The sequence below is a fragment of the Sipha flava genome, unplaced genomic scaffold (assembly GCF_003268045.1).
Source record: "Sipha flava isolate LNK unplaced genomic scaffold, YSA_version1 37_pilon_pilon, whole genome shotgun sequence".
Classification (NCBI taxonomy): Eukaryota; Metazoa; Arthropoda; class Insecta; order Hemiptera; family Aphididae; genus Sipha; species Sipha flava.
The window spans coordinates 1,176-145,354 of record NW_020273087.1 but is presented as its reverse complement, the minus strand read 5'-3'; the positions used below and the strand labels follow the sequence as shown (position 1 = coordinate 145,354).

At 32.2% G+C, this 144,179-nt stretch overlaps 1 protein-coding gene across 2 annotated transcripts; it reads left to right on the top strand.

Annotated features, from left to right (window-relative positions):
• The first annotated feature begins 39,826 nt into the window (after positions 1-39,826).
• Positions 39,827-139,413, top strand: LOC112688104 (netrin receptor UNC5C-like). 2 transcript variants are annotated; one of them, XM_025561130.1, is made up of 17 exons: positions 39,827-40,280; positions 62,116-62,322; positions 71,548-71,976; positions 100,658-100,936; positions 117,482-117,649; positions 124,868-124,900; positions 128,936-129,100; positions 129,485-129,535; positions 135,354-135,500; positions 136,311-136,664; positions 136,758-136,967; positions 137,051-137,217; positions 137,285-137,527; positions 137,605-137,754; positions 138,147-138,430; positions 138,625-138,685; positions 139,045-139,136. In XM_025561130.1, exons 2-16 carry the CDS (start codon positions 62,244-62,246, stop codon positions 138,638-138,640), a joined length of 2,775 nt encoding a protein of 924 aa, XP_025416915.1. In that variant the 5' UTR covers positions 39,827-40,280; positions 62,116-62,243; the 3' UTR covers positions 138,641-138,685; positions 139,045-139,136. The 2 variants fall into 2 exon arrangements, with proteins under 2 accessions (XP_025416915.1, XP_025416914.1); XM_025561129.1 differs by having other exon boundaries at positions 39,828-40,280; positions 138,584-138,685; positions 139,045-139,413.
• The last annotated feature ends 4,766 nt before the right edge of the window (positions 139,414-144,179 follow it).

The following is a 144,179-nucleotide window of genomic DNA, read 5'->3' as shown; positions in this document are numbered from 1 at the left end:
CAACGCGCCCGCGAACAACGTACCGCGGCAACGGTCTGCCAGTCGGACGTGTCGGAAACAGTATTGACGTCCGACCGACGCGGACGCCGTCGACGCGATCGAATCGGGCGCGACGCATCGCGTGATACGTGCGAACAAACGCATGTGACTCGTCGTCGAAAACTGTTCTCTCGGAAACGGATGTGTCCGATAGCCTCGTTGTCCGTCACGTTTCCAAATGTTCATTTTTCTTCCGAATCCGGAGGGCCGCGAGCGTACCCGTTTGCATCCCTCTCGCTGCGTCCACGACCGTATCACGTGTACGTGCTCGCCGTGCGCGTCCTTATTCAATCGCGCCCCGGCCCGGTTCACGCCGGACCGATGATCGGTGTGTCGAAATCGTTTTCGCGAACGTCGTTGCGTAACACGCGCTGCAAACCCGATTACAATGCCGTATAATATTCGTATGTCCGCGCGACAAATGAAATCGTGCGAAACGCGTGCCGGCACGACGATGCACGGAACCCGATCAACGTTACAAAACCCCAGACACCTCCACGCGCCCGGTGCCGTAGCGACCAAACATTGCGCCCGGGGCGAAACTTCGAAATTCGCCCTTACGTGTTTTCCATTTAAACATATTACGCTTATTAGATATAATTTTCAACGATTGCTTCGATTAATATGAAATATATAAACATAGACGAAATATACGACATCGACCGTTGTAGTTTTTAACATTAAATGCAAGATTTTCATTTTCGCGCTCTCCCGGGAATCGCGTCCGGGGCACTTCTCGCCACCCCCTTGCTACGGCCCTGCTCGCGCCGACTGTAATCCTACGATCCTCGGCGATGGGTTCGCGCGCACCGGTCGGCAGCCTCTTGGTCGACACCGGACCGCGAGACCGTAGTGTTCGCACCGGTGGGTGGTTGGGGGACGTGCTGTAATAATCGGCATTGGAGTTATTGGAGCTTACGAATAAATTACGTCATCGTATTTGTCATATACACTACTCCGCACTTGGGCCAACTTTGCGGTTTTTATTTCAATAAATAAAAAAATCGTTTTAGCGTACACATTTTATCGTCACCGCGGTCCACTGTCACTATACCGTAACTCGTTGAACGCGATTCGGAAACGCGTCTGACGCGCGCCGTACGTTCACGGCCCCAGGGGTAGGATACGGGTGGTTTTTTTTTCCCGTCAACAAGATTACGTGAGTACGTGCACACAGCTAATAGTTATTTACATAACCGTCGCGAAGTGCGCTCGCGCGTTATCTCACACACCGGACCGGACCAGTTCGGCGCGCAAACATTTCCACTGATACGTACGAGTACACATAACGCATACGCGTTCGCGTAAAACAGAATATTGATAATTACAATAACGGTGTACTACGTACACCTTTTCGTACAGGTCTGTACCGGCGACCAGCGGCGATCGGTAACCGGAGCCACTTAATTAGGGTCAAGTGAGTTTTCACGCGAAACGATGCTGTACAAACGGATTGCATAACTGCAGTAAGTAACCGCGGTCAGAGCCGTCGGTTTTATTATCATCGTTGTTTTTGGTATAATAAAATCCGTTAACATTTCTTTGCCGTATCAGTCATCTGCGCGAATGCACGGTCGCGAATAACGTTATTTATCGGCGACCGATGGCGGTTCAATCGGTTTAAATTCGACAAGAGAACAAGATTGCACGCGAACGGCTCGTCGACCAGCGGAAAAAAATTAATAACGCGAGTGATGATTACTCTTGATTATCCACTTCGTTAAAATTATCCAACATTCTTTCAATTCTAATGAAATCACCATATCTTATATTTTTTTTTTTTTTTTAATGACGAGTGTCCTCGAAATTGTTCGCCTGTGGTCGGAGAATTCGGCAAGATCTTACTTTTCACAGAGAAGTACGAAATAAGCAACGTGTTAGCCTACGTATAATTCTGTGTTGAAATGCCTCAGTCAATTTTCGAATGGAAATTATGAAGAACTTCGTAACTCTGCTCATAACTGTTTTTCGAATAGGATGACCATTACTTTTTTTGATCAAAAACATTACCACATTCCACTCCTGTCCCCGAAAAAGTGAACCCGTTCAGTGTGGGAATGGCCGGCATCATCACAATTTTGTTTTTACTTTTTTTCTATGATGTGTGAACAACACTGAATTCCGGTATAAAAAAAGAAGTTTATTTAGGTCGATCCACAGATTTGAACTTACAAAGTTAAAACCTTCATCAATATTTTGCCTTGAACAATTTAATCATTTGCAAGTCAAAACCTGTCTGTTACGCTTAAGGTGAACTGGAAAAAGGCTAACTTCAGATAACTTATGCCTAAGTTGTTCTACAACTTCATAATGGATGCCAGTCTATTCTGAATATATTATAAATCCATTTTTAAAATTTGCAAGTCATTCAAAATCTTTGAAATAGATTTTTAAACTTATGATCGGATGAAAGGTAAATAACTATATTTTAAGTAATTTATTATTCTTATTTGTAACCGTTATTTATTTAGATATTATTTGTACACTAAAAGACTAATAAAAAAAAAGTTATTTATTTTAAGATGCCATCAAATCTTAACGCTTTTTACTAAACGTATACACTTTATATGTTCCTGCAGTAGGAACAGGTGTATTCCACCTGTGTAAATAAATACCTAATTAGCTTTGAGTTACATCAGAACTTCTAAATAATACATTTTATAATATCTCACGTCACGGTATAATTATAATATAGCTTTTGTTATTAAAAAATAAAATTCGGAAAATACACTACATATACTTAAGAGAAACCCTTGTCCATAAAAAACCCTATATGCATAATATGATATACTGCGTGCTATTCCATTGTTGTTTAATTTTATTTAGCTATTTTCCAACCGAAAATGTAATAAATTACCGTCATTGTGTATTCAACCAGAAATATACACTCATATAACACGAAGTTTAAATATTATGCTCATTTCTTTTCTAAATTCATCAAAATGAATTATTTTTAAACTAAAACGAAAATGAGAAATAATATAGTGATAATAAAACTGAGTAAAAAGTTAAAGCCAAAACAGTTTTCAAATTCAATAAAAAAAAAAAAAAAAATATCATTATGTTATTGACTGAAGCACTATAAAATTTGCGGTTTACCAACTATACGTACGATCACGTTTTATGTTTATAGGCGAATGAGACTATCATAACTTATAATTATTTTTTACACATCGTTGATGATTTTTTTTTTCTTTTTTTTTGAGTAAGTGAACTTGTACTTATACTAATACGATTTGCTAAGTATAAAACTAATCATTTTCCAGGCACTGGAAATTATTAAAAGTTAATAGTACGTCATTTTTAATTTTATATTTCAACACAGTAAATAATAATCAAACATCAATAATTATATAATAATATACATATAAATCAAAAGATATAGTTTTAACGGAGTGTAGTATTACATCTTGCAGCTATATTATATAAAATAACGAATGAACTCATTAAAAAATAAAAATAAACCAATATTATTTTTGAGTGAACGTTGTGATACACTATTCTATCTATAAATACGAGTATGTATACTAATTTTGGGAAAATAATCATTCAATACCTCCCGCAAATTCTAAGCTACTCAAATCGCACCGATTGCATTTTTATTTTCGTATTAAAAAAAAACTGTTAGTATAGTGCGTGCTTTCGTAAATACGGTTTGTTATAAATTAAACATATAATTAAAATATACATAATAGTATACTGATGAACAAGTATTTTTCGCTCACACATATCATGATATGTACATAATATTATACCAGGTTTTAATGAATACCTCTTCTTAGCGACGGATTCATAAATACGAAGAAGCCGGTTCCAATCTTAAAACATTTCTGGTTCGTGAAACTTTTAGAGTGAATTTAGAAAAATATTCCAAGATGAGGATAAGAGACGATATTATTAACTTCCATGCCACGAGAATTTTCGTCAAAAGTATTTTAACCTTTAATTCCATTATACCATCCCGTTCGAATTAGTGTCTTTGCAAATTTACCTGTACTCTCCTTAGAAATTGGGACGGACAAATTTAAACGCCCACACAAGTATAAATGTCAATAATTAATAATAATACGGTCATGAGTTCGTAAAACATGATATGTACTATTATGACATTATTGAATCATCGCGGAAGTCGACATTTACAATAGATCACGCGTGTGGTACCTTCCAGGTTAGAGCGTTTAATACATAAATCGCATGCCTCGTATAATGTAGGTTAATACGTTGTACCGGACCGATACTTTCAAACGTTTATTTTAACTACCGTAATATACTGACGTGGACAGTACAGCTGTTATTATAATGATTAGAACACAATGAAAACGTACCGCAAAAAATCGTTATAATAGGTACAAGTCGCATACGCCGACAACCCTTTAAGGTGGATGCATTTACCTATAAAATATATAAAATATAAGCGAGAGAGAGAGAGAGAGAGAGATATTGATCAAAAGAATTGCATCATAATCTTATCGAATTAGCACGATCTCAACGCACACACAGCGTTTGACCGTCACGGAGATAACATCGGTTCAGTGGCAGCCAGCGGTTCGCGCGTGGACGCACTTCGTGATTTACCAGACATGCGCGTGCATCTGTACAATGTAAACTGTAGAGGGTACACGACAAACCTTTGCCGCACACAATTATAATAATGATAGTATGATCCTACAGGACACGGTCGTCTGATACGTTCGTGAACAAATCAATGAACCGGTGAAATCATATTAGCTTGTTACATTACACGCGGCCGGCGGCCATAGGCGTGCGCACGGGGGGTGTCGGGTGAGTCGGAGCGACCCCCGGAACGTTTTAATGGGGCCTCACGATGCGAGGGACCCGTATTTTACCCGATGTCGTTCAAATCAAATGCTGTTAATTCTAAAACATTTGGTGAAAAATAAATGATGTTTCGCAGTAGACACAATAATACTGCATTTTCTGAACGTTCGTGCAAAAAACTTATTACATCAATGTTACGATAGATACAGTTAGAGTACAGATGATGAAAGATCGAAGCTATCCAGGAGAAAACTAATAACAAGATTCGACGAAAACGTATTCATCGGGACTAATGTAATATAATAATTATATTATATGTCGTCCTCGGCGCGTGTACACAGCTGCGCGTACATGCCCGCAGAAAATAATGTACGCGTACGGACGAGCGCACGGACAATGTAATTGCAACACGTGATACGTAACTGTAGTCGTCGCTAGACAAGAGACGAACGGCTACCGCGGGATCGAGAAAAAATCATTTTATCGTCTGCGTGATCTACGCTTCTACCGTCCGTCGCGCGAGAGCGTACAACGACTGAGGTCACCGAATCATTTGGAGCCTGTTTTCAACACGCATCCGGAACAAAACGAAAAAATGTATAAAAACGTAAATGGTATACGCGATCATCGGGGTCCGTAAAATAAAAAAATAAAAATACGATACACGTAACAAAAATTTTACGAATGCAACGATCCGCATTGCCGGCCGGTGTTGATCGATAAGTTTTGAAATGGTTTATCGGTCGAAGAAAACTGCAAGCGTCTGGTACAGACTTGCTGCAAGACTGCAGTCTATCCAGTCTATCGTCGACGGTCGACCCGAAGTCTGAGGGTTGTACAACAGACGGCGCGCGAAAACAAACCCCGGTCGTATCCGGTGTACGCGTCAACAACGTTATAAACCAGGCGCGTACGCAAAAAAATATTTTGGGATGGGTTTTTAGCTCGTACATTTTCATAATGGTATAATCTATTCATCAGTTTTACTGAATAAAAACATATTTGATCATTTTCCTGGATTTCGAGAGAGGTTTGAACTCGTAAAACCATCCCTTGTGTACGGGCCCGTTACAAACGTTCGCGCTTCGAGTAACACCAGACGTGTTGCGTTTGCCGTACGCGCACGAACCGTTCAAATCGATATCGAACGTAAACGAACTGCTGCGGATCGTATCGTAGTCGTTACCGGTACAGCAATTGTATCGCTGCGGCCGCGACAAGGGTAGTCGACCGATTCCAGTGGAATCGAGGGGGTGGGAAGATGTTTACGACTTTTTACGGATCTCATTACGGGACGCCGTACACGGGTAGAGGCCGACGAACGGACGGGTGTGCGCCGCGTACCGGGCAACAACAACAACAAACAAAAAAAAAGCGACGAAACGCAATAGAATTACGTCGTTCGTATCGGTCAAATCGACGAGCGGGGGCGACCGCACTGAGGGGGGGGGGGGTGGTCTCGTGTGAAACGAACGCATCGATTTTTCGCGTATACGACACGCACACCATTTGTGTTATGCACGACGCTCCTCGTGGCTAGAGGTTGGCGCGTGCCGCATACTTCCATAAAACGTCTTGCAATCGTTTGGTTTTCGATTGAACGTGAATATTTTAATATGTGTATTGGGCATATTTCAACGGGTCGTAAAAACAGTTTTCGAGAATTGCCATTCGAAACGCCATTGGTACCCGATACGTGAACCGATAAGACGTAAATGGAGCTAACGGAATGCACCGCAGGATCGTAATCCGCAGGAACGTGATCCGCAGCATTAGATGGTTAAAGCGCACGAACGCTACAGTTTCACTGTGTCTAATTTCTCAAGCGGTGTGTACGGACGGAAAACTAGGAGCGTCTTGTCCGGGATAAAAGCGCAATCCTAAACAAGGCGCTCCCACTCGTACAAGATGTCCGTCCGTAAACGTCACTCGTACCGAAACGCGTTAAGCAAATTATTCGTCGCCGAACGATCGGCGAAACTCCGGGGGGCACGTACGATCGAACGGTGCAGCGGTCATCCCGCGATGTGTTTCAACCAAAAAATCTCCATTATTTTTTTTACCCGTCGACGTGCCGTTCGCGGTACGAAAACGATTTCATCGACATTCAATGAGATGCCACGGGCCAGTGCGATGATCTGAATTATTTCTCTTCCGCGGGCTGGAAAGCGCCACGGACGTTAGCTGCTTGCTACTGCGTCGCTCGAGCGAACAACATTGTGACACGCCGTTGGAGTGCAACGCGTATACATATTTATAGCGACATTACCCGTCGGCCAACGGATACGATATCCGTTCGGAAAACCCACTGAACCGCGCGAGGTAGCCATCTGCGCTGAGTTTTGCCGGTCTGCCGTACGAATGCGTGTGCCGGAAAACGTGACGGCGGTACAGTTGTTCGCGCTCGGTGGCAGGGCAGGGCCACGGGTGGAGTGGTCGATCCCGCGGGAGGGTCCGAGTCGGACGGCGTGTAATCCGATCAGACCGCCGGTGACGTCACCCGCACACGCGTTGTCGTACAATTCGTACGCGGACCGAGCGCGCTCCGGACATGTCAACGGTGGGGCGGGCAAGTGGGGGGGGAATACAGCGCGCCCCGTTCCCCAGGGGACGCGCGGTCCCGGGCGCCGGTGGAAATCGAAATTTTTGACAAGCCGCCGCGGAATTTCCCGCAAATTGGGCCGCGACCGGAACGCAAAACGGAATACGCGTCGACGTTGCCGTGAGAGGCGGACGCGACGGGTTCGCTCCCCTCCGAAAGAGCTTGGGAATCGAACGCGCGCAGTAGCATTGTTCCGACGAAACGGATCGAATGCGATTCAACAGCCGCGGCTTTGAAGATTTCGATGATCAAACCCCTTCGATCGGCCTAAAAGGTTAAAAGACTCAATTAAACGATGCAATTCAACGAGGTCGAGCGACTTTGCGTTCAATGCGTTTATTTTTTTTGTCGTTTTGTTTAAGAGTGTGTACCACTCGTTGTGAAAATGGTTTGTTTCTCGAATCCAATAATTGTACGATTACGTTGTTCCCCGTGTTCGTAAACGGTTTTCGTTTTCGTTTCCGATTTGCGATCCGACTAAGCCCTCCAACAACGGTTCGGTTGAATTTGATTAATCCAATGGGATGTTCAGGAATCTTACGGAAAATCACGCGCCGATCCTATTAGTTACGTCGTTCGTTTCGTCAACAGGTGACAGCTGAAGATTACAATGTCAGCGATTCGGTTTACTCGCGTGCGTTCGGAACGGGTTCACGGTACTTCAAATACCGCAATGTACGGTACCCGTTAAACCAGGGAGCGCCAGAAGGTATTTAGCACCACTGAGTTCAAAATAAGCATCCCTAATTTTTTTCTAAGTAAATCTATAATAATCACGGTGAAATGCCGTCAATTTTATTTTCAGCAACCTCGATACTTGGGCTCCGGTCGCGCCCGCCAAGGTACCGCAATACGATCGTACGGGTACATTTAGATATACACCACAACCGCACGGAAGGGTAGGCGAACCGCTGCATCGTAAAATTACACCGGTGCAAAAATAATTTACTCCGTTTGCAAAACGTGCGCGCATAAACGTCACCGACCACGAGTTCAACGTTGTCGGCAACGGCCTCGGAAGGGTGCGGTTTCTGGAACGAAAAATTCCTCCGACGGTCGCGCACGCGCGTAATGGTCGCGTTCTCGTTGTGACAACCGCGAGCAACACTAATTTTTTTCTTTTTTATTATTTCCAGACACGTAAATTAAATTCTTTTACTGTACACAACGGCGATGTAATAAAATGTGCCCTCGCACCCTTTTCGCAGCTCACCCTGTGTTCAATAGGTTTTATTTATCCGATTTGTGCCGTTCAAATCGAATTATTAACCACCGTTTTTACACGAGATTCAAAAATAATTCAAAAATATTGCCCGTACATATATGTATACCGTTCGAAATCATGATTGACAAGTCTTGTCACCAATAAATTTCACCCGTTTCAACAACGTTCGCGTCATTATCGCCGCGGTGTGCACTTTTTCGAATAATATTAATCGCACTTGTGGTTTCCGTTGCGGACGGTCGACGGAAAACGGATGGCCCCTGAAGGAAACGAGAAAACGTAACGTGTATGATAAAGAGAAAAGGAAAAGGAATTCTAAAAAAGAAAAAAAAAATAACTCTTGACTGACGCGTACGCTATGCCGACGGTAGCAGCTAAACGCGTTTTACCCGGTAACCTTTACAGCGCTAAATATCTCGACGCCCCTCGCGCCAACCCTCTCGTGGCGAAAACGTCTTTGCTAGCCCCGCTCGTTTCACGAACTTTAATATCGCGCGCCTGTCGTACATCTATATTAGTCCATAATTTATGTGCCAGCTACCGTTAAAATTACATCACGTCTAGTTTAGCCCGAGTGGCAGAGCTTGCTCTTCGGATTAACGTCGACACCGAGCAAACACACGTACCTACATACTTATCGTACAATATTATAATCCGGCTGGTCATTTTTACCCATCGCACATTTATCCCTCATCTTTCCTTGTCGTTTATGTACGTGTATATTATACAACGCATGACTTGCCCTCGTTATAATCCCCGTACACTCTTCGACGCGTACAAGTTACACTGGAAAACGGTAGCTGGATCAAAGAGAACGAACGAATGAGAGTGCAAGGGAAGGCGTGCTAGTAGTATTTAACGGGTATCGTATCGTGTTGACCCGAAGGGCCAACACGCGATATATGTATAACGAACGGACAAATATTGGGCTTAGTCCCCGACAACGATACGTCGTGTTTTGTGTGCGGAACTGGAAATTTCCAAGATTTCTGTTCCTTATCGCCTTACCCTACAACTCGTACCGTACACACGGGCGTGTGCAGTAGGGGTGGCAGAGTTTCTTTATTGTTTGCCAAGAACCACCACCACCCCGTTTACGGTTGTTTCCGTCCCGGATCTTCTTAAAGCATCGTTAGAATATTTATAATAATAATAATAATAATAATAATAATAATATATTCATATTATACGTGTGTGTGTGTGTGTGTATACGAACCACGTGAATTCGACGCTACGAATCAGCAGAAAGTGCCAAGTCGGTTTTGCATTAATTTAAATTTCAATTTCGGCAACGCGTAGTAGATTAATTATTGATAAGCTCTTGGCCGGAGCAGCTAAAGTCTCACCTTACATTTGTGGACTGTGCGCTCCATCCCACGAAATTTGCATGATTCTAATGTTTTGGTATATTATACATTTAGGGGCTATACGGTTTGCGTTTTTTAAATAATATATTCGACATGTTTGATGTATAAAAACAAACATCAAATATTTAAAAAAAAAAAAAAACAATTCGTTTATACATGAATATAAAATGTTTATAGTCTCTACATGTAAGTGTATAAATAGTAATAAAATATAACTATTATATAAAACCATCAAGTATAAACGTAACATAAATTATGTTACTAAGTAAATACATTATACTAAATCTTATATTTTTTTTGTAATTAAATGTTTTCGTTCAGTGTACGAACAAAAACTGACATAAAAATACAATCTTCCAAAGAAGAATGTTGTCATTGAACAAAACGTATATGTTTGGAAATAATACCTACCCTTCGTTTAAAAGTGACTACAATTCTTGCGCTGTCCACCCCAAACAATATTGCTCTGGTGATGTCATTTTGCAAAAAGTTTTAACGCCGAGTACTGACGTTTGACAAGCTTTTTACTAAATATGAAATTCTCAGAGTACAGCTGAAACAAAAAAGAAGGGTGTATTTATAAAACAATTCTTCGAGTGGAATGACGGATATTTTGACACGGAACAACTAACAACCATCATCCATCTGTAGTAAAATAATATAAATCGTACAAGTTTAAATTAATTACTATTAATGTTATTTTATAATGTGAGAAATGTATTTCACTGTCCAAAAATGTTCTTACACCTTATTTAAAATACGAAAATTTTACTGTAAAAAGAATTCTCACCGACTTTTCAGTAACAATCAGATCATGTACTAATAATTTGAACTTTTATTTATAACTGCGAATATGATACAAAATTTTATTTTAATTATTTTATATATATATATATATATTATATTTTAACTTAAAGTTGCGTCTAATAATAGTAGTATTATTTTCACTGTATTAACAGATAATTTATCATCAATTTATTTAAATAATGTAATTTGTTACAAATCGTGACGATTAATTTTTAAAATTGCTCTAATTAATCAAATTAAAATTATGCGAACAAAAACGTTAGCCATTCATTTCATGGCAGCACTAATTATGCTAGTACGAACTTTTTTATATTAGCTTTACTTTACCTGCCAAATTTATTGTTGTTGAAAAGTCTTAAAGTTAAATTTATCTATTTTTAATTTTTAACTTATTTCAAGTATCGATTAGAAAGATGTTATCAATTAGATTTAGTACCTAATTAGCAAGTGTATACTTAGTTTTGCTGTTTACTTTTAATAAGAATATACGATCCATATATATGCGGATTATGTATAGTAAGAATTTACGATATAAATAACAATTATTTGTTAAGCTTATTTTACATAAAAAATAAGACCATTAATGAAACTTCAGTTTCAAAGAGTATCTAAAAAAAAAAAATGAATTAATGAAATATGTATTGAAACATTTAAACGATCTACGTATACTCATAAATTAAAATATTTATTATAATTGACTCAATCCACGTTGATGGAAACTATCCTGAAAAATATAACAGCCACAGCTATAATTGTACCTGTCAAGTTACACTTATAAATTATAAATGTAAAATGAATTCTAACGTCATTAAATATTTTATAATGTGTTAATAGGTTTGAAAATACAATACAATTCAGCTGTTGAGTTTTTAATTTCATGTGACAAATTGAAAGAAAAAACTTTTTAATACTCACACAAGGACAAAATATGTTGTAACAACTAATGTGGAAATGGAATAAATTATAACATACGTTTTTACATTAGAAATTATACTCTATTTTAAACTACACTAAGAAGTTAATATTTGTGTTTTTCGTATTACTAATATTTTTAATAGGAACGGGTTGAGAAATTCAATAATATTTATTAAAATACGAAAAATTATTTAACTAATATAAAAGCAAATTAATACCAATTTCAATAATGTTAATTTGCATTAAGAATTTATTATTCATCACATATTTAAAGATCTCTGTAAAACTGAAAAATTGCAAAATTTAATTAGAATATTTATTAGTAATGAACAATTAGAATATTTAATTAGATGGAAACAACATTTTTAATATTTTACAATATTTAAACAGAAGAAATATATAATTCATTCAATATATAATGATTGTTTATAATATATTGATTATATAATGATCAATAATTCATTAAAACCCCAAGCTTTCATATTTTGTGTATTTTATATACTTGAGAATTATATTTCAGTCTTAATTTATTTATTGGAGGACACTGAGCACATAATGGTATAGCTTAAAATGTCGAAATAATGAGGGTATAATCATTTTCGCTCAAATAATAATAAAAAAAAACACTGTCGTCATAAGGAATTTAGAAAAAAATAATAATGAATCTGTATTTTAATAGTAAAAGTATTACGTAGGTATACTCGTTTTTTTTTTTAGTAGGATACATGATTACAACTAATTAAAATTATTTTTCATGAATATATATATATGGACATGTCCTAAATAAATTGTTAGTACTAATTACGCTGGGTTCAATGATGAGAACGAATACAACTAAACAAAACGAGAGAATGTGATTGCTCAAATGTTTTAATTGGACGGTAATGATTGAAGTTTTTTTTCTATATTCAAGCACCTAAAATAATTGTGTATAAATAATTGTTTATTTCATTTGATGTGCAATAATAATTGTATTACATGTGAGCATTATAAACTAGTTACAACAAGTATCGCATTTATATATTATACATAATTTTATTATCTATATATTATTTTGTAATGTTTATATTTTTTTTTTCATAACGTTTATGGTTCCTTTGAAATAATCAAAATATTGAAGCTGAATCTTATCATTTAATTGTAAATCCATTTATGGAATCAAGCTACGAGTAAAATTATTATATATTTTTAATTATATAATGTAAAATATTAATAAAAACATCATCAAACTATATCAAATGAATAATGTTTCTTCAACATCGATATTAAAACTAACCGTTTTAAGAAAAATCATCCATTTCCATTGACTAATTTACAGTTTAAATATTAAAACGTTGTGTACTTTTTACGAATCAAAGGTAATGAAGTTTTATTCGATATCAATCTGTAATTAATCTCAATATATTAAAATGATTTCGACTTTAACTGGCTATTTTGAAGAAAAACCTAAATCGAACGATTATTTACTACAGTTAAAATGAATAAAATAATTATATACAAATATTTTAACTTGACATAATATTAAATATGGTTCAATATTTTAAATATTATTTATCGTTACGTTACTGCACGAGAGATATTCGTATTTCGGCAGATATATTTGATCGTTTGGTCGTGGTGCAAATATCAAAGGACTCTACATCTTCGTCTCGTGCCAGACAGAAACTGTAGTATAGGAACTCGATCTCCAACCCCGTAGTTTTTAGGACTTCGTAAGTACACATCGGGTCCGTGCATGGATATCAATGGTAAGATACAATCTGTGTACGGTTCACACTAAAATGGATGAAAAATGCAAACGTTTATAACGTTAACGGCTCCCGAGGATAATACTTTCTTTTATATAATTCGAATAAAAATAAACAACAATTGGGTTTTTTTTTTACTCGCTTACGTCCCCCGTAAGAATTAGTTATCTCGGCCTTGACCGGAAAGTCGACGACCAAAGGTACAAGCACTTTTGTTGTATCACAATACGAGTATCTCGTCCGTCGACTTACAGTCGTCATGTTCAATAATACGTCGCATGTGTTTATTACGTTTTCATTGTATTTCACCTCTGCCCTCTCCAATATAGGCGTACAGTTTAGTACAATTTACAATTCAAAATCATAGTGATGCACGATTGACACGTGTTGTACCGAACGGGTTCGAATCGAACACGAACTACATCACGAACATAATGTATTATGCGTTTTAAACGTTAACGTTTTGTTCTGTTTTTTTTTTTTTTTTTTGTTATTACGCAAACGATTATTAACTTTAAACGTATAATTCAGTGGTACAATTCGTGGTTGCAACCGACCATTTACTCACACGTGCGCGCTTTAGATATATCTAGTGTTATGTACACACATATATTATTGTAATGCGTTTTCGACGAGACCCACGAGGAAAAAAGTAGTTACGTTTGGCCGAAAACTTCAAGTTTTTTATACTTTTTATGTTTCGCTACGTGCTAACGCAACACCAGATGCCCTTACATAAATCAAATATTATTCGAATCGATTTCAGTGCTAGAGCGTTTGGAAACCGTTTATTCTCGTTACGACGACGGGCGTCGGTTCGGGATATCCGAAGAGAACAGCCGTCCAATGCGTGAAATCGGTCCGAGCAGCCGACGCGATTTATACGACGATGACCAAAGATATCGTGGTCGCGGGTACCTGGTAACGCAATCGGTCTGCACGGGGATATCGTTATGGAAAAAAAACCGAGTTATCTAGCTGGACGCGTTATAATGATAAGGTATATCGTTTCGTTAAACGCGCGCGCGTTCTATTTGTGACGAAATCCCGACCGAGCACCGGTCCCGTGCGCTGCAATTACACGGGTGCAATTTTTTCTAATGCCAGGGGCAGGGCCAGGGCAGGAACAAGAAGCCGAACATTTCCCCCCTGCTCAACACCAATACTCGTCGCAGCGATGTCCCCGATCCAGCGGGGCCGGGAGAGTTGTAACAACACCGGACGGGGTAAAGCGACACTCGCACGATCATTAATATCGCCGCTGTTACGGGTCGTACGTTCACTATTTGCATAATACGATGTTTTTAACAGGTAGCGTTACATTAGGTGTTTCATTGTAATAATACGCGCGCTCTATGGATACGATCAATAACATATTTTCCGGGTTCGCTGTGTCGATTTTCAAATATTTCCTAAGCGTTGGACAATCACCGCGCGCCCGCCGAGGTTTTCGATCGTACGATAAATGTAAACGAAAACCAATGATCGTGCGTGGCAATAACCAGCTGAGCCCCGTCGCGGTACCGAAAAACCCGAAAAAACCGTGGCAATCCGAGGAACAAAGAAAATCGATCGACTACAATTATACTGTTCAGTCTGAACGTAGTGTCATGTCACAACGAACACACTGCAAACAATCGCACTCGGTTGTTGTGCGCGAAATGTTTTTAATCGTTTCGACGGGCTTACACGCATCATACTGATGCGGTATTTGGATACGCGTGGATTCGCGAGTTTCGGGTTGGACGTGGGGTGTGTCGATAACGCGCCAAGAATCGAAAGTTTGGTGCGGTACCGGCGAGAGTACACGCCGCCACGGGGTAGGGTATGAAATCCAATTAACGCGGTGTCTATATGTGCCGCGCTCGTACATGCAAATTACAATGCGACGGGAAATTAAACGAGTCCGCTGCACCACACCCCCGCTGGACCGGAGAGGACAGCGATCATATGTGCGGCGGCAGGTATATTGCGGATTTTGCCGGGCGAGACTCGATTAACGCGCTGCGGCACGCGAATCGACGAGGGGTGGCAAAAGTCCGTTATCGACGGGGAGACGATTCCGCGCGATCAATGGCGACCGTGTAAACACTGTGCAATACAAGTATACGTACGTATGTGTGTAGCGCGTGGTTTATGTGCCGTACACATAACGCAACGGCGGTAACAATATACGGACGACCGCAGCAGTCTTCCCGAACATCAGCGAAACGCGTGTGCAGAGGGTAGACGCAAAACAAACACGCGGAAACGCGCGGGCGGGCAGAGCACAATACTACTACTATCCGCATTACAACACTACACACGTATGGGAGACACGCGGGGACGACTCTTCGACCGTCATTGTGTCAGACGAGCGATCAGTCGACCAACTTGCCACGCCAACAGGCTACGTAATACTCAAACGCTCACGTATACGCGCGTTGTATATACTAGTGTAACCTGGTTGCGATTCGAATGATGAGCCACGTTTATCTGGGCAGAAAAACCAACGTTATCGAGTGTGATACAGAACAGTGTACCGAAATCGATCGGAACTCTGAGGATTCGAAAAATACGCGAAAAACCGACCATGTAATTTTAGTCGAACGTAAGAAGAAAGCGAATAGCTACTTGAATAATATCTCTTTCAAACGAAAAAAAAAACGTTTAGAACAATATTCACGCCGTATCGCGGTACATCGACATCGGTTTGCGGACTGCGACATGATCTGAAACGTTTTTCACTTTAAGTAAACATCTCGAAAACTTTTGTGTCTAACGTTTTTCTTTTCTTTTAGACTTTCGAGTCAGTGCGGTACACCGTAAAAGGTCTACGCACATATTACGTTGTACGTATACGCAAACAATATATTTACGAGTACTACGTATTACACGCGCAAGTGCGCGTACACACCGTAAAACCGCGTTATTGGCCGTGCCTGCGCTTCGACCGTTGTCGCGTGTTCGAAAGTTTGTCTTGTGACTTGGGCCGGACGTTTAACGACATCATTTCGACGGTGCGAATCCGTCTTTGCAACGACGTTCGCGCGCGTTTTTACGCGCCGTAAATCCGTTCCAGTCGTACCGTCACGACTGCGGGCCGCGCACGTCTTGTGCGCGCACCACACCGCGGTGATGGTCGCGCGCGGCGGAGAAAAATAAAAAATTAAAAATGTCTTTCCACAAACGATTCGATAACCTTAAAAACAGCGTTTAAAATGTTGCGCAAACCGAACGAGGCCATTAAACGACGATCGGCTAAAACACCTGGTTACGTTCTCTCCGCGGTATTATTTTGTTGTTGAGCAACGATTATTGTGCTTCTGCAGAACATCCATTATCGTGCGCCTAGGCCTTATTATAATAATATGTTCCCGATAGTTTCAACGTTTCGAAACACCGCGAAAACGGCACCGATCATGTTCAATACCATCGTTTTGCGACGAACCGTCGTCCGTATGGTCTGCGTCGTTCCAACGATCAATGGCTATTATTGTGTTTCTTATTTTCTCTACCCTTAACTCTACTCTAATCATTTTTAACGGTCTCCAATTAATATACTCTGTTCGAGGTACACAGTAATATTTCAATATTAACACTCGGTGATCCGTCGCACGGTTTTCAACGGGCTCGCCACTGTATCAATAGCACTTGTCCGCGTGTCCTTTTTAATATCTACAGCTCACGCGCGAACCCCTTGGCACGTGCGTATACCGAGTGTATATAATTGTGACGCGTGTCACTGACTGTAGTCTTAACGGGAACACTTAACTAAACCTAAAAGCCAATTTTATCTGTAGGATAATACACTACATACTTCATACTTACGGTATCAAAGGGGTATAACTCTCGTTTTATTTAAACGAAACACGCTCCTTGGGTTTACACAATACAATGGCCTGCTAATAATACTAATTTGAAATCATGCACAATATTTTAAAATTATGATAAAAATATGTTCAGACTGATTCGAATAATAGTATCTGCATACTCTTTTATATCCAAACGCTGTCGTTCGATGGTATTTCAATGGCGATTACATATAACAATACTATATCAAATCTTATTGTGCTAAAATATATAAATAGTTAAGTAATACAATACTTTTTATGATTTTTTTTTTTTTTCAAACCAACACTGAATATTTTGTTACTCAACATCTCGAATATTTTACACTGATAAGTAAAAAGCATTTAAAAATAGAACATTCAAATAATTTGCTGATATTAAATAACTAACTGTGTATTATTTCTTAGTTTACGTATTAGATTCTTAAAAAAAATGCTAAATAAATCATTTTAAATATAATCGAGAACTTTTTTTATTTCAACTCAAGTTTTATTATTCAAGAATTCTTTTAAAGCGTTTATGATGTATTTTAAGAGATTCGTTTAAAACTTTAATATTTATTTCCGGTAACTCAAATTAAATATTCATGTTTTTATAATATTTGCATTTAAACGTATTTAAATATCACCAAGAATCGTGATAATTACTTTGATAAACGGACACATAATTTCAAAAAAAGTGAATTTAAAATATTAATATTATTTGAACACGGTCAGTATAAATACACTATAATACGTATAATCACGAATAAGCATAATGAATGTGGATAGTATTAAAAAAATAAGACCATAACTTTTTAACACAATTAAAAATATATATATATATATAATGGATTTATTATGGTCGTACGTTTATAATAATATACTAGTAAATGTGACATTGCGTTGCGTTTAATACCAACATCATAGACCACATAAAAAATACACTTGTACAAAAAAAATAATAATAATAACTGTCGTCTCTAATTATTCATGTTGAGAACCCTTTTGGTAAACGCATGTTAACGGTTAGTTTCAATTACAATATTACCCGTCCCTCGTCGTATATCAACCCTTTTTTTTTAAACACGTATTCAGTTAAGTGGTTCCAAGGTTCGTCCGATTTTTTATATCCTCCTCGTCGTCGTTCGCAATCATCCCTTCCCTCGCATTCATCGCCTTCCGCACACCCTTCGATCCAAAACGGGCGATACTACATATAAGATTTTCACATTCGAACAACAGTGAACGATAATGCCCGCGAAAACAAATACGATCGGTGCCTTGGCAGCTAGGCATTTCTACTTGCAGATGTGTCTGCGGTAATTACTGTTAACGATAATCCGGCGCACCGTGCAAACAACCAGCAATGGGTTCCCGTGATCGAGTATTTCGCATTTTGGGTAAATAATGTTTTCACGGGAAAGTTTCTAATTTAACATTGTATAATCGATGGTTGGACTTCGAGTTTGTCCGAGTGTAAACCTTATTTCGGCTTGACTTATGGTCATATAAAGAGTTTAAAAGTTTTTCATCGATTTATTTATTTATTTTTCCATTCTTTTCACAAGTTAATGGGTTTCTCCGCTCAACCGTTAAAAGGCATTTTAAAATATTATCATTATTTTTAATTTTAACTTGAAAATAATTGATTACACTGTTGAAATTCATCTTTTAACCAAAAAAATAATTATTTGAGTGGTTATCAATAATATTACCCAAACGCGTGTCTCAAGAGCTTTGAATTAAATACTAAAAACAATTAATAAATTCCAGGTAAATAATTGTTCTAACGTTATTTATTTGACATTGTTTTTTTTTTTTTTTATATTGTTTTGTTTGAAATATTCCATTTGGTATTTCTAGAACAGAATTTCTTATTTTAATACAATTTATTAGAGTTTTGTCGTTGTGTTATTAATACATTAAACTGACGTATGTTAAAATATTCGTATTAAATGTTACAGCCCTTTAAAAAAATAAAAAATACATTTTAATAAAAGGAAAATATTAAAGCTCCGTAAGTAAACTCGTATAGCATTAAGATATTTAAGACAGCATGCAGACTCTTAACAACTTTAAGATTACTTTTGGATACTTTCCAAAAACGTTTTACCCCACCCTGTTCATAAGCACTTTCAAACGAATGTCAAACTTTGTTCGGCACCCCTTCAATATGTCATTCTGGTGTTCAGTTGACCGAAAGATAAGAACTGAAGACCGTCCAAAAATCTCCTTGTGACATTGAGGGTTGCGTATAATTCGGGGTCGAGTATTTCAATGGGGACAATAGAAAATCCCATAGATTAGTGGAACACACTTTATTTTGTAAGATTTTCTCACAACATATCTGGATCAGATAAACTAGGTGCATCGCAACTTCGTAGTTTCCAACGTTCTCGATAAACGAAAACTTAAAAAGGAAAATAACCGATATGGTCTTTGAGAATATATTGTCCATAAGTTCACGGTAAATCGTTTGTGAACGTAGTATTTTAAAAGGAACGAAAATAATTCGTTCCGTAACATAATACAACATTAATGCAATACCATTTGAGTATTACGTCCAGTCAATTGTTTGATAAACATGTTAAACGTTTCATTCAGGAACCGCGGTTTTGACTATATTGTAATTATACTTGATTTTCACAACAGAATAATTATGGCTCTATTCCGATTAAAGAAATTTAAGAACTTAAAATGCAATATCACGAATCATGATGAAGTAAGTATGATGGCCGCTTCTTTTAAAATTACAACACCATCGTTATTTCTGAATTGTACTTATTACAACTAGCAATAAAAATTCATCTCGCATAGTACTTACTGGTACGTTTTGTTCGAATAATAATTGCTCGTGGGACTGTAGGAGAATAATGGAAATACGGTTATAGTTTTCCCCATATAATAATAAAAAGATCTTTGATCAAAACACCTATACGTCATATGGCGTAGCATAAAAATTAAAATGCCTACACGTACCCGTGTACGTTTAAGTTGAAGTACATCAGACATTTTACGATTCGTGTATGACTAATAATAATTTATTAACATCAACCCTTGCGGCGTCGACGATACGCAATTATTTACTATTGATTAGTTTATGTACAACTCAACGTCTCACCGCTTTAGTGTTAGAAAATAAATTTTAGTTATAGACCGTGGTACTTTTCTGTAATTTGAATCTAAATATTTGTACGACGGAAACAACTGCGGATGGTGTGGCGGCACGATTACAAACAACCGAAGTCAGGAAGTGTTTGGTTATGCGTAATTTTCGGGCTCACGACGATTTAAGTACGGTTTTGATGTAATAAACTTGAAACTTGTACGCGCTCTAAACGGTATATAATGTTTAAGAACGTTTCTGGCGTATTTACTATTTACGTACTTTTTGGCATATACACGTTTCGTGCTATTCGTTTCCGGATGTATTTTAATGTGCCGTGAAACGTGGAATGCCAACAAAATAAAAAAAAAAGTGACAAATGCGTATTATTTTTTTTTTAATTTTATCATGGTAAAGCACTGAGCGCCCACACTCGTGTACGTGTGAGAATAAAGGTCCAATAGTTATAGTACAAAATACGAACCAACAATTATTTGCTTCGATGTTTCGATGATATCGTGTTCAGTTATAATTACGATTATAGGTATTTTGGTATGCATCCAAACAAAATGTACGTGCAGATACAATTACTTTTTAAAAGTTTATGCGATTAAAATAAATATGAATATTTATAATTAGAAATTTAATTAAAACTCACACAAGTTCAATCAACACATTAAATTGTTTATGTCAAATTTTTTTTTTTACGTATGCTAGAGGTAATAATTTCATTTACTAATGAAATTTTTCAGACTTGTTTAACATTTTCTATTCCCGAATAATGAACGGATATAAATAAAACAAATATAGGATTTAATGTCAAATAAAATGTGTCCCATAGTTAAATACTGTTTTTTACATTAACTAAAAATTTGTATTACAATACATAAAAATATATAAAATTTAAACGAAAACAACTTTTAATATATACTTATACATCTATTTAAATATAGCACATACTACGTTGTTATAACTGTTCTATCATTGCATTTTATAAACTTTCAAGTCCTAGTAAGTTAGTACATTACAGTATATTTTTCTCGAAAAATATCCACATCCATAGAACAGACACGAAAAACCACAATACGACGAATGTATTTTGTAATATTATATATAACTTACTTATAAGACATAACCAATAGAATCGAAGCACGCTGGATGCTATCCAAACTACATTTTGTATTTATTTATACAAAACCGTGAACAACATTTACAAAGAGTATGTAAGTTCAACAAACCATTCATTCTTATACGCTACATTATTCCATAAAACATATATGTCACACCGTACCTACCGACATGAGTGTTTTTCATAACAATGCAACGTTTTTAAATAACCCCTGTAAACCGAATGGCCATAATTTCAAGAATCAAAAAGCATAATGCTCAATGTATAGAACATCTTTATCATTGAAATGTTAAGTTACTAAATTTGGATTAACGTTGGTAGGAACATAATATTCTTACAACATGTCTAACAGCTAAATGCTTTTACTTCTATTTTTATGAACGCGGACTATGCGGTAAAATCATCAGAAAACATATCTGAGAACAAAAAAAAAAAAAATAATAACTAAAATATCTACACGTACACAGATAGGTCGATTATCACCATTTGAAATTAAAAAATAAAAATAATAATAATACATAAAATAATTCGTAATTTGAATTATATATATATATATATATATATATAGGTACGTAGTTGTAGATTAAATATGAATAAAAGATTTGTATTAATGAAAGAACTCTAACTATGAAAAAAAATACATTTTGTATAACACGCATTGTAGTTTTATTTTAAACATAATAGTCTATACGTTTAGATTATAAGAATATTATTTACCGAATTCTATATTAAATATTAACAAAAATTACTAAATTAATTTAATCAAATTATAGCTATTGCGAACACAATTATTCAAAGCTCGTTTCTATGTGAAATAACCAACTTCAGTAATTTTCACAATAAAAAAAAAAAAAAAAAATCAAATTTTATCAACTGTATAACCTTTCAGTTCTGTTTATTTTTTATAAAAGTGTGTTCATTCTGAATTCTTCAAAGGACGTAACTCGAAGTATTAGACTACCTATAATTAATACCCACAAGTCGTTAGTGAACTTTGTATTATTAATTATACTATTGAAAAATTGTTTAGTGTAAGTTGCTATATTGAGTACAATGTAAAGTCATTGAGTTTAAAAACTACGACTAAAATATTTAATAAAATCCTTTGTTATTATAGTTAATATATAACAATGATAAGTGTCTTGGATATTTTGAAGGGTTCCAACTTGGATTTGGACGTTTCAATAGCAATGTTTTCATTCTTTTATTATTATTTTTTCTTACCGCGGTCTTATCATGTACGTGTTCGAAAAACGTGAAAAGAAACGTTACCAAAGTTTAATCGAATGGAATAAGTTTAACCATTTTCAAAAGTTTTTTCTATTAGTTTTAACTTAGAATCAATAGAAAAAACCCCTAACCACAATGTAAAAAAAAAATAAAAACAAGCTTAAAAACTATTTGTTTATATTCATACCTGAAAAATGCGTTTGACAACTGAATGTCATTATATTTTTGAAGTTTTATTAATTTTTTAGTAAGTTTTATTATGAATATAATAGCTTGAAAAAGAATTAATGCATTACTAACAATAATCATAAATGATTATACATTGTATGAAAACTATGAAAAAATAAATTTTCAAGGAAATATTGATATAGATGTATTATTTTGATTGTTAAATAGCTGACTTCTAAAACTATAAAATATCTTTCAGTATTTTTTTTTCTTTTTAAACATGGTAATATATATTCAAGGGTATCCATAAGAAAATTCTCAAGGGGGGAACAACATTTTAATTTATCAATCTATCTATAAATAGGAATGACCCACGATTTAGGAAGGGGTTTACAATTTTACATTATACTATTACATAATATATATCAAACTGGAAGACTAAAATAATAATTATTTAACCAATTTACCATAAAAGTAATTTATTGAAATTTTTATTTAATTAATAATATAAATTGGAGAATTAAAACATTAGTTATGTTTATTAAAATATTAATTTACAAATATTATATAAATATTATGATGATGCACACACACACACACACACACACACACACATATACATACTATATTTCTGGAAATACACAATATTTTAAGAATTGATAATTATCCATAGAATAGAAACGAAAAAGCGTATTGTTATTTACAGCTGATAACTTGATTTTCCAAACTAAATAAATAGATTTTTCATAAACAAATCATAGATTTTCATATATTAAATTACATTTTTAAATTATATTTAAATAAATATATTCTTATCATAGTAAACAATTTTCCAAAATTTTTGACATTTTCCAGGGGGAGGGGACATGTCCCCTCTTGCCCACCATATGGTTGCTCTTGAATGTATTGTTTTTACTCATAAAATTACAAAATAATAGTTGCATTTGTTGTTACTACGTAAATACACCATTCTTAGTATAAATTGTATTTATAGAATTTCAGAATAGATCTTTAAGTCATAAAATTTAATAATAATAATAATAATAATATCAAAAAACAATTTCAAAACCTTTTTCCAAATGATTTATTTGAATACAACATGTATTCAGTATAAAAAACACCGCAGATGACCTATAAAAATGTTATAAATATATATATATATATATATATATATATATATATATATATATATACTATTCGAACTATTAGTAAAATGTTAACAACACAAAAATATATTTTAAAAATATGTGTATTTTGTTTGGTAGGTTAAACACAACTATACAGTTGGAAATTGAATCTAAATTCCAAGTTTAAATAGAATTTTCAACATAGTTTATCAAAATATACTTCACTAAGCTGTGAAAGATACTTGAGTATCTAAAAATAACGATTTGTTTACTGTGGTGATATACAATTGAAAAATTTAATATTTGTAATATTATGTTGCTGATTTCAAGTTATTATTAATGGAATATTTTACTCTACGTAAACCAAAAATCCTCATTATTTATTTTTTAATTTATATTCATACATGTAATCATATTTAAAGGCACCATAAACTATTTTAATAAAACGTTAATGGAAATATTTCAATACAATTATACAGGAATGCAAGGAGAGTTATAAACTGTCCAAAGATTGCTATAAATGAAATGTAATTATGATAATTTTCCAGTGTTAAAAACATTAGTTATACCCATTATGAAAGTTTTATTAAATGTATGATATCTAATTGTATTTTATATTGCAGCTTTATGATTGTCTTATTATTGTTAGCCTTAATATTTTTATTAGTTCAATACAAATTTAATAAAACTTGTCTATTAAGTTTATAACGATCCAATAAAGTAAATATTTTAACACGTGATGAATGTTATTAAATAAATATTACAGTAAGAGTTAGCTAGTAAATTAAATACTTCAGTGTACTAAAGCCGCATGTATAAATATTATGACATTTTAATTTAAAACGACGCTCATTTACACCAACCACAATTTTCATTATATTTAATACAACTAATAAATGGATATTATTATACGTTTATAATGTTAATTAAACTCTGTTAAGCTTTTAATATTTTACATGATTTTCTAAGTATAACTTCTAATTACAAGGTCTGATTCAAAACGTCCGTATTGATCGTTTTTTATTAAACAATAAATAAACAATTAATAAACAATAAACTAGTGTTATATAGTTTTCATATGACAAAATTGTTTTTAATGATTATTTTCCCCCGTATAGGTCGTAGAAAATTATTTTCAAAATAGTACCGAACGTAAATAATACAGAGAAATCATTGAAAACCCATTTTATAATCTCGCCCACTTGTTGAACCATCCGTAAAACAATTGAAATGAACCATTTGAACAGAAAAGTAATATCTTTTCGCACTACTATCTGGTTAGTACGCCATGGATACTTATCCAGACCAGGCTAGTAGCCTTATAAGCTCCTTATAAGTCTCCCGTCGTGAAATATATATATATATATATCTGTTTTATAAGAGTGGAGTACAATAATAATGATAATAATAATATAGAGGGCGATGAAATCCCCGAAAAATTGAAAGTTCTCTCTCTCTCCCTTTTCCAATTCGTTCTTTCATAGGTTTTTCCCACCATCTATTGACCAATCGACCATAATACTCGTTGTAATCCTATTTCGGCGCGAACTAAACGAAATTGAATTCATGATTTTCCGATCCAGATGACGTATACCGGGTATGTACCGGGTACAGGCAACATTGTTAGATTTACGTATAGGAAAAATCGATCCGTTGTGCGTCGTGGATTCCTCCAAAAATGTTCTTTGTAAATGGCGTTTTAAAGAGATACGCTAAGAGTTTATACTTGAAATCAGATATATAATTAATTGAATCGTAGTTCAATAAATAAATACTTAGTATATGAAATTGAGTAATGAAATATTTTAATAAAGCAAATGTCACGAGATTTGATGACTGTTTTAGTTTTTAGTTATTATTAAAATGCTCTATAAAACGTTAGCTAAATAGTATGTTGCTAATTGCGAAACTATCCTAAAAGTCTATACAAATAAATAAAATTAACTTGTTTAGGAGTAATGAGTATGACTTAAATTTAATCATTCATATTAGAATATGATTTTCATCACTATTGCAAATATTAAAATTAATGCTTAATTTACAATATTTGTTTAATTTGTTTCTAAAAAATATTTATAACACATTAAATTTTTAAGTGTTAAAACAATGAATGCGACAATTATTTAATATTTTTATTGCACAAATAATAAAGTACCTATATTTTATTTTTTTATTCCAAATGATTCTGATGAGCACAACTGTTATAGTTTGTTGATCTTTGATGATTAATATGCATTGCATATTAATTTATATTATTATCTGGGTAGTTTTTATGTAACTACTATGTAAACTAATATTATAATTGTTTGTATGTGATAATTAATGAAATAGATGAATATAAAAAAAATAAAATAAAATAAACAGCTGTACGTTCATAAATCACTGAAATTTCTATTATGACAACTGTAAAAGTACGCAGTTCTATATTTTTTTTTTATTAGAAAATTGTCTACCACAGACATTTTTGAAAGATTCACACGTACCTCTTTTCGGTCCCCGATTTAACTTACACGTATCTAACCTAGTACAAGTATTTCCATTATCTGCGAATGTCAGGTTTAAAGAGGTTTCTCTGCAATGTGTTAAATTACATCCAAACAATTTTAAAAAAAATGACGATTTAGACATTTCATTATATTTATAGTGCAATAATCATTACACAGCTAACGAAAATATAAAATAAATAAATAATGAATCAATACTATTGTACCTATTGATGATTAAATGAATAACACATTGATATTAAATATTAAGTATTAATTGTTTTATTGAATATTATAATTAATCTTTTATTTTTAATGTAATGAAATCATAATACTTAATGCTGTGTCATTAATGTGCACGGCAACAACTAAATAAAACAATTAGTATGTTAGTACACCATATTAAAATATTATAAAACACTCTTTTATAAGTCTAAAAGTTATATAATTTTTTTTTTTTTTTTTGTATTTCTATTTTCTAGAAAATTCTAGGGAATAATTTATTTTAATATATATAACTAGAAAATATATTTTAACAAATCTATACACCAATAGTCGCCTAACGATTTACTTTATAGATAATAAACAATAATTCAAAATATTTTAGAGTTATAGTGAACATTAATTTTATTTATACTTTATAAAACTACAATGATATTAGTATAATACTTATGTGTACAATCGCCTATATTAACGTGCATGTAGATTTTAACTGAGAACATTAATTTCTTAGATTATACTTCTAAATAAGATATTACATTGACATAAAAATATAAATCCCATGAGATTTCTAAAAAAATTGTGTGCATTTAAAAACTTACCCTTTATCTTTCAATAAAAACAATCAACTATTCAAATTTTTATAGAAAATAGAAAGTCGTTATCGTCACATCCAACTACTACGCATCTCAAGAACCATCATGATAATAAACACTGTCAGCACATTCATAGGTAATTCTATCTTTCATACCGAATCGTGCCATTTCGTGAATCAGATGGAATCAAATGTTAGCATAAAATAATTTTCAAGTATAGGACTGTGAAAACTATAATGATGACACTAACAATAATGTAACAGTTACTACAATTAGTTTTTATTACGCCCTATACAACAATGCATTGATAAATATCTGCAAAATTTAAACAATTTGTGAATATTATGACCAGCAATTGTTGGTGATATAAAATAAAGTAATTGCAACATGCGAAGAATCTAATTTTCATTAGAAGTCTTGTAATAAATTAAAATATAACCAATGGCCGCCTGCACTGCGGAGACTTTTTCAATCTTATAACATCATGCTTATATTATTATGATACATATTTACGTTATGGTATAATATACATTACGTAACTAAAGGGGACCGAAAATTGTATACACTCGTAGTTATTGGTTTCTATACATTCAATGATGACCATAACGTGTGATATGATGACGATGTATTCGTATAGTGAATGCACTCATATACGATAATAAAATAAAATAAAATCTGGAAATAAATTGAATACTCTTTTCGCGATTGAACAGTATGTAAGTATAAGTTATACAAAATGTACAATGAATGTTATACATAAAATATATCATAAATTTATTGAAAACCAATCTGTATTTAAAATATTTCTGTGTAAAAGTCGCCATAATATACGTTATAGAAACCTATAAAATGTATACGTACAATACTAACTGTTATTAACAGATGGAATAATTTGATTATACAGCTTTCATGCAAGGACAATATTATGTAAGTTATACCTGATGGTTCATTATCGTATAAAGTTCAAATGTTCAGAGTCGTATGATTGCGATAGAAGAGGATTATGTTTTTATAAAAAAGAAAAAAAATACAATTTTTACCACCTCTAAGTACAACCTTAATACATATTATAATAGTTTTTCTTTTACGCATTCAGCACATTTTATCGGATTATATATACCATATACGAACACGCAAATATAAATGTAAAGAATCGTTTAGAATGTAAATAGATTAGAATCTTTTAACAAGAACCCTTTCAATTATTTCATTTAATAATAATAAATGAAAAGTTCACGTATTTTAGTTTTTCTCGGAACACGCAAATTATTTATGCTGATTCAATTATATACGTTAAGTACACACGATACGCGTGTATATAGTTCGCAATGATAAGTTATAACATGGTTCGCAATCGCAATGGATACAACATAATTATACGATAATTGCGTTACAAAAATTTATATTTCCACTATCCAATGGTTTTTATCACATTTTTTTTTCCCCCATAAACTAATTGCTTTCTAAGGAAATAAATATAGTTATAATGCATAAACATTGACTCTTTCAAAAATTATTCTTAGTTAAATTTTGTTTATCAAAATAAGAAAAAAAAAATGTATTAATAACAGACTATCTAAAAGTATTTCATCATTTTTTTTGTTTATCATTTTATCAAAGACAATGATTGTCTATCGAGAATGAAACAATTTCGATAAATTAAATAATAAACGATAATAAACGTTTTTCTAATATATTCTAATATAGTTATATTATACTAGTTATATATGAAATAGTTTTACCGTTTTTAAAATCATTAAATTAATACAATTTCATACAGCATTGTAAAAACCTTCCATAAGCAATCATAAATTACGTTAATTAGACTTTAGAATTATATAAAAATAATTCACAGCAAGTTTTCTTGAAAATTTAAAATATTTTCATATTTTGAGTATTTATATAATAATATCGCATTATTATAAAAGTGAAGTTTATACTTTAAATCATTGGTTTGTGGTTTTATTGTGATATTATTTTTATTTAAAGAATTGATAAATTAACTTTAGAGTGAACAAAACAAGAGAATAATTTTTCAATCATAAACAAATCTCTATATTTACTTAATTTAATATTCGAAAAAAATCGATATTTTATGACTATACCATTGTATTCAATACACTAAAATGAAATAAAAATGTATACGATTTAGAATTTGTACGTTACAATATTGAATCTATCTGGAAATGGTTTAGAGACCATTTTTAGTAGAATCAATAACGCAATAATGGTTTTTTTTTTTTTTTTTTTTAATAGTCTACAGTGGCATAAAAATATCTTACTGCATTCAAATTGAACTGACTCTTGTGTTTTAAAATTAAAATAAATTATTTTTTCAATTTCATTAAAAAATTATTTTTAAAATTGTGATTTAAGAATTCTTAAAGAATAGTTGATTGTAATGATTGTAAAAATGTTTTGAAAATGTAAGAGCAAACAATTAATCTATATTATGCCAACCACACAATGGTTGTGAACTGATGTAACAATTCGCATGATGTTAAACTGATATATGATTTTAATAAAAAATAATTGTTTATATATTGACATAGTTACAAGGAAATATGAAATGAATAAAACTATTTATTCGTCTTTAAAATTACATTCTGAGCATATCGGTCACACATATATTGTGTAAAATAATAACGCCGGAAATGTAACAACTATTTTTCCCATGGATCTCTAATGACCATTGTTTAAAATCGTCCAAAGTCGTAGCCGTACCAACAAAAAAAAAAAGTAAAACAACATCCCGTTGTATGTGCATGAGCACCTTTTAAATAGGACCCTAAATACACATTATTATTCATTTTGTCCGTTTTTCTTTTTCTCTCTTTTTAATTCAACAAATAAAAACAAAATATTAATATAAAAATCCAAAACTGGAACTGACAGGGACACAAGGGTAATAATAAATATACAAAACTGCATAACCGCACTGTATGTTATAACCATAAAACTCGTATGAAAATACGATATGTATAAGACTCCGAATTCATTACAACAGTGTTATTTATTATTATATTTTCTTTTACATAATACAGGGTTTTTAATTTCACTGACATCACGTGCTTTTCACTTTGTGGTTGTCGAATTGATCAAGGATTAATAAATTGAATTATGTTATAATCTGCAACCAATTTTTCAGTGGTTACGATTGCGTGAAATTAAAAATTAAAATTATATAAGTAAAATATTACTATATTATTTTATGGAATTGAATTATTGTAACTTTATAGCTAGAATGAAAATTATGCCGATTAATTTGGATAAACATAATGTATTGTGTGTTTCCAGTCATTTACTCTATAATTTTACCTCAAGTTATTTTAAGGATTAAGTTGATGAAATGGAGATAAACTCCATTAGTGATGTTCTTGAAGTACCAACTCATAATAATAATAAGAAGATGTATAGCCGAAAATAATGCATATTTATTTTTATTTAGATTTTTAATAGTATATACTTCTCTGTGTGAGAATGAACTCCTCAAATGTAATATTATTTATTATGATGTGGATAAGAATGTTTTATTATTAGCATCTGAGTATAAAAATAAATAGTATCATTAATTTTTTTATTTCATTGAAATTATATAATATACCTATTCATAACATGAATATTATGTTGAATTATAAATCCAAACTTAATAATATCAGTATTATGTACAGCGGAAAAAAAAAATAACCAGTAGATCAATATTTTGTGTGAAAAATGGGGATAATTTTTCTTTTCGTACTAAACGATTTATTGTAGCACAATGTTTTATAAACTTAAGCATTTTGCATAAAAAAATGTATATAAAATAAAATACAGGTAGTTATAACCAATTAAATGTTAAAGTTATAAATGGAGGGCCACTTAAAATCGAGAAAAAATTCTAAAATAAATCATATAAAATAAAAATAAAAATATTATAATACTTTTTAACTCTTTTATTTTTTTTAATAAGTCATTCTATATTTTAATCTGATTTGACGGTATAGTTAATGTAAAACATTCATCTCCGAATAAATTCCTTATTAAATTATAAAATATTAAATTCAATATGTTTTAAAATTAAATAGGTATTATTTTTAAAGACTACATTGAAAATGCCTAACTATATTTGAAGTTTATATATTACTTGGTTCGCTCACTTTTTAATATTAATTTATGTTATTGTCTAAAGCGAACAAGTTTGGTTTAGATTGTAAAACAGTCATTAAGTCATTAATTATTGCGAAATTCATGAAACCTCTTTTTAAAGCATTATGTCATATAAAAACAAATACTGAATAATTGAGTTTCAATTTCAATAATATTATTGAAAATAAAAAAATAAATCATATTACTTCACATATTTTAACACTATTAGACATTCCAATAAAATATATCATATGGTCATTATTTGTTATATCAATTATATCCATGTTATAATGTTATTTATATATAATATCACACCAAATTGTCCTACCGATTTAATTTATTTGATTGCTGATTTCACGAATAAACAAGCTTTTTTCTTACATTTAATAAAATTATTAATTCTATGAATTCGATGTAACATATACATATATTTATAAACACATACTTTGTTGATCATATAAATTATAAGATGTCCATTAAAAATGTTCTCATAGGTTCCTTTGTTTTAATATGTTAAATATTTTTTAAAATTTAACTGTTTCATTTTATTCAATAAAAAAATAAACATAATTAAACAAAATGGATACCTTTTAATTAACCAATCCGTCGAAGAACGAACTATATTACTCTGTAAGCAGAGTATCTCAAAATATTATAGAAAAACTTATTGTAATTATTAATACATTGGTTTTTTTTTTTTAAATTTTAGTTGATTTATTATTTATCGATATTTGAATGTAAATTCTTGTTATTTTTAGTAATTTGAAAACATATACTCATCGAATATATTCTAAGTACCTGTAATACACTACATAATCTAATATTTTTTTAAATGATTTAATATAATAATGGATTTCGGTGATTTAATTTTAATTTATATAATATTTTATTTTCAACCATTGAATAAAAATATTAATGGTTGTAATATGTGTAATACAAATGCATTTTTTTGGTTTTATTATTAAGTCATTATTTTCCTAATTTTTTTCCCTCGTAAATTTACATAATTTACATAAAAAAATTGTACATCATATTGGATATTTTAATATTATAACAGCATGCATAATTTATTACTGATTGGTAGAACATTTTAAGATTTACATATCTAAAGTACATAATTTTAGTAGTACCAATAATAGAAGGTAATATATTATTTGTGGAGAGGTTTTTTGGTACAGAAATATTCTACAAATATTATTGCCACTAAAATTCCTAATGATTACATTTTTGAAGAACTATTAATCTTGAAGAAAAGCAATTTTTTTACACTTTTAATGTGTTATTATACCTTATATCCATGTGTAATAATTTCTCAATTTTCATATAAATCTTATTTTCAACTAATTACATAAATTGATATGTTTTAAAGTAACCATTTTTATTGTATTTATTTTTAATAATAATAAAAATAAAGGTGTTATTTACATAATATAAAATATCATAATAAACAATATTATGTTTTATTAAAGGAGGAATTGAAGATCTAGTTAATATTTTAATTATAGTATCTAAATTAAATATTATATTATACATAGTCTTCATAGATTATAAAGATCAAAAAAGAAAAAAAAATTATTAAACTCGGATTTCAAAAATTATTTTCAGTATACAATAATTAATCATTACTTTTGAATCTAGAACAATAACTCTTTATAATACAATGTTGCCACGTTATGTGGAAAACGAAGATAGGTCAGATAAATTTCCAACCCACAGCTCTTAAATCTTTTACTCGTATTTTTCAAATATATCAAAATTAACCTTATACTATGTGTATGACCGTGAGCTGTAGATTTTTCAATTAATTTTTATTATTTTTAATAATTTTATTTATTTTTAAAATCGTTATATACCTTTCTGCAAAAGTAGTATTTATGTATTTTAAGTATTTATTAATACTTGAATAAATTACTGTTAATTGTTTTTTAATAAGCGTATTGAATATTTGATTGATGATTTAATAATTCACCAAAAATTGCAAAATGTTTTTCCTTAATTTAATTAATAGTTATAATATGACCAATCCATCATATTAAAACAGATATCGGTTTTCACGTACATATTTATCCTATATACGTTACTAAAATGTATTATAAAATTAATTTATATTAGTTAGAATTTTACTAATTAACATTGACTATAAATATTTAAATATGCTTATATATTGATTGTAAATATTAGTTTTTAATAACACATGTTAAAATGTACAGCATTCACAAGTATACAATTATATATATTAATAAGTATACATTATCATAGCGCTATTGAATGTAATCTGGTTATATGTGATGAATTACATTAAAATACATAACTTATATTATTTGATAAATTATACATATATCATTAAATATATACAATAGAAATATATATAAAACTATATTTATTTGATAGTACACTTTCAACAATTATGGGTCAGTATTAGTCAGATTAAAACATTAAATAACAATAGCGATTTTATAAGATTTAAATTTTTAAAATATACAGTATGAAGAGTAAATTAAATAATTTATTATGTAAATGTTTATGAAAAATTAATATCACTATCATAACAATCAATTTAAGTAACTAAATAACCTATTTACAAGAGTTGCATTGAAATTACATCAACATAATATTTTATTAAATACACTTATTATATTTTAGTTCTTATACATTATTTTATTTTTATATAAATAAACAATATAGTTATAAATGAACGATTATAGTCTATGTATTTTTTAATGTATTTAACAGCTCGATAAATCAAATATTCACTCCGAATGGTAATTTATGTCAATACTTAATACTAATGTCTATTTAATTTCAATATTGCTAGTGGATTATCATTTTGATCAGTATATTATACTCCTACACGTTGTAATAATAACACAAAACCGCTGTCGTTAACATATTTGTTCGTGGGCTTTCAGACCAATTAAATATAATTTCAGCACCTACGAAATTCTGTGATACCTATGCATTAAGATTTTTTTTAAAACCTATATGACCTCAATTATTGTACATCTCTAATAACAGTTGCGAAATAATTATTGTATACTATCAAGTACCTCTATCGGGTTTGCAGACAAGTTTTAACATTACGTTTTGTACATAGGATTAAAATAAATTTCAAACCTACAGGAAAAAAAAATCGGTTCAAATTATTTTTAATCGACGACGGAAGCGTAACGAACAACAGAGTAAATATTACTGAGTGTCTTACATTGAATCTAGGAACGTTCACGTGAGAAAATAGTCGGTAAAAACATCGAACGTAAGTATAAGTGTATAAGTGTATTTTTCGTCAAATGCTTTTGAAATATATTTTTAAAAATATCACCAGAAAAACGTTTGACGAGTAATATTCGTCCAGGTGCAGTTTGTCGGTAATTTACCTTCCCTTTTTTTCTTTTTCTAAAACGCCTAGTTTATTTACACGACAAAACTACTTCAATGGCAAGCACATAGTGTGCATAAAAAACGATGCGTTTTCGAGGAGTAAACGAAAGAAGTCACTGCATCACGATGCAACACTACTACGCGTCGGGTCGTAAGTAAATATTTACCTCTGGCATGGCGGTCGGCAATTTTTACGGTCACAAGCTTTCACGGTAAGTCATCATTTTTTTTTTTTTATGAAAGACTTTTTTACTCTGCGTGCGATAATAGAAATAATAAAATATTACACCTACTTTTATGAACGATTCATTTTCAATTGGTTGACGAGCTGTATCACGATGTTACTATTCAAACAGAAGAAATTATTTCTAACCATGTGAATCGAATAGGATGTGCACTGTTTGGTGTAGTACAAAATGATTCCAGTTTTATAGTTGACCGAGTGTATAAACTTTCAGAGACGTATCGTAGCGAGAGCGACATAGGTAGTACAACAGGCTACACAGCTTATGAATAATATTAGTGTGATATCTATAACCCGGTTCGATTTCAATGCATTTTCACATGGTTCTTCAGCCATATAAAAATATTAAAATATTAGTACAGTATACGCAGTACACATTCATTTTTATTCTTGTTCAAATATAACATTGTTGATTAAGTTTTACGACAATGTTATTGTTAAATTGATTATAATGACATTGGTCGTAAACGTATGTACCGTAAAACAGTAATAATTAATTCCAAAACTTTTTTTTTTCCATAATAAAATCTGTCATAATCGCGTTTTCTTACAATAATATATAGCGATATTAACTATTTAAGTAGGTATAAAAATGTTTAACATAAAATAAATCGGTATTAATACTTTATTTACATATAATATATATTTTATTGCATATGTTTGTAATAAGAAAAAATGGATAAAACTTCTTTGTAGTACATAAAAATATTTACTCCAATATAGTTTTATTATCCGTATGTAATAACATTAGTAGAAATAAATAATGATACCATGATACTACATTATTATTTAATAGTTATGTAAATATGTATTTTTGTAAAAAATTAGCTTGAAATTGTCTAAATTATTTATAAATCATTTTATTTTTAATTTTTTAGAAAAGATAACAATGTAGTAAATTGATTAAGTTATAAAAAATTATACTGTAGGTTAATTAGGATTTATAAACAAGTTTACTGGACTATAGACACCAATAATTAATGTTTTATAATCAAATGAAAATATTTATACTCTATTGATAAGTTAACTACGAGTATTTAATTGTGTGTAAAAAATTGTTTATTTCATCGAAACTGGATATTATACATTTTATTGCTTTTAAAATAAATACCAACAACTGGTATAACGTGTTTGATGTGTTTGAAGTGTGATAAAATTATAAACTGTGTAACTTAATTGTTGAGTTTAATGGTTTTTTTTTTGAAAGTTCTAACAAACCAAAAAACAAAAAAAATGGATTTACTAAATATATGTAACTAATCAGATAATAAAAAAAGAAATTGTTTCGGTGCTTATAGACAAAGGGTAAAATGCCATTAATTTCCGGTATAAACAGAAAAATCATCAAAATACTATTACAATAAACGTACATCTCAACTCTGAACTATAAAGTAAAAATAAATAAATATTGTTTTTAAAATCTTGTCGTTTTAAATGCTTTTACAGAAACCAAACGAAGAGATTATTTCATTATTATTCTATACAAGATTTTTATGTATTGAGATTTATATTGCATCAAAAGTTTTTGTTAATTTTTTGTTAAGTGTTCATAAAAGTCGTTAATAGTTAGAAAAGCATTAAATTAATGATATTATGAGAATTAAATATTTTTATTACAATTTTTACAGCACTGTTGTCGAAGATCGCAAACGAAAGTATTACAATGTTACGATTGGGAAATTAAAATTACTATTAAAAAGTTTTTATTTTTATTTTTTTTTAACAGTTTTTATATTTAAGATGACTCTTTTTCTTTGACCGATTAGTAAATTGGGATGGTAGAGATTGGCCGTGCACTGAATCGGAATGGAAAGGAATCGAATCCCCACCATCGGAACGCGATGGAACCGAAACGAACTTTGTCAGCACATCGTGATGGAACAAATCGTAACAACACGACCCACGGCCATAAACGTTTTGCCTATTTTTCTCTAGCCGCCTTCGATATTAACCCATTGATTGTCGTGAGGGTGCTCAGGTTCTCCCACCAGTCACGCATTTGCATGCCATACCAAATTTCTAATATTTATATCCGCCTATCAAATCGATAACTTATTAATTATTGACGAGACGAAATAATGAAATGAAAAATGATTTATTTGGAACGCTAACTGATCATCTGTTAACGATTGCCTGGGAGAATCCGGATTTTCTCATGGTACATGAACTAATTGTGTACAGGCAAAATCGAGACAATCAAAGGCCTTCGGTATTTTTATTTTTTTTAATAATTCAAGTTATAGATTGTTATGCTCCTTGAACATTTGTTTTTTTTAATTTTTCTAATATTTATTTATCTGTATCGTATGCGTGTGATACCTGTCGTTGTGTGTAATAATAATATTATCGTCGCCTATTAATTATGCTACCAAAAAAAATAAATAATTTATCATTTTTTCAAATCAAAACGTCTAAACGTCTTCACCATAAATTCAGATAAAATTTAGCCGCTTTGAATGGCTCAGATTTTGAACATGGTAGTGAAAATATACCAACTAGTTCAGATGAACTTACTGATAGTTCAGATACTGGTATAGATCCTGGTTAATGTTCATTTTTTTTAATGCAATCAAGGGACTGATGCATCAATGAATTAAAAAAAAAAAAAACATATGACTATACATATTAGTAATAAAACTGTTTATATTCTGGGTGAAGAATACCTGTTTAATACTAATTACTAATTTTTGAAAGAACTTATAATTTAGAAAATTTAATTAACCTACATTCATATTTTATTTTATACATTTGTTTGTAAACATAGACATTTATTATGAACGAAACACTTACATAGTGATGAAAAAAATATGATTTTGACGTTGACATTCTTAGTAGAATATGATATTTAGAGTTGTTCGTTATTCCTACCCAAGCATTGTCTTTCATTATTGAATCATAGTAATATTTTTGATCTATATCATAGATATTTGAGTATTTTTGAACTCCATATAAAACTATTTTGTAAAAAATTGACGGCATTTAACATTTTTATACTACAGATAATTTTTAAAAAATAGATTACAATTTCTAATATCTACTCATATCAAATTATCTATAGTAAAAAATAAGACTATAAAATGTTTTGTTTTATTTAAATTAATAGTGGTTTACTTGCCTAATAATGTATTGATCTAATCAATTGTTAACTTAACATAAATAAATATGATGCACTCAGAATTAAGTATATTCTACTATTGCTTATGTAAAAAAAAAAAAAAATTAGATGTACCATTTACATATAAGAGGCAGCAAAATTTAAATTTGCCATGTGTGATTAAATATTTGAGTTGGGCCAGTTAATACATGTAAATACAATAACGCTTCAAAATCCGTGAAAATATAGTCGACAAACAATTTTGTTCCGATCACGTGTGCAACAACCTTAAAGATTTTTTAATTTTAACACAGTATAATAGTATAAAAACGGTATATTAATAAAAAACTGAATGATGGTCCTAGTATGATTACATTAGTCATTTGAAAGAGACCAATAATAACTTTTAAGTAACTAAGTGTTTCGTTAGTTTCGTACATCTGAAATGTTATTTATAAGTTGATAAATAAAATTGGATGGGGCAGGACTAACTGGTGTAAACTAGAATTGAAATCCATCAAAAACTTCAAACAGCATCCTATGTCATAGTTCGTAGTACGCTGAACATATTAATTTTCGAACAAAACCGTCGAACGCATGTGTACGAACTATTCGGAATACAAACATTAATAATTGTTGTGAAATAATGTTTACTGTATTATTATAATATTTTATAATGACGTACTCGTTGTACGTCGACACAAATCTTTCATTACATCTGCGGCGTCGGAAATTGATTACCGAAAAAGAACATTTCAAGCATAAATACAACCGTAATAAAATCAATGATATAACTAATGTGCGACTAATAATAGACTATTTCGCTATAGTCCGGTATTTTTATTTTTACTAATACCTTTTATATCTCATTCATGTTTAGACCGAGAGTTTAGACACATTAAGAATGTTATCATAATTGTTACTCGAAAATAAAATGAATGAAAATGTTTTGAAACGCTTGGAAATCACATATCTTAACGGAAAACGACCAACGCGCACGGGCGGGCAAAAACCGCGGTAAAGGCAAAAAGTGGTTAATTGTGGCATTTCGTCGAATGGAAATATTAGATAATAAATATTTAATTATTAAAACGATGTAACGTGGATCAAACGACTGGATCTTTGCCGTGGGTACGTACAGAATTGGGTTTGGAAACGGTTTCTAACCCGAAGAACGTTTTACGGTTTTTACAGTCAACGCTGTTGGAAACACTTGTTCGCGGGAACATTTCCTTTTATCCGAACCGGGCTCTACACCAATAATATTATAATGGTAAATCGGATTTATTGCGTTGTGCACGTTGTTGAACGGTGTTGTTGTCACGATCACACAAAGCGGTATTACTATTTATTTATTTTTTTCTATGTGTTTATATATTTTTTCTCTTCTCATTTCACTCCACGGATCACGGTTTACGTTTCTCCGACGATTTACGCGTCCTCGTCGTCGTAGTATTTATAATATATTATTATTCTGAGGTATCGAATGTCCGGCTGTCACCCTCCCGTCCCGAAGGGATCGCTCGACGACGCGACGCGGGGTGCACACACGTCGTTGGTCGACGCTATTACGGCGGTGGTGGCGGCGGCGAGTGTTCTGTTGGCCCGACTGCTGCGCGCACACCGGTGTCGAGCACGACCGACCGAACAGTTTCGTCCGTGTGCTCCGCGTCGTTGCACGTCCCGTCGTAGTTCGATTGTTTCGCGTCGCAGCCGCGAGTCCGTTCGTTCGTCGGGAACCGTTTTTTTTTTTTTTTTCGATTTTTTTTCGTTTTACATTTTTTCATCGATCATCAATCGCGCTCGTGTCCGCGTTTCGTGTGCGACGTTTTACACATGAACAACACTTCCTCGTTGCGATCCGTTCGTTCTGTTCGCCTATCAGTTTTGGTTTCGCACAAATCAACGTATTCGTAATTGTAAAATACCGCGTACGTGCGATTTCGAGTAAACGCGGTTCGTTTCGTTCGTTCGTTCTCACCGTTGGTCGCTCATTAGGATTAACGACGAGAACACGGCCATCACGCAGAGACGGTGCACGCCAAGCGGACGCGGAAACGCGGGAAAATTCGTCCACTAAAAAGGTGCGTGTGTACATGTTTTGACGGGGCAACAGCCGACGACACAATTCCGGGTCGTTCGATCTAAACGTTGCCAGGCACCGAAAAAAAAAAAAATCGGTATTGCAAAAACACGTTGCTGCTCCGCCGTGAAATTGTATCTGGGTCTGCTGGTGCACGCGTGGACGCGGCCGTTGCGAACGTGCCCGACATTTCGTTTGAACGTTTATTATGGTCATGGGATTTCCCCCGGGATTCTCACTTACCGGGAGTCCGCGGTCACCGCGAATCGGACCCCCCGTCGAATAGCGAACCGTACGACTTATTATCCCCTGAGCGGTGGACGGCCCAAAGGTGCGACGCGTTCTCTTGGAATGCCTTTGTCGGCGAAACCAATTTTTTGCTCGAAACCGTTTCGCCGGCCCGTCGCTCGTTCTTAACTCAACGTTGAGCCTGGCACATACCGATAATGTTATAATACCGCCACCCGCTGTTCTATGGCGATTCGACAACCAAAGTCTGAAATATGATTAGAAATTAGAACCTAGGTACTGCTAATTATTGGTTTCTTGTGATGGGCGTTCGTTTGCACCAAGATGTCACACTTTGTTTTCTCTGTACAATTGTCTACGGTTTTTCAGTTCATTATTCGTTTTACGGAATGATTTTGTGTCGCACGTCTGCCATAGATGTCTAACCTAACGGACACCATGTCCTTGTTATAAAGAATTTTTTTTTTCGCGTTAGAAACCTTAATATGCATATTGACCTAACCTTTTTGTCTTCTCGAGATTATTTTATGAGTGATTCGTTGATTTAAAAAATGTATCAAACGGATATCGATTTAATATCTTCGTTGTATATTGTATTGCATTGATTGTTAATTTCATTATACTGAAAATATAGGCTACGTAAAATCAAGGATGATAACAAAAAATGTTATTTTCCATTCACATGATAAATATCTAAAAAGAAAACCTTCTATTTTAGTCTAACACGGACGTATAAATAGGTTTAGAATTTTAAGATGTTGAACATGTTGTATTTATTTTTGCATTTACAAAAAAACTAAGTAAGGGGCCTTATAGGTATCGCGAGAAAAATAGACCTCGTTACGTGATGAAACCTCTGTTTCAGTGATTCCGGCGTACAAATAAATAAACTAGAAACCGGCGATTCCTTCGTCTTCACGTAAAACCCTTGAAGTTGCTAAAGTATTGGTAACAAGGGACCTGGCACGTAGCCTGTCAATCACATGCCACCGATCGTGTTACCCTCGTTGAAAATGTTATACCTATATTCCGGTCTTTGTAATTAATCTCGTGATAGTGGTTGACCATGGAATTAAAATATTAAAATATTTGGAATCTTCCCAGTATTTTTAAACGAGAAAACTCTAGGTAAATACATTTTACCTTGATTTTGTCCACATTAAAGAACTGTAATTGTGAATTTAATATTAAGTAGGTAACTATTATTTTTTCATTAATAAAAATAGAAAAATTAAATTTTCTTTATAAATGTAAAACCATTTAAGTATCGAATATACGTATTCTGAATTATCTAAACTATGCATTTATTGAGATAGGTAATTGAGTACCTAATTATTATTTTTATAGTTGAAATAATTCTAAAAAAAAAGCAAAAAATAAAGACTATTCTCTATTCATATGTATTAAAATTATGTAAGTACCTAAGTTAAAATTATTATTTGTACTTAATATTATAATAGTTTTTAATGGGGTTTTTAATTTTCATACAAAAATTAGGCACCTACTTATTATTAAAAATCTAATCTGAAAAATGGAAATAATGTCATAAAATAGTATGTTATGGCCACTAAAAATATGTTTAAATATTGTTAAAGTGTTATTCAAAAAGTTATTTTTTTAAAACATTTTAACTGTTTAGGAAATGTTTGATTTCTATTACTTCCCCGTTCTATAAGGAAAATAAGTTTAATGGTGAACGCAATAAAAAGTTTTAATATAAATTAATATATTTATGAATTATATTTAATTGTTGTTAAATGGATTGAAACCTCGATTGAAACTTATTCATTGAACTATACGAGTGTATATCTCTCGATATTTTTTAAATAGTTATTCTTTCGCTGGAAAAATCAAAATAGTTTAAAATAGTTTCTTTATTGATTTAATACTATTTGATGTTTGGAAATTGTTACTAGATAATAAATAATATTAAGAAGAACATCGAGTTCTCACTAACAAAAATGATGAATTTAACAAATTATTTTACCTTATATAAAAAAAAAAAAGAAAGTATTTTATTTATATTTATACATGGGTTTATATAGTTGCATTAAATAACTTTTAAATATCTATAAATATGTTTCATACATTTAAGAATAAAGATATTTATATTCTCGGAAAAAAAAGTAATAAATAAACAATGTATAAAATATATAAAGAATAGTTTACAATGGAACAAGAATTAAACAAACTAACTTTATTATTTACTACAATTTTTTTTAAATTTCGGAGAAAAGTTAAAGTATATAACTATGTAAGTAATCTTAAAAATACGCGTTTTTAATAAGTGAATAAACTAAAAGATTTTACTTTTTTATTTTACTTTTTATTTTTTTAGAATTTATTTTGTGTGTTTCTTATTATTCGTTAATCTTTCATTAAATAGACTGTCAAATACTAGAATATAAAAATCTACATCGTTATATTGACGTGTAATATAAGTTCCTAATATAAAATGGTTGATTGTGTTACATCATTTTTTCAAGACAAACTCATGTTCAATATTATAAACTCGATTATAAGTAACGTAGTGTGAAATTGTATCTGGACATTGATATTGTGTTTTCGTAGTTGCATATTAAATGCTATATGTAAATTTTCAATATGACCGGTAGAAGTAATATTTTCAAATTATCTCTTAGCTCCTACACTTACCTTTCCATTCAGAAATTCAGCGATGATTTAATATCAATCTTTATGTCATCAGTAATATTAAAATGAACGTTATGGAAATTCGAACTTGATTATGGTAGAAGAGAGGTTGTAGATATTGCACTATGACTATGCAATGTTATCAAAATATTAATAGTAGCAATATGTATTGTCAATGACAGGTATTTACATAGGATTACCATGGTCTGTATTTGGGGTTCCTCATATATGATTTATGGACACTGCCATAAAGCATTACGTCGTCGGTGGATGCAATAAAAAGCATTAACTTTCATTGTATATATATATACACTTTTTTCCTACTAGAAAACCCGTTAGATTTTCCGCCGACTGCAAAAATATTGCCCAGATATCTTTAATGCCTAACAATATAATGGTATAAGTCGAAATTAAAACCGCCGTAAACCATTGTGTGAACCGTGACTGGAATGGATAACATAGCCAAAGTCTCAAAATACGTGTATTCTAATATGTAGGTATACTCTGGGTATACATAATACAATTTTCTTGCAATTTCTTCCATCCTTGACATACGTCTCTAATATACGAGTACAAACGTGAGGTCACGAACAATGTGATCATATTAGAGTCTTTGGAAAGTAATTTTATGTAGATTACATTAATATTTTATGTCATCTAAGATATATACAAAGTCAAAATGTTATCGGTAAAATATAACGTATTTTAAAAGCAATATTTAATAAAAATTAATTTCTATTTTTATTTTAATTTTTCAATGTAATAATTTATATACATAAAATAGTCATCAAGTAATGTATATATCAAAATAATAAAATTAACTTGGATGAATACATTTTAATTTTTATGAAAATAATCTTAAGTAATAAGATAAACATAGTATAAAATCTAAATAGTTAAAATATAGTTAATTATCGTAATTGTTATCTTTTTACTTTGTATCATATTTAAGAAAATCAAGAGAAAATCTATTTGATATAACATTGATACGTGCAATACACCTAAGTAAAATGTTTCTTTGAATGTAAATTTTTCAGTCTTATTAAATTACAGCAGTAATTGAAATTCAAAATGTAAACAGAATATTGCTTTTTAATAACTTACAATTTGTCAAAAAATTCGTAAAAAAAAAAAAAAATAAGATCAGATATTCTGAAAGCACCTATTCTGAATAGGCTATTCATAAATTAGATTCGCCATTAATTCAGACCTGAAGATTGTTAAACGGTGATCTTGTAAAATCATTAAATTAAAATATTTCTTGGTTTATTTATATTACCATAAAATCAAAAAACGACTTAAAAATCGTTAGAATTTATTTGTTAACTACTTAATTGTAGGTTGTATCAAATATAAAAAAACCCGCAATTATAAAAGCATAATTTGTTATAAAAAAAAAGAAATATCAAATAGATATTAAAAATGCCGGTTTCTGGAGCTCTAAGTTTTTTATGTTCATTTTTTATTCAGTAGAACTTTATCCACGGATCAGTCTCAGGGTTCGAGAACGTTTCAAATACACACACACGACACCCTCGATATTGCGAGCACCCCATTTCTAAGAATTCACAGGGGTATGGAGACGAGTTCTTTCTCTTTTTCTCCGTTATCTCCGTCTATATATTAGTAATCGATCGTGTTATACGATTTTTACTACTATACATGTTTCAATATCTGGCGCCAATAATTATTTTGTGGATTTCCTATACACACGATATTATGTTATTATCGTATTATATCGTATCATTATCATATTATTGCCATTTGCTCGTATTTCAAGCATGTAAAATCACGATTGGTTTTGAATCCCCTTAAAGTCTTTCAATCAGTTTTAAGTGGCATTCAAACCAGTTCCTCGTGTGTGTTATAAATATTTACCTCCGAACAACCATGTTTCGTACAGTGTGTTGTACGTATTTGTCTATCCATGTCCGATATTTCGCTTAGTCACTAAACGTTAATTCTCCTCTTCTCATTTCCCTCTTTTTCCTGCACTATTAACTTCTCTCTCTCTCTCTGTCTCTCCGTTTCTCGATCACTCTTTTTCTGACTCTCGTACATGCTATTTTATTTTTATATTTCTTATTCACCATTTCTTATAATGTCGGCAGCTCGACACCTGCCATCATCGCGTGCGTACATAGAGGTCGTGCTGTGTGTGCTGTAATCCTCGTACACGACGCTGTGCGCACATATTTTTATCTTTCTCAGGCCTAAGAATATCAACTAATAATATCGTATGTCTTACGTTAGAATATATTATACCTACGTATAGTAGCGAAATTCCACAGGTGTAATTAAGTTATTTATCTAAATAAACGCCAACTTGCGTTTGCACTTTTTCTACATGAATCGAGGTTATGCCATTCATCTTTGTCTTCGTGCGTGTTTGCAATTTTTTTTTTATGATACATTATAAAAACTTAAAAACAAGTTTTTAATGGTTCAATCAATTTCCATACTACACACGCTGTTTTTGTTCGATAGATTTTTCTCGAAATCTTATTCCAATGACGAACTAATAGTATGGCAGGAACTTGATTTATATGATAAGAATTTTTCTTGTTTGATTCAAACACTATTTTTGGTGTAGAGTATATAAAAATTAGTTACATAATTGTAGACGTTGGATTCCTCCGGGGTGTTTTAAGTATATAAATAAAACATAAGTCACATAATGTAATGGTTAAAAAATCGAATGGTCTAAAATATTTTCATTATTTTTTCATGGGAACAACTTAATTTTATTTATTTTATCTTGAGATTTTAACATAATATCTAATTATATCTATAATAATATATATTTTAGTATGATTGATCTACATATTGAGACACTTTTAAAACCAACGATCTATATGAATTTATAACAATAATTATAACTTCAAATCCTATAAAAATATTTCGTTTACATGCCTTTAGCTATTTAGTACTAAAAAAAATTTATTTGGACTTTCATTATTATATTTTGATGTCACATTTCATTAGACAATTTTGGGAATATTTTCAACCCTAAAAATTCAGTGTAAATACGTAAAAACTATCTTATTCATGTGTTTTTCATCCGCTATATTATATTGTTATATATAGAAGGCCATGTGATTTCCTGTAGTAAAATTAAATAACCGTAGCGACAGAAAGGTGATGCGCTATTTATATTCGTGAATTTTCTCCAGTTCAATTTATTATTATCGTGAACCATACCAACACACACCACCGTGTAGATCACCCTCTTGTGTATGCCTTTGGGATGTCATGTAAACGTTCCAAGCCTCTTCTGACAAGCCGTTTCCTACTTGTCTCGTCTTACTTGGAACCTCGTCGCACTCGATCTCCATATTTATTGTATATACTGTACATATTATGGTTGGTGGGGTCGCTAATTATTATGCCACGAAAAACGTAGATGGATTGGAGGTGAATGGAATGGCGTTCTTTTGTTTTTAAGTTTAAATGTTTTCCAACCCCTTTCGTGTCAGAATCGGAAACAAAAGAATGTGCCCAGAATTAATGAAAGTAATTATTTCGAAACACAGTACATAGTGTATGTGCGTTATATACATTGCTCGTCATCATTCTTAATGTTGCAGTCTCAATGAGGTTATATAATTCATTTTTCACCACTCTAGAAGCATTTGTTGCTCACGGAGTTGCAGTTACGTATACATTTTCGATAATATAGCAGCTGTTTTCTTATAAAATCTTATTTCACAACATTTAATAATTTTAAATACGCATAAATAATTGTTTTGATAACTATTCTCTTTTTAGTGGTATATATTATTTTTATTCTATAAATAAAATTAATCATCTCATCAATGTTTTTATATATCTTATTCATTTTGTTCTGATTTTATCTAGGATTTTACATTTGTAGTTATAATAATTTGAAGTAAGTCTTTTAATTTTTCATTGCATAAAGTTACGCGCGTGTGTGTGTGTATGTTTATAAGGTACTCTAAAAACATTCATAAATGAAAACTACTTTTATAATAGAATGAGGTTGTTTTTCAATAACCCTTCATTTTAATATCTTAATGTTATTAATTATAATTGAGGTTATAATGATCGAAATTACAATGCACCACTGATTTTAAGTTGTCAACTTGTACTCGTACAAAATATGATACAGCACTTAAATTAAAATAGATATAGGTAATAACTATTAAAATTAAAATGTTAGGTTTTTTATATTTGAGAATAGGTTATTGGTACTCTACAGAAATTATAATTGATCAACTAATATTAATCTTGATAAAATAATTTAAATTATTCATGCATAAAATCTAGTTAATAACTTAATTTAAATAAATATAAGTGAGTAAATAATTTTAAACTCAGTGAAAATTTATTAGTTAATACGATTACACAAAAGGTATAAAATGTATTTATTTATAAAAAAAAAAATAATAATATTTATTTAGTAAAAAGTAAGATAAATATAAATACTTACAGTATTGAGCATAAATAATAAATTTAATATTTGATCTACATAACTCTGATAAAATCACTGAAATATTCGGTAAAAAAATTAATTGATTATCTTATAGGTACATAGTATATTGTATATTCATAAGTATTTTATCGTTTTTGAGAAAACCATTTGTTTTTTTTTATTTTAGCTATCGGAATATATTTCTCGTGCATTCCCCTGATATTTGATAAAACTGCAAGGATTTTTCCCTTCAATTGACTTGCCATTATGTATTCCACGTTCATTCTGTTCTCCACGAGAGAGTGTATATATTTTTGTTTTCTCAATATTTGAAAAAAGTCCCCTCTACACTGCTCTCACGTTTTTCTGTAGTCTAAGGATATTTTCATGTTCTCATTAATATTTATTTTTAAATTTATCAGATTTGGGCGATTACTGTGAAGTCATTATAATATACATTAGCAATTATGGGTTGATTTAATATTTATATGTTATACATGTTAATAATTAGTATAATGTTTAGTTTTAACTAAAAATTTAGATGTGCGGAAAAATTTCACATGCAATTAATAGATCATATGATGTCAAATTATTTTTAAATGAAATCTTGTGTTTTTATGTGGATTATGCCTTCAAGTAATCTGGTTAAAAATAATATCTATTCAATATTGCTAGAGCAACTGTTGGACATGATTGATATATTGATAAAAAATTAAGTGTTCATAAAAGGTTATTAAAATTATAATTAATATAAATATATATATATATATATATTTATATATATAACCTAACCTAACCTATATATATATTATATTTAATTAAATTTAGTTATTAGGGAAATTTTAAGCAATTTTTGTTTTCAAATGAATTCGTTCAGTCAAAGTTTAACTACGTTTATCTAGAATTGCAGTTGCGTCTCACTTTTTATAATAAAATATTTACTTCCTATCAACTGGTTATAAATGTGTTCATTTTTTTAGTGACCTTACTGTACAATAAATATGAACCATTTTAAATTACTCGGTATACTTACGTTTTAAGTTATAATCGTTTTTACAGTTTAAACGTTTTAGGCCGTTTAGAGACCTATTAAATGAACTCAATATTCCCATATCCCCATCTTGTATATAATATAGCATATATGAACTCGAAAAGGCGTGACTACAAACGATGTGAAATAAAAACAGGGAAAAGTAACTGCAGTGTTTTTTTATTTTACTATGCACTTACCGGTGGCTAGCGCGCAGAGACTGTCTGTGTGAAAAGATTGTTTTTACGTCACACATTACAATACACACGCGTATGTTTTCTTTCTGTACACGTTTTTTTTCTCCCCATTTGGTACTCTACCTCGCGAAACAATACGGCCTAGGCTTTTCGAAGCCGATAAATCACATGCGAAGGGTGTGTTTTTTCGCGGGAAGAAACCAAAATCAAGGGTGGTTTTGCACAAAACACAGGTAGCTGGTTGTATAATATATATATGTATGTATACATTTTAACCCTGCTCTGCTCTTACACCAACAACAATAATGCACCGCAGTTTACACTATTGCTACTACTACTACTTTTACTATGTATATACATAAATATATACATATGTATAATATACACTGCAAAAACTCAACAATAGCTCTTGCTATGGGTCGGTGGGGTCGACACGGGATTTTCGACCGATGGATAGACCGGTTTGGAACGTTCAGTGTGTACCTACCCTAGTAATGGGTTAATTATGTAAATAGCGTTTACTCGAAACCGTTGTTTTTCCACATAGTTTATTGAGGGAAATATAAAATAAGAGTGGGGTGGAAGGGGATCAACGGAAAAGTACCCCTGGATTATATCGGTCCTTATTCCTTACACCGTTTTCATCATCAACATGTGTGAAAATCATGAAACCACTAGATACCGATGCACTTTCATTCGTGTAGTCAGAGTCTCGAGAAAATTTCTTAGTAGAATGTCAATGTTGGGTTCATCAAAAAAGCTATGATTTATACCTATAACAATTATTTAGAAATTATATGATATGAAAAAAAATTATTAAAATTATTAAAAAAAAAAATTGATCATTGAGATGGATTCGAAGGTATTTTTAGTTTCACTGTTTATTATTTCATAATTCAACCATTTACTTGTTATTACAGTATTATTTACTTGTTTTGAAATTTACTGTAACTGTTGGTAAGTATCTATTCGTATAAATCTTATTAAAATGATGGACATCGAATATTTTTAAACAAGAGACTAATAACCTCATTAAATCAAATTATTTATTTAAAAGTTTTTTTCAGAATTTCACATCCTTGTTAGATATAACTAAATACAAAACAAACGTCCATGGAATAAGTTTTATTATTTTAAAAATATTTAATTTTTATGCAGCTTTGGTAAATTTACGTAACTTGAAATTGGTCCAATTTACACTACATAATTTGTGTTTTTAAAACTACTAGTTTAAACATTTCAAAACATTCGTATACATATTGAATATTAAATAATAACACATATTGATCTTTAACCAAATAGTAATATGGCTGTTATTGAATTGTTTTTATAAAACTATAATCCCCCTGCCATTTAGATTGTTTTGTTGTTTTTTTTTGTACGACCGTTCATATAATAAACATATACACCAGATATTTCTTACCCGATTTTACACAATAGAGTGCAGGAAGGGGGAGGAAGCGGAATCAATTGCTGACCGATCGATTTTGTTCCCCGTGGGACGTTTGATGAAATCATAGCACACCGCTATAATAATGCATCCAAAAACAGTCGCGCTATATTGAGGGTGGTGGTTTGTGTAATAAAAACTGTGAAAATACCGCATAAAACAAATCGCACGATGCCGAAGAGTTTAGTACACATAGGGATAGGTCATTAAAACATCCCCTTGGGGACATTCCATTTTAGTTTTTACACACGTGCAATGTACAGTCGTTCCTGCTAAGAATATTATAACTGACGGGAGATATCTCTTTTATTTCACGGTGTTCATCGATTTGAAGCGATGCGAAACTCCAAGTCGCCGCCTCAGGTCGCCCCTCTTCGTCGACGGAATAAGCGTGTGCGTCTCCAAAGCCAAAGTCACTTACGTCCTGGCGTGCGCTCGAGACCTTCCTCCATTTGCATAATTATTTCATCGCGTATCCAACAGACCTCACACGCTGCGTAAAAAAGCTACCGAAAACGTTTGAATGTTAATATATACCCTGTATAATGGCATGTTGTTATTTTTATCTTACAACGGTTACTTTTACTTCTTACCCATAAAACATTAGAAATCATCGATGTCGGCCGCAGAAGATATACTCTAGATGTAATCTGCTCTTCAGGTAGTTCGCCATCGTAATTCGATATGTGTTCACTGGACTGGACGACATTTATATTTTCATAAATTATACCGGTTTCTTACTTGTATTATATGTAGTTTGCTTTTGTCTTCTTACCGTGTATACACGCGCAACCTATCACCTTGAGGAAAGTACGATGGATTAATGATACGAAAACCTACGGAGCATGCATGCGCCATTATGAAAACAGTATACATATTATTAACTGGCAAGTGGCAACATTTTGATATTATTATGAATTCTGCTATACTTATCTCCAATTATTTTGCGAAGAAATTACGTGAAACCATTATTTACAGAATTTATTAGAAGTTGTGATAACCAGTGTAAAAATACAATTAAAAATGTTGACTATGACCATAAAATTATATAACTGTACAACTATTAGATTAATAAAACAAATGATAACAGTTGACATATATATATATATATATATATATTTAAATCTATAACTACATAATTTATACTCTTAATTATTATTATGATTTATTTTTTAATGTTTATGATACATTTATAGTAGATTCAAATATTTGAATGTATAAAAATTTGATTATTTTATAATTTGTCTTCTTAAATACTATGAAAATAGATCGCTTCAAATTATTCTCTTTTTTAAATAAAAATATTAAATCCATTAAAAAAAAAATGTAAGCATTGATAAATTCAATCAAAACGCATTTAAAATAACCTAAAATTTAATTTTTAAAATAATAAATATTTTTAATGTTCACTAATTCTTAGTTATTTACTGTTAACTAGGTATATATTTTATTATTGTTACAATTACTAACAATGACATTTTGTATGTTAATTTAGTACGTGTGGTAGGATAAATTAACTTTTTATTTCCATACCGTTATATACCTATTTTAAAATCAGATTAATTTTTTAATCATATCTATCTTTCTAAAGAATGTGATTAGTTAAAAAAAATGTTAGTTATAAGTAAAATATGTAAGCTAATTATTTTTGCACAATATAAATACAGTTTTTAATGAATGATTACAGTAAATTATAAATTACATTTTTTTTTATAAAAATATAATATAAATATTATAAACTAATTGATAATAACTGTTAAGTGTTTTAATTATTTATTTGATTTTATAAATAGTGTACTCTCAAAAGTATATTGAGTTAGGTGCTCAATTAATAATGATTTATAATATTGAAAAATAAACGTTGAAATTTAAAATGAATTATTTTTTTGTTCTGTATACATGCATTCGATTACTTTTAACTAACCGACAAAATGGTGCACCTGTCCCGATTTATCCTCTGAACATCAGAAACACACGGGTCGTTATTTTTTCAAATTACATTTCTTTGGAATACTTTTACATTGGATCTTCCCCTCGGCTTTCAAGTAGTCTGCCAATAACAAAAAAAAAAAAAAAATCCTCCCACCTCGTTATTTGGGTCTATTGTATATAAATATATTTTTACTGCTCTCATTTTCTTCCTTTTCAACGTCTGTAATTAGTTATTAAATAGTCAAAGTATATTACTGAGTTTGAAAACCAAACAGTAATAATCCTCTTTATTATAATGTTTACTTACAATAAATTTAGTCCGGTATAGCTGCTTTTATCAAACGATCGATGTGTCAGCAGATAATAACCTATACTCGTACTGTGATCGTATATGAATTATTTTGAATGACCTTGCAACCGTGTTATATATATATATATATATATATATATATATGTAGTCGATATATATAGTCCGTCAATCGTCGGATACTATGTTGTCGTAGTTGTCAAGGAATTGAAGATATATCGTCATTTTGAATGATGGCCATTTACACTAAATCTTTCTGGAATGCTTGTTTGGACAAGTGCACCTCGTTCTCCTTATTAACAAATATACATTTTGGTCCATGTACAACAATTAATCTAAATTACAAAAAACCTCGTTAGTCTATTGTGAATACAATAGTATTTGCATATGTGTCATATTTCAAACAAGTAGTGTCTAATCAGTTATTATCGACATCTATTTGGAAACCTACAAACATATCAGTATAATATAATTTAAACTCTATGTATATCCAAATAGATGTTAGTTCAACTTACAAAAAATATGAATAAACTTAAATGATAAACTCGAGAAGTATATTGAAGTTCCTTTTGATACGTAATCGAGCCATGGAGTTTAATTATCGTTTTTAAATACCTCTGATAATTAATATATTAATGTATCTAGTTAATGATTGAAAAAAAAATAATTGCTAACTGAAATATGATTTCATTAGGTATAATTATTAATTGGTTCAATTTTAATTTTGTTTTTAATTATTAGTTTTCGATCAAGTGCATACATTTATTTTTCAAGTATAGCTACAAAAATGTACATACTCCAAAATTTGCATTGGTAGATAATGGAAGTGATGATGTAATTTTATGTATATTTTTATCGTGATGTAATTTTGTCGAAATTTTAAATTAAAAAAAATCATATTAAATCCAAGGTAGTTTACCAACCAGCCACCTAACAAAAAAAAAAAAAAAAAAATAATAATAATAATAATAATAAAATAAAATGAATACAAGGTAGATTTATTTATAATGGCTAGTAACATTAGAGAATATATATTTTAAAAATGTTCCGATACCCCCGTAGTTAAAGGTATATTATGGTGTTTATTGACTCTAATAACTTCGCAGCGGGTAACGTATATAATAGAAGTATGGTTGCAAAAAAATAAATTATAGATCCATATATAAGAAAGAAAAAACCATATGGAGACAGTTTTTTCCCCTATTACAAAGACGTTCGATATAATAACTTATGGCCTCCCATTTTCCCTTTGTCGGACAGCTAATCATCATACTGGCGGCACATTCCTTTAATAATCTCTATTGCCACATAACCGCCGCTGGTACCTTTATACTACCCATGGTTATCGAGTCTAAAGAATTCGCCGCACATGGAATATAATTTAATATACAACATGAAAAACGTATTTTTAATAATTAATTAACTTTCCCTAATATCATAGAAATTAATGATTTCTGTAACTGTATTTTTTACGGAAATTATTACATTTAAATATTATTATTATACACGTACATATTTTATATTTATATTTAATAAAATAAAAAAATTGATCAGTGAATATTGTATTTTACTTCCGGTTCATGTTGTTTAGCTATTAAACACATTACCAGTGTCATATTTTTGTCACGTAAATGCATATCATCCGGTTTTTTTTTTTTTGGTTTTTTTCTTTTTATCCTCCCCCTTGTTACGGTGACTCTGTATGTAACGAAAGTAGTTATCGATTACCTTATTTTCTTTTTCTTGTTCTGAGAAGTAGTTTTTTGTGCCCATCGTTGGGTCGTTAACGGAATCAATTAAAAGGCAATAAACGTATATCCACGTAACGTTCTTTCCCTTTCTCTCCATTTATCACCCGTACATACCCCATTGCCTTGTATCTAACTTAATAACGACAACGTCACTATGTTTTTTTATTTTTATTTTTTGTTCTCTTGATGGAAAAAATTCTCTTGCCCACTAGAGTAAAATTAGAACATAATGACAGGCGAACAAGACTCGGTCGGCCGGAAAAATACCTGGGACACTCTGCTTTTGGGAACTGTCGACGCTTCTCTAATTCATCGTTTGTACACATTTAAAAGCGTCGTCGTCTTCTTATAGCTACCCCAGACGTCTTGACTACCCTTCACACCAAGCATCCCGTGATTACCTTGTTAAAATAATTTCGTTAGACGTTATTGGGGCGTTAATTTCGCATACAATCGTCTTATTTTCATTTTCATTTTTTTTACCCTTAATTCTTTTTTTCTTTTCGTAACGTGACAAAGAACGCGGTAAATTGGCAGAGAGTTAAAAAAAAAAAATAGTATGTATCTACTTGCTTGTGTTTTAATTTTTTATTTTTGTTATTCGACGGCTTACGAATGTTGGTTTGGTCTCGCTAATATTAATTACGCATTTGAATACGACCTTTCAAATTACCTAACGATCGTGTGTTCAAGCTGAGTTTAATTAATCGAAAATTAAATAACATTTTGCCCGTTCGTTCACAATAGAGCTCCGAATATTGTACGATGAGAAGGGAACTGAAAAATTATAGTTTTATTTGAACAAATGGTGTACATCTGAACGTAATAGTTTTTGTGAACCAATGTAGGTATTAAAATATATATTGGAATTATGCAATATACTGATTAGTGTCAACGGTCAATCCGTTGAGGTTATTATTAATTTACAGAAAAAAATGTATTTTGATAATATTTTAAGATACAAATAATAACATAGTATAATATGGTTAGGTGGATATAATTTTTAATTGAACAGCGATACTTTTCTACAGAGATTGTATTTAAATATTTTGTAAAAAAAAAATAATTACTGTAATATTAACTCAATCGAAAGACTAGACGAATAATTACCATTTTCGATGCGTGAATTTCATAAGTTTAACTGCAGCGATTTCTTTTTTCTTTTTATAATAATTCCTTTAAATTTATCTTTTATAATTTATTGTTTATAAATAATGATTATAAAACATAATATAACCGGTTAATAAATACAAGGCATTGATATAATGACAATTAATTAACTGAAATTTACGATTACAGTTTGACGGTTCAAACTCATTCGTCGATAGAATCAGTTCTGTTGTTGTTATGTATTTCGATTGTAAATTAAACGATTCAATTGTTATAGTATAGATACGTCACATTTATGTACAATGAAAAGTGTTAAATAACTGTTGTGTATAAACGAGTAATTATTATTGTACGTTTTAGTCGCATAATCTTTGAGCAACCGACGATGGAAGTTATAATAAATTGTCATCAGTGATTGTTAAGAGTGGAAATACGCTCGTTTTTAAATTGCACGGTAGTACTTAATTTGGGCACGCACTTAAAAACCTTAGGTTCATGTGAATAATCGCTCAGGTTTTTATACACATTGGACTGGATCCAAAATCCATTCATTAGCTCATCGACCACACCGTTCTTTCGTAACATTAGATTCATATTATATGTATTTGTGTGCGAGTGAACAATATGTGTCTGGTTGTTTTTGTTTATTTTTTTTCCTCGAAAATATCATAAAATTAATAAGGACGGCGCGTGTAAAATACAGTCCGGGGGACGTAGAATTAATTATGCGGACTAGTGATGACGTGCGGACATGACGAAATTAAAAAGTTTCGACGACATATTAGCTATGTGGATCACGATCTTGACGATAGAATAAGCAACCACCTCGGCAATCACACAGCAGCTGATGATTGCAAAGATAACGCGTTCCCTTTGATTATTATATAAATAAGTCTAATTTTTTTTTTCAATTTTGACATTCAACGTTTTGTCATATACTTTCAACTTGGTTTTAAAATTTGATTATAAAGAAGAAGTACACGGATTTTAAATATCTTTTTAAAGAAAAATTAAAAATTTGTATGACTCACAATTCAATTTCTAGATAATTTTTTAATGACGATACATTCATACACTACATTAAATTGTTAATGCTCACGGTTTACTATTTTGGGTATAACAATTAGACCATCGAGGAGCCGACCAAATAACATTATTAGATATAGTACTTGTATTGAACAAGTAACGTTTTATTCATTAACTTCTTCGATACACACGTTTCTTATTGTGACCCTGATTATCGTTGCTACAAACTAAATCACTATGCTAAGTTAGTTATATCACATCCTTATCCCGTTCATACCCAGTATTTCTTCAATTTAATTATCAAATATATATAACGGTGATTATTTTAATATAGTTAGTCGATAATATTTTTGATTAAACGATGTGATATGTTTTACTCTGTAAATTTTCGTTTTATGTTGATTTAAATAAAAAAAAACAATATGTACTGAGAGTAAAATGATTATCTTAATGAGTTAGCTTTGATCAACACGATAAGACTTTTTAGTTGGAATTGGGAATATGCTTTTCCAGCCTATTAAGTTAAATTGAGATTACGAAATTGAAATATTTGTAATTCTTTTAAAAATAGATTTGACTAAAATCATGGTAATGAATATCAAAAAAAATATATTTAACTGTTATGTCAATTAGATTTCTTCCGAGACTTTGGATTATATTATTCCTTCAATGCTCTTTAATTTCAATGTTTTTTTTCTATGACAACCCTGACAGACTAAGGGTATTAAAACCTCTAAATATATTTGTGCATGTATATTTCACCCTTAGTTGTATAAGAAAAAGAAGGGGGGTATGTGGTTGAAACATGATGCGCACAAATCTCGAAGACGCAGGAGGTCCCCGAGGCCTTGTTATTTGGTTCGAGAGTGATGGGGAAAATATAATAAAAAAACAATCTTTCATATTTCTTCTCCTTTAAAAACGTCTGCCAAACACGGTGTAAAGGTCCTCCCATATCCCTTAAGAAACCGGTCGTGTAAATTGATATATACTCGACGAAACTAGATATTTATAGTGTCATACACATATGCAGTGGTTACTAAACTATTGCTTTTTCAAATAATATATTTTTATTATCCTCATTACTTTTTTTACATGATTTTTAATGAAATAAGTGGTATTTGTTAAAAGGAACTGAATAAGTCGGATTAGTCATAGTTAAACTTCTGTGCAATATTTTTATTAAAACACATGACTGACCAACTGTATACAAGTGAATTATAAATCTGCCTGAAAACTTATCAATATAAGTGTTTTATTCGAAAACGTAAAGAAGTTTTTTGTATAAATATATGTATTTTAATACCGGTGTCATAAATTTGTTTAAATTATTAGTGTAAGATTTTAGATGGTAAATTATTATATAATCAAAATATAGAAAAAACGGTGGCTTCGGTGTTTTAAAAACTTTTTTTAGCTTTTTTTCTCGTTTTTTTTATACTTCAATCAGTCATGTTTTCTGATAACATGGATAAATAATTGTCTGTACTTTATTGATAATTATTTGCCCTATCTTTTACCACGATTTATAGTTAACCATTTTATCAGAAATTGTATTAAATACAATTTACAATTAACAAATTTTGTTATCCTTTGTTACTAATTAGTTATAGACGCTATTCTCCTATTATTTTAATTTTTTCCAAAATATTTTGCGAGTTTATTTAACCGTACATATATTTATATATAAGATTGCATACTATCTTTCCATTAGACCACACATGTGTTTATAGGGCGGGCAAGGCGCCAGGAGTTCCACTGTAGGATTCGGTTGGAAAAAAGACATACAAAGGAAGTAGGGGAGAAGTGAAATTCGAAGAACGAATGACACGATTTTAATTGGGACTAGTGTTTTAAGTGCAACACGTGAATGATATTATCTATGAATATTCGAATTTTATGTTATTTTTCCTCCCTTCCGACGGTATCGATAACGTAGGCGGACTTTTATGGTTGTCATTAACGATCAAATCGACTGCCTACCACATACGTGGGGTATAATAAAATACGTATTCTATTCATTTTCTAAAATATATGTACACATATTTAAGACTAAAACCAACGCCGGTCTCAAATATTTCCTTTTAGTGTGTTCATAACTAAAAATAATAATAATAAAATAAAAAAAAAAAAATAAAAAAATATGAAAAACAATAACCATATGGAAGAAAGGCTAAATGTACATTATCCATTGTCTATAAACTACCAAGTGACTTACATGTATAAAGTAGTGACCACAACGCAGAAAGAGAAAGACGTTGGGCGGAAGCGATATATTATTATTATTTATTTATTTTTTTTTTTTTTTTTTGTGGGGGAGACTAAAATGACTTCGGGAGCGGTCTAACTTGCTGGTCGTCGGCTCAACTGTATCCAGAATCGTAAACAATATTGTGGTGAATGATAAGATAACAATAATACGAGTAATGTGAAATAATGAATGAACATTAAACGCGGTTATTGTCTTGTTTTAGACATTTTTATAGTTTACAATTTATTGTATTATATCATATTATTTTATCTCACCAACGTTCTTGATGACAATTTCATTCAAATATATTGCTAAATCGATTTTTTTTTCTTTTTGTGGATCGTTACATTGTAATACACTATTCAGCATTGTACATTTAGTAGTTATTAGAAAAAAAAATATGATAACAATATTAGTAACTTATCTAAAAGGTTTATGAATTTTCTGCACTTTGTTTTTTTTTGGGCTCTCCATTTTTTTTCTATTCTAATCCAATACCGTACTCTGCGTTTCGTACGCTCTTTTAATTTAAATTTATATGTAAGTCAAAGTGTGAACATAATTTTGTTGTTTTTCTTCCACTCATCACCATGAAAATGAAAATTAGTGAATATTTGTACACTTATTCAACACGATATTATTATAAAATATAATATTTAATGCAGTGGTATGTAGTATTAAATTCTAGTGTGTACTATAAAATATATACATCAATCAAACCATGCAACATACTTTTTATAAACAAGTTTTCATAAAACAACAACGAAGTAAGACATTCGAAGATAAAAATGAATCCCGTTTTCATCAAGCAATTTACATTTATGTAAAATAAAATAAATTATTTGTATACGTATTTTTGGTTCGAACCATTCTGTTAGGTACTTGACTGCGGGGTTTCTAAGTATTGTACAACGTCATTTTATAGTTTGACACTTTGACACAGACTTGACCGCCGTCCATGGGAGACATATGGATACGTCGGTGTCTGGTAAACGTCTTCGACCCAATTTGGTTGATTTACCACAAGGGGCTAAGTACAGAAACGTGTTTTATGGCTGCTAATTGATTCTTATTCATTCTGAACCTTTGTGTTGTATATATTCTAAACCCTCCCATGTCCACTAGGGGTATTTCGAGTAGGGTAGCCTATACATATATATTTATGTGTGAATATGTATATGTATACATACATATAAATGTGTGTATAATAGAAAGAAGTACCACTTGACCCTAAAAGAAAAAAAAAAGAGGAAAAATAACCGTTGGAAGGAGCTATTAGAATATTCTTGACCACTTGACTGTATATTGTCCGTCGTGGTATTTTACTCATCATTGAAAAAAAAAAATAAACAGAAGCGCATCTAGTAAATTTTCATTATATGTAAATTTTTGCTTACGGTTTGAAAACAATATCAATGTGTACCATCTTCAACACATCTAATTATTTATAAATTAAACATATAACTATCGCTTTTGTACTAGGATTATTACAAAAATAATTTACGCTACATGTTTTTAGTTCAAATCGCAATATTTGGGTTTATTTAAAAATTACCAATGAAGTATTTAGTTGTTGAAGTTGATTAAAATTTCAAATGTACTAATTTTTTGAAGTAAAGTAGAACTTCCATTTAACGATCACCGAAGGGACCGGAAATAACGACCGGTATTTAAAGGTGTCTGTCTTACAGAGGTGATTGGTAACATAAGTTCAATACCTTCGAGGTGACCGTTTATTATTTACGATTTAATGTAAGTAGGTACACTTTAATATTAAAATTAAATGTCCGTATAAGCCTTTATAAATATTAAAATTAAAAAAAATTGAGTTGAATTAGTTTATGTTAAATTCATTTTGTTATTTGAACAATTTTTTTCAAAATTAATTTCTGTGGTTCTAACATATTATAATCATTCACGTCGCCTTTTTGGAGAGTGAAAGCTGTTAATTGTTTAATTTGATTGACAACTTCAGAATGGTTTGATACATTGCACTCAGGTTCTTTAGTTTCTTCATTTGTTTCCTCCTTGTCATTAGCCGTAGATTTTGAATGATTTGATATCAGTACTATCACTGCAACTTCAACTTTCAGATTTTTGTCGATTGAAAAAAAACTTCACCTTGCATATGAAGTGGCAGCATATTCATATTAACTAATTGTTAACTAACAATTATTTCGTTTTTGTTATAGACTGATTAGGTTTTATAACATTTTATTGTTTTTTTTTTTTTTATTGTTAACGTGGGATTTCCATTATTTTTATTAAATTGCTAGATTGAGTTCTTTTTATTTCAAATATATTTGCAATGATATGTGTACTCAAATTTTCTTTTTGATAAAAAATTAACAACTGGATTATATATCAAAAGTTAGATGTTTTCGTTTGAAAGCTATTGAAATTATATACAATTTGAAACGTTTTCATCGGATACTGAAAACTAATAAAACATGATAAAATACACAATCGAAGATCATTATGTTACCCACATCATAAAAGCTCGATAAGAATAAACTGTGAAAAATCTTTTAACATTTTTCCGTTTTCCGTTTGATATATTTTTAAATTTTGATTGTTAGAGTACTCGTTATATTAAAGTGTTAATGTATTTTTCCCACAACACTACCGTACCGAAAAAATTGACCGTTACATAGAAGTGACCGTCTTATAGAGCCGACTGTTAACGGAAGTTTTACTGTAATGCGAAATATGTTAAAATCAAACTATTCTAATCGTTAAGGTTTAAAAAATAACACAGAACCTCATTATCTAAAAATAAAAAATTAAATTAAAAAATAATTTACTTTGTGTGTGTAACATCAGTACCTAGTTGAGTATAGGTTTAGAGATTAAAATCAACTGACCATGAAATCATGAACTAAGAACAATGAAAAAAAATAATTAGTTTTATAAATAGCTCATATATTTTAATAACTTATAGTGCCTTATAATAAAATTTACTAACTAAAATTTCTTACAAGAACTTACTGTCCGATACGTAATGTACTGTATAGTATGTGAAAATGAATATTAATATTCAGTGTATAAATATGTATACGACAGAGTTTTTTTGTTTTCAGAATTTATAATATAGAGTATTTGAATAACTAACGATGAATTAAGCCTTACATTATAATGTATTTTAACCGTAATTGTAATTAGCTTCATTAAATTTAAATACAATTAAAATGTATTGATTATTACTATATTTTATTATAATTTATGTTTTATCTACGGAATCAGTTTATGATGTACTGAAGCAACTCGATTGGTATAGTATATGAACGTACAATGAGCATAGTACGAAATATATCGTTTTGCAACATTATTATGGTGTATACTTAACTTAATTAATTGATCAATCAAATATTATGAGTTACAACAGTGCAGAATCAACACATGTATTAAAACAATAATACTTATTGATTTTTATGTTTTATTTTTCATAGAATCCACGTGAGCTCTATCGGAGAATTTAATCCATGCTTGTGACCCAGTGGTAGAAGGGACTGGGTGTATGATGTAAAAAAAAAACCAAGTGAACCGGACTCGAAGAGTATATCCGTTCAGGAGAACCATGTGTGGTCAGGGTAGAAACCGTCCGAGACCTGTGGCTATGTTTACGTTGCTGCTGGCATCACTTGTCAACGTCCGAGGTGAGTGTTTATATATGCATAATTTGTTTTATTAAAAAAAAAAAGTATGTAAATGAATGAAGGTTATTCATGTATTGCATACAGTTAGTATATATTAAATCAATCATTACGTTAGTTATGATCTTAGTTAGTTATCATCTCCTTAAGAAAAATCCTAAAATTATATGAATTGGTACCTACTGTAAACCGGATGTCAGTACATGGCATTGATTAATAAGTGAAACTAATCGAACTATTGAATATTATAATAACTTATCGTCTGAGTAATTATATCGTTAGCTCTGAATTAATTATCAAAATTATTATTCAATCAATGTCTCTTTTATTATATTAATTTCATACCTAAGTGGTGCGTATTAAACTAATAATATATAATACGTAAGTAAGTGTATGTAACATATATTTTTTCTTCCTTTAATTAGTTGATTAAATTATAATGTATCAATTGTTTTCTTTATGAAATATATTTTCATAATGAGTTAGTTGGGAATAACGATAATAGTTTAACGCTGAGAATTTTATTTATTTTTTTTTCTCCTGTTATTGCCTATCTTAATTGTTTCCTGAGGATGGTGGTTAGAAAACCGGTAAGCAGTTGTACGAAAAATATATTTTTTCTTGTTCAATAAAAGTAACTGTTTATAGTATTTTATTTTTAAATTGAAATATTCGAAAAGAAAATTTAAATACTATGCGAATCATAATATATGTATACATATCATATGTACTCCATAAAATAACCAAATATAATATTATTGTTAGAAGAAAAGGACGGCGTTGTATTATACACCATACAATATGTGTGGATTTCTTGCCATCCTATAAATCTTAGAGTAGTAAAGTAAAAAATATATACTTAGTAAAAATGTAGAGAGAGGATTCGATCTATTGTTCGGTGAACAACGAGTTGAAAAATTGTGCTCGATGACCATGAAAGAAGAAGGGTTCGTGCGACGAGTGAAGCTTTTTAGTGTGGATGGAATACGTTGGTCTTTTTGCGGATACGATACTGAAAAAAGTAAGGGTTCAGTGTAGTGATCATATTTGGTTTCCATTTCCGGTGTATTGATAAATTTATTGTAGTAGTATTCATCGAACGAAAATTCTTGTTTCATATGTTCATTATAGTAGCATAAGTTCAATTAAATATTTATCAAATCATAACTATCCAAAAACAAAACTAGAATTTTGTTATTAGGTTTCAAGTTATCAATTAATTTAGTTTTAAATTAAAAACGATTTAATTGTTATTGCTTAGGGTAAATTATAAGTTATATATTACAATTAAATGCTTAAAAGCTTCAAGTTTTAAAAATTATTATATATTTGTAACATATTTTCTTGTTGGAGTCTTGGATAATAGGTGTTCTTAAAAATATTTTATTCGATAAATATTTAACGGTTAGTATTCTATTTAGTTTATAAATTATGATAAATACGGTTATTTTTTTTTTTTTTTAAATATTTGATTATACCTAATAAATTGTCTGTTTAGAAAATATAATCAAATTGTAATAATGCTCTTATTGTTGTATTGTAATATGAGATCACGTTTCCCAATTCATTAAACAATATTTTCGGAGTGTAACTATGTTAACCGATTTATTTAGTGTTTGGCATAATGTGTGTATTGTTACGTCATTATACAAACAATTTAATAATAAAATCTTAAAGAATTTTTATTTTTATTTTTTCTGGCTAATAATTGACTATTTTGGTGATGATTTTTATACATCAACCTGAAAATTATGGTCAACCGGAAACCGACTACGTGATTGTGTAACGGGCCATCGAAAATATACGATCAATATTTATTATTATTTTTACTACGTGTTAGTCGGAAACACCGAAATATCGAATATATTTAATTATACAATAAAACTATTTGAAACTGTGTACGCGTGCTTTGCATATATGTTGCCAGTCGTTTCACACGGGTGTCATACATATTGAGTTTACAAACTTTGTCATGCATAATGACGTGATATTATATTATACAGTTTGAAGATTGCAGTATAAAAACAATGTAAATGCGATTTAAAATAAAATATGATGTTTGAGTTCTTTTTTTTTGTTTTTAATTATTTTAATAAAAGTCACCAGTTCAAATGTATATGGTTAATATTTTCTCGCCAGAAGTATTATTTTATTTTTCATGTTTTTTTTTTTTTTTTATTTATAATTGTATATTTTACACGTAAAATCGTTTTCTTTGTCATTAATTTTTATTCTTAATTGTATTTTTTTGTTTTATGTTTTACTCACATTATTTTAATATTACAGTAAAACTTAAGCGTTTTTTCACCAATTTCGTATTTTGATATAGTAGTTAATATTTGAATTGCAAGAATAAATAATACTAATACTTTTTTGTTTTAATTGACCTTGTAATTTGTGATTATGCTATTTATATAATAATTTTCTAATAAATTATTATAACTTAAACTTATAAGTGCACCGAAAAAAATCATAAAAAATTCTAAAAAAAAAATAAAATAAAATCAATGGTAGATTTTTGTGTTACAAGGGTATTTTATGATCATCATTATTGGTTCCTCGAATAGAAAATTAAATACTCACATGAATAATTTTTTGCTATCTGTACGAGTATGTTTCTCACGAGTGATTCAATACGGTCATTAATTTAACTAATTAAAATCTGCGAGAAGTAAATCAAGCTATTATGATCAATAATTATTTAGTCTCCAATACCTGGTTTGATTAAAACTATATAAATCTTTAATTAAACACACCTTAAGTGCAACAAAAATCGAATTGAGAATTAATTTTTTATCTTATTTAATTTATGTGTCGTCTGACTGCCCTTCGGTTTTATATTAAACTGTACGAGTTCTTACTATTCCATGCTTTCTCGGGGGTCTGGTAAATTCATTCATGTAATAAATATTTTCAAGTTTTATTCTATATTCTTGTACTCCTATTTATCTTCGTTTTTCTGTGTAACAACTGATACGTATATTATTAACGAGCATGAGTTGTGTTTGTCCGGTTTTGATCGATTTCTCTATTAGCCCTAACATGAATAACCATGTATTGGCCCGGTGTATCCGGATTATTTATTTATTTATATATATATATATATTTTTTTTATTAACACATCGTATGTATACATTCTGTTTGATTTAATACTTGTACCGAGTTTTTGGTGACAGATGAATAACCAGACCTCTACTCGCACTCCACAGAGAATTGGGCATTGGGTATAAGCCGTCGGTCGTTCCAACCCATCGTTAAGAGTATAATAGTATTCGAGATCTGACCGATATGGTGGCCAGCGGGGAAAATAGTCGAAAAATAATTACTGCCGTGTAATAATTAAACACGTGCAGTCAAAATAGAGTTGTAAGGTTCAAGAGGCGGTTTTCAAAATTTACATAATCTACGACCACGGTGGAAATCTAGAATATTATGCGTTGTTGGGAGGACAACAGACATGGATTTTTATTCAAATGAACGTGGTGGTTACAGCAAAAACCCAATGAGTAAATTTGTTAAACAAGACATGTGTTATAGAATCGAATTATTTTTTTTAACGTCTTAAGACCAATTGGATAATTTATTAGAGTATTAATTCCAAATGAAAATCCCAAGATAAAACTTACTATAAATCAGCAAACTCATTTTCTGATTACACTATTTATATAATTATTTTCTTATTGATTTTTTTTTTTTTTTTTTTTGTAATAAATATTGTGAAAATTACTTTAAGAATGTATTAAATCTTATTTTAAATGTTGTTTATGTCTTCTAGTTTATGTAAGTATTTTTAAAATACTATTTGTTGTAAAGTTGAAATAAAACGGATTAGGTACCAAATATTTATTTTTGTTTTTGAGGAAGACTTCGAAATATACCACCCTTTGTCACCGTTATACAGACTATTTGAAGGAAATCTATTTAAAGAAGTTGCAACGTTCATTATAGAATAGCTATTGTAGTGTACTGTCATTTTTCTTCTTTAATGTTTTGTGAGAATAATTTTCAAAAAGAACTAACTCATTGACATATTTCTAACAATAAACTTTTTAATTTTTCAAAGAATTTCAAATTAAAAAACCATCATTATTTCATACATTTTTACTCTGTAAGAAATATGAAAAGTTTGTACTTATAATTTATAAAACCATTAAAAAAATAAACAAATAGTATTCTTCAAAATTCCAATTCATATTTTTTTTATGAAATAAGTTTAAATGATTTTTTTTTCACTGATAAGTAATATTTTTTTTGAATTTTTTGCTTGTGATCTTTAATTTTTTTTGTTATTTCATTTATGATTTTAAAATTCAGTGAAATCTTTAAGTATTTTTTAAAACGTAATTAATAAAACTAATTTGGTATAAGTAATATATATTTAGTAGAAAATACAGTTGTTTTTTTTTGTTCGTGTAACTCATTGATGAAGTTTGTTAAATAATAATTTATTCAACGGCTAGAATATATCCGGTGTATATATATTCGCCCTCGCAAATAAGAAGACCACCACAATTGTAACCGTTCGTCTAATTAACTTGTCGAAAAATCTTAAAAATAATAATATTATAAGTAAATATTAGACATGAATAAATAATTACTGGTTTTAGCCACTGACTGCAATATGTCTTGGATGATTGAGTCATGTTTTTTATATCTCCGTCTACCTATATGACTTTAATGGGTTGCATATATTTGTGCGTGTGTGTATGATGGTTACGTGTGTACATCAGCTTGTTGTGCGATAACTCAAACGGATAACCATTATTAACTGTATCTACGTGGGAGTGGCTATGTGCTTTATGGGAAATGTAAAATTATAAGTCTCGCAAAACAACCAAAAAAAATTAAAAATAAATAAATAAATACGAAAAATAAAAAGTAAAAAAAAAAGTCATGTTTACTTGTTGGATATCTCAATGGTAGGTCACACCGTGTGGGAATTTCGTATTTAATGTTTACATAATCGTGTCGCTTAAGGTTCCGTTTTATAAAGTGTAATTCTAGCCTCGATCTTTGAAAAGGAAAAAGAAACAGAATATGTATTGAGTTTATGTTCGTTCTTCTACAACACGATTCCTCCGCGAGATGTACAAACAATATTTACAATCGTCTCATTATAGGAAATGTTATGTGCTAGATAGATAAAACAAACCGTAAAGTCGTCATTTGTGAAAAAATATGTATAAAATAATTGAATTGAATTACCGTTTTGAATTTTGAACCAATATCGACAGTTTAATGATATTGCGAGTTTGATTTAAAATTGGGTTGCATTTTAAAACTAGTTAGTTTAATATAATATTCTTACGTTTATAATAATTGGATTGTCACAGGAATCAAATATTTTAAAATATTTTATTTGCTTCATAGCGTTTGTGTAAACCGTGTTCCGTGTACGAATAATATGTCCAGTCACACATGGTTATTGGCCTGACTTCAAGGGGATACGACCGTGGAGGTTATGGATGCTCTCGATGTGCTGTATGCAGTCGGATTGTTCCGGGTGGATCTTAAAATACGCTTACGCCTTATTACCCTTCCGGTCAAGACCCCGGATGCGAACGCCGGCTAAGCAAACCCTTCTCCGATGTATTTCACCGTTCAGAACAGTTATTTTTACACATAAATTATTATAAATCACTAGCTTGGCTGGCCAATGTTTTAAAAAAAAATTGCGCCTCGGCCCGAGTCGGGTTTTGCGCGTTGTAATAATTTTTTCTTTCCGTTTACTATCCCATCGGACATCTCTATCCACTGGACCACTTGGTACTATGCATTACACACGCACGTGATATTATTGCAGGCAGTCGTTACGTGTTACTAAGTCACGTGAGACCGCATGCGTATGTATACGTGTATTTGTTAAACACACACACAAGAGCGCTGCATCGTGACCAGTTTCGAACGCGTACAAGAAAAATCCGCGAACGCTTGTCAATTATTTATTTTGCCCCGTCCGTTCCGCAACGCGCATGTCATAGTTCAATACAGACTTACATGTTATTATACCTCAGTCCATGGTTATAAGCACAAAGTTAATAAACATTGTCGACACGGGGCCAAATATTCAATGCCACCGAGGTCACCTATTCGCTGGCTACGAAAATGAAGCAAAACCTAATATTACATCTAAAGGTTTAGCGTTGATCATTATTTTTACAATCAAGATGAGATTTCGTATATAAATATATATTTAAACAGTCAGTGCTTCGATGACCATCGGTTATTCGCAGTTGTACCCATATGTTGGAATTACAAAAAAGTTAGTTTCCCATCAACCTTTGAACTTGGAGAATGTACACATTTTAACCTTGGCTTGAATCATATAACAGAGGAAGAGAAAGGAAACGTGGCTCATTCTGGAAAAGAAGATTAAAACATATAAAACAAATTCATTACAGGATCTACTGCAGATTACTGTCAAATGGATTATCTTGTACAACACGTTTGACCATAGTTAACTTATTTTGTCTAAAAATTATACTCAAATATAGAATTATACTAGACTACAGAAAACAAAATTACTTCAGCATATTTAATAGGTAACAGATATTTCTATGTTACCTGTCGCTGTAGTTGAGCCATACACAACAAGTGCATTCAATGTTCCAACAAATATGGTTTCATTATCTTAAAATATAGAAACTCGTGTATAACGATTCATCGCTATGTACTACTTGAAAAACTTATAACATATAATATCAAAAAATCTCATTGCAAATATTATGCTATACGTTTATTCGTGTGTATTAGGAAGCGTGAAATTATTTATTTTATATCAAATACATATAATATTAAATCGTTTCTTTAAAATTGAAACCCACGGGCAATTGTAGTACTCTTAAGTTATCTCAGTGGAAATTTACTTTATCTTCTTCTTGTCCTTATGGTACACGAGTAGGTACAAGACATCGCTGAAATTAAACAATCAAATCAATAAATCTTTACGCAAAAAAAAAAGACTTTTATTGGTTGTTTTGAATAAAAACACGTTTACATGTGCATACGTATTATAAACTCGTGTAAATCATTTTCAGTGGGATGGACATTTTCGTTTTCACATTCTAGTGGAGGGAATCAAATGGAATAACAATATGTTTGTAAGTTTTTCAGTGTACATATTCATGTACTGTACTGTACATTTAAATAGGTTATGCGTGTGAATGTTTTATTTAAAAACACATCCGTAACCATTATAAATTACGGTCAACTCAATGGGACTGATAAAATGACTTTCGCCGTTAATCCTAATCCTCTTGACTGGGTAAGTCGTTTCAGCCGAGGTCATCTGCGCGGGTAGCTTATGTTAGATTTACTCTAGAACGCATGATTTGTTGCGTCACGCTAGAGCACGACCATTATATTGAAGACTTCCACAACCGTTACCTGTTTATCAGTTGTTATCAATAATAACAATAACTTTGTAAGCCTCTAGTGATTTGGAAAAAGAAAATTTTGTTTTCCGATGTATGTTCTCCGTATTAATGGATATATGACATTATAAACGGGTCACTGACCATGAAAACCATTTATTGTATCACAAGCTCACATTACTCCGTTCTGATTGCACTTAAATGAACATATACATAGAATGTTACGATACTCTAAAAATATCGCATAACATATTTTTTTCTATTCTTACGATCATATATATAATAAGATAGTGTTGTGTAAAAGGATAAATAAACCAGAGATATTCTATAATACTATGAACTTAATAAATAATCCTCATAAGCATACAACTTTTTTCTTGTGTTATTCTTATTTACCACTTTGTAACAAAATGGTTATTAGTAGTAAAAATTATTTATTTTTATTTTTTAATAAAAAATATGTTACTTGCATTTTTTTTTGGTTTGTACTTGTTTATGGTTTACAATGAAAAGTAATATCGTGCTATGCTATCGTATTATATTAATATGCTTTCATATATACGTCCATGATTAAAAATAATGTATCAAGTTTTTTGGATTTATTGAGTTGACGCATATGTTAAGTTAAAGCACAATATGTATTAGCTTTATATCATTTAAATCTGCAAATACCTAAGAATCAGAATCTAGTATTTCATGTCCATCAGATGGCTGATGTGTTCAGATACCATAACGAATTTGAAGGAATGAAGAATCTATTCTAGAATGTCGCAGGAGATTGTTTGGAAGTAAAATGTCATTCAACCATATCCATGGGTTTCGGAGTTTTTTTTTTTTTTTTAATGGAATTCCAGAGTAAATTGGGTTGATTGAAAAAAACAAAATGTAATGATAAGACGGGTTAATGGATTTTTATTGGACATTGTATACCTATATTGAATGAATTCTCTTGAGATATTATTATGCGTTTATTTTACATTTTAGGTGCACTGTTTTAAAAAAAAAACATACACGTTTCAAATTGTGTATAAAATAATTATAATCCGTTTAATTTTATTTACGAAATACCAATGCATTTCAGTATCAATTTACTGAACATTACACTTTTTATTTGCTTGTTAAATGTTTAACTGTAAATTAATTTACAATTGTTAATAAATAATTCTATGTAATAGTACTAATGTTATAAACATTTTAAAATCTATCGTGAGATTTTTCATTAAACGTTTTTAATAAGATAAAATATGGTAATGTCTAAGTTTTATGCTGATAATAATTAATAATCAGAAAATGCATCAACAAGTCGAAAAAAAAGTTTTTTTTTCACTTCACACTTATTCTCTTTAGCAGATACATGTGTAGACGACCAATATATGATGAAATATTTCTTGTACGTGTTTAAAAACTCTTTTCTTTTGGGGTAATCTTTTAATTTTTTTTTCTACTAAAAAAAATCGTACTGTAATCTTTGGCATTCTTTTACCATCCTGGTATTTTTGTGAAATACGTGAATTTCAAATGAATCATGTATGATCATGTATTCAACTAGATCGTAACCATTATTTTTGAAGTTTTTTTTATCTTTTTTTCAAACCAATTGTTAATCTCGACGACAAAATAATATGTGGTTGAAATTTGAACATGCATATAGTTATATATATATATATATATCTCAGTTCGGCTGAGAAAGAAAATTTATTTAAAATTTATTTAAAAGAAAACGTCTGAAATCTTAGATTGCTACTGTGTTATTCCTTTTAAGATCATTGAATTGTGTTATTTTTTTTTTGTATTTTTATCCTCTTATCGTCACATTTAACAGTATTAATTGTGTGTTTTTATTAAACCGTTTCAGTGAGCGTCGGATTGCCAGCAGAAACGAGCGGTGACACCGACGAAGGATCATATTTGCCGGGTGGCGATACGCTAATGCACCCGGTTACGGCTTCCAGTCTGGACGCGCCCGTACAGTTGCCGATATTTCTGGAAGAGCCGATGGACGCGTACGTGATCAAAGGTAAACCTGCGACGCTCACGTGCAGGGCTGCTCACGCGCTGACGGTGCACTTCCGGTGCAACGGCGATCGCATTGACGAATCCATGGGGCCCATGGTCACCGACTTCGTGGACCCGCAGACTGGCGTTCGGAACGCAGAGGTCGTCGTGAACATTACCAGAAATCACGTGGAGGAGTACTTCGGCAAACACAACTATCAGTGCCAGTGCGTGGCGTGGACATCACGTGGCGAAATAGTCAGCAGACCGGCTACCGTAATCGTGGCATGTGAGTACAGTTTTGAAAAATGTTTCTAATTAGCAATAAAACCAAAAATACGAAATCGCGCATCATACGTTTTATATATCGAAATATTGTGTGCTGTTTTTTTTTTACCTCTTGTAAGTAGGTATACAAAACACGGTCACGCTTGCTATTATAATGTATTATAGTAAACACGAACCTTCATTGGATTCATATTTATTACCTTAAAAGGTCTCCCGTCCTATATTAACTATTTTCTACGGGCCTATTCTATAAATATTTGAAATGCGACTGGAATCATTTTTTATTAAACTTATAATATAAGTTGGTAATAATAACAATATAATAGTAATATACGTATAACAAAATATTTCAAGCAAAGTTTCACTACACAGACATCACTATGTTGAAAGTAAATTATTTTAAAAAGGTTTATTTTTCAAATTTCAAATAAATCTATCTTTCACTTACTGATTAGTTTTAATGGGGTGTAGGCAATAAATGAGGGAACTCACTTTTCTCTGATGATGGTTTAAAATAAATTCATGACTACAAATCTTTGAGGATTTACGAAATGTATCGAGTTTAGACTCCGAGAATATATATATTATGAAAATAATAATTATTGAGACGAGACCCGGTATGGAATAACGATTCAAAGTTTTCTCATGTCCTTTGATAGTATTCATATTTTAAGTTTTTTTTTTTTTTTTATCATTTTTTGGATCCTACGAAAGCCTTTAGGAAAGGCTTACATCAAAGGTCTTTACGTGATGCGGGGAAGCTTTAAAGGGACGTGGATATTTTTTCTCAGCATATTTTTCCATTAATATCGATTGGTTTGTTAAAACGCGTTCATGAGAAAGTTTGCACCATTTGTTGTTGTCGCACCTCCCTACTGCTCGTCTACCACCCGAAATCCGTTGAAAGCGATTTCCGAACGAAAGATGTAGTCACAGCTGGTGTAATCTGCTTAAAAGTTAAGTCTTGTTTTCAGTCGCCTCCACGCGAACCATACTATTTTCTTGTACACACTCAAACACAAATCTATTTATGTATACATATTCGTATGTATTTCCCCTAAGTATATATTTATACATAAAGTAGGTATACAAATATTCCGCAAAACTAGTCGTTTACATTTTTTGGCACGTCGTTGTCGTAAACGCAACTCGTGCGGTTTAATAATACTTTAGTTACATATACATATAAGTTATGTACACGTTTTGTAAACTTCAGAGACTATGAGATTATAAATCATATTTATTGGTGAAGAGGACGGATTTAATGTTTCATAATAACTTAACGAGTAAAATATTCACGGAAAGAAATGATAATTGAATTGAACGGTTGACCATGATTAGTAATCACTATAAACATTTGCATTATATGGCACTTAACTTGTTAAATTGCCCTTTGAGATTTATGCGTATAATAATGATGACGATAATCGACCGCTTTGACTGTTAAATCGTGTGGAATATTAAGCGCCACCGTGACATCTTTGTTGTGTTATCAAACGCCGACTTCACGAGTTCAAAAAAATCAACAATATTTTTTTCTAACAATATCAGCAACAATGATTTACCCGAAGACCGATCGTTTGTATACAAATAACAATAGTCATTGTCAAGCGCATAAAACACTGTCGTTAAGCCACGTTCAGGCGATGGTGATGAATACGTAATGTGACGATGACGGCGGCGGAGGCGACAGCCGAATCAAATAACAGTTCTCCGAGTATTATGAAAAACAATAAAACTGCGTTTGGTCCAATTAAAAATAAAAACTTTGTCGACTTGAGACATGTTGGCATTAATGGATCGTAGAATGGCTTTTGTTTCAGTCGAAATAAACTTTCTTCCGTCGTTCGCGTGAACCCACAAACCACTGCCCGCGCTCATATTACTAGCTCAATAGAATTTACTCTTTAGAGAGCACACTAACATTTGTTATATATTTTTTTATTTATTTATTGTTTTTTTTTTTTCGGCCAATTAATGGAGCATCGTTAGTATGACTGAGCTATTCCGATAACGGTTTTAATTACCCTTTCCACCCGCGTTCTGTGTTTCTTTATTACTCTGAAAACTTTTGCCCAAGATTTATTGTTCTTTAAAATAAACCCAATAATATTTCTCCGTTTTTTCAAGTGGTGTTTGCGTTCGCCATTTCACGTGGAGAACATTCACAACATGGAATTAAATATGATCCTTTTCGCTACAGAATGGGCAATAAATGTGCAAAAAAATGTGACATTTTTGACATAATATTTTTTTCTGAATGGTCTTAAATAAAGACGGACAATTTCTTTAGAATGTTTTTTATTCGTTCAAGTTTGAATTTTTTTTTTTTTTTTTTAATAAATAACATATTATTTTGTATTTTGTATAGATTGAATGATATCGAACAATTTAAGCTTATTATCTTTATTATTTTTTGTACCTAAATAATCCCATTAACAAAATCAAATTATATATTGAAGGAGAAAGATAACTTTTTCTGTTGTACATTATTTAAAGTCATTATAAATTTAATTTAATTGAACAATGAAAATATTATTATATGATTTTATCAAATTTAAATTTTATATTTTTGTGTATTACACAAAAGCTATTTTTACAAAACGTAGTCATAATACAAAAATATTTGGAGGCCTTTCTTTACTATAAACAATATATTTTTTCCAGAACAATTCCCTGTGATTAACAAAATTAATTATTAAAACTATCGAATTTCTTCCTGTGGACTGTAAATATAAGTGTTATCACTATACAAGTTGACTATTTTAGATTTTGAGTAAAACGAAAAATCTTTTTTACATTGTAACTATCTATAATGAGTGTAATACTTTAATGGGCAGTTTAAAGCCGTAGATTTGATGTTGTTCGATAAATCACATAGCCATGATACGTTTATTGATTAAAATAAACTTTATAAGAATACCGCATGCTATTCAGTTTTTCATATATGTCAATCGAATCAGCGCAATACAAATCCTTGTATGATTCACTCTTATTCGTGAATCGTGATCAAGTGGCAGTTTGTGATATTTCGAGTGTATACCTCATATTTTGGGCGGCCCTTATGGATGCAAATTAGACCGGCGATAATTTCGCAACGATTTGTGCGAAGGGACCAACAGTTTTTGTCACGTACGTGTTCGTGCTTTTCGCGTGACATTTGACATTTCTAGTATAAAGGATAAAAAAAAAAAAACTAAAGAGAGTCAGTCGCAGCTGGACGTATTCGGTCCCTTTCAATAACCGTCGGGTAGGAGGGTAAAAATTCGCCCATGTCAAAAGACTAGACCTGCGGGGTGCCCGAATAACTAACCATCATAGACCTCATTTCCATCATAATGAATACACGATCTCTGATATTGTCGCGTGCTGCCTGAAATCATTACGTGGTCAATGGTAGCAATGATAATTAGACGATCAGTCCAATTACAAAGAACTTAAATTTTTCGGTTGAACCTCCATTGTTCAAACTGTATAATTTTCAAAACGCCTCAGGTTCCATTAAATTAATGGTTAATGGTCACATGCATTGATGAAATCAATTGATGATGAAATTCAATAGTAAAAAAATTAATGTTTCAATATTTCTAAGACGTTATTTGTTGACATAATTTAATTTTCTTTTTCAGTTTAATGTAATATACAATAAATACTCATTACTCATACTTTATATTACACATAGGTACATTTCATCATTTTATTTATCATTTTTTTTTTAAGTATTGTTTGAATATTTTTTAAGTCATTGCTTGTATATATTTAACTCTATTCAATATCATCCAGATATTTTGTATAAATGTGATTATTCATTTAGTATAAAGGGTTGCTAAGACAGGTTTTTATTATCATCAATGTGTAAATTGTGCCCTTTCTGTATTATTTATTTCACTTACTATACACTCTGTCCAACGTTTGAATGGATGTACACTGTATAAATATGTTTAAATCGTAGGTAATAAAAATAATGTACACAAAGCTACCATACAATAAGAAAATAATATTACACATTACTTTTCATACACCATAGTACACTTTAAATGTTTTTGTACAGGTCTAAATAAATGAGTAAATGTGAGAACCTTCATTAATAGACTTATCTACAGATTATTTTTAAATATATTCTTGTAATTCGGTAGGAACTGTCAGAACTAGATGTTTTCGAATGGAATATTGCGTTTCTCCGAATATCAGTTGAAATTAATTTTAAATATTATTTGGCAATGTTTGACTTTTTTGTTCTTCGTAGTTGTTGGCTTCGTGGCCAAACAAAACCAATAACAATAATAATTATTGTTTATACAAGCTGTCGTGCTGCGTGTAAGATGCCCCGTCGAGTCCATATAAGAATACTTGGCTCTTGTCTGCATAGACAAGAGGTCTTCGTTCTTTACGTTTTTATTTTGACAGTACTTTGATGTCCCATCGAGAAACCCAATCACTGGTCGATATATTAAATTTTTAAATGCACTTAACAATATTTTTTCGTGTATTTTCATAATTAATAATTTGCTTAAGAGTTTTTGACGTATTAATTTCAGCTCTGTTTTCATTATTGTTACACTTTCTACTCTTCTGATCGCAAACAATGAATGAGAAAACTCGACTTTTGCGTGTGTCATATTTTTTTGCTAAAGGGGTGGACAACCAATGTTAGCACATGTTCGACACGCGACCATAGAGAATAAATTTTTAATATAAAAGGGGAGGGCGTCTGTATATTAAGGGAGGCTTTTTATGTAAAAAAAACATCTAAAGTAATACGTTCTGTAAAATTTTGAAAACAATAGCTGACGAATCGTTTGTATTCCATGTACAGTAGTAAAATGACGTTCAGCTCGGCATAAAGGGCGTAAGAGAAGAAGCAGTAACACCATACAAGGGCGATAGTTCTTTTTGTTATACAAAAGTCCCAGAACTTTTAAAAAAGGGGTTTGATATATTATTTCCGTTCGGGGAATAGTTTCATACATTATAAGAATGTTTGCAAATTTTACAAAGAGAATGCTTCTAAATATGTATAGTATAGTTAATTTTTCATTTTATTACAAAAATAAAAAATAATAATATAGATGGTTATAAATTGTTGTTCTTAGTATACAAACAATTATTTAATTAAAACTACACACTTTCGATTAGTATTACATAATTAAGTATAAATTAATTAATTATTTTCAAATGCGTATATATGTTTTTTTTAAAACTAAATAATTTTAAATGTTGATCTTAATATTTTTCTAGTTTAAATATACAGTTCGATAATGCTGCTATTTGAGTAGGTTGGTCGTGTTTTCAGAAAATAAGCAGAGCTGTCATTATCTTTAGCTAAGTCTTCGTTTAGCTAACCACGCTTGACCGCTGTCGGATAAAATGGGGCTCGTCCGTCTATTTCTTGCGGGAACGTGGTTTACAGTTAAGTTCGTCTTGAGCAAATGAAGTCATCGCAACCTTTTAGTATGGGATTTATGTGGGGTCAGTGTAGCGAATTTATTGCCCGGCTTCTTTTGGATTAGCTTTACACTTAAAAGGGTGGGAAAAAAAACTGTCTTCGTGTAACCAAAGAGACCTCGTTATTAAGTCGAGCTAGATTTATTTTTTCAAAGGTCTTGAATAAAGAGTTACTTTACTGTCTAGGGTTGAACTTGTCTGGTATCGTCTTGTAAAGAAATTATAGGTAGATAGACACCTTACAAACGCTTATGGTGTAATATCTCCCTTTGTGAAATGTTATAACATACAAGATACGTTCCATTCCCATATATATCGTACGCTTGAATTACCATATTTTACTTAAATTATTAACTTAAAAAATTATAAATAATGAGTTATATCAAATTACATTTTTGTATACTACTTAATATATATATATTCTTTAAAACAAGCGTAAAAGAGAAAATGTATTACAATTACTTTAATTTCTTTGAAATACTTTAAATTATTGCTCATGTACTGATACAATTGTATCATTACATTTTAATTATATAATTGAAGTTTAAAACAAACGTATTTTAGGTTACTGTAATTTAAATATTGTAATTATTTAATTTACATTGCTTACTTTACTTTTCTATCTTATAAAAACTGTTCTAAATTTTTTTTGTTTTTCTATAATTATTGTTGTTAAAAACCATCTAATTTTATTGAATTATATTAGAACTGTATAAAAAGCATGATTGAAAAATAAAAGGTAATTGATCAAAAAGTAAATATAGCATTGGAACCTTTACAATGTATACAAATAGTCGTGACGAAAACCAACTATTGAGGATATTTTATATTGACATGGGTGAATCAATAAATTCTACTTTCTTTCTTCCCAAAGGAAAAATAAACTAACAATAAATAAATTACAGAGAATGAGAAGTGTTTTATAAGTCATCGAACAAGTCAAAGTGAGATATTCTTTTATAACTGAGATTCTTTAGTTCGTTTTACTTTTGAACAGATGAAAATCCTGTGTTAATTAAAAAAAAAAAAGATGAAAGTACTCTTTTAAATGATAAAAACGTGAAAGATGCTAAAAAAATTGAATAAAAATGTAATTAAGAACCTTTATCTAATCATATTTGCGTTTAATTAAATCATAAACTTTTTTCATTACAAAAAAAAAAATAGCTTTGTCCAGTTAACTAGATTGTGGTTTTGTTTCGTGGCCTGAGGGGGTTCCCGCAAAACAAACCAATGTTTCCATTTCCTCCGATAATGCGGGCGTGTAATATTAAATCTATGATTGATGACTGGTTGTTAAGTTCGTTTTTATTTTTAAACCGCCTACTTAATGATCGGAAAGTGTAACGTTTATTTTTTCGAAATAAAAAAAATTATTCCTTGGGGTCCGTGCATAACCAATACGAGAATAAAAGAAAACATGGCGGCTCTTTAAAAAAAAAAGTCGTGACTACCAGATGCACAGACTATATATACCTACTGTATTGAAAGCCCGTATATATGAAACCAATATTTCTCGGATCTTTATAAACACGTGTGTGTGTGAGTGTGTTTACCCCTCGTGCTCTTGTCATGCGTTTAAATGACGCTCGTGTGCATGGTGCGGGTTTTTTTTTTCTATGAGCATGGAACGATCTGTATGGTAATGCAGGATAAATTGTAGACTTGTGGTTCGGTTTGTTGAACCGAATTGAAGTCGAATTCGAAGTACACGAGAAGTACCCGGTTTCTTTTAACCCTTTGTTTCCCATCCAATAGTTAAGCTTCTTTCTAATTTAGATCACGTATGCTGTACAAATGCCTGGAAAATGTATCAAAATTCAGTTTAATATATAATTTCGTTGCTTGTCGTTTACTTTTATACAAGGTAACAACGACATATACTTTGCTGATTTCTATACGATGTTATTCGATATTATTATTCGTACATTAAACATTTTCGATTTATTAAGTACATATATTGCACACATACTTCATATTCATTTATGAGTGTGTGTGTGGGCTTATTTAGTTAAAGTAGATCATAATGATTGGTATTATGTTCAGTGATAAGAATACCTTTATAATATAAACTGTTATTAAACATGGAAATGAATACTTGAATTTAATTCCTTGTTAAATGCTTATTTCCAATCGTCTCGAAGCATTTACCATTGTCTTTCGTTTGTGATATGATCTCGAGGAGTATTTAAATTACATTGAAAAGTTGGTTAATTATAAATATTTAAATACTAATAATGATAATTTAATAATTAATTAATTATAAATTAATAATAATTAATTTATAATAATAATGTTTTTTCTACTGTAGACTACTAAATAAAACTGTTATCTTCTACTTATTCATTTGATCTAAGTTGTACTTACATGTTTTATGTACATTTAGTTTAGTTGTACATTTAATTAATTTAGAACGAATATCAATTAAAAAGTTATTTTCTTAATGAATACGATGTTAAGGTATAATTCACACTTGCATTAACGTTTGATATCCTGAACAGGAGTCAAATAAAATGTTTTATTTTTTAATAAAAAGTATGCGTAGATGTGATACCGATAAGTACAATTGGCATGTATTTTAAAATGTGTTTTGTGAAATACATATCGCTATAAATTAGTTATTTTTAATGTTTAGTTTATTAAGTTTTATTTTTAGTTTATGAAAAGTAAAGATAAAACATATTTGAATGACTGATATTTTTATATTCATTGTGTTTCAAAATTAATTATAGAATGGTTTTCAATGTAATGCAAAAAATACCTTTCTATCTTCTATAAAGAGTTGATGTAAAAAAAAAAAAAAAAAAAACACGGGTAGTACTATCATGCTTGACCATGCATTTTGTTCAGATGACCGTTTGATTATTTAGTAAAGAATTTTGCATTCAACATAATCAAAATAAAATACACACCGATGGTTCCGATTACCTTATAAAGCTATATTAATAAAAATAAAAAATAAACAGTATTCTCCTATTTACAATGAAAACGAAAAAGAATAAAAGTATTGAGATACCAATTTTCTGATGAAAATAATGTAAATAGGTGGATCATAAAAGCCAAAGTAATATCCAGTTTCCAATAGCTTTTAAAAATAGTTTTTCCAATGTTATTGAAAAGTTTGTAATTCAATTAATCGTCCACCCCTGAGATAAACCGTTGTAAACGCCATCGCAGTATCGTGGTCAGATTACACGATCCGAATACAATCGTAATTTTAATCCAACAATTTTATCCGAAAGTTTTTATTAAATAATTTTTATTTATTATAGTTGTTGAACTTTGCTCATAAAACAAAACTGGTTTAATTATTGTGCGTTTGTGCAATATACAAAGTTATTTTTCTTATATTTACATAATATATATATCATATTATGAGCGTGAAAAAAAAATTAAATCATATATTTACCTCGCTACCTCCTAATATCTAAACACGTTAATCTGAATAATAAATTACTTATCTACAAATTTCTTCTCAAACCACTGGACCAATGATATTCAAGTTTTGGGCTCAGCGACACCATCCAATATTAACAAACTGCTGACATTCCAATTCAAAACCCTTTCACCGAATCACAAAAGTTCCTTTTTACGTATCCAACTATCCTCTTCACAAATACCTCAATATTCCTCTTGTATCTAATGTCGCAGTATCTCACTCTAAAAGTCTACATTCTAAACTTATCGCCCACCCAAATCCATTGATCAATTAACTAGTCTCTGAAAATATACCCAGCGACCCCCCGAGGCGTCTGAAGCGTTATTGTAGAAGCCCTAAAAATATTTAATCGATAATCTAACGAAATGTAAACACATTTAAACTAATTTAAAAAAAAAAAAAACCACAACAATAAATATAATTTCTTAATGTTTGGTCTTACCACTTACTATTGTATAGCTTCCGAACCCAAGCCAACCATGCTATATAAATACTACTGCCTAGAATAAATAAATATACATTTTACTTATATTAATTACATTGTTACAGATTGTAAACATAAGAAATTAAAAAAAAAATCGTATTATTTAAACTCTCGTGCTGTATACGAGTATATATATATATATATATATTTCATAAGGTTTTATATTTACGATTATGGTTACATTTTATTATTCCAAAATAATTAGCTTTAAAATAGGCATAGGTACTCCTATAAAAAAGTTTTTATGTTAGTCGCATTCGTTTTTATAACTTTCTTAACATATGTCCGAGTATTCATTAGTAAAATCATGTGCACAAATTATGGGAAACAACGGTGAGACCATTTTTGGTGCCGATATGATTATGATTACGTATTCCCTGAGGTTCTATAATAGTCATTGTGAAATCTAATAAATCGCCAGATGCTATTGATAAATATGTTGTCACACTATATCTGTAAGTACGCATATGTATATTTATACAAGCATTGTATCTGTTATTTCTGTATTCTGTTGTTTCGTTCCTTTCTATTGAGTCATTATAATTATGGGTATGTTAATAATGTATTTTGATAATGTTCTGTTAAATATTCATCTAAATTCTAGTTTTGAATTGAAAAAAATTATTATGGCCTAAATATAAACGGTTTTTTTTATTTGAATTTAAATAATATGTTTCAGTGTCAATTTTTCGCTTATTAAGTAACATTTTAAAATATAAACAGATGACCGGAAAGATGTATATATTTTATTTCATAATAATTGTTTCTATTAAAATAACTTCTCAATAATTTTTTAAGAAAAATAAACCTTTCCATTACAGCAGTCGTTCGTAGTTTCTAAATTAGGCTTAGGACAATGCCGAAAGTCGGCTACTATTGACTCATTATACGTTATCTACGATGTGTGCCCATTTACGGAGATAAGTGTTTCCCTATTCACCATAGATCCTATTAAGGCTGGTCTATCATTGTTTTTTTGTTTTTGTTTGCTTGTCGTGGCCCAGACAATGCGTATACGTTTATATTATTCCGGTCTGTCATTTTAACACGTCCCAGCAGGTTGTCGTGTTACTATTTTTTTTTTCTTCTTATCCTTCGCTCGTGCATTTCATTCATCAACACACGTCTTTCTGCTCTCCACCCGTAACACATATTTGACGTACGCTCGTATATGTTTGTGTATAAAAAAAAAAAAAAAAAAAAAAAAAACGGAAACATGATCATCTCGTGTGGTATCGAGATCGAATGTAGTTGTACAACATGTTTAAAAGTAAATAAATAAATAATAATTTTCGATCAAAACACTGGGTTTGGAAAATATTGAATTGCTCTTGTAGGTATTTTTAACATTCGACTTGTGGGCGAACTGTCGCGTACTAAAATCAATAAATATACGTTACGGCTATTTGGTTTTATTTGTTTGTATGACGTTTCATGATTTGTGCAATCAGATAGAGATCATAAATAATATACTTATTTTAATTTACATTGAAGTTGTATTCCGGAACAGTCGCTACACTATTGAAGCAATCAATATTATGCCATCCATATCTGACACAGATTTCGATTTTACATGACCAAAATAGTAGATATCGGATTCATTTATGAATTTATTCGCATACAGATATGTATCTTATGGCTGTCACAAAAAATGAATGAAAACTATGTATTATCTTTCGCGCGTATTGTATATTTTATTATTGCCATCAAAATTGCTTAATCAAAATGTAATGTTCAACATTGGGTCAAGCAATTTCGTCAATTTCCTAGTTTATTAGGACTATTAGACACATTATTTCGTACAGTTATAACTGATGGTAATGACATCGATTGTTTTTTCGGACGTATATGCCTAGGTAATACTAACGCAGCGGTGGTTACCTATTAGTTGACGATGATATTTCAACGCATGAGTCATGATGCGTGACAATAACAAATGGGCTGTAAATCAACTTCCCCTTTCCTTTACACGCAACTCGACCGCCTGGTGGCGCCACGAGTAATTATTAATTTTATTTTTATCACGTATACCTATAGATACTTCCAAATCGTAGGGAAAATGTACATAGAAATATATCGGTACCTTTTTCGAGCCCAAGACGACCCCGAGGGTAATTATATTTTATTGGACCTTCGTGACCAGGTTAGGATATATGTAGAAACACGTATGTACCATGTAGGGTGTAGTACTGGTAAAGGAACAATGACTTTAATTTTTTTTATTTGTTGTGTTTATTTTACCCTTTGCACTATGTCGGTCGGATCGTCATCCATTTGTTGGCCGCTTTGATGTCGAAAAGCCAAATTTTTTCTATAAAACGTGGATATCATAAACATTGAATTGTCGATGTATTTCATAGTGGCTATTGGGATTTAGGTAGGTACAAAAAAAAAAAAAAAAGAAGAAGAAGAAGAGGAATTCGGCCTTCAATGCTTTTTGTCGACCAACGCCATAGATTGGATTTTACATAAATATGAAACACGATATTGACCGGACAGCGTGCATACTACAATTTGGTTTTAAAATAATATTATTGAATATAACACATAAGTATACACCCGGCTAAGTAAACCTGCCGTCCTACATCTGATGTTTACGGTTTATACAATTACCGTTCTAGATATTAAATTTTTAAGATAATAACAGCCTGAACGATTTAAACTATTATTTTGTGTTGGGTTCGACGATTTTTATCGTTGCCCGTCACGTGAACGCAAAGACTGAACTCAAAACAACGCAAAGTAAATACATCCGTTGAAACATGAGTATATTTTACACAAACTGTATTATGTGTTATATCACATACGAACATAGCAGTATTATGTTTTTACCGTTTATTTGCACACGAATCCGATTGAACGAAAACTTACCCCGAATTTACATACCGGCCAAAGCATGTCTCCCTCTGTGTGTTTTATAGTCTTACGGTTCGTTTAATGACGAATTTTTAGTAGTAAAAATGAATATATAAATATACTTGTACGATGTGTCATCGAGGTGCAAAAATTCATCTGGTATACGTATTGCGTGCAATAAGACCGTTATTGTTTCAGGTCTGACGTTGCCGCCACCCGTATTTCGCTTTTATTTTTTCGTTATGCAATCCGTTTGTACGCATTAACAATATTAAACTCGATCGATTAAGCCCTGCCCATGCGTATATTCTACGTCCATCAGATCATGTTTAACTTTGCTCACATTTAACTTCAACACAGTGCATCAGATAATGGTAATCTAAAAGTGCATTGTCGAGTAAATTTCTTCGGTCCAACATTACTATTTCTAACAAAAGAAATCTCGCTCGACACGTTAATGGCTCCTGCTGTTCGTGGTTATACACACATATACGTATACGTACGAGTATATACTCCTGTATATAAATATACACTTACATCCTACATACTAATGCACGTTTTTATTAAATATAACCCGACCGGAGAACTATTTTCCTGTGACATTAAAAACACAATTAATGCATTCGGCGAAGGATATTATACTTATAAGTGGTGATGGTATTAAATGTATGTTATAGCTGAAACTTTTTTTTGTCTCAGTTTTTGAGTTCATACGTCGTACATAATACAGCGTACGGTTACGGTTACAAATCGAGATTTAATATTTAAATTTTTATAATTGATTTTGAATTAATTTGAATTGTTATTAAACAACTACACAATGTTCAACAGTATATTTTTTACTTTTTTTTTTATATTTAATCATTTACAGAAATGCAGCTATTTCTTTTTGTATATTTGTATCATATAATTTGTTTATTATGATCACTTATTATTTACTACCCTTGAATCATAATCTATGATTGATTTAACCATTTTATTCTATATCGCGTTGTCCATGGCCATAGATTGTTTGTAAAATACCAGTCCAAAATAGATTCAAACATTATTTTCATCATATGAAATTAATTTTTGATGTATACCCATTAAGTACACCCGGTAATTACGCTTCCTCTCCACTCACCCAAATATCCTACCATAAATTCCCATAACTCATCGTACACTTCAACCAGAGTTGATAAATTTATTTTTAATTATCGTCATATTTGCTGAGGCTCACCATATGGGCCACATTCCTTTGCCTTTCGCTCAGTGGTAATATAAGTCACCCGAAATTGAATACCCTTACTTCTTTTAGTATGTGGATTTCTGGGAAAGTCATAAACATGACAAAAAATATTTATCGATTTACATAGTTTTTCTAATGAAACAACATGTAAAAACTACTGCATTCTTCAGTGGTAAATTTCATTATGGTTTAAATGTATATAATTTGTAAAGCTTTTTAGAAATAAAAGAAAAAAACATTTTATTTATACATTTTGTCAAGTAGGTAAATATTTCGATTATTCAAGAACTAACATCGTTACCATTGTAATCTTTAGTAGGTATAAGTTTTTTCATTTATTTTCTACGGTTCAGTGCCATTATATACCGAGATGGTAAAATCAATTCTCGGGTTCTGTTTGTGTACCCAACAAAAAAGAGATTTTATTGAATGTATTAATATAAAGGTACACTGATTTAGCCTTATTATATTGTCTTAATTATTCTCTATTACCCAGTTAAAACTTATTTTAATAATTTTATAATACCCACTGATACATATATTATATTTCATTCTGATTTTAATATTGTAACTATTTATGTATTGCTAAAATAAAATAGTATGTTATATTTTTTTTTAAGTTTTTCATTAGTTGATGGTAATTTTCTAAACATTTACTAAGGGATCGATTTACTTTCACTGAGAGTTATTAGTTTTCCAAATTTTTTTCCAATGAACATTTTTATTCCTACCTAATTTTCTTTGTTTAATAATAATTCATAGTGGGTACATCCATCGCTTATTCAATTTTTATAAAAGAATACATTTATTTTTTATTTTTCAGTTTTAGGTTTATTTATAGTAATTAAATGTCGAAAACGCAAGAAGCCAGTGAAATACAAGCTGTATAATATAAGGATAATAATGTATACAACACACCATGTGCACGCTAGATCGTCTTGTATTACCTTTTCTTAATGGGATTCAGAAGTACTTTCTGTGGTTTTTCTTTCCCTGCAGCAGATCGAGTTTATACCAAAGGTTTCTTGAGCCTATTAACTATATAAATCCGTTTGATAAAGTGTGTGGAAAGTCTTGTGGCAGACGGTTATATGTTCTTTGGTATCACACTAAACGAATATAGTAACAGAAGTAATAATCACCCCATCTCTTTCCTGTTCTGTTGGTTTCTTTAACGTACGAATACATTGTAAAACATTGAAGATAACTTTGTTTTTTCGTTTTATTCATTATTATTTTGTAAACTACACAATTCGGTGCGTATAACAATAGAAGTAGTTAAGATGCGTAGTTTTTTTCTTCTTCTTTCGTGTTGGCGTACGCCATTGGGACAAAAAAAAAGTTCACTGTTAATAACAAAAATGTTCTTTAGATGCAGAAAATTGCGGTAGCGTAAAAAAAAAAAAAACTTTTAAAATAAACTAGTTCTTAGAGCGAATTACATTAAAGTAAAATACAATATTTTCTTCTAGAATAGAAAAAGAATTGTACTACATTTGCCCCCGATACTCGAGTATTTTATTCAATTTTGAATAGAATCGTTTCAATTGAAGAGAAAAATAAAGCATAAGAACCAAATTATTTTGTTGTCCCTTCTTGGTTTTCAAACACAATTCACTTTAATTTCTCTACTGGATGACGAGGATGATTTGTGAGGCGGCATTGGCGGCAACTATAACAAATCACCGATGACTTGTTAGATATCTAAAATTAAAAAAACCTGTAATCGAAACAATAACTCGAAACCCGAAGATAACTATCGAAATATTATACACTAGGGACCCTGAGGCCGTTACGTAATAATTAAAACCAGATTTCCATTCTCTGTCTATACACCGAATGGCATTTCAAATTATAAATTATACTTCGGTGTGATATTTTTGAAACACCGGGCGCACATTACGAAGGGGCGTATAGGTACTGTTGTTTGTAATCAAAATCGAACGTTCATTAAAAGCTTGTCATAACACTGTTCGGTATGGGATCGTACAGAGAGGGGCTTTTCATGCATCTCGATTTTGATGATAAATTATAAAACTGTTTTTGACCTAAATTATACTTGGACATTATAATAGGGTCGAAGGGGGCAATATTGTATTACGGTTATTAACAAACGAGGGAGACTAATAACTATAGATGTACCTATTTTTTTTCGTACGTCACGTAAACCAACAATAACATTGCAAACATTTTTTTTTTTTTAATATAATGTTTGTCGAAATTTCATCAGGTAAACACGAAGGCGTTTGATATTCATCAATGTTATTGATGAACATCCTTGATGTTGTTTGATTGTACAAAAATTGTATTATTCAAAAATCGATATGCTATGAAATATAATTGAACATATCTTGTTTCTAAATCGAAGTTTTGAAAACACAATGAACGTAATAAGATGAACTACAATTTATTATTACGTACAGCTTAAAATAACAAATTTCTATACCAATTCAATTTGCTGTCGGATTCGAAATGTTTCATGTTCCGGATGATCTATGCATATTGCTTCGGCACTAATTTCAAGATGTTTCTTTCGGTCATATGTTTAAAGCAGCGAAACATCGTTAAGGTGTGGAAATAATCGTAGCGTTATATTATCTTCGTGGTTGAGAAACGTGGACCGATTTCGCAAATCGTGCAGACCTTACTGCGACCGACCACCGGCAGCAACCCGGTGGGCCGGTTTGATATTAATAATATGCAGTAAACATGCATCCGGAGAGCGGAATTGTAAAAAGAAGAAAAATTTAATGCATATAGAAATTATAAAAAAAAAAAAAGAAAAAGGAAAAAACAGCAATCAACCAGAACAATGAATGTTTATAAGCGCACACGACGAGGACCGTAATGAACGACGGTTTCGTGTCCCGTGCGACTGCAGCGGACCACCCGGACATCGGCTACCGGCGACAAATCAATCCCGAGAGATCGGCACAAGATACACATAAACCGGCTGCAGCTGAGTGCGATTGCCCATTGCCATGTCACCGCCACCGCAAATTAATTAGAAAGAAATATAAAACACGAGAAAAACGTATATTATAAACAGCGGCACATTATGTACTGCACATGATCGCGGTACGATGTATAGGCGGTAAACCCCGTGTTCCTACCATCAAAATAATAAACCGTCTTACGGAAAGAATAGGCTCGGAGTACCTTTTACGCTGGAGACTAATTTATGTGGCTTTATGCCTATATCCTCCGTTGTGTAATACACACATGATGACAATTCGAAATCATTAATTTAATCCACGGCGTTGACCCTATGCATACGCGGTTAATCGATTTCACTGTGGTTTACGACCTACCTATCGTGTGATCATTTTTCCCCTATTCGAAAAAAAAAGAAATTAAATAGTAAGACCATGTTTTATATGTAGATATTATTTGTTTTGAAAACTATCGGTTAATCTTGGTCACGAACAACCGTTCGTCTGGTTATCCGTAAAAATGCTTTAACGTTTTTGTTTCGGTTCATTTTTGTACGCAGAAAACAGTTGGTAAGTATTATTTTGAATGATATAATACTTCAAAATTAGAGGTTCTTTTTTTTTTCACACAGTTCAACTGCAAATTGATATTTATTGTTTTTATTTTAAATTTAAATAATGCCTATATTTTATTTATCATTTTTAATTTTTATAATTTTAGAATTGTGTTGGTTGACTCGTGATACCCATTAATTATTGCGTGATATAACATGCGTATATTTCAATCAAGTTATATAATTTTACATCCATTTTTACGGTTGACAGCTTTCGCGTATAAAAAAAACAACTTATTGACAGAAGATTTTTTAATTTTTTATTTACTTATTTAATTTCTAAACACCGAGTTTAGATTTTAAAAATAGAAATTGGACTAACGACTGAGTTTAATACGTCAATAATTATATCGTGTTGGTTAATTTTTTCTCCGCAGCGTTTGCGTGTGGGAAATGTGGAACGCACTTATACATGAGGTCGGAAATCGGATAACCCGTGGGTCGTCATAAATCTGCCCTGTTAATTAAAAGGAAAAAAAAATACCACGTGTCCAATTAACGACAAAACGAACCGTAACACGAAACCGATTCGACATGCAAATGGTTCGTGGCCTTACGCGGTTTTTGTTCGTACATCTCGTTTCCGAACAAATTAAATAATGTTGCTCCCAGTTCGATTCTAGATATTTTGGTGATTTTGAACCAGATAGTTTTATCTGAGGGAAAAACCACCAAAATTGTTTGTTTAAATTTCATGTACGCGAGTTACAATGGTTTCGAAATTACATTTTCCTGAAAAGACAATCGCGCGCGTACCGGACGCGCGTGGGTGGTCTGACTGCACCGAAAAACAATAGTCCACGACAACGACAACAAGAACCCTAGATTTATGTGGCTGCTGCCGTGTAATGAAGAGACTTTAATAATAAAGCGATCGTGTATCAAGCACGGTATAACCGGTCGTGGCAGGATGAAACGGTAGTATATTGCAGTAGTGATTCGAAAATTTAGCATAACCAGCGATCCCATTGTGCGCCGGACAAATTGTAATATTTATACGTCCGACTCCACAGAAATAGGTTTCTGTCTTCTTTTTTAATTTGTTTTATTTAGCATAAAATATACCACATTACCCGAAGCAGGATACCTATAGTATTTATTTTTTTTTCGTTTCCTTCGTATCTGTTTTCAATGATTTCATTTCCAAATATTATACAAAACATTTTCAGCAAAACTGAGGTACTCTAGTGCGAATATTATAATGTTATGTGTAATAAACTTTTTAATTTTATCTTAATCCTTTCTGTCGTCAAATGTATTCATATAAAGGGTTATGAAATACAGACGAGAAACATTTGATTAAAGTTTTGAAATTAGAATATTTTGTAATAATAAATAGCTTTTCAAAAGTTGTAGTACATAACATAAATTATATACTTAGCCCTTTTCTTTCCGACTGAGTATGAGATGAACGCATACATAGATTTACTTGCTACAAATACTTTTCAATGAGCTCATAAATTTTACTCTGATTATCGCATACAATGTTCTTGTTATCTTAATTTAAAAATTGATTCGCATATTTATTTTTTAGTTTCCATCGTTGTTATAAGACAATAATAGCAGTTACAACGTTGTGCCAAGTAAAATATTTTTTTACTAACTATTTATTATAATTCGAATAAATTTTGAGTGTAAAGCAATCATTATTATAATATTATTATTTATTTATTACAAAACCGTTGTATCACTGTATCACTAATTCAATATGAGTATACATTTCTGTAAAATACAATTATGATATTAGTGTCGCTATTTTATGTATCATTTAACATTTAAAGCTTTATACTATTTAAGTTAGTGGGTCTGTATTGCATTTGAGTTAACTATAACTATGGTGGTGATACATTAGAAAGAACCACTAGATTTAATTGCCATCTCTTTTTTTTATATTAAATCATCTATATTCATTTACAACAAGCTGGTTATGAAATAAAAAAAAATTGGTTAAACAATTTTTTTTTTAATCACGTATTAAATTAAAAATATTATAAAAAGTAAATATTTTTTTTCCCACCAACATTATTTGAAATCCTGTTGTATAAATAAATACTACATCATAAATTTAATTCACTCTGGTCATCGTTGCCAATTCTTCATACGCCTCCGTGATTTTCTGTTAAAAATACAATCCTTAACGCAATTTATGTATCAACCAAAGACTTAAATATATTTTCGTGTGCGTTTTGTGACGGATGATTAAACATGCATTTGATTCTAGGTGTATTTTTATGTAAAGTTTTACTTTTTTTTACTATTTTTTTTTTTTTCTAAAACGTTATTCTAAAAACCCTTGTTCACAGCTCTATATAATGGCGTTGAAAAAATATTATGACATACGTAGTTGCATTTATTGAATGACCCGTCCATTAACCTTTTATCGGAATTTTTTTTCATATCTATCGAATTGTATAAGCTCTTCGATTATGTCATTTCTGCGGATCGCATAAGAAAACAACGACTGTGACACGTGTAGATATGTAATTGAACAACGTTACACAAGAATAAGAATTGCGGATTACATATCGCGATGCTTGATAAGTACAATGTTATGTAAAAATTATTAGAGCTCAATGACTTGAATACCTAACTCGTTCTATATTCTTTGGCTAATTGTCGTATTTATACAGTTTCATATATGAAATCATATTTCTATAGAAAATCAATTATCGAAGAAACAACCAATTAACTTAATTATGATTATGATATATAGCTGTACTATATTAATGGAAGTCCGAGTTCGATAATCTGTAACATGCTCGCGTTGACCTTTAATGCGTTTGTTGTTATTTTTTTTCTTTAAGCGTTCTTGATGCACAGGAAAAAAAAGCACACATTTGAAATCGTTTTAAAATGTAATTGTTTTCTAATTCAATCCAAAATATCTAGGACTATTTTTGTTGTGAAATAAAAAAAAAACCAACCCACCACGGCCTAATAATGGTCTTTTTGTATAATACAACGTACTGCGACGTGCAGTCGAAACGTTACCTTACAGCTACCGTTTATGAACCATGGTACAAAGCTGGTTACCACCGACTACTGCAGCACAAAGCGATGCACGCACACTGGGAGATTTTCATAGCCATCGTCTAATGGACTGCACAAGCTCGGAACATTAATGAACTAATGGACCCTTGTGCTTGCGCAAAACCGCAAAGCCATAGGGGTCCATGTTGTTCCCGTGTTTCCACACCACTGCCGTGGAAAAAACCGCCGCGCTGATTTCTTCTCGACCGAGTCGGCGTGTCGTGCGTTCCCTTCGGCCGACCGATGTTGTTCGTTGTCTCGGTCGGCGGCATTACTACGGCGATGAGGAAAAACAATTGCTTTACAGTACGGATGCACCGTGCAGGGATGTAATTAGGGGGGGATTATGGGGATGGATTCCTTCCCAAAACTTTTTTTATGCAATTTTATTTTATTTATTATATTGTGATAATATGTTTATTATCATTATTTTTATTATTACGATTACTATTATTATTATTATTATTATTATTATTATTAAAATTAAAATTATTAAAAACTTTGTTCTGGGGGGGGGGGGTTACTGTATGAGGTCTACAGATTTTGCTAAAACCTATAATCCCCCCCAAAACAAATTTCTAATTACGCCACTGGTACCGTGTCGCGTTAAGGCGTCGTGTTACACGACGCACCGGACATTGGCTGAACGTTGGAACCGACGTTTGACCCAGTGTCGTGTTGAAATTTCGGATGCATACACCACTATATATCTGTGTGTGTGTGTGTGTGTGTGAATTTTTACACACCTGCAAAGTCAGTCAAACTTAAAAACGTAGTAGAAAAAGAAAACGGATGGACGTGATTGGAGCTGCTGCCACCGTAATTTTACTATCTCGCGGTAAGTTATTGATTCAGAAAACTACGGAAAAAAACACGTGAGTGGAATAGGTGGTGGATGTTGTCTTCAAACGGAAGCAAAGAACGGTAGTTCAAGACTGGATACCAGACTACACGTGACACATCTGGTCGCAACTCGTTTCCAACGTCGGACGCTCCTTCGACGCCAGTCAAAAGTAGCGACTTTCGACGGGAACCCTACCGACGTCAACGTTGGACACGAACATTTGTCACTCGATGTGTACGTACGGCTACACGACGTGGCGAACCGTCGCACGACCGACGTTCGAAGGTTTCGGACGCACCGTCGATAGCACCACCGCCTTTATACGCGTCTCTCGGCGTTCGCCTTGTAATTATTACGCTCGTACGTCGAGATCTGTTGACCGCGGTACTGGTATCCGCACTCGACTCACGGTGTTGGTCGTTAACGAGCGTCGTGCGACCGCATCGCGGACCGTGCGCAACGTCATCGTCGCGGTCTCCATCCGATTTACAGCTCGGCAATAATTACACGCCCGCAGACCGTTTGCGCGACGCGATTGAATTCACGCACACGACGGGCTCGCGTCACGGCACTGTCGGCTGTTTAACGAGTTCCATGTAGAGAGAAAAAAAATAATTAGGTACCGACCGGTGCAAATATTATCAATATACCGTAGACGATTCAATGCTCCGGGGACTCGTGTTTTATTCAAACAATGAGTTCAAATCGAATATATATAATAGGTACTTACAGTATACTCTGTATGGAATTCTTGAAATTAAATATGAAAATCTTTATGGCGTTCACTTCAACTACGCGCTACTCGTCTTTTGATTCGCTTGTTTTTACCGCTCCGGTGTACAGCAGGTACCCTTTCACGTCCGAGTAAAACGGTATAAATATATATATATACATAAATATCTTTTTTTCCGAATACGGACGAGGTCGAATTAAAATAATCAAAACTTTTTTTTCTTTCTTTTTATTCTTATTTGCTGACCCATTGAGATTTGTTTGTTTTTACCTAAAAGCAAAAATATGACTGGCGAAATTTAATATAAAATAAAATAAAGGGTTAAGAGAAACCAAACACTAATTACTTCGGATATGAATAGCGGCTCTGCTTTTTAATAAATGAACTCTTCTCATCTTCACTTTTGTTTTGTGTCATACTTTTTTATTAATACATTTTTTATGAAAATAGTTATAATTTATAAACATGATACATTTATTTTTTTTTTTTTTACTGTCTTTTAAAATCTCGGTCTACATCTTTATCTAATCCTGCGGCAACTAAATTCATCTTCACGTTTGAGGTTTAATGTCTGTGAAATTTATTCGGGTGCGTATAACTTTTATTTCCCTCGCAAACGACAGACTATTTTATATCTTTTACAAATCTTCCGAATAGTTTAATGTCATTATTTTTATGTCATTGTTTAAGGGATATTTCTTATTCGAGCATGAAAATAATATTATTTCACTGTACGCATACAATTGACTTTCATTCAAATACGTATTTATATAAAATAATAAATATAACATTTGAGATTAAAATAATTATTATATTTCAATGGCACCATGAAAATGAATTTATTGGAGTGAATTATCTTACTCGTTGAGTTTTGGTGCGTATTATAATTAAAAATTCTCTCTTAAAACATTTTGCAAAATCTAATTGAAGCCCCGTTACATTCCTTTAGCAGATTTATTTGTTTTGGTCGTAAGTAGACAGCTGGAGAAAAAACTGAAATTAAATAAAGGGTTGGTAAATTCAATTCTGGAGGTCTGGCATTTGTTCAATTAACTCCCTTTCTCTTCCTTTATACGCAAACATAATAAGCCTAGTACCTCTTCAAGTTATTACTTTGGTTCACTCAAAAAAGAAAAACATCATTCTGACAGGAACTGGTCTAAATCATGACGTTTATCAGTATTAGATTTTAAAAAATATAGGTGTACACTGTTTGGATATCTACTATAATGTAATACACGTACCGTGAATTGTATATAAACACCTCAGGCACCATCATGTAATGTGTGTTTGGGCGGTAACCAAGAGATATTAGTCCAAGTGTAACACTAGCATTCACATATAACACCTCTATCGTTTTAACGTTTTCCGTGTTAAAATGTAAATTATACACAGTGATGTTTACTATTATTTATTTTACCATTCGAATATTTACGGTTATAAACATATTTTTAAATTGCATTAAATTACACCGAAGCTAAAACATTATTTTCCGTTAAAAAAAAAGATTTTTCAATCTTAATAGTATTGTATATTTATTTTAAATTTAAATGTTAAACGTTACTACTGGTGGTTTTTTTTATTTTACTTAAAAATAATTGAACTTGGTAGTTTTTAGTGAGCATTTGTTGTTGTAGCACTCGTGAAACAGAACGGAACATCGATTATTTGCATTTTAAAATGAAAACGATCGTCCTCGGTTCATGTATTTTATCGGAAATATCGATATATTGTTGGCGCATAGAACAGAAATGAAACCGATGGTGGGTGGTCGGCTATTCGAGTAGGAGTTGTGGCCGGCGATTTTTTTCTCGTTACAAGTTCATCATTGCGACGGGCTGCTCGGCGATATCCACTAGGAGACGTTAACCGGGCGATTTCAATTTAACGCCACCGCATGAAAACGCCTTGTCCAAAACGCGTGAAATAATACACTCTAATGGCTTATAATAATATTTATATTATCAAACGCGCGCGCATTTACAAAACGATTTTATACGGGCGACGGCCACCTGTGAGTGGTGCGCCGTGGCCCCCGCGGCATTAGGAGAAAATCGTTTACCCACTACACAGGTATATACCTGCATGACTCGATGAGAACTCACGGTCGCGGGCACCACTAACTCGACGGCTACGGCGGTCGTCCCGCGGTAGAGAGAATACCTACGGCGAAGTCGTCCGAATCGAAAACAAACAACAACAGCAACAACAGAAACAAATTAATTTTTAAATTTTTTATCGATGATTTACGAATGCTTACTGTCGGAAAACAGGTGACGGACGGTAATGTCCGATACGTGTTTGTGCAGAGCATTAAAAACGTGCGTAATGGATTTTTCGTGTGACCATCGGTCGGCCGCGCACGCGCCCGCGCGTCGCACGAGCCATGATTTGTGTGACGTCCGCCGCGAGCGCTCTCTCTCTCTCTCTCTCTCTCTCTCTCGTCCCGAGACGAAATATAACGCGTTATCGTTACGTGCGAGAGCTTTGGTTTGGCCCGAGTAAACAGCGCGGTGTAACGATTCGTGGGACGGGAGAGAGATTGGTTGACGGCGGCAACAGCGGAGAAAACGTAAGACGTACGTAGAGAGAGCGTGTGCTGTACATGTCTTTTTAATTGGGTCTGGAATACGGAAAGCGCGCTCTCGTTTAATCGGCCGCCCGCCCCCGGTACACGTTCGTAGTCGTATGTAATCATTTTCTGCCGACGACGACGCGGCGGATAACATTGGATCCTCCAACCCCCGCCACCCGACGCTCGATATTGCCCCGCCACCCTTTTTATCAGCTGCTGACAAAGGCCTTGTACGCGGAGGGAAACGAAATAAAAAAATACGATACACGCTCAAAGGGATATTTCGTGCGTACATATGACATTTTTTCCCGCCCTCGATTCTTTGTTATGCGCACCTCTGAAATTCGATTATCGTGAATCGGTTCCAAAACGCGTCCGATGTCGAACCGAAAAATTTACATAATTGGCAGTCACGATGGATATTCGTCATTAATTAGCCGTGGATACGGATTTCGCGTAACAGAAGGTATGCTGCGGAAATCAGTCCTCCTATCTACAGATCGTTATCTAATACAACGCTTCTTTTTCAACCCTCCCTACATATTATTATTACATGCATAACGCCGTTTTCCATTAACCCGGACCGTGCACTAACGTCTCGCTCGGCGAGATTGATATAATCCCTGGTGTACGTTTTAACGTTGACCATGCGTATACATATTCGATCGTGGTAGATTCGATAATGCACTCGCAAACTCGATTCCGCAAAGTTCGTTAATTCACTGCTCGGACGTACTCAAGTTTTTACATTTGAAGTGTCACCGTCCCGTCAAATTTACTCGACACACGGTAATATATTGGTGATGAACACAGTTGGGCTTTACTGGAGCCGAGTACTTCGTAAACTTTACTGGAGCGGAGTACTTCGTAGCCCAACCTTAGGCGTAACTATGACGCGCTTTGATTTAATAAAAAAGCAAGCGTACGAGTGTTAAATACAATAAGTTTCAAGATAAAAAAACTACTTGTATTGTCCACATCGACTACATGGTTGCTTCGTACGCGGCTATCATCAGAGCTGTACGAAGTTTAGTGACCCTCCACTTTAGTCCTTACTTTGGTTCCTCGGAGCGCTCGCGCCCAGTAAAACATAATAGTGTTTATAATAATCGTGTCGCGTTAAAACGTCGGTCGTTAATCACTAGCAATTCTTCGTGCAGCTTGCGCTGCTGTAGTCATTCATCACACGAACTTTATATTTATGCGCGTTTGCACACAAAAGAATGGGTTGGGAACACAATTAACACGATAACTAAAAAGACATATACACACACGAAAAAAAAAGAATTTATTACATAATAACATACATATAGACTAAACGAGACAAATTGTCTTCTTCCTTGTGCCTTGCGCTGCTCCCTTAGGTCAAAACATTCTATACCATCCCAAGAACCGAACGACTTCCTGTCTGTTTGATCGTTTAATAGGCATTCTCGTGCACACAATAACAGTACGAGCAATTAGTCAACCTTTGTCGAATTGTAACAATAAGAGAAAGCTTGCAAATATTAGTATACAGCTATAATTAACAACTATACGAATAGACGAAAATTATACAATAACATATAAATAGTACCCTATTAGTAAAAATTAACTAGGTAATTAAACGGGTACGCGATATGTATACATTTTTGCTCATAGATTGAGAAAAAAATATCATTTAGATACCTTCTGACAAAATATTTCGTTCGGAAAACGCAAATGCATTATGAGATTGAAATACAATTTCATATATAATGTTTCAATAGGAGAAGTTACAAAATTTCTTGTACATTTTGCTTGTGCAAACAGCAAATGTACGGTATAAAGTTTCGACATTTATTCTTTTTTTTTTTTTTTCACAACTACATTTGTAACTACATTTTTGTACGTCCAAAACTACACTGCTATTGTGATATACATGCAGTGTTCAAATCTTGCGGTCGAACACCACATCGGTACATAAGTTTTTTCGGTGACATCATAGAACGCCTTGTAATCCTAAACCTCAAACAACCGTATCGGATTATTTTAACCAGCCCGAACAGTAATATAAGCACTATTTAGATATCGCATTATCATGTGTAAATCTAAAGCGGATACGCATCTTCTTTTCTATACTTTTGTTCTCCCGGTGACTACATACAATTTACTGTTGGTCGACTGTCGCCATCGCCGCGACACCGCAGTACGCACTAGAGTAAATCATATGCTCTGCCCTAAGTTATAAGTTATTCGAACCAGTAGCATTAGCATAACATTTATAGAACCTTTTGGTTGGTTTTTCACCCAAAGATAAAAACTTATATTTTCTATATATTCGTCATTATTGTTATTGTTGTGTGTAAGACGCCCACTAAAAATTACCCATAAAAATTGTTCTTTTGTCACACAACTGGGAGTTAAAACGTCGTACCGACTGAATCGATTCACTCGTAACGGCACGGCAGTTAGGTCAACGCGAGATTGTATTGTACGGCAGCTATACCTATTATTATCATTATCATTATTATTATTATTTTATAAATATTTCATGCGCTATTCTAGAGGAAGTGACGTATAGGTATATAACAGCAGGGTTTGCCGCTTTATACCACATTTATACAGGTACCTCTTCCGTATAGTTCTCACTCGTGTCAACCGGCTGTTGGATTGAAGCCTGACATTGATTTATTAACAGGAGCTGCAATTAAGAGGACTGGAGAAGTAGAGAGGAACTTCAGTGCGCACATATACGCAGCACCGTCGTGCAGTGCTATGTATTTGATCTGATAAATTATTGGCAATATAAACTCCGGTAGACGGGTTTTCTTCCTCTTTGTCTTCTTAACTCTGTGCGTTGTGTTTTATTTTTACTTTTTCCCCCTTCTTACTTTTTCTAATATACAGTAATTTGATTTATACCTGTAACGAAAAAAAAAAACTTCAACTAGAAGATAGTCTTCGACTTTTATCGTGACGGATTCCACACTACGAGGATGATCAACGCTGCTGCAGCCGACATTGTCGCTGTACGGTCAGGTTGGACGATTTTTTAGGCGTTGTCGTTTTGGTAGCCAGTTTCGATTAATCTTCGACATCATCAATCAAAATCTATTGTTATTTACTTTTACACCTCGTGCATGCAAAGCTTCTTGTTCGACCGAATTCATTACCTGTATTTGTACGTGCTGTCGGTCGCCGGGCGACAGAGTAATCGACTTCCCTCCACCACCCTCCTCACATTCAACCCCCCCTACCCATTGACGGGTATTACGTATATATTTTTTTCATTAATCACGTCTCAGACAATACAAATTCCATTATACTACCCGCACTGGCTCGGGTAAGTCTATCATAACAATAATAATAATAATGTAGTTTCGATAAATCGGAGGAACGGTTGATCGCGTTCGTTGTCGTCCATGATATGTACACATAATATATGAATTGTACTTATTCCTATCTCTACGTATACGTGCAGTGTACCGCAACACACTCATACTCGTCTTATATACCAACACACACATTGTACAACATAGGTACAAGCGAACCACAAGGCAGGTGCATCGCTGGACTTGCGGTCGACCGAAATATACGTATGCGCACACGTATCTCAAAGGGTTAAACAGTAAACCACAAGCGGGACCTATTTCACTACATTTATGTCCGAAATGTATGTGTACACATTCATGTATATATATTTATAGGTATACTAAATATATATGCGCACGTTTGTACGAATGCGATGCGCGCAGTGTATATGTAGTATATGTACTCCTCCTTTCAGGAAAATATAAATCCCTACCGCACGCGTGTAGCTCTGTGCGTTGGTCTCGTTGTTTGCATAGGCTTAATGGGTCCCGCCTGAGAGCGTACATAGGAAGATGAACGGGAAACGGTCGTTTTTGTTTTGTTTCGTGCGGTGAATTGAAGCCGATATGTACGTACGTCGTTCTGCGGTCTCTCGCAGCGAACGGATACCGCCGCCACTCCCTCGAAACACTCCGCCGTTGATTGATTGTCTCCCGGAATACGCAGGGACTTTACTATGCACATGTCTTTCGTACGTTTGTGTAATCCGTATGAGTAACAAAATAAACAGTGAAACGTTATACACTGTGACACGAATGCGGGCAGTTTTGCTAAAAAAACATATACATATATTTGTATTTATATGTGCGGTACGATAAGAGGGCACATCGTTAATGCATTTCGACGTCATCGTCGTTGTGTATACGTTTTTATTGTATCGAATTTCGTTGTTTTTCGTTTAATGCGTGGGACCACCAACGTAATACGGCGCGCATTACAATATATCCGGTGGAGTAGGTTTATAATATTTTATAGTCTTCAATTTATTGGTCCTATTGTCTATTAATGTACGGATGTTCGTAACACGACAACTGTATTATTATATGTATGTGTATATCGTGTAAAGCAGCCCTAAAACATATAATATCATTTTTACGACGTGCACGAGTAGTAATCCACATTTGTTCGTTTATGTTTGTTAATGTGTGATTTTTAATCGATTCCGCAGATCTGAAGAAACCGTTCACATCAGTACCGTACTCGGTGAGCGTGGAAACGGACCGAAACGTCGAGCTCCGGTGCTTGCCGCCGGACGGCGTTCCTCCGCCTAGAGTGTACTGGCTGAGGAACAACGTGCCGATCGAACCGGACAACAACATGATCGTGTCCAGCGAGGGAAACCTGTTGATCGGCCAGGCCCGGCTTCAGGACACGGCCAACTACACGTGCGTGGCTGAGAACGTAGCGGCCAAGAGACTTAGCGACCCAGCGCTCCTTACGGTCTACGGTAAGTTTGGCATGCACCTATCATTACATGCTTGCCCGTGTTTTTATACGGGTTTTTAACGTATAATGTACGACAACTCGGAGACGTCTGTAAGTCGCGTGTAAAACTAGTGGAGCGTGTACGGGTTTTCGATAATACAATGTTGTCGTCCGAGACTCGCCGATTGCCCACAACGTATCCCGGAAAAGCTTCGCGAACTAATAAACGTCAATAAAATACAAAAGAAACGTGCAGCTGATGTTCTTCTGCCGAGCGCGTTAACCTCTCCGTGGTATGGTATCCTCTGGAACGCGCGTGCAGCGACTGTACGTACCCGATCCTCGTCGTTTAGTGCGTATAAAAACAGTGCGCGTACACGGTTTATTGCCTGTTGCCCTTTCGGTTGTGCGTATATTTTCGTGATGGTATTTTTTTTCTCTCTCTCACCCGGCGCCTATCCGTTGTTTTCCGACCAGTGGCGGATCGTAAAATAAAACAGCGCACATCGACGTTATGTGCACGCACGTTTCGTATACACGCGTGTGCGTACGACTCTAAAACGAGTACGGGTCGTGCGGCGGTAGTAATAGCAGTAGTAGTAGCAGCAGTAGTAGCCCTTCTTCGCGTTTTTATACGCAAACACGCCTCGCCAATATCGTGTGCCCGTCATAATAAATTTACATACACCATGACCACGCACGGTGTGTGTGCGTTGGATTTAACACAATGAATCTCCTGTGAGACGCACGCACTCGCTCGGGCAATACTCGCGGTCTCGTATTTTCGATCAGTCATCGATCTTGTTTATCGGTAGGGGGAAAAAACGGCGTATCTTTTCCTTTACGCGGCATAAGTTTCAGATTTTGTTTCGCCGTTTATTATTCATAAACTAGATTGAACTAGATTCTATACCATCGCGCGAAAACCACTTTTCAGGTCAACGACGTAGAAAACGCGTTGAAAAACGAAAAACCGTTAACATTTTACCTGTATAACGACGTCGCAAAATATTTTCACATTTAGTTTTTCCCCCATTATCGTTTATACCTTGGTTATTAACTATAAATCCATTATAATATATATTAATTTAATTCAGTTCTAATCTTTATGTTATTACGCTTAGTTTTTTTTTTTTTTTTTTTGTTATATTTCAAAATCCATCACCTTTCCAATTGATTTACCGAAATCAAGTATCATCAAGTAAGCTATTTTTTTCCTCCACTAATTGACAGTGAATTGATAAGTTAATAAAATTATATCAATTTAGTTTTATCGACGACATTTCACTATACACATATAACTTATTCAGTTATATATTTGTGTGATTAAATCATTTTTTTGTTATTTACCAAAACACTCACAAATCATTACAAAAACATTAAATAAATAAACATAAAAATAAAACTTGAAGTATAATACTATACTTTATTTGAAAAGTTGTAAATAAATATTTTTATTTCTCTTACCATTTTATGATGATGGTTTTTAACTATTATTTTAAATGCAATAATTTTAAATCTGTGAGGTTATCCTATCAGTCGATACTTTAAAGAGTTTCTTTTTTTTTATGTCCAATTCTAAATTTTTTTCTTTTTCTCCTTTATTTGACAATATATATTAGTTTGGAATATACTCGTATATGGCTCAAAATATTCTCTAATGAAAACAAATTGTTTTACATGGTATTTGATATAAAGTTTTATTTATAGACATAATATTATTATACTCGATATCAGATGATAAAAATAAAAATTAAGTTTCAAAAATTACTTGTGTATTATAGTATCATTAGAGATCATACATCTCTGTATAATATACCCCCATTGAAATAGGTAACAAGTACAAAAAGAGCGTAATATATTTTACTTGATATTTTCGGTGAATTACATGGAAAATAACCATATAGAAAATTATTCCAAACATAAAAAACATGTTTTACCTCAGTCCCGCCTACATGCATGCGAATATATCCTTATAAATAAAACGTTTCACCAAGAATATACTAACGGACGATTTGTATTCAAACGTTTTACCCGCTCGTATTTCATGGTTTGCCTTTATACAACCCACCACTGCCACTGCCTGTAGTATTTCTATCATTCGAGGTAAATCTTAGAGGGTGAGCGGGCAACGTCGTTTTCGCAGAAAAACGACTCTATTACCGTGACTGGTTACCGTGGGTTCGGCGATGGGTATACGGTGTGGATTTCATTAACTCGACGCCGTACATAAATATTCATCAGAAATTAATGAAATAGAATGATAAAAACAAATGGAAATCGTCTGAGTAAGGTTCCATCCATTTTTTCCTTTACCAACACCTCGACCTCCCGCACCCTTGATAACACCCCGCCCATGACATTGGGATCGTTAATGAAACCCGCAAACGGCCGTTGCATACTTAACCCCTCCTATAAATTTTGTTACTTCATAGAAGAGCTTATGAATATTCCTTTACAACGGCTATTTGTTATCGATATTGGACGTCGTTTGGCAGTACTCTCATCAAGTCCGACTTAAAGGATTTGTGATCTCTTCTTATACATAAATCGAAAGTAAGCATTTCCTCAAACATAAGCTTATTGTTCCACATATACAATATACTTTTATATATGTATATATGTGTGTGTGTGCTTGGTTATTTGGTATCTTCAAGTTCCCCACGCTGCGTCGTGCTATTTAAAATATACCTATGCATGCAGATGGATTTGAATATGAATATTAACCCTTTCTGTATCCTACCGCACCATGGACTTAGCAAAAGCCGAGTCTTTCAATCAGCTCGCAGACGAATCATGGTTCCTTTAAATATTTTATATATTTTTCTCTCCCCCCCCCAAAGTGATTGATAGAGTATTTTGCATAACGTAATAGATATAATGCCTTGTTTACGGGAAACGTCCGTTTTCCCTAGATACACCAACCTTCGGAAGATATATTTGAATACATGATCCATCAGTTTTATCGAATTCCAAAACAGGTATTTGCAAAAGATCGGCGTAGGGGAAAATGTAATTTAGAAAAAAAAACCGTCTAAATTAAAATGTTATTAGGTTTTTTTTTTTTTTTTTTGTTCAGGTAATAAACCTCGTTTATTGGGAGCAAAAAAATAAACATCAAATAGAATGTCGGGAATTAGAAACTTCCATTACCGTTTCAATCTGCGTAATGGACTTAGTGTCTGCTATTAAATATTTTTCCCTTTTATAAAAATAACATCTCATTAAATTAATTTTTATATTATTTTTACTATAATTTATAAAAGATGACTCTGTATTTGTTAGACGCCAAAATATTATATATTAATCTTGTAATATGTATTGTGAGTCTTAAGGCTTATATTTATAAATTTCAATCAAATAACCTATAATTTTGTATAATTTTCTTTAGCAACTTTTAATATCCCATAAATAATTAATGACTCAGATGCTGTAAACACTATTCTAGTACAACAATACTGTCAATTATGCATAATATAAGTATATATTTAACAAAAAAATTCGTTTTTGACATGGATGTTTAGGTTTTCAATCCTCATTAATTCTCGTGATTGAAGTAAATGGTATACTCATAATTTGTAACTTCTAATACTCAAACAGTTCATAGAGTTTGTCTTGTTTTCAATTGAATCACGCTCATTTATTCGAACAAGAACCCGTTTCAACGCGTAGGTAGGATATCGTTTAGTGAAACTCATCAATACCGAAGGATAATCTTGCTTTTAATGTAAGTACATATAAAATCCGTATTTAAATGGTTTTTCGCTATTATAAAACACATAATGACTTATGAAGTAAACATCGTAATTGCTTTGTGATCACTCCAGGTACTAAAGACGATTGAATTTCATGAAAAAGTCCAAAAACTATTTGATCTGATATATGTGATGATAATGTTTTTAGTTATAATATTTTGGTATAATTTATATTAAAACACATTAACTGCTGTATTTATGCTGACCAACACAATTTTATTTTAAAAATATTCATATTTACGATAAAATATAAAATATTTACTTCAATCGTGGTTTGTTAAAATAATAATTTACATCACATTATGTCGATGTGGGCCAATTTCTTACATAAATGTTTTTAAATATTTAAACTATTAATGTGTTATTTACTTATAATTTTTTTTTTTTTTTTTGAACCATAATGATTTATGTTATAATAACAATGTGTTACGAAAATATAAAACGAAAGACGTGGATAAACTATGCATATACCTATTATTATGATTTATGGACCTTATATGTTTTACAATAAAAATCGGCCAAGTAAGATCGAAATTATTTCTGTCATAAAGTATGAAACTATTTGTGTTATAAATTATAACATACATAGTTTCATGATTATTCACAATTTATAACTTATAATAATAATTTTAGAACTACGGTTTGAGTAGTTCCTAATGTAATTTTTCTTGACACACCCGTCATCGTTGTTATTACAGAGCGGCATTAATACTCGACTTTCGAAAAGGATTGCTCTTGCTGATATTTTGGCTATACAGGATCGATACATGTAGTAAAAAACCACAAAATTATCGAATGACTGTTAGCTCTCATTTTCTAACCTGAAGCTGAGTTCATATGAGCCATTTTATTTTATTTTTTATTCTTCCAAGATTTGTACATATTTTAGGTGTACATTAATAGGTGTATTAAAAAAAAAAAATTGCCAGGAATTTAGTCCCTTCGTCGTTGCCCTTGATTACAATGCGGTGACGAGACGGTAGAAATAAGTGGTGATGTTGGTGACGAGGGGCAAGGAAGGTCGTAAATTACGTGTGGCCAGGCCAGAAATAATTAGCACGTTTTATATGCGCTCCGACGACGATGACGACTACGAATGAAGTGTGGAAGTTCGTCGAGTTGTGACTTTTATGCGGTGGTGGTAATTGAAAATCCCTCGATTTATTATTATTTGTCCGTATGACATGACGAGAAACGATCCTTGTATAGTGTGTGTACATAGACGTGTTTATGATCGAGAGGACACGTATTCTTGCTTGAATATCACTCGCGGCACATGTGCCAAGATAATATGAAAAATATTTTATACGAAAAAATAAACGATTTTTTTTTTCGCTCAATTTACGTCTTTGGAGAAAACTTATAAAATACTGCAATTGTTTTTCTTTTTTCTTTAACTTACATAAATCATGTAAAATATTTTCACGGTAGGTGAATAATACATAAAATGTGTTTTTTAATCGATTGAAAAATTGTATCACCAGTTTTCAACTAAAATCATTCGTGTTCTCTCAAATTATATTCCATTCATACATGATTATCGTTTTACTTATTTGAAATTACATTATACGGTTATATTTTTATTTTTTACAATATTTATATTTCAAATAGGATACAAATAAAAATAAATGATTCGAAGAAAAATAATCAAATGCATTTTGTATTGCATGTAGTGTATACATATATATATATATATGTATAAGTTATGAATAAGATTACTTATGTTATTGATACTTGATTTGTAATCTACATAGGTACACATTGAAAAAAATATTTTTTTTTTTTTATTTTTTTATTAAATTTTTTACTGTATTTTTACTAAATCTTTGTATCTTTGTTACTTGTATTTAGAATTTCAAACAACCAATTACACTGCAGTTGTATGGCTATTAAATATATGATTTTTTTTTTTTTTTAATTAACTTTCCTTTGTCGCTAAAAACAACCATTTGAGGTGATATGAAAAATAAAAGATTAAATAATTCGTGTCTGAAATTGGCATTCGACTGTGTTTTATGCACGAAGCCCGAAAATCATGTTGTCGAAGTTGAATGTGATTTTAGAACAAAAGCGAGCAGGATGTGACGGATAATGAATCCGGTGAATGATTTATAGCAGTGGTGTATGTCCCTCTCTAACCCTCTCCGTCAATCTCCCTATTACACCCACGCAGGTTGTCTGATTCTATGTATAACTATAGTGCACACGTCTGCATGTATATGCGCATAGATATATCGTATGCATTATATGTATTATAATAATAAAACTAATGGACCGAATATCCGATAAGGATTCTCACCGATCATCATAGTACGCGGATGCTCGAGGAGCGATTATGCTCCGTACACACGGGATTGGTTCAACACAATTGCACATTAACCGATGTACTTTCTTCGGTAGAAATAGTTGATCAAATACAGAGTTTCATCAAGAAACACTTAGACAAAGATGCTATTACGCTATTGGTGGGGTGCTCAAAAACTTCCGCTCAACCGAATTAAATGTCCAATCAAACCGGGCGTATACAATTCAAAAATAAATCAACTTATTGTTGAGTTTTCATTCTTTATGTAAACTTAACTGTCGTTTAAATTTACGAATTTCTTAAATACAGTCGTTCCTTATAGGTAATACACAAAATTATTATCAACTCTTAAATGCAGAACACAATATCTCATGAATCATATCTTAAGGCTAAATTCGACTAAATTCGTACTTTTCAGATATAAGCACTAATCTTGCTTAAAGGATGATATTTTTTTTCAGCTTTTGTATTGACGATCATTTCTAAAATATTACTTCTTGACTCTTGTCTACTATTATTAAAAATATGATCATAAACAAACAAATAAAATGTAATATAAAATATTTCCTATGTGTTGTACACCCTTATTTTTTCATAAGTATATAAAACTTGATACTATAAATGTTCCGATTCTTCCCTCTTAGATTTTTTATCGTACTGTTATCATATAAGCTATTGATTTTTGTGTGATACTGTTTCTTTTGATAAATTTATCATAGATTTATTTTTTCCTATTGGTATTTCTATAGTGCTTTAAAATTATTTAGAAAAACATGTTTTATAGTATTTATTATAAAGAAAAATAAAACTGTCGAAATATCATACATTTTTTAATAAGATTCTTGTTTAGTATTTTATAGTCCAATAATTTCAGTAACTTTATTTAACTTCTAAAGATACTAATTACATTAAAACATCTTTATAGTTAAACTTTATTTAATAAACCATAGATTTATAATGAGGACGAAGAACGTCAATTGACTTCAATAAACTGAGTGTTTTTAAGTTTATGTAATTGATATAGATACCTATATCAAATATATAAACTAACCTTTAAAAAAATATTACTTATTAGTTGGTGTATACTGTTAACAGTTCATACACGTCTACTAAGGTTAACGAATACAAGTATACTAATATAAGTATAAAGCGGCTTTTTAAATGTTCCATTTTATTTTATAGTAAATAAAAAAAATACTAACATGCGTAAAAGCTTTTTATACAAAATTAATTTTGAAAAATATATATAAATATATATAAATAATATATAAATAAATTTTATATATTATGCTTTGTTTTCTAAATTTTTATTTAATTCATCTGAAATATAACATTAATAAATATGAGTGTTTTTAATTTCTAATATTTTCTATTAATTAATTAATTTATGATTTTATGTGCTTATACAATCTGTTAAATTATTAAAAAGAATAATAATGGAAAATCAGCATCGCTAATATCACAAACATCAATAATATTGCATTGTGTGTTTGTATAAAAAAAACCACAAGTTACCCAAACAATATTATATTTGCGCACATAGAAAAGAAAATATATAAGGTTATTCGTGTCTAAGAAATTATATACAAATAATAATTTATAATTTATCTTTGATAAGTTTTCGCCCGCATAAGATCGCTATGACACCAATTTTACTGTGGTATTTCACTATCATCACAGGCAATGAGAAGATGCTTTGGTAAAGGGCTTAAAATTCTCCTTATTCAGTCAACCCGCATTGTTATCAATTTTCTTATGAATATATTAAATATGAAATTCTCATACATGTAAAGATAATATATTAATTATCAATATTAAAATATAAAAACATCTTTTTTTTTAAGACAAAAACAAAAGAATTAAATCGAAATCAATGAAATCATAATTGATCTCACTACTGGTAAAAAGTTTGTTTGGTAGTGATGAAATTCCAATCAGCCATTACTAATTGGAATGTAGTCTCCCATGAGCAATTATATCTTTGGCGGTAGCATATGTGTACTTAATACTTAAAATTCTCCAGACACTCAATAATGATACATTTTTTTTTTGTAAATTTTTGACCATTATTACATTCTGCCGATACTATTCTTTTGAAGTTGATGAAAACAAAAAATAATTTTTTTTTTTTGTAAACCAGAGTCATGACAACCCCAGATATTACGTTTTACAAAACTATTTTTCTCTGAAATTTCAATCGAAACGACTTCCAGCAATGTTGGTTACAGAACAAGCAGATGAAGAACCATTCATTTACATTTTTACAATAATATTACATTTTATATTGTTTTATGCATTTGTGCATTGGTCAGCCATTGTTGTTTGTCATTTATTTTTTCTTCTATTGTTAGCGTGCGCGTTTCTTTGCTCGGAGGAAGATTGGTGAGAAAGGGTGGGGGGAAGGTCACTGGGGTCATGTAGATTCCATTTTCGGTTGTAATTATTGTTAGAGAATATTGGCACATCTTGGGTAACTCGGTTTAAAAATGATAATGAAAATAATAAATAAATTACGTCCGTTCAGTCTGCTGCAAAATCGATCGTCGATAAATTATAAATGGCAAATTACTCTCCAGAATTGTGTTGAATAATTTATGAACACCAAAAGAGTTGTGCTTTCAATAAAAATAATAAAAATAAAACTTTGAAAAGTGGTGATTGTTAATGTCATTCATTTTAAAAGTTCTTCTTAGATTTAACTATAGCTATACAAATAGTTTTTGGATTTTATTTAAGCACAACAAATTCAATAATTGGATATCTGTATAATATTTTTCCAATTATTCCACAGATATTTTAAAAATAAATCTTTAATGATCAATGTACTTAAAATATTAAACTTATAATAAAATTAGAAACATTTAGGGTTAGAGGACCTAACAGCTTATACATTTTTGAAGAACCTATGGTTTTCATTTTTTAAATAGAATATCAGATTATCAGAAGATATTATGTTTTTATATTAACTACTAATTAAAGTTTAAGCTTATTTTAGTAATTTTCTAGAATATATCAAGATTAAATAAAATATATTATCGGATACTATTTAAATGTTATGTTATTGATATACCTAGTGTTTTTTAAATGGTTATGTAGATATAGTTTTACTATGATTCATAATATTTTAATATAATTAATTACGACAATCTAAAGAAGTTTGATTATAAGGTAACTTACCTGTTAATATGTGTGTACAAAAAAACTATCAAATATTTTAGAGTAAACGGAATTATAGATTTTTGTTAACAGAGCGTTTTGATAACAAATAAATGCCTTAAGGAATTATATAAAAGTTAAAAGATTAAATTGTACTCCTTGCTTTTTTTTGTCTTATTAGTAATCCTTTTTAAAGACAATATTTAAAAAAAAAAATTTCGAGAGTACAAAAATACCATTAAAATACTCTTCTCTTTTTCTTTTACATACTAGAGACTACAGGAGAAGGGTAAAATTAAGGATTCTTTACCCTTCAAACTTATTTCGTGGATTGTTTTTCAGTGCACATTTTGGCAATCAAAACTTTCTACTCCCCTTAACCATAGTGACGTTGAACTGCAAGCCGCATAATGAACTTATTTAAATAACTTATTTAATCACGTATTTTACGAAAGCAGAGATTATGTGATTTATTTATTAAATATAAACATTGTTATAAGTCTCAGGAAATTATAACTTCAAATATGATTAAATTCATTGGAATGGAAAAACCTATTGCAAAATTCATATTTTACAAATCAAATTTATTTAAATGTTTAGTGATCTCCATGAACGACCATTATTTTTTTATATTGTGCTATATAAATTCAAAAAATAGCTGAAACTTTAAAAATTTTCAAAATATTTGCAGTTTTTAAGTTTTGTTTTTTCCACAATTTAATGTATATGGTAAATTATTTTAAATATATATTATTATTTTTTTGTTTACAAGATGTGGGTTGTAAATTTTTAGCGCCAGTAAAATGTATTAAATATTTTTCAAATTCGTTTAATTTTTTTTTCCGTGTATCTATCCAACATTATCATCGTCGTATTTTATACGAATAAATAATCCGCGTGTATTATTGCCGGGCTATAACTATTGAGTCGCGTAATGCAACGACCGGGTTACTCTAAATACGAATAATAATTATAATATTGGACCGACCGCAACCCCTCGCGACATAAATTTCGCTATTCGTTTTTACGATAGGTCCACGGTCATTAAGCGGCTGTGTGGGTGGGTGGCTTTTCGGGTAAAAAAAAAAAATTATAAACCAAAACAGCTAGCGAACCAATTGCGGGTGGTGGTGGTGGAAAAGAGGACAAACCTATCGTAAATTCTACACACATACAGTCGCAATCAATTATCGCACACGAGAGTCCCTTTCATAAACACTCTGAATCCGAAATGCTGCGGGCCGCCTCGTATCATCGTCGAGGGTCTCTCTCTCTCTCTCTCTCTCTCTCTCTCTCTTACTCTCGCGCGCGCGCTATTTATAAGGCTAATGATCCGGAACTAACAACTGCTCGTGAAAATGCCAACGTGTGTGTGTGTATAGTTTAATAATAATAATATATCCGTTTTCCGTTTTTGGGCGTGCGCATAATATAACACGTATTTGAGTACACCGCCGTCTTCTAGGTGTAATTGAAAACACTTATATAATATATTGTAATATATGTATATACATTTACGCCCCTCTGGTGCAGTAATCGTGATCGCTGTATGTTCATAAATCGACTTCACAAGAGCGGACCATGGCCACAAATATCTGCAATTAAAGTCTTTTGATCGATGCCACTTATATAGGCGTATTTATCGATGATTTTTTATCGGTTTGGCAACGTCATCGTCCGTCGTCGTTATTACACGCGGTGACATGACGAACATGTTGCTGCAACACACGTACACATTTTGTAAGTGCGTCGTGTATGCATCTATGTGCACGCGCGTTCGTTTTTTTTTTTTTTTTTTTTTTTGTTGATATTTTACACATCACAAACAAACGTATATACGAATGTTTCTTTTTTTCGTCGCATTCACATTTAATTCGAAAACAATTTTTTTTTCACGATCGATTTACCATCAAAGTAAAACCGTAGTAGTAATACCCCGCCCCTTGTTATCATGATTTAAACGTTTATACGATTACATTTTTTTTTAAATTTTTCCCCCTTAACGTTTGTGTACCTATTTCACGACGTCATAAAAACAATCTTCCTTTATGTTTCCACGAATATGGTGTATTGCACACTGTTTCAATTATGTTGCTTTTCAAGTATCGCACTAAAATGTTATCGGACAAAATCAATTCTAATGTATTTAACGTTCGGTTCACGCTGTATTATGATATGCGTTATCTGCGCTGCATACTACAGTTAAACATTTCAATAACCGTAGTCATCGATTTTATAACTCTTCAAATTATTCGTCAACTGTTTGTATTGTCTTAAAGGCCAAATAGGTTCTTCGGATACGTATTATTCGCTGGCAAATTACATTTTTGTATTGCAATCATGAAATGTAAGTGATTACAGTTATAATGAATATATATTTGTTTTGTAAGTGTTGAGTGGTTAAAATTGAAATCGAATCATGTGTGTTAATAAATGTTTAGAAATGACTTAATCATATTATATAGGAATGTATGAAAAAATAGTTTAGTAACGGATGCAGACCGCGATATTTGTTACATCAATTAAAGTATTAAAGTGCAATTTAATAGCTTAATTGAAATCCAAATTATATTGTATTTTATACACAAGGCGGCGAAGTCGGATGGGTTAATAGACATTGGTGTTTGAAAAGTGCGATTTTTTTTTTTTTTTTTTTTTACGTGTGGTGCACGTGAAACTTGCGTATGTGTGATGTTCGTCTCAGCGGGTTTGAATGCGCGGAACAAACTTACGATAACGAGTTATAAGACAATAACTTTCAAAATGCATTGAAAATGAAAAATAATCGCTATTCAAATGTACAAATCGAAATTCGACGTGGTTCCGCCACTTGCCCATTCGATCCGTCTGCGTACGCTTTTTGGTCCACGTATTGTATTATTAATTTGCAAACGTTTCTACTGCAGGTGTGTGCACATGTGTGCATGCGTGTTTGCGTGTTCGTACGAGTGCGTGTGTGTTTGGAAAAGGTCTGGCGAAAATGTCTTTTGTCGCACAGGCAAAGTTTCCTTATTGAAAATCTCGTTAACGAGACAGAAGTTTTTTCCCCTGCAGTCGCGAACTCGCCACAAATCGGCTAACAGTGAAAACTTAGTAATGCCAAACTGCCGCTCGACGCCTTGTTGATTCTTCGTACGTGATATGGTCGACCCCACCGCCTTCGACGCTGCACTACATTACATACAGGGTGTTTGACGGAAGGGTTCAAAAACGTTTTTATATTGTTTGTACATGTATCTTCTCATTTCTTAACTTTCTAGACATTTGGTGTCTATCTATACATACATACACAAATACATGTTCTAAATACGACAATGATGTAATAACAACAAGCGTTCATATTGTTGTTACATATATATTACGTGCGAGTGTACATAGCTTAACAATGTGTGGCGGGATAAGAACTGGATAAACATTTTTAACTGCTGAACCTGCAAGCACGCTGTATAGTTTGCAATGAAAGTTGTTGCTATAAAACTTTGAACGTGAAACAAATATTCGAACGTAATTTGTACAATGTATGAATAGAAACGCACGTTTGCAGGATTTAAAATCGCAGTGCATTTACATCTTGTGACATGTGTGATGACGTATACTAACATTTATGAAAATCTTATATCGTTTATCAACCAAAAGGTCAGTTTATTATTAACTTAATCTTTCTACGACTTATATGTGTAGGTATTTTGTTTTCCGTTGAAAAATGTGAAACCTCGCCCCTGGTTCATCTTGATGTGATTATGAAAATAAAGAAGATAAAAAATATGAATATTAATAAAACAATGAAATCAATATAAATTTACTAAGTAATTTTAACCATATTGAATTCCCAAATCGCCAGAGAGACTTTGGCTGCGAGTCGTTTTTTTTTTTTTTTTTTTTTACTTAGGTCGTTCTTTAAGTCGATTTTTCGTGTCTGCATGAAATTAAAGTAATGTTCACTTTCAAAACCTTTTATCAGAGTTACATTCCGTTCTACGCCCACCGCGCTAGCCTATGAATAGTTTTTCAAATCTCAAAGACGCTTGTTTTCATTTATTACCGCTTACCGTTATTTTTTTCTAATATATATTATTAATTACATAAACTAATCACGTTCTTAATTATCTTTGAGATTATTTCGTAGTTATTTATTAAAAATCACGCCCTTTCAGAAGAGGATCGCTAGTAATCAAAAGGCGGCAACTGATTTCGTAAGTTTTTTTTTTTTTAAATAAACATAAAACATGGCCAGATCATCGAATATCAAATTAAAGTAATTTGTATTTGGATCTCCTCGAAATCACCAAAATGATTGTAATATTTAATCACCGCGTGTACGATTGCTTTTCCAAATACGAGTACACGCACAGTACGACGGTTAAAATAAGTTTTTAATTAAAGTCTACCGTACGTATTGTACGTGTAGCACACCAGTATATACATATGTTTAATTATATGCGCATACTTCACTCCCACCCGGAAACCGCGTTCGTATATTATTTCAGAGTAGTCATTCGGCATACAGTGTGTCCGCCTGCACCCGGTACAAGGGACTGCTGATCTCTGTAGTCACCTCGGTCACGCGTGCATCGCGTTTCAATCCGTATTTATATATCATGATGTACTTGAAATAATTCGATACACGCGTATTTATTCTTAGACAATTTTCACGTGGGAAACGCAGTATACCTGACACCGTGATTGTGTTCCGACTGTGGAACAAATATTAGCACACCGACCGAAGATGAGAACTGTAATACTCCCCTCGGTGGAGGCACCTGGCCGTTTCGAATGTGTCAGTCGTGGACAACAAAAACACAAAAAAAAAAAAAAAAATTAAAATGAACACATCATTTGGATTATTATAACAATATGTCCCTATAGCTTTTTAAGAAATATACATTAGCACTCTTGAACGTTGAAAATATTCTCCAACGCACTCGCTCACCGTGCAACGTATTCATATACGCGTCAACAATGAAGCGCGCGCGCGTGAATCGTGTGACGGGTCAAATATTTCCGACTGCGTTAGACACGATTTCATTTTTTCTTTTCCAACCGCATGTTGTTTAAAATAAAAATTAAACTCTATGATTCTTTTATTTCTTGTTATTAAGTGCGCGCCGCGATTAGAGAAGAAATATTGTATATACCTGTAAATTTTTTTTTTTTTTTTTTAACATGCCGTTGAATCGTTTAGGTTTTCACGAAGTGTCTGTCAATGCGGTGGTGTAACGCGTGTTTATACGTATTCGCTTATGTACCTATTGAATTTTAAAGAGATGAATAAAAAAAACAAACCCCGTACTCGAAAAAAACGAACAATATGCTAATGCGTTTGTGTCAACGTTTAAAATAAAATGTTTCATGAAATATTAATTAAATCTTAAATGGAATTGAAATACAACGATAAACGAGTATATTATGTACAATACGTCAGAACTGGTATGTGAGCAAACGGTTTATTTGCGTTCAATGAAATATTCAACGTCTAAGTAGTTGTTTACCTTAATTGTTTACATGCGATTCTTGCGAATAAAAAATGAAAGTTTTAATTATTTAATATCGTTGAACGTATTAACGTTGAACTTCCCTTTGTACTACGAACATTGAACGCGTTTAAGTGTATTGTTTGCTTTCGTGCCGCGTTCACGATATTATTGTAAATATATTTCATTATGTTTGACTCCGTTGTTACTTATCAAAATAATAATTGCTGATGTCCCATATGCTGTATAGCGTGTACCTATCACACAATACATTAAAATTGAACACGTGACATTAAAACGCGTATTGTCTCGACCGCGATGTCGACAAGATTTATGGGCAACGAAACGTTTACGGTTCTTCGCAGATGGTCGCGGGACACGCTTCTTCTTTTCTTCTTTTCCTTTTTTTTTTTGTTCGTTTTCTTTAACATAAAATAAGTCATCAACACGCGTGCGTGGACTTCGGCATACGACGGTCAAAAAAAACCAAAACAGTCGCGTAGTAGTAGTAGTAGTAGTAGTAGTAGTAGTAGTAGTAGTAGTTATACTCGACCCAAACGCTGATGAAGATGGATAAAACGATATTATTATTATTGTTATTATTATTACTATATTTTATTCTCTCTCGAAAAGAATCGGCTGCGCCTCACAGGTACGTCGTATATTATTTGCGCCGTAAAATATGATACGCAAGATTGTTATCGTCTCCACCGATCTGCGGGTTTCTTCATCTTTTTTTTTTTTTCGAAAAACGCGATTTATTGTGCGGCCGGTCGACAGCGCGCGTGTACAATTGAGACACAAAACCGACGTGCTCTGAATCGCGAGTTCGTGATCTCTGCGCGCTCTCCGGCCACCACCGACGTGCATCGCGGCGCGTACGTTTGCCTCGCTATCACGATCCTGTCGCGTCGCGGTAAGCGGTTAATGCGTGCGGTCACGTGTACGGTACGTGTACATCTACGATACCGCGGTCGAATCGCGAATTCGTCGTGTACAACACACTGCGCCAGGGACGTATTTAGGGGCATCGATCGTATTTTATGGTATTTCACCAAATTGCAAATTTACTTACAGTATAATTTGAATAAATGTTGTGCACAATTTATAGATTTTACATATACTGTCTTGATATAATAATTTTCATTTGTATAAATACATGGTATTTATTAATATTATACGGAGGGAGGCATAGCCTCTTACTTACCATAAGTCTTTTCAATTTTAAAACACCCCCGTTAAATGAATCCTGGATACGCCACTGCACCGTTCTACTTCTATCCGGTTTCATATTATCATCGGAGGTACACGAAATCAATACGTGCGCACACGGCGTTGATGAGGGGGTTTGATCCCCCCTTTGACATTTCTGCCCTCGCATGTTCTCGCACTGGCCAACCATCAAGTTTATTTGTGTTAGCTGTGGACGGTGTAACAAAAAACATCGGGCACTCAATTGTTCTTCTTGATTAGTATTGATGTTTTTTTTTTTTAAATTGTCATTGAAGATATAAAATATGTATCGCTTTTTCAAAAATTTAGTACATTGAATTAAACAAAAATGAATGGCTGGCGTTTTGTAATTTTTATAGGCCGTCGTCGTCCATAGGGCTCCATTATTCCCCTCTTTCAATCATTAACACCATCCCCAACATACAATAAGTTGGTTATATTTTTTATAGTACAAAATGTATACTAGAAATACTAGAAATATATAGCGAAACAAATTTTGCCGGGTCAGCTAGTAGCCTATAAAATAATATTATGTTTATACCAGTATTTAAATCCCCCCCATCCTTTAGTTCTCCATACTTAATAACTTCAACTACGTGTAATACCCGTAAATCGACGGTTTTTCATTGTATACTTTTTTTCCGCAGTGAACGGAGGCTGGTCACCATGGTCGCAGTGGTCCGAATGCAGTTCCAGGTGTGGCAAGGGGCAGCAAAAACGGACCAGGGTGTGCAACAACCCGGTGCCGCTCAATGGTGGCAAAACTTGTCCGGGTCTGGCCGTCCATAAGGCCGAATGTACTTCGATTTGTCCAGGTAAGTCCACAGTATAAACTTAGCGCGCGAACGGCATTCTAAAGCAAGCGGACGTACCGAAAGGAAAATATTCAATTATTCTTGTTCTCGGTATAATAGTACACGTGTACTGCACCGCCGGTATAGTTCCAACGTCTCCGTGCACGTGACCGTTGTATTCGCGTGGAATTTTTCGTTACAGCGCATTCACTCCAACCGCGTCCAAGACCGTTTCTCATAGGCTATTATTTACCACTAGATAATCCTACTTGCTTTTATTCTTTCGTGATTTTGTATCGCTTTAGAAAACTGTCCGCGTTCAGGTAGAAGAGAAAAAAAACGTGCATTGTGCGGTCCGTGGTGCATTAAATAGCCCTGACAAAAATTTTTTTTATCATTTCATTGGCGTAATGCCCATCGCCTCGTCGGTACAATTCGATATCGGTCGGTAGTTTATAGTCGACGTATATTCCGAAAGTTAGTCGTGAAACTAAACAGACTTTAAACGTGAAGTACGCGGGACGAGTTTAAAGCCACCACCGCTGTTCACATATTACTATTATTACTATGCTATTGGTAGGCCGACGGTTGTTTCAAGCATAAGTGTTAACAATGCCGTCGTCACCGTCGCTCTTGTCAGCAAACTAGTTATCCGCTAACGAGTTTTCTATAGAATCCGATGTAGAGTCTTTATTGCGAGCCTCCAGACCTGACCAGTGTAAAGCCGAATAATAATAATAATTAACAGCTTACACGTATATCGTGTATACATATCTATGATTTTTATGATTTTAATTACTAAAATGAAAACATTATACGTTATCCGTTGCAATCAGTAGCTATTGATTATTATTTAATACCGTCTCGCATGACCGCACATTTCCGGTATTTCAGATTATATACAATTATTATTATTCTTACTATACGGCTTACCGCTTATAATGCGTTTGGCCAACATTATATTATCGACCGTTATACTAGTAAATAGTTTTACTCTTAATATTTTCTTCGAGATAGTTATCTCGCACGTACGATTGGTACGATGACTTAGTGTCGAAAGCCTACGTTAGACTTCATTAAGTATACATTTTAAAAATCTTACGAATTCGTGTTTGGGGGGAACTGGTTTCACTAATCTCGTATTCCCACGCGCTCTCTTCGGATGTATCTAATGATTAAAATAAAATAAAAATCATAATAAAATTTCAATTATAAATTTATTACAAATAACCTTGCTATGCTACCTATTTATTATATTATATATTTTTTTGCTAACCTATTTGAGGTAATAAAGAAACAGACGTATGACTCATAGACGATTACCATAACGAAAATTGCACGTCAACGTTTTTACGAAAATTAAACAATGCCAAAGGACAAAGAATTATAACAGAGGAATAATATTATCCCCGATATACCTTTGGGGGAGTCAAGTACACGAAGCACATAAAAAATATATTTATTATTTACACGATTTATATCGTGTGCGTTCGTTCGTCGGGAAACTCATAAGAAATGCAAACTGCACTTTACCGACCGAATAGAAGAAAACAAGGAACAGAGAAATATATATATATATACGTGTGTATAAGTACTACACCACAATTGATCTTTAAAGTTGTGAGGTAACCAAATAAGGAGAAAAGTCACAATAGGCGAAAAACATGTCGTGTTAACTATTGACTATTCGATAATCTGACAATAACGGTATATTTAAAAAAAATTGAGATAATAAAATTTTAATAGTTATACCAGCTATAATCATAAGCTTTATATTGCAAAAACCCTCAGTTGGAACAAATAATACACAGTTTTTGCAGAGTATATTTTTTTTTATATAAAAGATATTATCAAAAGACGTTTGTTATATTGTCGAAAGAAAAAATTAACATCTTTTTCATTTGTTTTACTTATTTCTCAGTGAAAATCCTCTCACGGATTTCTCCGTTTTACATAATGTTAAACGTGCGACTTTTCTTGCTCGATTAAAATATTCCCTGCACACACACACGCATAAACGTACATACCCATACACGTACACACAGAGAAAGAGAGAATGGGCGAAGAAAACAGTGGTTTCTCTCGGGCAACAATAAGGGTTAATGGTTCCTCGGTAAAGGGACAGAATCGCAAAACAGCATCTGCGCTCCCATGCACTTAGTTTAATTTCGGTGATTTGTATTCTAAATCCGAAACGCGCGTTGCTCACGTGGACAATTAGTACACCGTGTATATAGACGGTACTTGAAGCTCGCAAAAACCTGGTTACAAGTGCTCAATTTTGGGCACGTTTGGTGGATTAGAAAAAATATTTTATCACAAAATGGTAGTGAACCCTATCGCGACATTTCGGTGTATTTCATAAATATATTTATACTGTATAAAGTCGTTGAACATTTTCGGTGAACATTTTTAGTCATTATATTTACTCTTCTTGATTATATTTATCCCTAAACTACACAATAATATTAAATATAATTGAATATCCACACAACTTTTAATCTTTTTACGCTTATGGTTATCGTATTTAAAAATGAACCAATAAGCAGATAGATATTATTGCGAAACAATTTTTAATGTTTGTTTTTTCATTATTAGCTCTTCAGTTACTATTATACTATAATGATAAATACTTTTTGCGATCCATAATTAGCATTCTACTTTTTAAGTTCGTCTCCACAATGACGAACGTGTGTTGTATGAAATCGATTGTCAACCCTTTTACACACCCTCATTTCCGATCTTTTGTGTTCGTACAGCTCAGCGTGGCATATGAAACGCAGTCTACCGCAATCGGCTACGTCAATGTCCCTTCATGCAAACAACTGCAAGGCAACCATCTGCCATTAATATTTACTAATGGAAAAGTCACGTTTTTTAGTAGTTACAGCGAAAATTTTACAAAACCTTGAAAAAAACTATTTTATGAATCATTTAACTATACCATATATATAATATTACATTCTTACGTTTTTTAAAAGAAATTATCCCGTCATTTAAAATAAATGTATAATTGTATAGATTTTCGAAAAATGTATCAAAATGACGAGTACCTAAATTTAAGTGAAAATATAAAACGTGCCGTAAAGTTTTCCCATGTTAATCGTTTCCATTGTTGGAGTATACTACACTAAACACCGAAGAAATGACCCGTTAAGTCGGTCGATAAGACTGGAAGTTTGTGTGTTATTCTGAGTGCATCTTTAACTATAGTTATTAACGGCTTAAAGGAAACTGCGAGTGAACTACCCGCGCATCGCTGCAAAATACACAGTTTGATGAATATTACACCCAAATTGAATCGATCGCATCAATTTAATTCAATTCCAGCTTAAAGTCGATTTAATTTCTAGTTTTCATATATATTTACAATGATTACAAAGACAACCGATTTCAATCTGCACCTATAATATTACTTTATTGCTCATTTCACTTACATTCCATTATTGAATTAAAAAACCGAATCGTCAGCAGGTTATTAAAGTAGTGTTTATTTCGTGGTATAATTTTCTTAAGCATTTTTGGCACAGTTAATAATCAAAACGATGAAATTCGTGTTTCAGAAAATAAAACCACCAACACGCAAATTTTATCCAATATAGAAAAAAAATACATACACTAAACACCTGCAACAATACTATTGAAATTATATATTTATTCCAAAAATCGTCCATTTATTTTCATAAAAATCGACTTTTCGCTTTTAAAAATAAATAAACTTTGAAATCATTACTTGGAATTACCAACGACAGAAAACGCAAAGAAACTTCATTTTTTTTCAGACGATTTACCAAACGAAATAATTCACTTTCTGTAACCTAGCTAAACTACATGATGTATAACAATACGCATCGTTTTAAACCATTTACGGTAATATTACTAATGTGTATGCCTTTTTCAAAACTATCTGTAGTTTTTCCGGTTAACAGCGTTATTCGTTTACCCTGCACGGGAAATTAAAACACACTCAGCAAAGATGTGAAAGGGTGAAAAAAAAAATCGTTAAAACTCATATTTTAGCCGTCATAAATCCTAGTCTCGCATCTTCTGGTGATATTTCCTCACCCAAAAGCATTAATGTGTCGTATATAATTAAATTTAATGTTGCTGTGTGCATAAAACATCGTCGATTATGTCACCTTACAATCCCTGTAATTGTACCCAACAATGGCGTGCGTTACAGCATCGGGTCTCAGCGGTACCTGGCATGCTGTTTCTATTACGTCCGTAAGCTGTCGATCAAATACCAATTATATTGCGTGACAAATATGCAAACAAACAGTAATAAACAAGGCAATTTTTTCATAATACGGTGAAAAAACACTCTGTATATGTTTTACAGAATAATAAAATGTCGTATTTTTATTGAATACTTTAAGGACAATTCGCATAAATGTCTCCCAAAAAAGTGACGCTTTTACATCACATTCAGTTCGGTACACCCCACGTGCACGTGTCATAACTCGTAAATATTAAATGCTCGGGAATAGGGAATAGCCCTTCGAATGTAAGTTTCACACGTCCTGAGGTCACTGGCCCCAAGAAAATTATAGTGCATAATATTCAAACTGAATATTGAGCTCTAAAATTATTCAGAAATTTTTTTTTTTTTTAAAGCAAATTTATTTTGAATATGAATAGTGTATGAGTATATCGTAATATTATAATAATAATTGCTTTCTCAGAAAAAAAAATTAAACGATTTGATAGATTTTCAATTTATTTTTCTAGTTTCGCACAATATCAAAGTCGTGTTTTATTCATTACATTTCAGTAACAAATACATTTATAGACAACGAAAATATTTCAGCAAATTATATTTATGTTCAATACATTCCTATAGCCGAACTATCAAAACGACGTTATCGACATTTTGATAAATTTGTGTGTTCAATATTAAGTAATCGAGTGATAGGTTTTGAATATTTATGAATTATTTTGATCATCAGTACAACTTTAAAATACTAATTCTAGATACATTGAATAATACACAAAAATCGAGTAACTGTTATTAATTTTATTTTTGGTAAACGTAAGAAAAAATTAACATCGAAAATTGTATTTTTCAAGTACATAATATTATTGTTACTTTTGTCGTTTTGACACTTTCTATATTTATTCATGCTAAAGTTTTTAATTGGAATATATTATTTTGTTTTATTCTATAAATGTATTGATAGTTAAAAAATGATGCAATCAATTATGTAATTTTGAAGACACATTTTAATCTCGATATACGCACATTAAAACCTTCACATACTGCTACAGCTTTAGCTTTAATTAGAGGTTTTAAGACATTGTTTTATAAGATAATAGATCTTTTTCGTAAGCCCAAAAGTTTATTAAAAACTTTTCTGTTTTATACTGAACCGACACAAAACTACGTTGCAGTTTTAAGATCGGCAATATGAGAAGATGACTCCTCAAAAGTTTGTTTGAAACTATAAGAAACTAGATTCTCGATCTGCTGGCTTATTGTGTCAAAGAGTTTGATGTTCGAGTATTAGAGATATCGGCTTAATACCTCACAACAATACGTCCTTATAAGTTAACACCCTTATAGTCTTTTAGCGTTAGTTCATCATTAACGGCAATAGCACGCGTAAATAAGGGACGCAGCGGCTCGTTTTCGTTAACTCGTAGAAATAAACAATGTTCGATCACAGTGGACGGAATAATCGAAACGTTTGTTGAGTATACTCATTTTGACTGACTAGCGTTTTGTATAAGTGCGTCCTATTTATAATAAACACACAATGACACGTGGTGGTATTGTAAATGGGACATGTGGTGTTCATGATATTGCAGTCAGCACGCGGTAATCCTATATGGTATAATTACACCCGACAATCCGGATTAACTATTTGATGAGGTTATATAAAATACCCTCGAGTATAATGTGTTGGCCGTGGCGCTACAAAACCAGTAGAGACGTTAATGAATACGTTGATGAGGGTTAAAAATATTTCGTGGGCTTTTAGCCCGGTCATTTTATAGTGCAGACTATGTTATTAACCTGCTTTATCAGCTAACGATATATTTTAATGCAGCACTCCTCCCGAAATCGGATTATTCTCATTGGAAAAGAAAAGGTAAGGGGGTATGATAATGTATTCGTCCGGTATGTAATACCACCGATATTCTGTTAACGACCAATAAATGATACATACTTTTATAACATCGTTTTGAAAGAATATCTGACTGCATGTTTTACTCATGAGACAATTATATGTATCTTATAATATAGTAGCGTAAAATGATCACGTTTTTGGAAAATAGTGAAGCAAAATAATTTTTAACGTTAAGTTGTACGATGGTTTTAAACCGAAAAATTATAGTAAATAACAACATTTAAGTTGTATGCAAAATATTTACGTATTTTTAAATATCTTTTTGAGGAACCGACTTATTATCTTGATTATGTTTAAATAATTAATATTTTTACGCGGTTATAAAAAATATTAGTGCCGAAATTAAATCTCATAATAATTTTTTTGGTTGAACAACTATAACATTATAAATTATTTGATAATTAGCAGTACAATTCGCCAGTCAATAATCGTTTTTATTCATATTTTACATTACCTACAACTTTATTTATTAATATTAATTAAATTTGTCAAGCTTCGTAGAAGTTAAATGGTCGTATCTCTGTTCATTGCTTCTGTATAAATAAAAGCTACAGTTTAATATAAATATTTGATTTTTTTTAAAGACTACCCGTGTTCAATGGTATTATTTGGTTTCTTTTGGATAGGTAGAAAGACGGTTTATTTTTGTTTCGTTTCTCATATTATAATTTAAAATTATGAATAAAGCTTTGACGTTTGACAATCGACATCAATAGGTTCAGGACTTTTGGATATTGATTTCTATTTTACATTGAAGTAAATCGTATCAAAGGCGACTTACCCCACGCCAAACGTTCGTGATGGTGAAAGGACGTGCGCTTATATAGTACGTAATTGATAACATCAAGTTTACCGAAGCGATAAACGAGGCGGTCGTGTGCTCGTTCGTCGTATTCAACTTACACCCCTCATGGTGCTGTCCCGAGCCGACAAATTATCATCTTGTGTGTCGTCGAAACGGAAGACTTCACATCGAGTTATCCTCGCGGGATTATCGTACATGAATTTAGGGATTATAATACGCGTGATATGTGTTACATGACGTATGATGTATAAATTACGTTTTTATTTTAGCAAATCTAATAGCATTGTACGAATCTGATTTCAGATGGCGAATACAGTGACACCGTGGCTGAAGAAGGTAAGATTTAAATAATAATATTTTACAATTACTACTGATTAAACATACTTGACCAATGCTGTTACTATTAGCTTTAAGCTATACCTATTAGAGTCAATAAACCTATCGTTTAACTATGGTTTTCAATATCTTTAAAATTAATCGTGCTGCTGTTAATGAAGCTATTTTAGGATCGTGTATAATAATTACCACACAAAGTACAAAACGTAAGCTTCAAACTGGGCGGATTGTATAATATATTGGGTCCAAATTGAATAGGCGTCTCCAGTTATTACTGTTATTATTTTGTTTTCATCTAAACAAAAATAAATAATTTAACTTTCATGTATACCAATGGAATAATTTCGGGTTATAAGACATATTTGTTAAATTATAATATAGGTTATAACAGTATGCTCACCATCAATATTCTAGTACATTCAATTTACAAAAAGATTAAATAATCATTGCGGTAAAATTAACTTAATTTGACGTTTGATACGTTTTACTACAAATTCTGTCCCAGTGGAGTATAAGCAGCACATTTTATTCGATTCATTAAATTAAAAAGAAAATGTTAAAAAAATATTAGTTAATGAATCCAAACTACAAATTATACACGTTCACTGAAACAACAGCCACTCGAGACTCGAATACTTTTTTAAAAGTTTATATCATTTTAAAATACATGTATATATGTATTTTTTTTTTCAATTATTTGCCGACCTAAAATCGTATTTTGCGCATCAAATATTAAGATGACGGCTGGCGGTGAACAAAATAAAATGCTTAATTCGATTAAGGGTATAACTGGAAACGTGTACCAGGTGTTACTCCGACGTGGACGAAAAAAAGGGGATTAAAAACTGGGTGGCGAAACGTACACCCGGTCGTCATTTTTGCATAATTCATTATAAAGTTTTTAGCGCTCAACTTTGCATGACGATAATCGCACACTCGTAATTTCACTTGGACGCTCATCCACAAAGGGGAAGGTACCGCGTACAGGCGTGCAGAAAAAAATAAAATTGAAGAAATTCAAATGTACACGTACAGTGAATTTTATACATTCGCGCGCGCGCTAGCCACATTCGGACCGTCTCCTAATAAATCATTCGCTTCGACGAGATATGTGTGCGCCCAGCAGTAGTGAACTTCGAGGGCGACCCCGACGATTTATGGGTTTCGAAAGATTTTTATCGTTGACCGGCCAATTAAATTTCCCGGGCGGAGGTGTAAATCGTGGGGGGGGGGTACGTTGACCGCCGCCATTAGTGCGAATTCCCCGTGCTCTGCGCTGCACGCGGCTCTCTCTCTCCCACCCCATGATATGAATGTCTCAACCCTTGTGCGTACGCGCGTGTGTGCTTGCATGTGAATATTCATTGTGTTGGAAGGCATAAATTAACCGCCACGGATGTGCGGCAATAATTGCTGGCCCCGGATTTACCACCGCCCGCGCGCGTACACGGAATGGGTCGAACTGTTACGGGCTCGCGGATGTGGTCACGGAAGATTGATCGGAAGTCGTATATAGTGTCGATTTTGGCAAACCGGCCAGGCACCGCTACCACTGCCGCACCGAATGCTTTAACGCGAATGGGCTTGAGGCCAAAAAAATAAAACGCCGAAAATCGTCTATATCCGACGAATATGTTCGCTAATGGAATTATATTGATTTAAAACCCATCCTGCTCGCGCCCAGAGGCTTAAACATTTCCCAACAGTTGTCTATTTTACTAAGACGTTTTCGACTATTTTCGACCGTTTTATTTTTAAACACCATTTTTTCTCGATTTCTTTTTTTTTTTTTTTGAATTTATCTAAATATTTGTTTTGTTCGACTTTAATATACACGAAACCAACAATAGCTTTTTCTGAAATATTTTTAACAGTCATACTTTCGCCAACGGAATTATTTAGAGTCCCATTTTCGTACAAACATTTATTACTACCGATTTTTGGTATTTATATTTTCAAATAGAATAATATTTTTATTTTATCAAAAATACTTATATATTCGTAAGCATGTATACTTGCATATATACTCATATATACATATATATGCCAATGTACCTATGCGTAGTGTACTCGTGTTTTCTAACTGTTTTCCCTGAATTAAAGCATTATTGTTTATTATGGTATAAGCATCCTATTCGTTTTTTAGATGAACGGTTGATGGGACTATTTTTATTAATGCAGATCCGTATCATCGTCATGGTGGTTCACCACAAAACTATATATTAATATATCATATTTTTAAAAAAAAATAAAATAATAATTTTTCCCCGCCACAAAGGGTGTCGATCATTTAAAAACAATTTGCTTGTAGATACGCGGTAGGTGTTCCCCGGAGACCGTCGTACAGTTCTATTATTACTACGTACGCAGGCCCCTGGGGTAGTACAGGGACAGGGTGGCGTACACAAGACAAATGACCCCGAGGGTTTTCGAGTCGCGTATATACGGATTTGAATTGAAACAATAGCCGAGCACTAATTCAAAACTGGTTAAGGCCGGGCACGGGGAGGGAGGAAGTAGATGGGTCACATTATTGCGGTTTTAGCATGTACCAGCAGTATTGTATTCATTGTATAGTGGTGGTGGCGGGTGCGGCGGCGACGGTCGGTCGGGCGGCACAGCGAAAGGGGTGTCGGTGGCGTCAATTTTGGCTGCTTACTTGCTTACTTGATGTGTATGTGCTTAATGCACCGCGAACAATATGCCTGCGGGCCACGTGACAGTTGGCAAAGGAGATTTTATTCTCAAGTACTCGTCGTACTCCTGTAGAACTTAACAAACGGTTTCTGTTGGTGTTGATCTATTGTGTGTGTGTGTGTGTGTGTGTGTGTGTGTATATATGTATGTACGTGTACATCAGTTTAAAAGAATAATCATTATCATCGCTGTACATAAAAATGTATAATAGACTATGCGATTTGCATAATGTTTTAGATTTTTTAGAAAAAAATGTCAGTTTGTGACCTCGTAAAATTTTGTTCCCTCGCGTCCATTTTCAGATCAATTATTATTATTCGTTTAAAAACAGAACAGTTAAAATAAGTGGAGCATTTCAGTCGAATCATTACGTGCGACTAAAACAGTCGAAAACAGTCGGTGTTGCTGCAGCAGTGGTTGGATAAATAACTATTTGCATATAAGGATAACCGCTACCACGGCTAAGCATCAATACGTATATAGTACGTCTCTTACGCTTCGAAGAAAGATCCTGTTTAAAATGCATTTATCGCTGAACCCTCTTGAGAATAGCTGTTTTTGAACGCGTGGGGTGAGATGAGAGCCTTTTCTACTCTAACCCCCCATTCAAGTGCTAATGGTTCGGTGAATACTCTGTTTAGACGAGGGAGCTAGGAGAGAAGTTGACCGAGAGATGAATTATAATGTCGGGTCAGGTACCGAAAATCTCTGACAACGATATTTTCAGCTAACCAACTCGAAAATGATTGATCATTCGGCTGGTCGTTTGTACATATTTAAATATTTTTATGGCTTGTTGGTTTTCTTTTTACCATAAGAAATCTTTACTTGATATTCTCTATACTCACAATCTAATAATAATCATCGAATTCGAATATTTTGCACATAAAATCATATATGATATAAAAATTATATGAGTAAAATACTAAATGACAATTGTCTTCATTTTATTTCGTGTAACATTTTTTCTACCTATAGCACATTGCTAATGTTAATGTAAATTATGTTTTTATGGAGTTCGGAAATGTGTGCTTAGAAGTATTTTACAAACACTGGTAGCCGTTAGTTAAATCGGTCGGAAAAGTAAACGCCGATCTATAGATATACTCAGCTTGGGCTTTTACGATTTTATGGCCAAAATAAATATATGTTACTGCTACTTCCGTGCCAGTATATCTTATCTGCTACGTTAGCAGAGTCTTTGTCCGAAAAACGATTAGGTTTTTTTTTATGTCTATTTTAACCTAACCTTTAAAATACGTATGGTATGTTTCGACGCACTTTCGTGAAACATATCACCAGTGAAAAAATGTACTTTACCTGTATTTTATATTTCAGCTATCGATGGTCATTGGTCAGCTTGGACTCCGTGGTCTCCATGTGGTGTTGACTGTCGTCATCATCGTACTAGGACTTGCACTTCTCCTAGCCCTTCAAACGGTGGACGGTACTGTGTGGGCAGAGATACATTAACCGGCAATTGTTCAGGAGGTTCTTGTATAGGTAAACAATAAAAATAAGTAATATTATGTATAATATTACTTCTTGTTAAGTAAATTATTTTTTGTACGAATTAATAATCATTAATATTATTATTACTATCAATATAAAATATTTATTTGGGTTTTTCAACATAAATTGCTTACTAAGTATTACAATTTATTTTTCAATCCATTTTCTAGGGTAGATAAATTAATTGCATTTATGTTCGTAACATTATTATTCATTTCGCCGTATTTGTATACATGTAGGTATTTTGTAAATTTAATTTTTATTATTATACACATAAACTATAGAAAAAAAAAATTCAAATTTTATGATGCAAAAATATTATCTTGCATAAATAATAAAAAATAACTTTTATTATATACCTACTTGTTGTTTCAGGTGGCAGAGATGACCCTGTGAATTATGACGATGAACAATTCACTGAAGAAGGTACGTGTAACTCGATACATGATACTTATATTATACTCAACGTTTTTATAGTCCCACTATTCGTGATAAAGCTGAAATGTGTATTGATTTAAAAAACCTTTAAGGATGTTAGTATCGAATCACCTCGACGTAATAAAATGAGGCATAAATTTCAAAATGCTCGCTTATAAAAAAACAAAAACAAATAATATTGAACTTTATTACATTATACTTCTTTGTCGCATTCCACGTATGAATTGACGACAAACTTCATGTTAGGATGTAAGCCTTTAACAAATTTCTAGCATGTTTATATACCATTATGAGAAAGCCACTTTGAAACTGTCACGCGTTATTAAATAATAGTAATAATATGACATTGTATTTAAATAATTTTTATGTAAGCATAAAATAAATTCCAATAATTTATTTAAGCTGTTAGATATGTGTTGTTAGATCTCTCAAAAGCTTAATAGAGGAAATTTTGAATAATATATTTTCCCATTTATACATAAGTATTTATGTGTGAATTCGTCTGTGAGTTTGTATGTGTTTCTAACGGTTGTCGCCCAGAAAGTTTGGCAGCTATTATGATTGGGTTGGAAGAGAGGGTAGTTGAAGATTAAATCTCTCGCGCACTGCTGTGCAGGATATCCAGAGAAATTCAATTATATCAACAGGAAATTAAAATTGCCCTACGTAAAAAAAAAAAGGAAATAGCAAAATGATATGGCTGTTTTAATTTCATTCTCAAACATTGGCCATCCGCTACGAGAAAATATTTACCGAATACGCATAAACAATATTCTAGAAATTTCTTTTTTCTTTTTTTGCGTTCCTTTTGATGACTTATATTATTTAAATAACCTTAGAACACTTATAGGATACCGTAATTTGATTTTAGTAATCGAATCTTAAGAAAATACGTGTTTTTGTGATAGTAAAGTTGAATTAAAAAAATAAAAATTCCCGGAGTGTTAACGCACAGTTCAAAAAAAGCGTGTTACGTCATTCCAATTTCAAACAGCCTTCGAGTATTATTCGTCGGTAACACTACAATTACCGAGGAGACTTTAGATGCAAATGGTTTTTTCACAACTATCCGGAAATTACAAGTGAAAAACTCTGTGACGGAAAATCCATTTTCACTTTATTTATATGTTTCTTGTTCTCTCGTTTTTGGACGAATATCACATGGACCTTTTTTATTTTTCTATATAAAACCTTCAGATATTTTTAGAAAACCCTTAAAGCTTTATTGATAGGGGTATGTGCTGTAGCTCCTCTCCTTGATTCTGTGTTCAACGGTCTTAAAACGATAGGCCCCTTTATCATTCTCGAATGTGTCATGCTATAAAATATGAAGTATGAAATCATCTTTAGAGCACAACGGCGGATGCATCGGAATGTGGGTTTGAATGGAAATGTAGATCATGGGCAGGCGGAGGGATTGTTGTATTACATAGGAATATTTAGAATCTCTTTGCTGGGGTGCAACATGGTTTCCGGTGATGTGACGTATGGACAAATTGTCATCGTAACGACAACGACATGTAACTTCCAACCCCTTATTCCGAATAAAAGCAGTCTATACGAGGGATGATGAAGTGACACCGGAAGGAAAAAGTTTATCCGTGCAGAGGAAGGAATAGTTACAAAAATAATTGCTGTGCTTCGGTTTTTTCGTCTTAGGGTGGAGTGCCTGGCTATAACGTTGACAATGATATCCAATGAAAACATTAGTCATACAGTCCATCTCAATTAGATAGTATTGATTTTCACTCTGTGTTGGAATTATTTCTAACATATTACACCCCAGTTTATACAGAAAAAATATATAATAATAATTTATACTTCAATGTAGAAATATTGTTAAATCTATATAAATTCATAGCTTGTAAAATTATCATTAATGCTATTTACGAGCACTCCAGACTTCAATGTATATCATCAATTGTTCAGAAGTCGTATCAATTGTTCTTAAATGAGTTGCTACATTGGAGTGTTTAATTGTATGACATTTATATACAATACTATGGGGTTCTTTGTCTTATTATAATTGATTAGGTTTTTTTTAAAAATAAAACTATAATTTAAAACACAGCGGTAGATAATGAAAAGAAAAAACATTACTCATAATTAAATTAGACCATAGGCGTGCACAGGGGTATGCAGGATATGCAACTGCATACCCTGAACATAGAGCCTTGTTTCTAAAAATACCAACAAAAACAATTAAAAAAATATGACATATTTGATTTTTAAATTTATACTATATGACAATGTATTACATTATAATTATTATTACATTTTTTATTCAGTCCTAATTATATATATTATTTATACTAATATAATAGCGATTTAATATATTAATAAAATTAGAAGTATTTTGTACTTCAAGCAGTGGCAGCCTTTTGCATACTCTGAAAAAGAGGTATGTGCACGCCTATGAATTACACTGAAATAATTTCGTATGTTAAGGGGAATAATTGTAATTCATCAAAATTTAAAAAAAAGTCAGTTGGATGTTTTTTATTTCAAATATAATTTCATTAATTATATTTCAATATAAATTTATATTTTAATTTAAATCTACTTTATTTTCGTTGGAAATCATTATTTTTATGAGGAAAAAGTTTTATTGAGATTTGTGTAAATATTCATATCCTTACTGGATAAATTTGAGCTTGATGTAATTAAAATACATGCATCATATTTTAATTTAAATAATACAATTTCACTCATAACTATTAGGAAAAAAACTAAAAATCGATAAATATTCGCTTCTCACGTGTATAAAGGTATGTATTAATGTCGTTGGATCGTTTTCAATTACATTTGCTCCCGATCAAAGACACCAAAACAAAAGATTCACATTCAAACTGGCACGGGATAGTGGTAGAGGATTCCACTGTCGACCGTTTTTCAATACTTATAATGAAATAGTTCCGTTGAATCGTATCCGAATTACTTCAGGAATAGGGTCTTTCATGTATAAGACAATCTGTGAAAAGGATACCGCTAGTAGATGACCCTCCCATCAAAGTCGGTATCATTCCTTTTACATCGGATTTTCTTCGGTTGATTGGCCGACTGATATAATTGAACGTCCTGTGGTGCTTTTTGACTTCTGACAGTTAGTTTTAATCCCACCAAAAAGTTTAACCTCCTTTTGCCACACACACGAATCTTAATTAAACTTTAAACCGTCTGCACTCCGATTCGATTGAAAACATTCTCCACTGAATTCCTAAGAATCCTCCAATGCAACGGGTCAAATATTTCAGTTTATTTGAACTTATACAATACTGCTGGACATTGGCAAAGTTCTTACGACCTTATCCTCATAATATGAACCCACACGCACACTCATACATCCATAGTTTACGATTTTACTGTAAATAAAACAGGCGCGGGTTCCAAGTAAAAAAATCGATGAAACCTCAACCGGCATTAAAACGCTAGGCATTTGATCTCAATGTGGGCTAATCCTTTAATTGAACCTACCTACCAAGTTTGAACTTAATTGGTTTGCAGATAAACTATTGTTGTGCTATGTTGCGGCAGTGGTGATTTTATCGCATAAAAGTTTTTTTTTTTATTTATTTATCATCCGGCACTTTGCTTCACATGTAATATAACTTATAGTACAATGGAAAAAAAACAGTAAATTATTTGAAGGTTGACGCAGCTACATTTTTAAGCAACTGAATAAAAACTTTTTACAATGAAAAAATTAAAATCAATGTAAATCGAAATAATTTACTTACTATTTAAATAAATTGTAATGTCATCTCAAGAATCACGTTTATATATTTTTTACCATTAAAGGTTTATCGAAATCATCAACCATACATTTTCCTTAATATAAATACGAATCCTGTGTGAAAAATGACTCTCTAAACCCTGGATATTTTTATTCTATAAACAAATTAAGAAAAATGTAACTCCACGATAACTATTTTATCTCGACAATATATAAATATAAATCACTATCATAATGTAATTTAAATTCTATTATTTTTTTAATCCAATCACATTATACGTTCTTGTAGATTTAAAATTTTAATTTAAAAACTCGTTTGGAACTGCCGCTGTTTTTCAATGATTTTTAATCATTTAATAATCTTGCGTTATTATTTTCATAAAGATATTTATAATAGAAGTTAAATTGAATGGTTTGAGGTTTGACTTAAATAGTTGTTTAAATGTTTCATATGTGGACTTCAGTTTATATGAAATGATGTTTTAATAATTATAAATTATCTTACATAATTAAGATTAATTGCCTCTATACGTACCATCCTTACGTTACAATGAAATGCAATAAAAATTAAAATAATCATTAAATTATATTCGGTAAAATAGATATTATTTAATGATTTACTTTAAGCGGACTGTAAATGATAAATTATATAACGTAATATTAGTTATAAAATACGTAACTTCTCGCACTATTTTTAATATAATTCAATGCATAATAAATTTGCAACTCCTCATTTGGCGTGTTTGAAATTTGAATTATTCCACACCAATTACGGTGTTTCGATAAGAAAAAAAAACTTGATTTCCTAATCCTTTTTCCGTTCTGTCATATTACTTTGAGGACTTGAATAATAAATTATCCTTAATTAGTTGTCACACTTTTTTCACGCTGCGGCTGTATCGATTAAAAGATATACGTGTGAAGTTAACGAACGAGTGTCCAGTTTTGTTTACATTGTTTTTTTTTAATGCTTTTTTTTGTTAAAAAACAAAAATGTAACCGAATGATTTCCAAGGGAGGTTAAGTGAAACGCGCGCGCGTCCTATCTGCATATCTGCTGCAGTCACCGACGTGTTAATGACCCCGCGGGTAATTAAAAGTAGGTACAACATTGTGTTTTTTTTTTATACATATATAAATACTCGTGCCGTAAAAACAATATAATAGTAATAATATTAATAATACAGCCGCCCCATGTCCGTAGCGAGTTGAGCAATTATAACCCGTGGAAAAATAAGACGGCGTGTGGACGATTCGTGTCAGAGCGCAGTTATATAGGTCCGATAAAATCAATTCACGCGAACATAAGACTAGTCGCCGACAAAGTTTTTGATAAACCGTCTAATAACACGAGAGAAACTTGTAACTGGGGATGGAGAGAGCACGACGATGTTTTTATTGACTATCCATCGATTTTATTGGGTATTAGTGCGAACGTGAACACGTGTGATGGTTCGGAAATTTCACTCGGGAGCCCAAAATTAGTTAAACCTTAACCCTTAATACCATTTCCTCACCACCGTAAATCTTGTACTCTGAGAAAATTAATTTGAAAACATTTTGCCTTCCCAACTACTCGTATCGCTTTTGAAACACGCTTATTACATTGTTATTATTATTATTTTACTTGGTTTTTCTGTTCTTTTTCGTACATTATTATTAATCATAAAATGTATAAGTTTTACAAACAAAGTTTGACACCTAAATCGAACCACTAAAAATATGTTTTAAGTAAAAATTCAGTTAAATAAAAACAATATTATTCACACATCAATGATGATTCAATTATGGATTAAAATTAACCTATGAATTACATTCTCGAAACATTTTTATTCATACTTGTATTGATAATGCTTTACATTTTTTTTTTTTTTTTTGATAAAACAAACCAATTTATAATGTCGGTTGTTAATATGTATTATATGTATAATATTATCTAAATATATAATTGGTTCATGCATTTTTAATAAATATTAATGGTAATTTTTTTTTTTAATATTTCTGAAACAATTGTCACAATGAGACTACAGTGTGTTATTTTATATTATAAAACAAAGTTATTTTCTTTTTCAGCGGCTACTAAATCTGTTGTGGAGACCGATGTGGCACTGTATGTAGCTCTGGTGGCCGCCTCCATCTTGCTAGCCGGCATGGTTCTGCTGTTCCGACTGTATAAGAACAAAGGCCGGGATCACAGCATGTATAACATGGCCAACTCTGGTACGTATTATTTTTATTATTACCGGTGCGCGGCTGAGAATATATTATTATAATCACAGCATAATGTTATACAAAGCGGTGTGCACGCGCGCAGGCCTTGAACTCTAACGAAATACGATCGATTGATTCGTTTTCAGCGTACGAAAAAGAGATACTACGTTCACCGAATAATAATTAAGAAATATTTATAGTCCTGATACCACCGTGTTCGCGGCACTGCCAATTCAAATTCAAAAAAAAAAAAAAAAAAACATAGTATTAGAAAACATAGCTTGTGCGAGCAGTAACGTATTCGAAACCGAATATTAAAAATGTAATTACCGCGAAGGACGGGGAAACGTGGTTAGGACGCAGTGTCGCGTCGTTACAGAGATATTGAGAGATAGAAACAAATGACAATTTTTCAACAACAAAAAAAAAAAAAAAAAAAATGTTACCGTAAAGGCCCGGAGAGATTAAAAGTTTCGCTCGAGGGTTCACGGCAACCGAGACTTCATTTAAATGTCAATCGACACATTATTCAAGCGCTAACAAGCGACCTGTGTTCCGAAAGAGACCCCAACTGTAGTTTCCTTAATTGTGTTTGTATAATTCCGTCGGCGACGTTGGTGCAGCAGCGCCAAGTGTATAAACTACTTGACGTAATGCGTTAGGGAGAGGCGTTGGCAAACAGTGGCGAGTACAATTAATTGATTACGCACGCGCGCGTGCGGCCACTACGTGTCTTTCAGACGACACACACCATACGACATATAACACGTATTATCGTGATCTTATTGATTTTCTTCTTTTTTTTTTCATCGTTCCCAGACTTCCAGCCGGAATTTTTTCCGGACCAAGAGAAAAAGACTTACTCTCTGGAATGTCATTCGCGGAACGGTGGCTGCAACCATTTCCATCAGGCTCAGCCGGACCTGACCAGAACCGTGGTCGTGGTGCCGTCGTGTTACGAGTACCCGTTCACCAACGACCAGAACGCATACAGTTTGACCCGGTCGTGTTCGGAACATCACTATGACGTTCCGCATCACAACGGCGGCAGTTCGACCGTGACCACGGCCACCGTCATGGCACCGCCGGTCCCGTCCGTGGCACCTGATAGTCCGAACGCGCTTTCCTCGAGTCCGGAGTCCAGTCACAGCTTGACCAGCTACACTTGCTCGAGTGAGTGACGCGTTACAACGCAGCAGACGCGTGCGCGCGTGTGTTTTCGACGTAACGACTAGGGGGAACTAAAAATCGTTGTTTCTACCGCAGGCAAGTCCCAATCGGATTCCAGCGGCGTGGCGTGCCATTGCAAGGACTATTTGTGGATGAAAGAAACCACCGTTTCCGTGGCCGGTTGCCGTCTGGAGAGCAAAGAGTACGGGCTGTCGCTGACGATCCCTGAAGGTGCCGTCGCCAAATCTCAAAAGGAACCCGTGATGTTCGCTCTGTTACAGGACGAATACAAGCCCATACTCTCTGGTAATTTTTACATTCACGATCGTAATGCCTCGTGTTATTGTAAACGTCTCGATGTTTTTTTTTTAAACAAATGGGTTTTCTAGACGGACAGACGCTGTTGAGTCCTGCGGTGATGTGCGGCCCAAGCGGAATGAGCTTTAAGAAACCTGTGATCGTTGGAATGCGGCACTGTGCGAGTCTGATGCAAGGGCCTTGGGTGATTTCGGTGTTGAGCTGCGACATGCCCGTGGGCGCGAAACCCAAATGGAAGGTACAGTATACGCTCTACGGGGTCTAACCCAGTCGACGGAATAAAGAGTAATTTCTTTTCTCATCAGAAAATCTTAACGCTCGGGGAGGAAACCATCAACACGTCCGTGTTCGTGCAAATGGACGCGGAGCACGTGTTTTTGATGAGCGAAACTCTGTCCAAGTTCGTATTAGTTGGTGAACCTGACCGGACGGTAGTCAGCAGTCCACCAGCCAAAACACTGAAATTGGCCTTGTTCGGATCGTTGAATCGAAAGTTCAAGTACGATATCCGGGTGCACGTGGTTGACGACAATGGCGTGACTTTAGAGGTAAGTGATCGAACGCTGTGGCCGCGTTATTTTCGATAAGTTTGAAATAATCGTTTTTCTGTTATTTTTGCGCACAGAGGCTGAAGCACCAGGAACGAAGCGTTAGCGGAGGCGTGATGTTAGACAAACCAAAGATGATGTACTTTCAAGAGGGCGGAGGTAACCTGGTAGTGACCATCGACGATATAGGTGCCAACTGGAAAAGTAAACCTCAAGATAATTACAAGGTCAGTAGTGTACACGGTTCGATATTTTTGCTCGTCTTAAAGTTTACCGAATTAGCTGGCACGCAAAATCTCTTCCAGTCAATAGGATACGCATTTTTACCGAACGATTTTAAAAATAATAATTTAAAAACAAAAAAAAAAAACCGAGGAAAATGGATAAGTGACATGGTATAGGTAACTCACCTGTACCGGTCACTTCTATTTTTGCATTCGAGACCAACGTACGTATCCCTATTGGTTTCGAAAAACAATTGTTTCGAGTGAATTAGGGGGCGGGTGGACAAGATAGTCCACACTGACTATTATTATTTCGGTGCATAAAAGTACTTCACAGTCCCGTAAAAAGATCGGTTCACACATGTCTGACTTCGCAACATTTTTCCCGTCCGCAGGAAATCCCGTTCCAGACCCTCTGGAACTCGAACGGCTTGGCGGTGTTCACGTTGGAGCCGTACGATCAACAGTACCCCGACTCGTGGGTGAACGTGTCGTGCCGGGTATGCGTGTCGCAGACTGCGGCCACCGGATCGCTGCGTAACGTCAAACACACGTTCAAAGTGAACCAGGACCCGAACAGCCTGTCTTCCGTGGGTCATCAGTCCCGGCAACCGAGGACCGTGACCAGCACCACCGGCAGCGGTTCGAGCGTCACATCGTGTGACCCGACGCCGTTTCGGTAAGTTTCGACCGCAGCGACTCGCTTCTTGTTTCCCGTAGTTCAAAGTCTTCGCTTGTGTTTATTTTCTTATTCGTATTTTAGTTTCTCTTTCAACGCACAACGTGTTGAGTAAAACCCATTTTTTTATTTGTTGTTCGATTGTTTGTTCAGATTTGGTAAAGTCTTACGTAAGCAACTATGTCAATGTTTAGATCCGCCAAATTCTAGGAGCAACGACTGGAGGATGTTGGCCCAACGGCTTAACATGGACAGGTGAGCGTTTCTATCATACTAATTACACATTATTGAGTATCCCGCTGCAAACCTTGTTGTTATTATCCCATAACGAGTACGTGTCAAATCCGATCATAAGACCCTACTGTGGTTAGAAAAATTTTATTTTTCGTGTATCTTTCATTGCCCCATCAAGTTCGTTGAGGACACAACGAACTTCTTGCTTAAGTTCTAGGACATTTCGAACTTTGTTCTGGTAAACTAACCTGGGGTCGTAAGTTTCGTTTACACCAGGAACATCATATTTCAACTGGTCCATATAATATGATACATATAATGATTGTTGTGCGTTTACGCTTGACCGCATCGTTGACGTTTATTATTTCATGCGCATGCAGGTACATCAACTATTTTGCCGTCAAACCCAGTCCCACCGACCAGATACTGGATCTGTGGGAGGCTAGACACAGGGAGCCCACGTCTGTTACCGACCTGTTGAACGTACTGAGGTTAATGGGTCGTACGGACGCTGCCTCGCTGCTGGAACGCGAACTTGGACCGTGGCTATGAGCAGGAGCAGGAGCAGGAGTAGCTTGCCAACACTTCTGAGCAACGACACGAACCACGCGCACTCGTTACCGGTCACAGCCACCACACAGCAAACGCCACCGCCACTAGCAGTTCCTACGACGTATATTTTTATAAATCCACACCATGCCTTTTTTTCCCTTTTTGTTATGAATTTTTATTTTATTTTTTCTTCGAAATTTTACGTGTAAATTTTTCGTTTATAATATTATGTTGATCATATTTTTTCAAGTAAATAATAATAATTGTATTATTACTATCGACAATCAAAATATGTATTGTATAGATTAAACACGCATTTATCGTTATTTTCTGTGTTCGATTTGTATTCAATTTAAATACAACAGAAAACAAAAAGAATTACTAGATTGCAGACCACGCGTTAACAAGTTTTTCTTTTTTACAATAATGTTTTTCGTATTATATATTATTGTTTTTATAATTATTATTATTATTATTATTATTATTATTTCGAAGAAAATTTTAAGTCCCGGATAAAAGACTATTTTAGTGATAGATAATCTGTGATAAAAATTTGACGAATAAAAAATGAAGTTGATAAGTATAATAACGACATCTTTTCAGACAAAAACGAAACTCTTATTCCGTTTAAAATAATATTATCTTTCTGTCGGTTTGTTTTTTCTTTTATTATTATTGTACCGTGTTTTTACAGCACACTTACCATATATAATGTATAATTTAACCTATTCGATTTATATAATACGAGATAAAAAAAAAATAAAAAAAAAAAATGTAAAAATTATAAACTTATATACACGTACGGTCATGTGTATTTGCGCGTATATAGAATAGATGTACACGTGCATATATACATACATATATGTATATGAAACAAAGACTATTATATGTATTAAATATTATAATTACGTTATATTATTATGTGTTTATTATTTAATTTGTAAATAACTGTACCGATGTACATTTTAAGCTATACATATATATTATATATAACATTATTACTGTATATTGTTGATGACTGTATGACTCACTAGTTTTAAATGTATTATTATCATTATTATTATTTATTCTTATTTATTCTTATTATTTTTGTGTAACGTCTGCAAATTAATGTATAAAGCCGCCTTGCCGTAGGCGACCAACAGACAATATTTATAACTTTGCCTACGAAAATAATTATTTTAATAAAAACGTGTAAAAGAAAAAAAATACCTTAGTGTTAACATGCTGAGCCAATGATTTAGTTGATTTTTATATATATGTATAATAATATATCCATTGGACTTATGACGAAAAAAAAAAAAAATGGATATAATAAAATGTATTGTTAGTGGACAATAATTCGTGTGTTTTTTTTTTTTTATTCATCTGCTTTTCAAGTTTCTGCAGCAAAACTACAGTTACTCGAATACAAAGGTGTATGGAATATACAACTACAATAGGAACTAATTTTTACTTATCTTTTAAATGTTGAACGATTTCCTAACGCAGACATATGGTCGTCGACAAGATCATTTATACCGCTTTTATCCATTCGGTTACGTATTAATATTAATGAAAAATCAATATAATATTCCTTTTCTAAATCATAAAATAATATAAGTCAATAGGTAACCAATATTTAGTTTTCTAACGTATCAGTGGCGCCATCTATTACGAAGTGGAAACGCGGATTATATTATTTTCCATTATAATATATATATTTATACAATAATATTGCAAAATTTAAGTATATTATATATATTCACAATATTAACTATGTTAATACCAATAACGAAAATAAAAACCATGTTATTACATCCATTTCTTTGTCGGGATGTATTAAAAAAATCTAGGAACACAATAACGTTCTTAAAAAACGCTATCATATATAATTAATCAAGAATAAGACAGTATTACGATTAAATTGTATTAATTTGAATAAGTAAAATATAGACTGGAATAGGGCTGAATGTAAATGATTACAAAACCAAAGTGATGAAGCTATTACCAGACAACAACCAGGTCAACAATGTAGTGATTTAAGGACATATTAGTAGAAGTGCAACAATTCACATATCTAGGGGACTCCATAAGTGGTAATGGTAACTGATCCATCGAATTAAATAGCCGAATCATCAAGGCAGAAAAGTCGTCGTTTTCGTTAACCAAATACCTAAAATCTAAACTTTTCTAAAAGTACATCTCTATACAGCAATAATTTAGACCAACTATAACATATGTATGTGATGTATGGCCCTTAACAAGTAGAATGGGACAAAAACTTATGTTGTTTGAAAATAAAATACTGAGAACCTACATCCTCATCTACTACTAACTTATCTACATTCCAGTATATGTACAACAACGAGCTGGGGCGCTGACGCAGAAGAAGGAACAAAAAGATTCAAGAGTTAGCAGGAGTTCCGAGGATTAGCAACTTTGTAAAAGCACAAAAATAAAATGGTTTGGGCTCATGACGAGAAGGTCAGAGTACCTTAAAATGATGGTTGAGTGGAAAACCACGGAGAAAAGACCAAAAGGACGTTCAAAGAAGCGATCGATAAATAGAATAAAGTGGAACTTAGAAAAACTAGGGATACCAAATTGGGAAGAAAAAGTACTAAATTGAGAAAAGTGGAAAGAAGTGTCGGCGGTGACAAAAGAATCTTGAAGAGTTGTGATGCCGATGAAGAAGAAGAAGAAGAAAATATACTAGAATGTAATTAAAAATGGTATTAATTATTTAAAATAGAATTATTTAATTTTTTTAAATTTTTATATGATTTACAAAAAACCATAAACAAGGTGTAAATATATTGAACATTTATATTTATATTTGAGATATTTACTGCATTAGCTAAAAAGTAATATTTAAAATTTATTTAATTTTTATAAAAAAAAAAAACGAATTTATTTCATGAATAGAACATTATTATTGGAGTGTTTTGTAAAATATATTTATATAGAAAAGAAACATTTAAAAATGGAAAACTATGATTATTTAATTAATTTTAATAATTTAAACTTTTAAAATACAACAAAAAATATGGAAAGGGCCTTGGAACTCCCGCGAGAAATATGATTCAAGTGAAGTCAAAAAAAATTTTAAATTTATAAAAAATATACAAAAATTATAATTTTACGTTGTGATTCTAATTTTAAACTTAAAGATTTAAAATTTTGACAATTAGGTATATGTTTTAAAAATAATGAAATTGACTATTTAATATAGAAATACTGGTGATGAGATAACAAACTGGTCAAAAGAATTATTACCATAGGTACAGAATGACCAAGTTTAGCACATCAATCCAAGATTTCTGAAATAAAAACATTATTTGACTAATATAAACTTTAATATTAAATTGAACTGATATTTAAAGTTTAATTGTTCAAATACTAAATATGAAAATTAAAGGGAGTTTAATTGTCAGAGCAGCATATTATTTGATGTGAAAACAAAATAATAATTAGTTAAATACATAACACAAATATATTATCATGTAAAAATACCTAATAAAATAAATAACATTATTTATTAGACAATAAAGATGACTACACCATTATTTCACTGCTAAACAGGTGCCCATGACCTAAAAATAATAAAGAAAACTAATATCCAGTTCCAATATTCAAGTACGCAACCAAAAGTTAAGACATAAAATTTTAATGAACACTTTTTACTAATACGTATATAATAAACGAAAATTGTAAGACATGGGCCCCTTGCCAAATAAGTACCTGTAGTTTCAGTTAAATTCAGTCATTTTGTTATTTTTAACAATTACAATACAATACTGATGGACATTCGACTTCTTAATTTAGTACCCAATGGGAAATGAGTAATGCACGCAATTTTTCGAATAATTAATTGATTTGCTTTTGGTAAATATGTCTGTTATCATTATTTCGATTTTTCCATTTGATTATTCCCATCACTAGTTGTAACATCACCAGCAGAGTCAGTAAGTAATGTTGTTGAAGTTTGGAGGAAAAAACGACCTGTATCAGCTCGGGAATACAGTAAATTCAAATAAATTGCAATTTCTTTAGGGATACTCTCAATTTTGTTTTTCCAATAACCTGATTGAGGCATTAACCGTTTTTGCAACTAAAAAAAACATCCATCCGACGTTACGTTTGTGGGTCATAAATCCATATATTTCTTAAAAAATATCATATAACTCCTCTTTAATATTAAATGATCGTGAATAATTTGTTTTTGAGCAGAGAAGATTATTGTATAATATATATATATAATTAGATATTATAAATATCTACTAACGAAAAACACAAACGAAAATTGTGAAAAAAGCACCATGTTATTCGTTGATCGATGACAATCGAAGAACCAATTTCGGTCTCTCCGTCTATCTCATAAATTAACCTCATAACATAATAATGATGATCATTATAAGTTTATTGGTAACGTGTATGCAAAATAATCATTTAGCGTTTACTTATTCGTACTGATTAGGAAGTTATAAAAATCATATTCGTATTTGATCGTAACCGTCCCTATAGTCAATGGCGTAATTGTAGGGGGAGGGGCAAGTGCCCCTTCTGAAAATTTTTTGAGAGATAAAGGTATAATTTTGCCTCCCCAGATAATCCAACAGTACAAATAGCACCTTTTATTAATGAATTCTTATGGGTATTATTTAACAATATTAGTACCTAGTACCTGCTACCTACAATTTATGTTTATCTAAACCATAAAATGAGTTAAAAGACATGTAAAATCAAACAATTAGATATAGCGTATAAAATACATACAATAAAAATATGTTTTAACTGGTGAGGGGGAGGGGTGTCAGGGTTTTGGTAATAATAAATATATTATATTGCCCTCCCTAGATTTTTTCCCAATTACGCCACTGCCTATAGCACTTGAAACAACTTCTTCTTCGACTCTCATTTGCATACATTCGAGTGTACAGAAACCGCAACATGCGCCCACACACATTTCATTGGACACGTT

Excerpts from the sequence above, each read along its gene's own strand:
- LOC112688104 (XM_025561129.1), top strand. The coding sequence starts at position 62,244 with ATGTGTGGTCAGGGTAGAAACCGTCCGAGACCTGTGGCTATGTTTACG. Across the intron at positions 62,323-71,547 it reads ATCACTTGTCAACGTCCGAG|TGAGCGTCGGATTGCCAGCA; the intron begins GTGAGTGTTTAT and ends AAACCGTTTCAG. Across the intron at positions 137,528-137,604 it reads ACAATGGCGTGACTTTAGAG|AGGCTGAAGCACCAGGAACG; the intron begins GTAAGTGATCGA and ends TTTTGCGCACAG.